The sequence below is a fragment of the Neolamprologus multifasciatus genome, chromosome 3 (genome assembly GCF_963576455.1).
Source record: "Neolamprologus multifasciatus chromosome 3, fNeoMul1.2, whole genome shotgun sequence".
Taxonomy (NCBI): Eukaryota; Metazoa; Chordata; class Actinopteri; order Cichliformes; family Cichlidae; genus Neolamprologus; species Neolamprologus multifasciatus.
Window position 1 is genome coordinate 27,350,382 of NC_140441.1, and position 141,770 is coordinate 27,492,151.

The window sequence follows — 141,770 nt, forward strand, 5'->3', positions numbered from 1 at the left end:
CAAGGCTGACTTTTGATTTACCCCATTCTGACTGAATATACTTACAAAACGTTACAGTAAAACTCTTTAATTAATGTTAGCATGATTTATAAGCTTTTTTTTTTTTTTTTTTTTTTTTTTTTTTTTTTGCCTGTCCCGTTTGGCTCTTTTGCCATCAGAATTATTGTCTAAAGGCGAAGAAAGATGCCCAACGGTTTTTCTTTACCAAATTGACCATCCCAGCTTTGCCGTAATGGTCCATTTGATTCACCTTTTATTCTTTATTTTATTTTCACTTGCTGAATACGGGACAGATTTGACTGGGGGAAAGAAAAGGGAGAAAGAAAGAGGGAAAGAAAGACAGTTGAGAAGAGGGACGGGGGAGAAGGGCAAAAAACAAAAACCAACAGAATAAGCAGAAGAAAAAAAATAAATAAATAAAAAAATAAATACATATATCGATCACCTGGATCACCTGTTGAGAAAGAAAAAAGAAAACAAGCATGATTTATAAGCTTATAAATCATTATCTTATTTTTCTCCTACAGGTCTGTTATATGGCATATGACATGAATCATGTCTGTAGTGCACCGAACATGTGCAGGCATTGCTGCAGTTAATATTTAAGGGAGTATTCATTTTTTCTGTTAGCGCATCTGCCACTGAGGTTAAAGAACCTCACAGCACTTGGGGGAAAGTTTGAGAGGGGACTGTGGTGTTTTTGTTAGGTGAGAAGGGGAGAGGGGGGCTGCTGGGCAGAGGAGGGAAAATGTTCAGCTCAGACGTTCCCAGGCTAAGAAATCCAGCAGGAGAGTGTGGAAGAGAGGAGCGCTGAAATCTTACTAAATAAATAAAGGATTTGCAGCTTGATTAGATGTAGGTCGAGAAAGTTTTGTGGAGATTGTGTAGAGGCAGCAAATCCAGGAAAGGAGAGGAAGATTTTGTAGGAATTCCTGACTGACGTCATTGTAAGTAATGGTTTTCTCATAGCTGACAGGAGCAGCATTTGTTATAACATCGAACCAAAAAAATGGTTATTTGAGTTCCTGTTGCCTTCCTGTCAGCTCAAAGTAGCACATCAACCAGGCATTCTCATTAAAGAACTGATGTTCACTGGATATTTGATCTTTTTCCGACTATTCTCTGTAAACCATTAAGATTTTTGTGTGGAAAATCAGTAGATCAGCAGTTTCTGTAGTATTCGGGCTAGGTAATCTGACAAGAGCAATCATTCCATGTCTCATCAGTCCACAGAACTTTATCCAAAATCCACGCACTTCATTAAGATGTTTTTTTGTCAAATGTGAGATGAGCCTTTGTGTTTTTCTGGCTCAGCTGTGGTTTTGTCCTTGAGCTCTCCCATAGACAGCATTTTTGTCCAGTCTCTTTCTTATTGTTGAATCATCAATCAACTCTGACCTAAACCGAGGCACGTGAGGCCTGCAATTTTTTAGATGGGGTTCTGGGGTCTTTTGTGACCTCCTGGATGACTCATTTGGTAGTTCGGTCATTCCTGGGAAGCTTCACCACTGTTCCAGGTTTTCTTTGTTTGTGGATAAAAGCTCTCACTGTGGTTTAGACAGTCCCACAATTTGAGAAAGGTTTTGTAACCGTTTTGAGACTGGTAGCTGTCAATAACTTTGTTTTTCACCTGTTTCTTTAGATTGTGTCATGATGTTCTACTTTAGCCTGCTTCACTTTGTCAGACAGACTCTAAATAAAGCCCTGATTCAGTAGATGTGACAGTAACCAGACGTGGGTGTGGCTATTGAAACTGAACTTAGCTTTTTTAAAAATGTGGTTAATTACAGTTAATTCCTGGTGCACATTTGGTGTGTGTGTGTGTGTGTGTGTGTGTGTGTGTGTGTGTGTGTGTGTGTGTGTGTGTGTGTGTGTGTGTGTGTGTGTGTGTGTGTGTGTGTGTGTGTTGGCTCTTGAGACAGGTGAAGACTGCTTGTTGACTTGTTTAAAGAAGTTGTCGTGCAGGGATTGGATCGGATCTTAACCTCCAGCCGGATGCCACCTCGGCCCTAAGCTTGCCTCCTCTTCACCCTACGACGGACTGAGTTCTACATTATAAAGTCTTTGTAAATAGTGAAATAAAAGGCTATCTTATGTTAAATGCTTAAATGCTTAAATTGCACTGTGCTGGTGGTTTTTTCTTCACTGTGGTATGAGCGACGTTTGAGACTTTCAAACCACACATCCACAAACTCGTGCTGCATTTATATCCTGGGGAAAAACCAGGATTTTCTGTGTACTGCTATGTCCTTCATAAATAAATAGATTTTTTTTGTCCTCTTAGCTAAAAAATATACATCTACCAATGACAAAGTTAGTGTAATAGATTAATACATGCTTTAAGTTGCAAACACAACTCATCCCATAGATGATAAATAACTCCTTGAGTACAACAGGTCAAACTTCATAGGCTATGATAAGCATTGTGTTTATATATTTTGCTCCATCCGACAGATCCCTAAGAGGGATCATTCTCAATGAATTATTGTGTGTATTGTGTATACTGAAATGCATGTTTTTAAGACTAAACAAGGTTTTAATTTGATGCCTTTCATTGCTGTAATGGTGTAAATTATTCCGTGGAAGGTTCTGTAGGATGTTTCTGCACCAAATGGAATCTGGCTGTGATTCCCAAACAGTTAAGTTAGGATTTTTGTTGAATTTGAACTGAAAGCGTGCAGGTCGGTTACATCCCAATTGTCTGTTCTGAAATGTTTTTGTAGTGATGCACAGAGGCAGAATAAGGCAAAATGTCATGGTCTAAATATTTCTGCTGTGATTGTTTTATATGATCCAGTTCTAAAAGGGCATGCTTTGAAACAGTTGCGCATAGAAAGAATTGTACACGCAAATCAAAAGGTCAAATTCTTTCAATTGTATCTAGCATTACTTTAGGTGTGGCACAGCCATGTAGCTTGAAAGGAACAGGTGAGTAATATGTGTTGACAAGTGTGTAACATAAACTGAGTGACGACGAACACACCCAAAGTTTGAAAATGGCCTGAACTGGTTCTGCCTGTCCTGCTTGCCTGGTGTCTCTGCCAGGTGTAAGCTCAGTCACTCCTTTGAAATGATACTCCTCTAATTTGTAGTGCATTATATTATTGCTACTATTGTTATCATTATCGTTATTAGTATTATAACTAGTATTAATATTATTTCATCTATAGGTCATTAAAGTCTTTCTGGCCTGCACACATAACACAATTACGTGTGTTATTAAAAAGACTAAAAATATCTCCTCACTGTTTTTATTTTATGTCTGTGAAGGTTCTCAGTCTGTTTTTATTTTAGTTTTCTAGTCCAGAAAGTTAGTTTTTCTTTTCTCTTTTTAATGTCTAGTTTAATTTATATTTATTTTCATAACCTAACAAGTTTTTTCACATCAAGTTTTAGATTTCAGTTTAGTTTTAGTTAGAAGAATTACTAAATTATTGAATTCAGGTGTTCCAATTGCTTTAATGGTCACAAGTGTACAAAATGCAGACTGTTTCTACAAACGTCTGTGAAAGAACGGCATCGCTCTTAGAAGCTCAGATGTGAAATTTTCTTGCTACTAAATATTCCACAGTCAGCTGTTATTGGTATTATAACAATGAGGAAGCAACTGGGAACAACAGCAACTCAGCCATGAAGTGGTAGGACCCGTAAAATCACAGAGCGGAGTCAGCAGTTGCTGAGGCATGTAGAACACAGAGGTCACCAACGTGTGGGGTTGTTTTTAAGGAGTTGGGCTCGGCCCTTTAGTTTGAAAGGAACTCTTGATGATTCAGCATCCCAAGACAATTTTGGACAATTTCATCCAGCCAACTTTGTGAGAACAGTTTGGGGATGGCCCCCTGCTGTTCCAACATGACTGCATAGCAGTGGGCAAGAAACGGTCCATAAAGACGTGGATGAGTGAGTTTGGTGTGAAACACTTGAAAGCCTTAAAAAAAAGAAAAAAAGAAAGCAACTTTGGGATTAATCAGAGCACAGCCAGAACTTTTCATCCCGACATCCGTGTCTGACCTCACAAACGTGCTCGAATGATCTAAAATTCCCATAAACACACTTGTAACCTGGTGGAAAGCCTCTCCAGAAGAGTTGGTGCTGTTTTAGCTGCAAATATTAAATGTTCACATTAAACAATATGGATTAAAAATGGGATGTCACTTAAGTTCCTGTGCATGTGAAGGCTCGTGAAAGAATACTTTGGCAGTACAGTGTCGCTTTGCTCCTCATCGTTGTCTGGTTTTCCATAATTGCAATATCATACACACAACACAGGGGGGCGCTGATGCAGTGGTTGAGATCGTTCCTCCTCGATCTATAACACAAACCCTTACGGTTAAATTAAGCACAGTAAAACCACCAGTGCGGTGCTTTTTTCGGTGAAAAGATCCAGTAAAAACATATGAGAAACTGTGAGTCATCTCAAAGCTAAAATGTGATCCAAACCTTAAACAAAGCTGACTTTTAATTTAGCTCATTCTGCTCATCCTCAAAGTGAATAAACTTGGAGAGAAAAAAAACATTATGATTTATAGGCTTAATTAATCACCGGCAGGTCTATAGTAGTTTATATATCCAGCATTATTTGTTCTGAATGACTCTGAGTCAAGAAGTTTATATAGAGAGATTCGTGTTAGGGAGAACTTTAAATTTAGATGCAGCATGATTTGAATTAAACTCTTGTTCGCTTATCAAAGTGCTGTAGGCTGGGCCCACGTGGATAATGTTTGGTCTACAGGCAGGGCTGCTTATCTGCCATATGGGGCATTTTCCCGGTGGGCCAATGTGCACCGGCTGTGCAGCAGCCTATTGGTTCATTTTCATTACTGACACTGGATTGCCCAATCAAATCTCTTAATGCAAACCGGTTCCTCCCGCACCTTCTCAGCTTGTAGAAAAAGTTGGGTGGAAGTAGTGAAAAGCTGGAGGTAGAAAGCTGAGAGAAAAGCATAAAGACTAAAAAATAGATGCTGCAAAGTGTCTTAAATTAACGACATGTTAGCTGAACAGAAGTACCAACAACTAACAAGGCCTCACGGGGGATGTGAGACAGAGGAAGAGGAGCTACAAATGTATTCTCCACTCGTGAAAATGTGCTACATGATGCTCTGTGCTGAGTGTGCATAGTAGACGGAGGGTTTTTTATTCATTTAAAAACTCTAATATAAAACAACTCTATTGCCACTTTACTTCGTGTGCAAGTCTGTGAAGTGGCAGGGAGATTTTCCAGTCAGTACTTGAATAATGCTGTTGTATATCATGGGGTTTGTGGTTAAGAGACTGAAATAATGTTGTGCATGTTTCTCATCGTATCCACTTTTCCACAAATACTTCTTTAACTTCTGAGCCTTTGCCTCGGGTTTGATAATTAAAGGCTCCACCTTAAAACGGGTGGATTGTATTGAAATCCCTGATTATTCACTCTGAATTATTCTTGGACATTGCAATAGGCCATCTGACTAATTAGTTTGCTTCTGAAGGTAGCATTGTAAAGTTTATCCAAATGAATTGAGGCTTGCAAATGTGAAACACTTACATTGACTGGGAGCTGAGCCCCCCTAAAAGTTTGAACTGTACATAGGATGGGCCCTAAACTGAGCCCACTTGGTTCAGCTGCCAGTGTGCTACCTGGGAATGTTCATTATTTGTTGACTCACTTCTGAAATTGCACTGGCATTTGCTTATGTGTCAAGGGGAGGGCAGCTGGGTGGGATTTCTCCCCTCAGCGATGCACTGAACATGTGCGTACGCTTCCATTTAATATCTGAGTGTTTCCGATGAGAAGCCCACACTTTCCATGAGATTACATTTGATTGCACACAGACTCACTTAACTTATCTGCCCTTAGAAGTATAGAAGCTCACAATAAAACATCAGAGGTTGCTAGTGGCTGGTGGCTGGGTGGGGTAACGGTTTTTCATTGTGCATTCATTTAAGTTACCACTGGGGGGAAATGGAAAGTTTGAGAGGAGAGAGAGGGACTGTAGTGCTCTTGTTAGGTGAGAGGAGGAAGAGGAGAGGGAGGTGTGGGGTGCGTGGAACTGCCGGGCAGGAGAGAGGAGGGGAGGGGGAAGCAGTGCAGCTCGGACATTCCCAGGCTGGGAAATACAGCAAGACAGTGTGGAAGTGGAAGGGAAAGAGAGGGGAGGAGAGCTGCTCCTCAAGCGCCGAAATCTTACAGAAGGCGAGCTTTGAAGGGGACACGAACCTATAAAGTAAAGGAGTTGCAGCTTGATTATTGTAACTGAGACAAAGAAAGTTTTGCGGAGAATGCGCAGAGGAAATGAATTCAGGAAAGGACCTGAAGACTACGTAGGAATTCCTGACTGAAGTCATGGTAAGTCCCCTGTTTTTGTTTGTTTGTTTGTTTGTTTTGTTTTGTTTTTTTAATTTTTGTGTGGAAATCTTTACTGGCATTGACCAGTCGTCGTTGTCACAATGTGTTTGTGTAACTTTTATGCCCATGGATATAAATGATCTTGTTTTACTTCTTGAATGCATGACTAGTTGCATAGTTGATCACACATGTGCATTTTAAACTGAACAAGAAGAAGGATCCCTAATTCATCTCTGACAAAGGCTTGCTCTTGATTTGAGAAGATGTTTAGTCAGCAGTTACAATGCTCAGCTTAGAGCCTGCAAGGATCCCAATGGCTCTAAATCATAATGATACGATTTAAGATGTGTGACGTTGGTGATTTTTGTGGCCGACTTGCGGAGGGAGTAAGGGACTGCCTCTAAAGTGAAAAGAGTCCTCTGTTGCATCTCTTGGGAGTTTGACTAACCATCTCCTCCCACTTATGGTCTGATAAGTGACATACAGAGGCAGACAGACTGGGAGATGGCAAACACATGCAAATGTGTCTGATGAGAAGTTAAATCAAGAGGATACCAAGTTAACAAAGAAAGTCTGTGACTGTATTTCAACTTCTGCGAGTTGGGTGGAGCAGTTTGGCAGGGAGAGGAAAAGAGAGAGCAGAAAAAAAGGGAGAGCTGTGCAGGGAAGGAAGAGAATAAAAGAGAAGGGTAGGGTTACTTTTTTTTATTTTTAGGAGACTTGGAGAGCAGCGGTGGTGGTTTCGGTGATGCTGCATTTTCCACACTGGACCTGGGAGAAAAAGCTGGAGAGAGGGGAAAAAGGGGAGGGAGCAGAGAAAGGAGGAACAAGGGATGGCATGGACCTCGGGGAAGGACGAACATGTGCTGTGCAGTTTTGTTCTCCTCAATCCCCAGTTGGGACAGTTTAGAATGGAAAACAGTAACAGATGTACACACAAAAACACAGAGTCACAGTAAAGCGTTACGCGGAGAGAAATCAAACTTTTCCCACAGTATTGTGCTCATAAGAGTTTATGTAACAAACAGCCCACCAAAAACTTGATTGTGCATGGACACTCACTGGATACTCTATCAGTTGCATCTTTGTAGCACTGGGTTGGAGCCGCTTTTGCTTCCAGAATTGCCTTAATTCTAAATTGGTGCAACAAGTTGCTGGAAACATTCCTTACAGAGTTTGGTCCGTGTTGACATGACGGCATCACATGGTTGCTGCAGATTTGCTGGCTGCACTTCCATGATGTGGCTGCCATTCCACCACATCGCAAAGATGCTCTACTGGATTGCGATCTGTCTGACTGTGTGTGTCTGACTGGAGTCCATTTGAACTTACTTTCATGTTCATGAAACCAGTTTGAGATGCTTTGAGCTTTTCGACATGATGTAGCTTCTGCGTAATCTTCTGCTGCTGAAGAGATGCTCTTCTGCATACTGTGGTTGTAATGAGTAGTTATTTGAGTTACTGTTACAGTTTGAAGAATTCTGGCCATTTTCATCTGACTTCTGACATAAACATTTTCACCCAGAGAACTGACTGGATATTTTCTCTTTTTCAGACTGTTCTCTGTAGAGGCTGTGTGGGAAAATAACAGTACATCAGCAGTTTCTAAAATACTCTGACCAGCCTGTCTGACATCAACATTCAAATACTTAAATCACCTTTCTCCCCCATTCTGATGCTCAGTTTAAACTTTAAAACTTCATCTTGTCAAAGTCAGTTTCTACCATTTGCTTGGCTGATTAAAAATATTTACGGTGACCAGCAGTTGAATACCTAACAACGTGGCCAATGAGTGTACATTCCCATTCAGGGGCAAACAAGGCTGCTAACAAACACATGTACATAGGCGCTAACATAAATCAGCAAACACAAAGTGACACACACTCAAACACATACAGCAGGGCTCCCTTGTGAAAATGCCATTCCCTCTGCCCAGAAAGCTCTGATTTTGAAACTAATGGGATGTACCAGTCCTTGAGTTTGGCAAGGCAATCCATCAAAAAAAAGGAAAAAAAGAAAAATGTGTACAGTATTATGAAAGCTATAGCAAACCATTTTCTGTGTTTGTTTAAACATGCTTGCAGCGCCAGTTCAGTGGAGATAACTGCACTAGAAAGAGCCAGACAGGACAGAATCATGTTGTCAATCACAGCAAACAAAGTTTCCTGTGATTGTTCAGAGTTTCTGACACGTAGAGTGCATACAGACCGAGGATGGCTACTTTTCAGCTCAGCAGCTTGCTGTTTGGGCCATTTTTATTGGACATTTTATCCAACTTCATAATCACAAATCTAGCTTTTTCCACGATAATATAAATGATAAAAATGGTGGTCTTTTGCTTAAATATGTATCAATATTAGACCAAAGAACATAGAGCACAAAGCTTAAAAAGTCTGCAGTTTTCCTGTAGTGAGCATTTTAGAAACATCCAGCTCACTGTTTCTGTTTTTGGACCTAGAGCCACACCAGAATGCTCCAATAAAACCCACTGCATGCTTTCTGCACCAAATGGCAGACAAAATGTTAACTAGGTGGTAACCAAATGGTGCTTAGCTGCTAAAGAGACTCAGATTTGCATTTTTGGTGTGGACGTGGAAAGAAAAAAAAAAAGAGGTAAACGGGTGTTTATGTTAACAGGTTTCTTTTTTTGAACATTTATTATCCCCCAAAGTGTTCATGGCTGACATCACAGTTTACAAAGGATTAGAATAGTGCTGATATATTTTTAGACTTTCCCAATAACAGAAAATTGCTGTTACTATAATATCTAGCTAGCTATTTTTTATCTTAATAAGAGTTTGTGTCACATTTTTTAATCTAATTTTGCTCTTAGTCTGAATTTAAAACAAAGTAGTTGCCAAATCATTTGACATCCTTTCATTTTCACTCTTTTTCTAAGTGTTAATAAGTGATAACAAAGCACTGACACAGCAACTCCTGTTTGTACATCAGTGGAGGGACAGTTAAGCTGGTGAGCTGCCATTCTGTTGCATTGGGTAAAATAGGACCCTTGTGGGATCAGAACGATGCCACCTTCAAATGAAACCAAAAAAATAATAATTTCGGTTTCATTTCAAGGTGGCATCGTTCTGATCCCATATGTGTAGAGCACTCACCATTAGACAACATAGTATTTACCACCCCCACTCTGCTGGCACTGCTGTGCTGCTTCCACCTTCACAACAGTGCTGAACTTGTTCAGAGTAAATGACTATGCTTGAGAAAATTCACAGTCCATGCAGCTATGAATCATTTAGCATGTGATTTTTAAATGATGATAGTCATTGTTGATATCGATGCATTTGCTTTTGGGTGGCTGTAGTTCAAATGGCAGAGCCTACAATCATTCACAAATTAGGCCAATCCACAAAGAGCCGAACCCCTACAGCCCTCCGTGGATGGTGGGTGCACAGAGGGATGGATCAATGTTGCTTCTTACAGCTAAAGCGAAGCCACCAAATACTCTCCCCTGTCCCACAAGGGCTCGCTAGATCTCTAGTTTATTAGATCTGTAATTGATTAGATCATTAAGATCTCTAATCTGCTTAAGATCTGCTCATACTGCTGCCCAGTGACTCGAACCCAGATAAGCAGCAGAAAATGGATGGATGGACATTTGTTTGACTGATACATGCGTACATCCCTGAAATGTTGGCTAATTTGTTAATGTAATTTGTTAATTCAGAAATAAAAGACTGCCAATTACTTTTCTGTCCATCTTTCAGTTCAAAGACTGGTCAGCTGTGACCCCATGTGCCTGCAGAGATGGCTAGAGTTATAGTTCAACAAACTTTGTGCTAACCCCTGCCCCTCGCTCAGCAGACATCTGCGCAGACTTCTCAAACATTTACAAAAATGAGGAGAGGCATGAAAAGCAGGGTTTTTTCCACAGCAGTATCAGTATGCTCATAAGCTGTTAACTCTGGGATTCTCTACATTCCTGGAAGTCTAATGATTTAAAAAAAAATGTATGAAACTCCCATTCTAGTCTTTTATATTTGTGATTTTTTATGTTGCAGTTAATGAATTCAGAACAGCCCACACTCCTTCAGCACTTAAATAGTCTAGAACAAACCATAAGAAATCCCTGGAAGCCGATTGACCTACAGTAGGTCAGATCTGGCTGTACAGGCTTATTTAAGAAAGCAAATCAATGTTGGGCCTCCCCCCTTTCCCCCTTCATCCTCCTTTTGTCTGTCTGCCTTTTTTCCCTTGCTGGCTTCGCTTCACTTTTTCTTTTTCCTCATTCTTTCCCTGTCAGCATCTTTCTCATGTTTTCTTCCTAATCATGTCACTTTCTATCTCTCCTCCATTCACCAAAACCCCCTCCCTGTTCAATTCTCTTCCTCTCTTTCTCTGTCCTTCATGTACATCTGGTTTCTATCATGGTTGCTGCTGCTCTTGTTTGCCATCGATCTCTCCCACTGGTCAGCCTCCTTTTTTTGTTCTCTTTTTTTCCCCCACTCTGTCTGAACCCCCACTCACTGCAAATCTTCTCAATGTCTCTCTTTCAGTCTGTTTCTCAACTCGCTCAGTCATAAGCTCCAAAACCACTTCTCAGGCTCTTATTTTTCTCTCTCAGGCTTATTTTTTTGAGTTCTCACTCGTTTTTCTACACCCCTTCCTGCATATCTCCATTGTTCTCTCTTTGCCAGTCATCGGTGTGGAAGACAAGTTGCCGTACGGGAGAGAAAGACAGGAAGTCTGACTCAAGAATGACAGACCCCAATTTCGCACAGTGTCCACTTTTTGCCGTACAAACATGAGGATACAGATGCACACTAAACAGACTGTCCTGCCTTGAAAAAGCACACAATTTTATAGATGACTCAACCATGTCAGACTCTAAATTCCAAAACAAAGTGAGCAATATGTCACCCATCATTTTGTAAGTTGTAGTTAGGAGACGGGGTATTTGTGTTTGTGGTTGCTGTTCATCAAGTGAAAGCATTTTGAAATAACACAAAACAAGCTGGTTTTTGACAAAAAAAGAGAAATTCACTGACTGGTCACGACCATTTTTGTAGTGCTTTTTTCCCCAACTGCATACGCTACATTGCCATTCGTAATTTATCAAACCTCTTTTTTTTTTTCAGTACCCTTACATATTTCCTATTTCCTATTTCCACAGCCACTTTATTAGGTACAGCTGTTCAACTGCTCGTTAACTTGGATCAGCCAATCAAATGGCAGCATTTTGGAGACATGAGCATGACAATCTACTGAAGTTCAATCCAAGTATCAGAATGACGAAGAAAGGTGATTTAAATGACTTTGAAAGTGACTTGGTCTGAGTATTTCAGAAACTGCAGATTTTTCCACACAACCCTCTCTGGGGTTTACACAGAATGGTCCAAAAGGAGAAAATATCCACTAAGGGCAGTTCTTTGGGTGAAATGGACTTGTTGATGCCAGAGGTCAGTGGAGAATAGCCAGGCTGATAGAAAAGCAACAGTAACTCAAATACCCGCTTGTTAAAAACACAGCATGCAGAAGAGCATCTCTGAACAGCAGCAGTAGACCGCACTAGTTATCACTTAAATTAGCTACGAAAAGGAAACTAATTCTAAAATTCACACAATGTCATGGGGTAATAGTGTGGGGTATATTTTCTGGGACACTTTGGGGAACTCTGGGGAATGTTTGCCACAAAGATGTGGCTTCAGAGGAAGACGGAAACGATCCAACCCACTACTGGCAACATGTACCAAATGGCTGGTGAGTGTAGTGCTTCATGAACACAAGTATTGGTGGATATATAGCATTCATCAGGCTTTACAGTGCAGTCATTATTCAATATAGCCTCAAAAAACTGACTCGCAAAAATCCTTCTGCAGATACAGTACATGTTCGAATATATGCACGACCACTCATGCTCTTCTGAAATGAAAGCTATTTTCATTTTCTGTTTTCCATCAATTTTTGGTTTGCTTTGTTTGGTAATAACTTGCCATGGGCACAGACATCAGCAAGTTGACTGCATTTGTTGAAAACGTAGCATTATATAAAATAAGACCTGTATTTCAAGGTTAGTGTCTGTCCAATTGAAGAGTAATTGGATTATAGCTAAAGTCCCTCAAAGCAGAGGCAGCAGGTTTAACATGAATGTCTTCTACTGTCTTGGATTCCAGCAAGAAATGATACTGAATGTATCCTTGTTGCTTTGCTTTGTGTGTACCAAAAGAGTTATTAACTGAAATAGATGCTTTAAAGTTAAAAAGAAGAGTGTTCACCCTTTACCCAGAAACACTCATCATTTCAGTGATTCTACTGGAAAATAAGCAGTATTGATTTTTTTAACGAGGACTTTTTCAGTTTAGTGGAAAAGCAGTGCCGCTCTTTTCCTGCCTCTGTTAGACATCATTTCCACTCTGCATTTTTAATAATTGTGCTTCCAGACAGAAATTCCATTCTGTGGATGTTAACAGTGGTATATCCTGTTGAAAGCTGTCTGCACAGGCCTGTGAACACAAAGAGATTCAAACCTGTTTTAAAAAAAAAAAAGTTGCTGGTGGTATACAATTGCACATGGCACATTCAAACTAAATATTATTGGCTAGCTAGTCGGCCACAAAGTCAGCTAGTGAATTCAGGTTGTCCACTAAATATCAGTTAATGCCCAAATAGGTAATATGATGCTCATATGTCTTTTTTTTTATAGCAACATTTAAATAAACAGTATGAGTGGTGCATGCACACTGTGGATGATTCATCTGGCAGAAGTCCCCCAAAGGCCTCTATTGCACCAGATGGACTGAAATAGCTAAGTTGTTCCAATTTGCGTCTTTTAGAGTCTTCAAAGCACAAAAGCTTTGCAAATAAAAGACTAAGCACACTTACTGGCTAATGTTTACAGTGAGTCTAATGATACTGATATGTTTGTGTCTTACAGGAAGCACACAAAAAAGAATTAAAACATTCAAGATTTTCAGCTGACATCTTTTAGTTTTTGCTTTAATTTAGTGTTTTGTTGAATTGTCTAGTGGGGATGTTTGAAAAGGGCGTCAGTTTAAGAGGAAGTTACTGCTGGGTTGCCTTGCAATCCTCTGAACCACCTGCTGTGCTTTTACTAGACTCAATATGTTCTGTCAGTGAGCCAGAAGGCTGTCTGAACCTTTATTTTTTTACTACTGTTACACCTACTATAGCATGCTCTGTAAAATACTACAGTCCACAGTTGACCATCGTGAAAAAACTAATACACAAACTGTGTTATACAAAGACAATTTTGGCAGCACAAATCCTGCACACAATTGGTCGTACCGTGTTTTTTGCAATTAATAAATTATTTTTTATAATTTATTTATTTTAACATTGAAAAAGTGCAGGTAAAGTGGTCACATCAACATCAATCATGCTCAAGAAACCTGTTCGAGAAGATTTGAGGTTTGTGACACGTGTGTAATTCTGCTGGAAGCAGCCATCAGAAGATGGGTCCACTGAGGTCATGAACGGCGATGCACGATGTGGCTTTTAAATAGTGCTGTCATCGTTAATCTCGTTAAAATGATGTTAATGCCATAACCGCATTAACGAGTTACCGCAGATCACCCCATGCGTGCGGCTACACGATGTCAACATGTTAGTGTGGTGATCTGTGGTAGCTCGTTAACGGAGATTTGCCGCGTTAATGCGGTTATGGCGTTAACATCATTTTAACGGGATTAACGCTGACAGCACTACTTTTAAATGTTGTTTCAAAGTGGCCCAAAATGTGCCACACACTATTATACACCACTGTGCCTACCACCTGAATGTTGAAGTAGCATGTGTAGCCTCTTCAGACCATTGTGTGATCTGTAGCTTCAGTTTCTTGTTCTTTGCTGATAGAAATGGCACCCGGCGTGGTCTTCTGTTACTGTGTTCAGAGATGCTCTTCCGCATACTTTGTTGAAACAAATAGTTATTTGAGTTACTGTTGCATTCCTATCAGCCAGGCTATTCCCCTCTGACCTCTGGCATTAATAAGGTATTCTTCAACCAGAGAACTGCTGCACACTGGATATTTTCTCTTTTTTCAAATCATTCTCTGTAAACCAGAGACATGGTTGTGTGGGAAAATTGTCCAGTTTCTGAAATACTCAGACCACATTTAAAGCCACCATTCTTACATTGGTTTGAGCTTAAGCAGGCCATCCCGAACCTTGTCTACATGTCTAAATGCATTTAATTACGCCCATGTGGTTATGCTGATTAGATATTTTATGCGTTCTTTGTCTTACAATATAAAATGCCTTGAGGTGACTGTAGAGATTTGGTGCTATATAAAGAATTGAATAAAAAATAAAAAGCTTGAACAAGGGTACCTAGTACTGGTGAGTGTATTCTTCAGTGTTGTTTAAGGTAATAAAACAGACTATTTGACTTGCATTAACTTGCCTAAAAAATTTGAAATTCTAATAACCTGACATTTTTTCATTTTTTGAGTCAAATAAGACTGAAAATATCACTTGAGTCTACTAAGATTTTCTTTTCTGGAAACTAAATAATAAAATGACAGTCTGTTGGTGATTTAGTGGTTTCATTCAAAGAAAACCAGTGAACAAACATGTCCTCTGAGCGCTCTGCCTGTGGAAATCTAAGCTGTTTTTTGAAAAAGTAAAGCCTGCACAGCTGTGCCTTAAACCTGCTTTTCTTTTTTCTACTGGCCTCTGGTTGCATAAAGAGGTCTCACTATAAATACATCTACAGCAAAACAGCACTTTTTACTTTTTATTTAAATTGTGCAAAATCACAACTGCAGTCACCTCAAGGTGCTTTATATCAAGCTATGGCCCAGTACCAGTCCGTGAATCGTTTGGTACTGGACCACAAGAGTTGAGGCTCGGGCATAAAATTTATGGTTTTCAGGGTTTCTTTTTTATCGTTAACTCTGTTTCCCTGTGTCTTTTCCCGTGTTGTAGTTGTGTGTCTTATTTTAAAAGAAATATTTATGCTTTACTATAGTGACCAGAGAGCATTAAGGGGCAGAGAGGAGGATGTTACGCTCAGTGTTGTCGGCACATTTCAGGAGGGCGCTGCTAATAAAGTTACACAATTTCACAGAGAATTCACGTTGATTATTATATTTACCAAATGCCACAGATTTTGTCTTGGTCGTATCATTTTATTTTGTTGTATTTATCCGCGACACCTTAAAGACCGGTCCGTAGGTGAAGACCCTACAATAAAACAGAAAAAAACCCAACAATCAAATGACTCCCTTTGAGAAAGCACTTGGCGACAGCTGGAAATAAAAACATCCTTTTAACAGGAAGAAGCCTGTGGCAGTGGTAGTGGTAGAGGGGGGCTTCTGTGCCAATTCTAAGTCTTTTTACAGCAATAAATGTTCATTTTATAAAGTGAACATTATATTGTTCAATTGTACAATTGAGGATGAGTGTACCTCCCAGCTGACAGGGCTCCGTGGTGTAGTGGTTAACATTTGCTCGTTGGTTTGAGACCATTAGGAGACACAGACTGAGGGAGTCACAAGCTAGTGTACTCCTAGTGCTGGTCCCAAGCCCAGATAAATGGGAAGATTGTGTCAGGAAGGGCATCTGGTGCAAAATCTGTGCCAAGTCAAACATGCTATCCATCCGCTGTGGCGACCCCCAGGGAAATGGAGTAGGAGCAGCCCAAAGTACCACACGCTATTATATAAACTTGCAGCATTCCTAATTTTAACAGTCACGTGCACCCCTCGATTGTCATATCCAGTTTCAAAACACCAACATGCATGACATCGCGGTGACTACAGCCATGTTTGTATGCAGTCTGTGTCTGACTTCTCTCTGGTTTTCAGACTCGAGTTTTTCACCCACTCTGTACAGGGGTTCAACTAAACAGACTGAAATGAGCTTTCTAGCCAAAAGGCTAGTTAGGAAACAGAACCGAACATCTGTCCCGAGCGGCCCTGAATAACCTCAGCAGAACAGCACTCCTCCCAGTTATACTGTTGACTTGTTGTGGCCATCTCACATGCACTTTGTTTTTCATTTTCAGCATTTGAAAAGCAGGATACAGTAATCACTTTCCACACCATTTCTTTTCCTTGTTGCGTTTAGTTTATAGCACAGCTATTGCACAACAGTTGCAAATAAGATATGACTTTATATTTTAATCTTTCTTAAACTGATTGCTTCATTTTGTGAGAGCATTTCAGTCAAAAAGTTGTGTAAGAGGTACATTTCAAATGGTATCCTTCTTGTACGACTCATTCTGTCCTCCTTTGTGGCTAAACCTCAGCTCTCCTCTGCACACAAAAACAAGCCCAAAAAGTAATACAGTTCAACCTAGGTCTTCTTCCATAAAAGCCCCCACAACACCACCAGCTCATTCATTCCTGGCTCTCGCTCTTCACTTTTTTCCACACACTCTGTTCTCCCCTCCTCAGCCTATTTTTTTTACTTATTGCTTTCTGTCTATTGCTTTGGTTTTTGCAGATATTCAACACGCTATGCGGGCTGTTGCAGAGAATCTCAATGTAATTGTTGTCAGATGACATTCAGAGAATCGGAGGGAGGTGAAAGAAAGAAAGTTGGGTTAAAAAAAATAGAGATGATGTAAAAAATAAAATAAAATAGGAAGAGAAGCTGCTGGAGGATCAGTGAGGAAATGTTAAAGTAGAGAGCAAAAAAGAGAAGTTGGAGGGGGGGGGGGCGGTTTACAGGTTACCATGCCAACAAAAGTAAACACCAAGTGTGTTATGTGCTCCATGCTGTCACCCTCCAACTCACTGACCTGCCCGGTGCTATGATGTGTGTGTGTGTGCAGCTAAGTATTAGGGAGTTAACACACTGAAGTGAAGTCACCTTTGTTTTGGGGGGTTTCTAGATTTACTGGGCCTTTGAGGAAATGCTTGACACTCTGGAGGCCGTACAGCAGGAAGCTCAGAGCCGACCATGTGTGTATATTTATGTGTACGTGTGGGCGTCAGCAAAAACAGACACGAGCCGGCTGTTCAGCACAAACGGATATTACAGTTGATTCAGTGTCCGGTTATGAATTAAACCCCTTTTTTTAACCCTTTCTTCATCTCTCGCAGGGTTCAGAGGCAATGGAGGACTGCGTGCAGGGGGCGCTCTCATCGCTTTATCCTCCTTTTGAGAGCACAGCCCCGCCCCTCCTCTCCCAGGTAGACTTCACTAGTGCACACAACTTCATCCCAGTGCACGTCTTCAGGGAAATATACAAGGGTTGTGTAGACAGTGTGATGTACAAACCCAATTCTGAAAATGTTGGCTGTGTAAAACGTAAATAAAAACAGAATGCTGTGACCTCCTAAAGCTATATTTTATTCACAGTAGAACACAGAAATTTTACTATTTCATGAAAATATGACATCATTTTTATTTTGATTGCAGCAGCACCTCAAAAAGTTGAGACAGGGTCAACAAAAGTAAAAGTAATTGGTTCTGAAAAGAAACAGCTGGCAGAACATTTACAACTAATTAGGTTAATTACCTACTGGTCAGTCACACGATTGCATATAAAAAGAGCCTTTTAGAGAGTCAGAATATAAAAAATCCATATTGAATGCCTGTAATCTTCGGGCCTGTCATGGAAATCACCGTCTGCAAATGTACGTTAAAGCGCTTTTATCGAAAGAAGAAGCCATATGTGAACATGATCCAGAAAGGCTGCCGTCTTCTATGGCAGGGATGTCAAACGCATTCCTTTTTGCCAGCAAAAGAAGTTTAATCGGGTTTAACTACATATTATTCTTCTTAATACAAGTAAAAGAAGTGCAGTTTCAACAGTATATCTCTGTCCACATGCTGTTGTAGTAAATGAAAGACATCTGTTTCTTAAATTGTAGGAAATAACAGTGTAAAATGTGTAGGCCATTGCCTGTACTGTCATGTAATTACAAAACAGACAGCTTCTGTAAATGCACAGAAATTTCTATAGTCAGTATTGGCGGGAAAAAAATCCATTTATGTACAGGTTTCAGAACAGCACGTGCTCCCATCCGGACTACTTCTTTTTGGCTTACTTACTTCTACAATGGCCTTGCATAGTGCAGCAAACTGCATCTATAAAGACAGTGTGCCATTGTAGTTCAAGGGTTCAGGTGCTGAAGAGCCTTGCCTGCAGTCCAGACGTTTCACCAACTGAAAACATTTGGAGCATCATGAAATGAAAAACACAACAAAGAAACCCGAGGATTGTTGAGCAGCTAGAATCCTCCAGTAGACAAGTATAGGACAATGTTCCTCTCCCACGATTCCAGCTGCTCGGTTTACATTGTGGTAAACATGGCGTGTCCCAACTTTTGAGACATGTTGCTGTAATCAAATTCAAAATGAGCTAATATGTTTTGCTCATTTTAAACATTTAAAATGTTTTTATATATTCTATGAATAAAATGAAATTTGCCAAATTTTGAGTTGTTTTTGCAGTTGGGTTCGTATGGCTAGCACAGACTTTCCATCTAGTTTTCATTCCCAGAGAGACAGATTTTTAGTTTTTAGTATTTTTAGTAACCAGCTTATATATATATATATATATATATATATATATATATATATATATATATATATATATATATATATATATATATATATATATATATATTTCTTTTTTTCAAATTGGACCAAGTAGTCTTTGTTACCTAAACTTCACAGAGAAGGTTTTAGTTTCTAAATCTATCCAAGAAGTCTAACCAAGAAGTATTTAGTACCTAAACCTAACCAAATAGTCTTTGGTGTTCAAGTCTTACAGAAGAGACTTTGATGCCCAAATCTAACAAAAAAAATCTTAACTAACTATCCAACGAGGTTTGTAGTTTCCAAACCTAACCAAGTGCGAAGTTAAACCTAATTGTCAGTGAGGTTAACTAATAACACAAGCTTGTGATTTATTCAATGCTGCTACTCCAGTATTGCCATTAAGCACGTTTTCCATATCTTTGCTCTACCAGAAACCCTATTTGAAACCCTACAACAAGAACACCTTGACTTTTCAATAACACAAGCAAATCTAGTCAGTTATAACCAAATATTCTTAGATTATAGCACCCCTAACTACATCTAGCATTACGTTAGCTTTCGGTGCTTTGTTTCCTTAAAATTCTGGATACAAACAGATTTTTTAGCAACGGCTTGATCCATTGAGAGTTACTCTACTTACTTTGTAATTGTTTTTTTTTTCCAAGTTGTCACATAGCTTCCAATCAGTTTTCTTTCTTGCCATGGAAAAAGCTGTTTGATACAACAAGGGGGATCAAATTAAACAGCCTTGGTGATTTTCTTGCTTTAACTACTGATTATATGCTGTCTGGGTTGAGCAAATTCTTCCACTCAAGGGGAAATTAAACCCTCTACAAATCCACTGATAGACAAAAAATACACACACACACAAAAAATGTTGCTAAAGTAAATGCAGTTCAGTGCCTAAGAATCTGATATTCAGAGAATAGCTTAATTTTCTATTCACTCCAAAGTGTTTTTACCGAGTCTTGCATCCATTGTCCAGGTCTTCTCAGTCCTGGAGTCGACCTATCAACACGACAGCCTTCGCTATCTCCTGGACTACTTCGTACCTGCAAAGCACCTCCTGCACAAACTCCAGCAGCATGCCTGTGTGAGTTCTAAACTGCAAACACACACAAAGCTGAATACTTAGAAACAGAATCAGCCATCACACACAAGAAGTATAGTCTGAGAAATTTACCAGCTAGCTTCTTGATTCCTTTAAAATGGTCCTTGGGTCATTTCTCAGGTAACGTACTTATTTGAACTGCCAATTTAACTCAGTCAAGCCGTAGTTCATAATCTGAGCAATGCCTTGTCAAATTCAGCTATGCAGAATAAGCCCAAACCTGTTAGGTGAGTAAAAGATGCGACATCGCCAAATCTCTTAAACAGAAGTTCTAAAGTGCAGATAAATGTAAGTCAATAACTTCTATTTACAATTATGTAGCATACCCATGATAAGAAACCAAATTATTTGATCTCTTCTGTTATCAGCGCTGTAACTGTGTGGCATCCGTGGAAGTTTTAGCCACAGATGCATGACGAGATGCTTACTGTCTTGATTTCATTTCAACATGAAGTTTAGTAAAGTCCAAGTTATAAAGGTCAAATTAAGCTAAGTCAATTATAAAATTCATTTAAAATTGACAGACAAGTTATTAAGAAGTACTTTAAAAGACAGCAAACGACTAAAGGAACCAATAAGACTAAATTTATTTGCAGTTCGATGGAGACAAAGAACTGCTGGTATTGATCTTGTTGGCAGAATGCAGCACAAATTAAGCCTCAGTCTAGTCTTTAACATTTCTCACTAAATCATTTCAGAACAGTGGAAAACCTGTCTGGTTGTTTTTTGTTATTTGGGGTTTCTACAGAATCTGGCTTTAAAGTCTGTGGTTTCCAATATAAACTGGGGTTCGTATTCTCAACAGTCAAGTCCAAGTTTTATGCCGGGGGTTCTGTAGTGTCTCTGTAGCTGGTGACAGGAAGACTCCAGAACTTAAAACATGTAGGGTTTGATACACGTAACCCAATACCAGTTGTTCACTACATTATGGAGGCTCGAGTCTGCCCCTAAACTTTAGCTGCTCAGTAAAATTTGTGAAAGTCTCTGGTGACATTTGAGATTCGCAAACAAATGAGGTGGTTTTCCTGCCTCGGAAGCTCCAGAAGTGAATCAAATGCAGTGCAGTCTTGTGTGAAAAAATAGTTTATGTTGTGATGTCTTTAGGATCCCACATACATAAACACAAACGCATATAAATAATATGATACAGGATACACTGTCCAAACCTTGTGCAAACATGCAACTTCCACTTTGTGTCACTCTCTTGCTGTTTCTGCCACACTTAGCCAAACCGAGACAAAGAAATAAGGCACGATGTCTATTTAACTCGAATCCCTGATGTTTAATTGAACAGCATTCTTTATATTTAACTTTCTGAGACACACAAAGGTAAACAATTTGCAGTGTTTAGCGCAAGATTGGTAGCTAAGAACGTTCTCATATTTCCCTCCACAGTTTTCCTAGACTTATACACACACACACACATATACACACCCCCATACAGCATTTGTGAGCAAACTATGTTTTCATTGTCGCTGAGTGGAGCTGCCTGGGATGGGAGTTAGACTGTGAGTCATGACAATAATGCCTTCCATATGTGAGTGTGTTACTTGCTGCGAGAGAAAGAGTGAGTAACAGAGAAGCGGTGGGAGTCGAAGGAGAGAATGAACATGACTCCCATTCACTGTGCCTGTGCGAAAACAGAGACGATGCTGGAGTTTAGCAGGCAATAGTAGACTGATTGAGGAATTTTTGAGTAATGGGAGGTGGGGAAGAAGGAGCAAACACTGGGGCATATTGAGGGAGAAGGAGGGGGTGGGCCAGAGGACACAGAGAGTTACAGATTGCGGACTGGCTCGAAATAGGCAAACTTTTTAAGAGAGGAAAAGCTGCACATGCTTTTTAATGCTAATATTCACCCTGACAGATATCAGATACTTGCTTCCCCAAAGCTTGCCACAGTGACAGAACAGGCACGAAAAGAGACAGAAGGGAGGCTTAAGGGGAAGAAATTGAATAAAGGACAGAGGTAGAATAAGGGGAGATGGAGGAGAGGCTGAGGAAGGAATTTAATTTGATCACGTCTCGTGAGTCTGGAGGGCACAGAGAGAGGAGCGAGCAGCCCTGTGTCAGTCGATTAGACGTGACTGGGAACAGCAGAGAGAGGCTCTGGATGAGTTTTAGGCTTCAAGGCTTTAAGAAAGGGGATATAGATTGGACACACCACTGATTAAGGTGGGAATAGTGCTTGGATTAAGGTGTATTACCTAAATAGATCAGTTGATTAATCGTGCAGAGGGTCCCACAAGAGGCCCACACTGCTGTGCCCGAAATCACAGAATTTGCAGTTAAATTCTTTTACTATTCATTGGAGGGTTTTCTGTATTTAGGACTGATTGAAATTGATTCTGTCGTTCTTACAGAGCCACCTGATGTGTTTTCCACTACTAAAACAGTTCTGTTTTAGTAGTGGCTGCCTGTTGCGAGGAGCTGGTCATCTGCAAGTTTCTGTCTGACTCATTGACTCTCTGCTAACTAAGCGGTTTTACACTTAGGACACACGTCATGTCTGACATTTGTATGTGGCACTGGCTTTTGGCCAGTTCAGCTTGTGAAAACCGTTGACTCGTGTGGTATCAGTTCTAGAATTTCTGCTCATTTAAATAACTAAGCCAGATACAACCATGCAGGCAGACACCAGTGTGGGTGTGGGTTGTGAATGGGAGAGCACAATTGTGCACACTGAGGGGACTCTAATGGTTCTAAAAGGAGGTCAGTGCATCACATAGTCAAAAGGGGTTCAGAAAGATGACTTGTTCAGCAAAATCTAACATTATCTGAATGAAGGTTTAATTTTCTGTTCATACATTTAACACTCTCTCTTTGTTTTCTTGTGTCAGTCTCAGTACCTGGGTTGCTTGTTCCTTCACTCTGGCTGGCCTCTCTGCCTGGGCGAAAAAGTGGTTGTCCAACTTTCCACTTTGGACTGGAGGCTTCTGCGCAGTAATGACTTCTACCTACAGGTGGTTCCCTTCTCTACACGTTGCCCAAGGCTGGCACTAAAATGCCTGGCTCCTGGGGGACGGACTGTTCAGGAAATCTTGGTGCCCGAGTCACAGCATCCCCTTGTGTTCACCACTGAGTGGCTTCACATCGTCAACAAAGAACGAGGTCACAAGAGAGAAGGTAAGGAACAGATTCCTCTTATCTGACCGTTAGAAAAGATCATTGGGGAACTGAAGATTGGGTAGTACAGGTGGGTTGCTTGAAGAATCATATTTTTTACCAGGTGGAAGGACAGAAAGACGGGGGCTACATATACAGTGGGGCAAAAAAGTATTTAGTCAGCCACCGATTGTGCAAGTTCCCCCACTTAAAATGATGACAGAGGTCAGTAATTTGCACCAGAGGTACACTTCAACTGTGAGAGACAGAATGTGAAAAAAAAATCCATGAATTCACATGGTAGGATTTGTAAAGAATTTATTCGTAAATCAGGGTGGAAAATAAGTATTTGGTCACCTCAAACAAGGAAAATCCCTGGCTCTCACAGACCTGTAACGTCTTCTGTAAGAAGCTTTTCTGTCCCCCACTCGTTACCTGTATGAATGGCACCTGTTTGACCTCATCATCTGTATAAAAGACACCTGTCCACAGCCTCAACCAGTCAGACTCCAAACTCCGCCATGGCCAAGACCAAAGAGCTTTCGAAGGACACCAGGAAAAGAATTGTAGACCTGCACCAGACTGGGAAGAGTGAATCTACAATAGGCAAGCAGCTTGGTGTGAAAAAATCAACTGTGGGAGCAATCATCAGAAAATGGAAGACATACAAGACCACTGATAATCTCCCTCGATCTGGGGCTCCACGCAAGATCTCATCCCGTGGGGTCAAAATGATCATGAGAACGGTGAGCAAAGATCCCAGAACCACACGGGGGGACCTGGTGAATGACCTGCAGAGAGCTGGGACCAAAGTAACAAAGGTCACCATCAGTAACACACTACAACGGCAGGGAATCAAATCCCGCAGTGCCAGACGTGTTCCGCTGCTGAAGCCAGTGCATGTCCAGGCCCGTCTGAAGTTTGCCAGAGAGCACATGGATGATACAGCAGAGGATTGGGAGAATGTCATGTGGTCAGATGAAACCAAAGTAGAACTTTTTGGTATAAACTCAACTCGTCGTGTTTGGAGGAAGAAGAATACTGAGTTGCATCCCAAGAACACCATACCTACTGTGAAGCATGGGGGTGGAAACATCATGCTATGGGGCTGTTTTTCTGCCAAGGGGACAGGACGACTGATCCGTGTTAAGGACAGAATGAATGGGGCCAAGTATCGTGAGATTTTGAGCCAAAACCTCCTTCCATCAGTGAGAACTTTGAAGATGAAACGAGGCTGGGTCTTCCAACATGACAATGATCCAAAACACACCGCCCGGGCAACAAAGGAGTGGCTCCGTAAGAAGCATTTGAAAGTCCTGGAGTGGCCTAGCCAGTCTCCAGACCTCAACCCCATAGAAAATCTGTGGCGGGAGTTGAAAGTCCGTGTTGCTCGGCGACAGCCCCAAAACATCACTGCTCTTGAGACGATCTGCATGGAGGAATGGGCCAAAATACCAGCTACTGTGTGTGCAAACCTGGTAAAGACCTATAGTAAACGTTTGACCTCTGTTATTGCCAACAAAGGTTATGTTACAAAGTATTGAGTTGTATTTTTGTTATTGACCAAATACTTATTTTCCACCCTGATTTACGAATAAATTCTTTACAAATCCTACCATGTGAATTCATGGATTTTTTTTTCACATTCTGTCTCTCACAGTTGAAGTGTACCTCTGGTGCAAATTACTGACCTCTGTCATCATTTTAAGTGGGGGAACTTGCACAATCGGTGGCTGACTAAATACTTTTTTGCCCCACTGTATAAGGGTGATGATGGCAGATGGGGAGAACTTAACAGCAGAGCTAAAGAAATGCAACAAAGCTCATTTTAGTCAAGTCAAACTGATGTTGGTGTTTTCTTATTTTTTTAAATTACCCTGTACTTTTTCTTCATAAATGCATTCCTTTCTCTTCTTTACACAGTTGGAGGAGGACTTGACACCTGTCTGGTCAGTACATGCGATGGGGTGGTTAGACTTCCATGGAAGGAGGTAGTCTACCCAAAATTTATCCACGACCCCTCTGAAGAGTTGGGCCTAATGTCCAACCGTCTGCCTAGCGAGGGGGGTAGCAGCCTCGGAGGCTGGGGTGGCTCATCCTCTGGAGAATTAGACTCCTGGTCCTGGGATGAAGAAGAAGATGAGGATTTGCAACCGGATGGCTTGGACTCTGACTGTGTGCTTCCTCGACGAAGGCGCAGTGAAGACGGCCTTGGGCGGACATCGAGACAACCTCAGCTCGATGGGGATTATGTCGAGCTTTTGGAACCCAGGGGGGGTCCTGATGGAGGAGTCGATCCAAGGCAGCGGTACCAAGAGATGCATGGAATCTGTAAGACCAAGACTCTACCTCTTTGCAGGAGAGGAAAGGCTATCAAGGTTCGCAGAGGAAAAGCATGGGGATATGGGCGAACGGAAAGGTCAGGAAGCTTTCGGGCTATTCTTGGCATCAAAGGAGACACTGTGGCTGCCAAGGGTGAAGCATTACCGCCACTGCCTGTGCCAGGAGTTGCCGAGCCTGGTCGAGGGAGGCGGTCTTACTCCTCCTCAGTCCATGACTCTGATGAAGGAGATAAAACCAACAGAGACTCTGAAGGCCTGGAAAGCCGCCGCCTTTGTTTTGATGGCCCATTCAAGGAAAGGAGACCTGGAGTGGGCAAGGAGAGAGATAGCAATGGTCACACACAGCTATGCAAAGATGACCACAAAAGTAAAGAATCCAAGAGCAACAACAGCTTGGACACAGGTGAAATCCATGAGTTAACAAACCACAAAGATGGACACGTTGTAGAGGGCCACTCTGATCACGGATCACATTCGGACTCTGTTTTTGAGGATGCTGATAAACCACTGAGCGGAGACAGTGAGGCTAATACCCCAACATCAGATGCACCACAGAGACCATTCGCTGCTGTTTCAAAAAGTGGTGAAATTACAAACACTGGGTCTAAAAAGAAGAGTTTGTCAAACAAAAAATCCATGGATGAAAAGGATGAAGGAAAAGTGGAGGACAGAGTATGCCCCAGAGGAAAAGAGGTTAAAACAGCAGGATTCAGAGCACCAAGGTACTGAAATATCATACTCTTTCATCTTATTTGTGTTCCTTTTTGACACTTCTTTATTAAAACACAACTTCATAACACTTAGGTGCAACCTTATGAACACAGAAAGGCCTCAAAAAGGCAATGTGGCATGACCGTGACACATGCCTGTAAGTGCAGCTATTAATTTTATGCTGTGCCTCATTAAGATTTTCCTCTGCTTTGTGTTTAGGAGGAAAAGGAAGGGAAAGGGGGCCAAAGGGAAAGCTAAATCTGGGGGTCGTGTAAAGGAGAAGGCCTTGAAAATGCAGGTTAAAACTCCTCAACCAAGCCCAGCCACCTGCACTGCTTCAACAAAGCTGCCGACTGCCAAGGAGAGCCAAACAGAGGAAGCAGAGCAGGCTGACCAATCTGAAGGTGCTTCTGCTGCAGATAGCGAGGCGACAGACAACACAGTGAAAAGCAGCGCAGGTCTGAAGAAAACCGTGTTTGTGCACGAACATTTGGTCATGTGTGCTTAACTGTCCTCAGACTGTTTTGTATATTTTTCTGTTCCTCCACAGAAGCTGAATCATCTCTGCCTGTGTGTAACGGACATTCAGGCACATCTTTTTTTAACCACTCTAATGAGGAGGCTGCGTCACCTGACAAACAAAATGGTGATGCTTCAAAAGAGCCCGCCCTGCTGAGGGAACTGGACGCAGACCTTCTCCATTCTGGGAAGCTCAAGTTGACAGGCAAGCTTCTTTAGGGCCTTCTGCCCTTCTGCAGCTCAGAACATTTTAACAAGGGCCTGTTTAGATATGTGCACTGGACATTTCTAGGGTTTATTTGACAGAGATGCATATATGAATGCAAATGGCAATTTAAGCAAGAACATATAACCAACAGCCTTTAACACAGAGATGTCTAAGTCATCGTTGGTGATTACCATAACATCAACTCTAAGTTTTGGGGAAAAACAAAAAGGACTATTTGACAGTTTTGATGCATGTCTGTTAGAATATTTATGTCCAATGGCACTGATTAGTGCCAATGTGAGAACACTGCAGGCTGGTGTATTCCCAGCAAATGGTCTGCTGTTAGCTGTCTGTACACTCCACCCAGGCAGCCCCCAAAGCCAGAAGTATTTCCAGTCATCAGATGATTCCTGAGCTAAAAATCTACTTTTACACTTATCAGAAAAGTCAGCTTTGGACCATGTCCTTCCTGGGTTTTCCCACATTATCTGGGTGTTATTTGTGAAATTGCTTCAGTGAAGCCTTTCTAATTACTTTTGTAAAGTAGTAACTTTTTTCTGTTTTGTTGCCTTTCTAGTCTGCATAGCTGGCTTGTATCTTTACCAAGTATCAAAAGAAATGTTTTATTTTCTCTGGTACTGAAACGCCTCAAGGCACTTTATATTGTACAGTAGATCGTACAATAATACATACAGAGAAAAAGCCAACAATCATGTGATTGAGCAAGCACTTTGGTGACAGTGGGAAAACTCCCTTTTAACAGGAAGAAACCTCGGGCAGAACCAGGCTCAGGGAGGGGCGTGGCCATCTGCTGCAACCGGTTGGAGAAAGAGAAGGAAAACAGGATAAAGACATGTTGTGGAAGAGAGACAGAGATTAATAACAAGTATGATTCAGTGCAGAGAGGTCTATTAACACATAGTGAGTGAGAAAGGTGAAAAAGAAATACTCAATGCATCATGGGAATCCCCCAGCATATACCTACTATACCTATTGCGGCATAACTAAGGGAGGATTCAGGGTCACCTGATCCAGCCCTAACTATATGCTTTAGCAAAAAGGAAAGTTTGAGGTCTAATCTTAAAAGTAGAGATAGTGTCTGTAGTAGATATCAATAACACCAACAAGCTTACAGCACAGAGAAAAACCAAATGGATTTGTGTGCTTGTAGCCTCAGTGCATTAGTTTGTCCTCTTGGCTTCCCCACTCGATGCTTAACCTGATGCATATTGACCACAGGTACAGTGGACAGGCTGGGGCGTGTTCTGGTTTTCACAGAGGCCGACGCATCAGAAGCGGGTTTCTCTGGGGAGGAGATGGCCCGCGTCTTGGCCTGTTACCACACAATCACGCGGTAAGTGCGCGTTCCTCCTTTGATTGTTTATTTTAGTCGTCCGTTGTCACCAGAGATTTATGGCTTTTAAATACAGGGGGATATTGCCAATAAATGTAGCCTTCGGCTCTCTGATTCCCCCGATTCTCTGAATGTATGTTTAAAAATCTTTAACTGGCTTTTTTTTGTTCACATTTTTATATTTAGGCTTGTGTGGTTTGTTTCCTGTTATACCACCGAGACCGAGCCTGTTTAGCGAAAAGCGCCTCATAATTATGTTCGACTCGACGCGCTTCTTGACTTTTCCAAATACAACATAAGGTGGTGTGAGGGAAACATAGAGTGTGCCAGAAAACGGAGGACAAACATAACAAACTGACTCAATGTCAGCTTCACAAACACATCTGAGCTTGCCAGTTTACCTGGCACAATAACTGCTCATCAGTACTTGTGGCAAGTCAGAACCAAAGCTTCTCAACGGCTTTGGGTAGAAATTATGTGTTTCTATGCAAATGACCAAAAAACTCTTGTTTAAGAACAAATGTTTGTTTCAACTTCATCGTTTGGTGAAAATACCTAAATAAAAATGGCTATTACACTGGTTTACACTTATTTTTAACATCTCTCTCTTCATCCACCCTCAACAGGCCTGCAGCCAAAGAAAAGGGTTTAACAGTGTTAATGGACAGCAGGCGCGCCCCACCCTCCGCTCTCTTGTTCTCTGCTCTTAAATTGTTCCAGGTGAGACAGCACAAGTACGCTGGTTAACTGGAAGTGCTAAATGTTTGCATGCACGCTTTAATTAGGCTGCAGATGCGATAGTAGCTCGAGCACATGTGTTTTTGTGTTCGTGCCAGGGGTCGGTCCCCGGTGGTCTTGGATCCCTTCTGGTGTTGGTGGAAGAGCAGCAGGAGTCCCCTTCTCATTCCCTGGAAGGAGCAGAGGTGACCTCATGCACATCACATGTTTAGACTGTATTACTAAGCTCCTCGTGGTTAAGTCGGTTATGCTTCTTTTACTTGCAGATCCGTAAAATGAATAAATGTGAAGTTATGAAAGCGTGTCAAAAGCTCAGTGATAAATAGCACGAGAAAACATTAGCAGAAAGCAAGTTCCTGTAATTCTATTGCCTATTATAATGTCAACAGGAAAAAGTGTTCATATAGGAAATGCAAATTGTGCGAGAGGAAATAACGTTCCATAAATTGTCCCTGTTCCTCGTTGCAATGCGATCAGTGTCAGAAGTGCTTAAGCTGGAGTGCACATTCACATTGAGCTTGAATCTATTAAACCCAATTTCCATACGTTTGGAACATCTACTGCTTTCAGATAACTCGGTTTTACCACTAATTCAGCATATTGCTTTGCACAGATCAGCAGAACTCTTTCTTGTGCACAGGCACGGGAGGATCGGTCATGCCACGTGGTTTGTGTTTCAAGCAGGCAGTGTTCAAACTTTGGATGTCGACGACAAACACTTCCCAGAAGAAGATGTGAACGCTGTAGTTAAATTACAATGTCAGCACCATGTTGAATTTCAGTAACCAGTTATGTACCTGCTCAGAAAGTAAAAAATAAATCATAATACAAGTTAGATTTTTCTTTTTTTTTTAATTCTCTCCCATTCTCAGAACCTCTAGCCATAATTGCCATTTAATAGAATCGCAAATAACAAAGAGGTCAGCATTATTCTTTCACACAAAGTGGCCACACGCCCTGATATCGGAAAACTTTACACTTAATACGGTTTAAACAGGTGATTTTTGAAAACGTATGATTGGCACAGCAGGTTTGTTAATGTTTATAAACTCTTGGAGCTTTTCACTTGGTCTGTACTCAGTAAACATTACCAACACTAACACATTCAGATAAGAGTTTATATGTTCCAGGCTTCAGTGTGATTTAATTTATTATCTTTTCTTTTTTGGTCTAATTTCTTTCAAAGCTTTTATTCTTCTCAAACATACAATAAGAAAGTCACTTCCTCTGCCCCTTACTGTTTCTCCTCTCCTGTGCAGGTCCACACAGTGCGAGGAACAAGCGTCCTTCAGCAGTATGTAGACAAACAACAGCTGCCCAAAGAAGTGGACGGGGACTTTATCCACTGCCACGCGGACTGGCTGGCCTTCAGAATTGTGAGGAGCTCTGTTTTGTCTGTTCGATTATGCAAACATGAAAAAACATCCTTGAACTTTTCACATTTGATTCTCCACTATAGCATTTGTGTTTTCAGTGGTTCATCCACAGAGTGGAGGTATGACGAAATTTAGTTAAACAGGAACATTAATCAGTCAGCTGCAGTCTTCAAAGTGACTTTGGTGTATCAGAGCAGAAATAATAACAATTAGACAGAGTCTGCTATTAGTTTGTGATTGAATCAGGTCAAAATGGCAATTGAATGCAATCTGTTTGTGATAATACGGTCATTAACTCATGAATCAGTGAAAATTTCAAACCTGTCGCCATCTCGATGAACAGAAATTCACACTAATGGCTTGTATTCAGAGTCCATCCAGAAACTCAGAGATCTGAAACAGAAATTCATAAATTCCTCCACAAATCATGATGTAGTTGCTGCAGAGTGGCAATTTAATAGCTACTTGACATAAGAGCTGGAAAACCTTTCTTTTACAGAGGAATATAACCAGAATACAGCTAACCAGCTCCATTTTGCAAAGAGACACGTCACAGAAAACTTACACCTTGATTGCAAAACCTTCACCGATCCATCTGATAGTGGTTGTTTGGAGTCATTTTTCCTCCTGTGACCCATGCCATTTCCTTGTAATCAAAAGCTGTTGCCCAGAGACTGTGGGTGTTGTATGCTCAGCCTTCTGGAGACTAGTTAGTTGCCACAATGACTTATAATCCAAAAAATTAAAGCTATCACTGGGCAGCCACAGATTTTCTCTAGTCACAAGAGGGTTGCTGTCCTATTTTTACTCCCGTGTGCATCAGCGTGTGTACATCAGGGATGTCAAAGTCATTTTTCACATACAGCTCACTTTGATCTTAAGCTGTCGGACCACTGACCTAACCCTAACCCTTTCTGTCAGGAAATAATGAAATTTCGATAGCATGTCTCGGTTTTTTTCACATTATTAAAACATGCTGCCGTAGTAAATGGAAAAAAATGTGTCGGCACGACTGTTTGAGGTTTTGTTCTGTAATTATAAAACAGAAAGTTTCTTTTAAGTCACAGGAAATGCCATTTTTGTATGTAGCTGAGGAATTTTCTAAAGCAAAAAGTCCTTAGTGTATTTTTATTGTTATTATTTTTAAACTTCTTACAGACAGCTTGGAATGAACAAGCTCAAGTAAACCACTCAAAGTCCGGAGTTCTTGTAGCTCGTAACTTGTTTCGAGTTTTGGGTACCTCCAGTGTAAAATATGACCTCTGACAGTTGAGGGAGTATTGTGGGAGAAAGAACATCTAGGAGGGAGGGAGGCGAGATAAAAGGATGTTGGCTGGGAAACAGTGGTCGTCTGCTGGTGGTCGATTATTTCAGACAGGCATGATGAACTAGGTGAAGAAAAAACACAGCCCGTAAGAATCTCAAGGACCCTTAATGGCTTTCCCCCCACAGTTTATGTTGCTTTATCTAAACAGTTGAAAACATTTTCCTATCCTCTGGACTTTTTCTGACCTCTCCTGTGGATTACAAAAAAGGTGGAATGAAAGAGAGATTTCATGTGTTTGTGTGGATTTCTACTTCTTTTTGTCCTGTTTAGAGTCTGGAGAGTCTGACAGAGCGCTGTGAGAGCGCCCTCTCACTGCTCGGAGAAGCACTGCAGTCTATGGACGCTGAGCCAATGCCAGACGACATAAAGGTCCATAACTTTAACATGATGCTCTTTCTACTCGTTGTGTGCGCTCAGATATATTTGTGTGTTTTAGTAACTTACCAGTCTCTATAAAAACACACACAAAAGCTACAATACACATGCTTATCTTTTTCAGGCTGTTCCTCTGAGCATTGACAAGCACAGGCAGCTCATGGCCAGCGTCCTGGCTGACCAACGGTTAACTGAGCTGCAGCAGAAGGGCGGGGCCTGGCTTGCTGGATTGACAAATAGGGCATCTGGACTGGCACAAAAGTCACCAGACTGCAGGTACCAGACACCTAATTCATCCAGTATTTGTAGGACTACTGAATTTTTATTTTGTGGATTATACTTTTTTCTTTCTTTCTTTTCTTTTCTTTTTTTTTAAAAATTAAGTAACAAAATCCAATAAAAATATTGGGGCCAAAAACCCTGGAAAACGAACGCTCCCGGTTATTTAGTGCTAATCAGCATATGCTAACACACTAAACCACGATATTAAAGTGATTTTTAGCCACCTGTCAGTGTTAGCACTATCATGTTGAACATGATTTGGCTCCACCATTGATTGGCCACACCTTCTCTGAGCTCTGCCAGCAGTGTTAGTTCAATGTCTTGTCATCCTACAGAAATTATTGGATTTGCATATAAACTGAAGCCTCAGTTTCCTATTCTTTGCTGACAGGACAAACACCCAAGCCTTCCGCCTTCCTATCAGCTCATTAGTAGTCTGGCTACTTTCCACTGACCTCTGACATCAACAAGACGTTTTCTTGCAGAGTTTAATTCTCTGTAAAATCTTAGAGATGTTTGTGTGGGAGAAATCCCAGTATATCATTAGTTTCTGACACACTCAGACCAGTCCGTCTGGCATTAACAACTATGCCATGTTCACTAAAATCAGCCTTTTTCCTAAGTTTGAACTTCGTTGGGTTCCTGCCATGTGATTGGCTGATTAAATTATCGTTTTAATGGGTAGCTGAGCACACATATGTAACAAAGTAGCTGGTGACTTGCCACCCCAAAGTTGTGCTTGGAGCCTATTGCCACACTTTACCAACAATGAACTGAAAGCTATTTCCTTCTAACATCCAGTAGCTGTACTGTGGGCATTTTATGCATTCCTGAGTTATTTTTAATACAACCTAACAACACACAATGTTATGATTCTGCAAAGATGCTTTAATATGCATTAAGCACAGGACTTGAAGACTATATTTTAAATCTCCTTCTCTTTTCCTTTCCCATGCTTTTTAAATTTTTGATTGAAGGGTTATTTTGTCAGGATGAGCTTTAGGTTAAAAATAGTCTTCCTGACAAAAACAGAGTTGTTTGTTTTTGGCCATAAAATGAAAACCAGCTGGAGAAGAAAACACATCAAATAAAGGACAGAGCGATGCAGCTTGTTTGTGCATGACTGCAGCTTAGAGATGATCTGAAGACTGTTGTAGCGCTTCTGTTCTTACTGTGTAATGAGTTTTGGCTTAAGCTGTGCAATAATACAAGATGGTTTTTTTCTGTGCTCTACATGAGACATTGTTTTATAATTAGATCATTTCTGTCAGCATGATTTTGAAGAATTTAAATGAAAACCAAAATTTCTTTCTTCTCCTCTCAGAGCTGCTCTCGCCATAACTTCTAAACTTTATGACAGCGTGGACGATGCTCTCCATCGGCTTGTCCGAGTGTCCAACCAAAGAGGTCGTGACCTGGAGGCTCTGGGGCGTCTGGCGGGGTTGGTGGACAAACTGGAAAAGGTATCTGAGGAAGATTTACTTTACTTTAAAATAACTCATCTTCATTTTCAGTAATTTCCCCTCTTATGCGTAACAGAGCGCCTCATGTCCTCCACTCACCCAAACCTCCGCCTTTAATCCACAGTGCGATAAAGAGATTGAGCAGGTTCAGTCGCAGCTGGAGGACTACAAGGATCCTCCTCTCTCCCTCAGCAGACTCTCGCTCAAACAGCAGAGGTTCAAGACGTTCAAAGAAACAGCCAATGTGAGTAATGCAAAGATGAATGTGTTTTTTGTGTGAAAACATTTTCACGTGTCATGTTAAAGTATGCAGGTTCACTGGGCTCAGTGTTATGGAGCCAGTCGTAACCATTTAAAGCCCTGATTAAATAATTGCTACATTTTTTTTTTTTTCTTTTTTTTTTGTAATTTACTAATGACATTTTTCGGTGGGGGTTAATCACATGGATGCTGTAGAAGTCTCTAAAACTCACCAAAACTGTGTGTATCAAACGTAAAACACACGGCGTTAAGAGGTTAACGCTAAATAAAAAAACAACTATGCGCAGTACATAGATTAGAAAATTCCCCTCTTTCACATCATCTTACAGTAGCAACACTGTTGCTGTGGCTGAGTAATTTATTCATTTGCATAATGGCGTCACTGATGGCGATGACTGAGACTCAGAAGGATTGACTCTGTGTGTGATCTGAATGAAATTCTTTGAATTTACATATAAATACAAGTTTATATTAGTGTTAGTAAGTTGGTGTGGATAGGTTAATTGGAAACTCTAAATCGCCCATAGGTTTGAATCGGAGTGTGACTGGTTGCTTGTGACTATGTGTTAGCCCTGCGACATTTAATCTATTAAAGATTAATATCAGTCTGTACATGCTTCAGATAGCTTTTCTTCAAATTCTTTAATTCTCACTCGCTTTTGCAACTTTGTACTTTTGTGCTACTCGCAGCAACAACTCCACCTCATTGTTAGTCCATTTAAAATCTCTGTGCTTTTCCTCAACATTTTTCCGCCATGTTTCAAAGAGCCGGAAAGTAAAGAAACGGCAGACAGAAATGAGACAGGCCGAATCTTCTTGCGCTTCACGCATGCGCAGTACTGGAACGTAAGCGTTTTCGTCCGTTTTTGACACGCAACTCTGTGAAAACAACTGAAAAAAAGTGTGGACGTGGAGCGTTTTCAAATTTATCCTTGCTAGTGTGGACATAGCCTAAGACAGCTGAGATAGGCTCTAGCCCCCCTGCGACCCTGAAAAAGATAAGCAGTAGAGAATGGATGGAGATCAGGTGTAAAATCAAAGGAGTTGTAAACACTGAGTTCCTGCAAACATTGTGGCTTTAAAATGGTTTTGGTAACAGGCTGTCTCTTTTCTCTAATGCTTACAGCGATGTCTAGCCCTGATCTCTTGACAGTACTTATGTGTTGGCAGCTGTGACTCATATAGACTTTGATTTAATTGGTCTTCTAAGGGTCAGTTAGATTTCATTCATGATATTCACAAAACGGTGAAATATGACTCCCACACACCGTCTCATGTACCGCTAATACACTTATTACATCACAGTGTTTTGGTCCGACTGACCTTCTTCAAGTACAAAGGGAGTGTCCAGTTTTATCTGCATGTAAATGACTTTTGGTAAGTAAGCACACATCATGATAACAACATGGAGAATATTTACATACAGTTTAAGCGTCCGCCCTCAGAGTTTTTGCTTTCACTTTGTTTCTACAGTTCATGTAAGCATCTTACCATCTCCCACAAAAAAATCCCTTCTGTCACATCAACTCTGGGATAAGAAATCTTATTAGTCGTACTTAAGACACATGTGTTACTGTGAATCACCCACTGTAGGGTTTGAGAAGTCAATAACTGAAACTATAAACTGCGAATAGATGTGCTTTAAGCCCACTGTGCCTTTCAGTGGCATATTTGTGTCATTCTCATGGAAACGAGCTAATGAAAAGTTTACCCAGCATATTCCCAAGAGATGCAGTCAATATTTTTCCATCCATGATTTCCCAAGTGTGTCCTGTCAGTCTTCTACAGTAAATACTTCTTGACAGCCCATTTTCCTGCATCTTTCAGGAGCTGCACAGTGAGACTCTGTCATTGCTCAGTGATTTGGAGGGCTGGTGTGAACTGGACTGGGCAGGCCTGAGTGACATCCAGATCCGACTCCCTCCGGTCAGGGAGAAGCTCAGGGACATGTCCCACTGTCTGTCTGACTGCTGGACCACTCTGGATAACACACAGAGGTTGTTGTCCACTCTGACCGAGGTACGGCACAGGAAGACCTCTGCAACACACACACAGGAAGTTCTAAACATACAGTCATGGTTCCAAAGTGTTTTAATGCCGAGCGGAAGTCCTAATGACTTCCCTGACTTTCCTGTCTCTTGTGCAGGCCACCCAGTGGTGCGATGCAGTCTCCTCCACCTCCTCCTCCTCCTCTTCCTCTTCTTCTACCTGCCCTCTCGCCTCCCTCCCTCCAATACCCCCGTCCCGTTTCCAGGACGCACGCTCTTTAGCTATAGAGCTGGGTGGCGGGGCACTGCTGGATCTCTGGACTCAGACCGTTGAGCGATACCAGCGAACAGTAGCACAGGTCAAGCCCCGATTCCTCCAATCTGACCGGACGCAAAATCAGGGACAGGGGAAAACCAAAACGCCCTCTGCCAGCAGCCTCTGGGACCTGATGGGCCCCGAGGGAGAGGGTGACTCCTGGGGGCTAGGAGCTGGAGGAGGGGAAGGGGGATTGCAGTCCTGGGGATCCCTGGCATCACTGTTCAGACCGCAGACCTGCTCCACACTGAAGATAGGAGAGGAGAAAGGGAATAAGAAAGAGGGAACGGCAGGAGGAAGTGGTGCGGGAGGAGGTGGGGCCGGGGGAGGGAAGTTTCTATCGAACCTTCTGAATCCTGCAAAGAAGAGCGTGAGTTTGATTTCTATTTTATGATAATGTTTTCTGTTCTATGATCTGAGGTGTGTTACAGTACTGTACTGTTGTAACTGAAGTGTATCACAGTCACACCAATGACCAGATCAATTCCCTTACAGCCCACAGAGGCTCCACTTCCCTTCAAGCCACCTCGGAAGCGTCACCCGAGCTTTGACCTCCAGGCTCTCCTGGCCCCCCGTCGAGGTACAGCCACTCCCAAACCCGCTGAGTCGCCGGTGGCTGGGGCGAGCCGTAACTCCCCCATGTCCTGGCTGGGACGACGGGCTTTGGCCGACCCAGTCATTACTACTAGCATGGCTGCAGCTATTCCAGGATGGAGCGGTGGTGGTAGTAGTGGCGGAGGAGTGTTGATCCGAGGAGTGGAGGTCAGCAGCAAGGAGGTGGTGGATCACACGGGGTCACCGCGCCAGCATGTTCTGCTGGGGAGGACAGACAGGGAGACGGGGACGGATAGGGCTGGTTCAACTGCACAGAGGTGTGTGTTGGCCTTCTTTTTCCATGTACTCCACTTTCCTCGTAAGAAAATCAGAGATAGTCAAACATAATAAGTCGCAGCAAGAATGGAACAGGCTGAGATGAAAGAAAAAGCGATGCATAGTTTTAGGGATAATTTAAGTACAACTGAAGGCTCTTTCGCATTGATTTTATCAGTCAGGATGCAATCTTAGATAATTTTTTCATTACTGAGTCTTTGATCTCAATCCGTTGCTATCTTCGCTCTCGCTTCCCCTTACCTCCCACTTGTCCACTTGCTTCCATGTTTGTTTCTCCTTTATAAGTGTACTCATGCATTGCTCGCTCTGTTTCTTTCCTCCCCTCCCCACCCTTTGCCATCTCCACCGCAGTAAGCTGTACCTGCTCTGGTGTAGGATGCTAAGTTCAGAGAGGCAGTACGTGACTGTGCTAAAGGGGGTAGAAGAGACGTACCTGCCCTTACTGGAGCTCTCAGACACCCCAGCTTCCATCAGGGGGAAGGCAGACTCGCTGTTTCCCAACTGGGCCAGCCTCACCACCTTTCACTCGCAGGACCTACTCCCTGCCATGGAGGGCGCTCTTGTGCAAAGCCTGTTGCAACAGGACTGCTTCAGTAAATTTGTAAGTTGCAAAATGCCAAGTGAAGCTGTATGACTGCATGCACTGCTCTTCAGTTTTACATAAACATCTGAGGGGTTGTTTTATATGTTTGCATATAGAAAATGTCACAGATTAGTTAGAAGTCAGCATAATTTAGTTAAAAATATCCATTAAATCCCTGTCTGTGTAATTAATCTGATTAAAATTTACTGTCTTTTTTTTTTTTATCTTTCACACAACTTTCTCGCCTGTCACCACACAGCGGGACCAGTTTCTGCAGTATTCCCAGTACATCAGGACCAAACCAGACCTGGATTCTCCACTGGTCACACAAGCAGCCGACTTTTTCAAGGTAGGATTCATCGTGCCTCTTAAAAAGTAAAAAACAGAGATTTTACTGAGAGAGTTGCGGTCTTAACTCTTATTCAACCAGTTCATCTCAGTAAACATGATTTCAAAGCGATAAAAGTGTCTCTTAACAATAAACCCTTATTTATTTATTTTTTTTATTTGGTTATTTTCTTTTTTTAGAAAACTGGTTACACAATGTAAGAGCGTTGCTATGAGTCATTTTTTTTGAACACATCACAGGCTCAAGCCAATTAAAGCCGCTTTATTTGTTGGTGGCGGCAATTATGAACGAGCTGTATACAGTAAAGTTAATTACAAGTTTAATGCACACTAGAAAAGCCAATTAAAGGCGGATTACAGGGAAAGTCATTGGAGCTGCCGAGCTACAATTAACAAAAACTAATACATCGACAGCATCGTGAGATTATTATGAGGACTATATACAGAGAGATCAAAGAGCTCAAAACCTCTGAGGCGACGCTCAAACCCAGCATTTCTAACGAGTCGCCACCAGGAGGCAGCACGTGCTCAGGTCACCCTGAGCAGCAGCAGCTGTAAAGCAGCTTGATAACAGGGATATGGCTATCATGATGGCAGGGGACATTAAACTGGTGTTCGTTCTGATGATGGTGCTGATGATTGTTTCTGCTGCATAGCTGCTTCTTCAGGGTTACTGGGATCAGCGGATGAAAAGAAAACTGAAGAAACATTAAAGCAGCAGCTACGAGTTGGAACTTTCATACTTGTTGAGCAAAGCCATAGTTGCCTTGATTACACATGTCTAAAAAAGAACCGTTTGCCAAAACATGCCAAATGATGTCACAATCATCCACAGAGAGTTGTGTTAACTGTGACTGTAACTATCTCGGAGGAGCGGCTCAGCCTGATGTAGCATGTTTGAGAGCTGATGGTAGCAAAGACTTCATGGCATGTGGTGGGCAGGCTGAGCGTGGACCAAAGGAGAGCCCATACACTTTTTTATTTAGACCCTGAGCGTTTTCTTTAAAGCAGCGAGATAGGGCGCGGGCCTTTATAAGAGATCCAAATCAAAAAGTGATTCCTGCTGAGAACTGGTTACAACTTGTCCAATCCATCAGAGCCTCATGCCTCCAAGCTCAGCAGCTCAGATTTATTATGTTTTTCTGTCAGCTGCCTGTTAGAGAAAAGGTTATCAAATACTTTTCTATGCGCTGTTTAGACTTGGAGATGATAAAATAGTTGCAGTGGTGCTGAAAACTTGTGTAAGCTTTTATTTTTTCAACCAAAAATCAGAATTAGGAATCAATGAGGAAATCAATAAAAAACTGGATGTTTAATAATCGTAGAGAGATCACTAAAATCATATCAATATCCATCTCTAGACCAGCGAACTGGCAAATCTTCACTGGTTGCATGTGATTTATATGTTATTAAGCTTGTTGGGCTGAAGGACGATGAGCTAAAAGTGTACTTACATCCGCGGTTCACAAGAATCGCTGCTCATCCTGCAGCATCGCTCACAATCTAATCACACAGTGGACACAACGATCACCTAATGGGTCTTCGCCAAAAATGTGCTAGAGCTCAATGTCACCTTTGCCGATTTATTTTTCAGGCAAATCCTGTGAAGTGTGATGGGCCACAAGCCGGATGAGCTGCTGTGTCATTGACGTTCGGGTTTATAGGCGTATCTGTTAGAATTTGAGGTGTAAGACACGAGCTGGCCTCTTTTACTGTCTCTTTATATCATCTGTTTTGACAGAGAACAAAAATCACTGTTGTTGTCCTTATTTTTGGGTGGGAAAATCCACATATTCTAAAAAAGAAAACTTGTTCAGTGTCAGAAAAACAAAAAAATGTCACTGATTTTCCACTAAGTAAAGTCAAAGTAAAAAAAGCGCAGACACCTTTTGGGCCATTTAGGTCAGGACATTGTCTGAAGCTGCCCTTTCTAAGATATAGGACATAACAGGAACCGGTTGCTTTAGATGTGTTCCGAAAATGCTCTGGTTGGAGGAGGTGGGGGCCCCGGCAGAGGGCACAAGGTAGGACATGTGACATCCATGGGCGAAGCTTCTGACTGTGTTTAAGGTGAACACAACTTGTAGTGAAGTGTGTAATAAAAAACAGTGAACACAGCCCAGCTGAACATGATGGGGAAACACCAGCAGACTTGCTAACGTTACCTTTTTATTTGTCCTTCCCTCCCCTGTTTCAGTCAAAACTTCCCCAAGCCTCCCCCCTCTCCCCTCTGGCCTTCCCTCACTGCCTGCAGGCTCCCATTCAGAGGCTGGAGCAGTACTGCGAGGCGCTGGAGGAGCTGGGGGGCATAAACCCCGCCTCAGACTCCGCCCTCTCCATCCTGAGACACGCCCAGCGGCACGGCGAGGACCTCAGGGCCAGTGACCTCATCGTCGGATGCCCGGTGAGAATGCTCGTCCCAGTTTATGTCTCTGCAACTGTCAAGTCCCACTTTCCTTTCTTAGAGAGAAAGAAACTAAAATCTTGTTGAGGAGGTCAGGCCAGTGGAAGTCACTTATTTCTCTTTTACCCCCAAATAAATCAAATAAATGTATTGGTGTTTATTTTCCACAGAAACACTAGAAACACGGCTTACATTAGCCATGTTTCAAGAAAAAACACATTAAAGAATTCATGGAGGCACATAAATAGAAGCTCATTTGCATTTTCTTACTACTACAAGATGTTAAGAGGTTTTGCTCATAAAAGGAAAAGCCCATTTATTGTGAACTACAGTCTGCGGCGTCTATTTATAGAAAGAATCAGGACAATGTGTGTGAATGTGTGAGCATCTAAACTCGCATACTATGACTGAATCCGTCAGCATTACTTTGGCTAAATGGAGATCTTCCATCTGGATACGCAGAGATCATAAGGTGTGGGAGCAGCAGCAGCAGCATATCTGGTACAGAGCGGAGCGGGCATCAGTAACAACAGACATGACACTGATGAAGTCAAACACAGCATGAGGAGGAGGAATTGGGGTAGAGGTGGGCTGCAGCTTGCAGAGGCAGCTGCAACTCCAGGCAGGCTAAAGCAAGTCAAACATTGCATTATGTATGAGATTTGTCAGTGTTAGGTGCCTGACCACTTTTTCCTTCAAGCCGATGATATTTATTTGCTAATATATTGATATTGGTCTGCAATAGTTGATAAATGACATTTTAAAAAGTGAAGAAGAAATTGGAGAAAGAGCCTACAAATGTGTTATGAGTGTTTGTGTCACAGTTTTTCCATCAGTTCAATTCAATTTTATTTATATAACAGTTGCCAGAAGATGTTCTAAGGTAAAGAACAAGCACTTGGCAACAGTAAGAAGGAAAAACTCCTTTTTCTCAGGAAGAAACCTCTGGCAGAAGCAGGATCAGAGAGGGGCAGCCATCTGCTCCACCCAGAAGCTGATCTGGAGCTTTTGGGAATGCCAAAGAAGGAACAAGCAGCTGATTCGAGCAGAACCACCTCATTGTTTTCTTTGCCTGATCATTTTTTTTATATATTAGCCATTTACCAATATAGAGGGTACGTGCTTTTAGGAGTATTAATTTTGCATAGTTTGTCCACTAGATGGCACTGTGCAACTTTCCCGTTAGCAACACATGTTTGAAACACCAAAAACACAACAAGCTGCTGATGTGAGCAGAGTCTGAAGTTTTTCTTCTGTGCGTTGTTAGCTATTTTTAAATGTATCAGTATCGGTATTATAAAGACAAATAAGATTTCAAAATTTTAATAAAAGGCTGATGTTTCATAGTGTGTCCACCAGGGGGCACTCTGCATGTTTCCTGTTGGCAACAAGTTTGGAGAACTAAAAACAGAGTTTTAATATTAAATATTGAGCTACAAATAACACATGTCAGGAAAATCTGTTTATGTTTAGTGTATATGAAAGAAAACGATATTAGCCAATGTATCAGAATATCAGATTTTTAAGTCATCGGATATTGGCAACGTTATCTGTCTTAAAAATCCTATGTGAGTCGGGGTCTAGTAAACCTAGAAGCTTATCAGCTGATGTGGTTTTCCACTGAGATCAGTTGTCATCATCTGATCTCAATCCAGACTGAGTTTAACCTGAACTATAAAGCTGAATCGTTCTTATTTCCTAGTCCTGAGAGCTGCAACAAGGACGTGGCAAGTGGGAGGAAAGACTGTGTTCTCCCACTGGGAATAAACAAAAACCGAAAGACTTATCAAAAGTCCAAAAACACTAACATCCCTGCGCCCTACACCACTGTACTCTGACACAGCTGTAATATTCAGTGGTAGTCGTGACAAATGTTTGACTCACACACACACCTCTCATCTCTCTGCATTCTGAACGAGGGGAAAGATTACAGCAGCACAAACACTTGCGCTGAGCTACTTCAAAATTGCGCTGCAACACCTCTCCAAGTAAAAATGATTTTAAGTACAGCTGTGTGCGTGTTTGGGTGGGTGTAGATGTGGGTGTTCATAAAGTGTGTGTGAAGCATCACTTATATCATGACCCACTCATTTCTAGAGGTTTAAAAATAAGAATCCACTGTATGTCAGTGGCCGCTTGTAAAATTCCAGACCTTTTAAATTCATTGTCCGCACGCTTGCGGCTGACAAATCGTTTGCATTTGCCTTGTTTGTTGCTCTTTTGTGCTTTTGCATAGCTAGCATTGACAATTATGTAATTTCTTTTTCGCCTATTATGAGTGTCTGTGTGCCTTTGACTTCCAACAGCATCTCAAAGTCGCAACCCTGTAATTGACATGAACAAAAAAGTCACTTTTTTTTTCTCTTTTTTTTTTTTTTATTACAAAAGATGTGATTCAGCTGGCCAATTAGAGCAAAGATCCAGCAGAACGAAGCATCCATGTGAAGAATATGTCACCATGCAAGGCACTGTAATAATAATGCTCCTTTGTCCTTCGCAGTTGAATAGAGAATAAAGCTTTTCAGTCTTTGTAGTCAAAGTGTCTCGCAACTCCAAACAGAAAATTAGAGTAGGTGCAGGAGGGAGGGTTTGAGACTTTGTAATACGACGACCGTTTAATTTGTAACTCCTAGTTTTTGTGCTACAGATGAGCAGAATCAACCGAGTGTTACTCCTCTGAGCGAGTGGGGGGAAAAATTTAATGTGTAAAAGTGAGAATATTTCACTTTGTTAGTGTTTTATGGATTCTCAGATATAATGATGCTCATTTATTTATTTTTATATCTGTTTTCAAGATAATTAATGAAACAATTCAATCAAGATTGGAACCTGGCAAAGAGACAGGATTTTAAAGCTCAGGCCTGAATTTCCTCTTAAGATTGAAATGAAGATGGTATCTTTTGCTGAGGGTTGGTCCTGGGCCTAAGGCCAATATAAGTGTGTCCTAACGCGTGTGTTTGTGTGTGCTTTCAGATCCCTGTGACGGAGCGCGGCGAGCTGGTGCGGCAGGGTGAGCTGACGGTGAGCGGGGGAACTCGGAGGAAGCGGGCGGGCGTGAGGAACGTTTTCCTTTATCAACACGTCGTAATCTTCACTAAACACAAGAATCCCAGCCCGGGACGCACCGCCTACAGTTACAAACACAGCATCAAGGTGAACAGCTCTCACACACACACACACTTCTCCTTCACACCATCTCCAGCACTTTGTCTTATCTGTAAAATCTGCTTTCTGTCTAGATTCTGTTGAAAGCAAACTAAATTTGAGGTTTCTAAAGTTTTTTTTGGGCGCTGCTTTATCTCCCCCCCTCTTTCCTCTATAAACTCTTTTTAACTCTGTATTTTTCTGTTGAATCACAACATCACCTGATGGAGATGTGCAAGCACAGATGACCAGTGCATACCGATGGGGCATGAAACCTTCTTTTACCTCTCGTATTCCTTGCACAAAGCCAATGTGACGTCCAGATGTGCTCGTGTGAAAACAGAGCAGGCAAATCTCTGGTGAATTCCCAGTCACGTGTCCTGCCTTTCCCCTCACCTAAACCAAATGAAGCATTTCCAGCAGTGGGATTGTGTCAGAAGCAGACTTCCTGTCATAGAGTTTGTGTGTGATTTTAACACTTCTCCATGCAGACGAATGAGATGGGTCTGACTCAGAGCGTCGGCGAGGAGGGAGTGAAGTTCGAGGTGTGGGTCCGACAGGCCCCGAGGACCAGAGACTGCATCACCCTGCAAGCGCGCGACAAGGAAGACCGAGAGGCCTGGACTCACGACATAGCCCATCTGCTGTGGACACATGCCATCAACAATACAGGTAAAGACCTTTAACTCGATAAGCAACAGCTCAGTATTCCTTCAGCAGCTTAGGAACAATGTATATTTTAACAGTGCTGTTACAAAAACTGAGAACATTTTCCTTTTTCCTAATTTTCATTTTTCAGATCATCAAACAGTTTTTAATAATCAACAAAGATAAGCTGAGTAGATGTAATATGTATTTTTTGAATGGTGATTTTATTTCTTAAGGGGGGGAAAAGCTGTCAAAATCTATCTCGGCCCTGTTGTGCAAAAATAATTGCCCTCCTTTGTTAAGTCTTGAATTAACTGTATTTAATCACATTTCTTAGAAAGCTGAGTTCAATAGAAGTGAAGCAGGCTAAAAGGTCTCAAAAAGCAACACGTCATGTCCTGATCGAAAAGATATGGCTGATAAACAAAGTCATTGATTATGTCAGTCTGGAAACTGTTACAAAGCATTTTTAAGGTTTTGGAACTCTATGAACCACGATATGAACCATTATTCACAAATGGAGAAAACTTAGATCAGTGTTCAACCCGTCTATGAGTGGCCGGTCTACCAAAGTAACTCCAACATCACATCAAAAACTCATCCAGGAGGTCACAAAAGAGCCCAGAAGAACATTAAAGAACTACAGGCTTCACTTGCCTCAGATACGGTCAGAATTCTTGATTCAACAATAAGAAAGAGACTGGATGAAAATGGCGTCCATGGAAGAGTTCAAGGAGAAAACCACAGCAGACCAAGAAGAACACAGAAAACATTTTGATGATTCCCAAAACTGTTGGGAAAATATTCCGTGGACTGACGAGACAGAATTGTAACTTTTTCAAGGCTTGAGTCCCGTTACATCTGCAAAAAACTAACACAGCAATTCCTAAAAACCCCATCATACCAGCAGTCAGACATGGTGGAGGTAGTGTGATGGTCGGGGCTGCTTTGCTGCTTCAGGATGACTTGTTGTAACTGATGGAACCATGAATTCTGCTCTCTACCAGAAAATCCTGAACAAGAACGTGTGACCATCTAAGCTCAAGTAATTTTTTGGAGTGATTAAGGTCATGTCGAAGCATCTCAAACTGTCCGTTAATGCTTAAAAGTCCTCCAATGTATCTGTATTACAACAATCCTGCAAAGAAGACGTGCCAAAACTCCTCCACAGTGATGTGAAAGTCTCGCTGCCAGTTATCACGAAGACTTGAATGCAGTTCTTGATACCAAGGGTGGAACAACCAGTTATTAGGTTTAGGGGGCACTTACTGTTCCACACAGGGTCGTATAGGTTTGGATAACTTTTTTTCTCCTTAATCAACAAAATCATTATTAAAACTTGCATTTTTCATTTACTCTGGTTATCTTTGTCCAACTTCAAACATAGTTTGCTGCTCTGAAAACATGTAAGACAAACGGCACTGTTGATCTCTAGGTCTCCTGTATTGATTTGGATCCTTAAACAGGACATTGTGCCAAGTCGTCAGATCATAAGCAGACTATAACACTGTTCCAATCTCCTTTCATTTTCTGGACACTTGGTTAAAATCCTTCAGACTGAGTCATCACCGTTGTTATGTGTACAAACTATCTGGTGGCGGATGTTTAAGTAGAGATCATGTAAAAATATCCCCTCTGGCCCAGTTTGTTGTTTTGATTTTTCCAAAAAACAAGGAAGTATCGGCCGTGAATGAAGGAATTCTACCTTCCTTTATCCATAAAGCCTTCCGCCTCAGCATTGCTTCCTGCCATCGGCTTAGATTGCAGTATCACGCTGAATAAGTTGCTCGGCACATTTTTTAGGCGTGGTTACCTTCTGTTCAGATGGCATTGCTCTAACAAACACAATATTCTGAGCTAATAATAAAATAAAGCTGGTAATATTCTACGAGCTTGCAATAGATGAGGTAAACATGAAGTTATTTTTGTGCCTTTGCTCTCACAGAGTTGTGTTTGAAGGAGTCACTGTGCATGGGAGTTTCCAGTAGGCTTCTGTTGGATGCAACAGGAACTCCAGGCTCAGAGTTGGACTCCATCTACAGTCTCAGCGACAGAAGTAAGTTTAAAAAGGAACAAACCTGTAGATGTTGTGGCCCCTTGGACTTAACAAAAAAAGGTGCATGTAGAATTGGGAATGATAATGTAATATGATCTCATATTTTGATTTCCCGGCTGTGTTAAATCGTTGTTGTGGAAACTGAGCTTATCTCGAGCGTTAAAAAGTGAGCATGTGATCTGGCGGAGGACGTTATGTTTGAGTTAGGTGCACTCCTTAGTTTGAGGCGTGCTGTTCCACATCTCGGCTCGCAGATAAAGGAAGCTGAAACCATTTTTCAGTACAACCTGTGTCCTCGGGAATTCGCCCAGTTTTATGTGACCAGATTGGATTACTGGATTGTTCAAATTTGCTCTCCGAGCTGAAAGTGATGTGGCCCTGAGATTACAGATAGGAAGGAAAACGGGTCCTGGGTGTATCTCCCCATGTGACAAGGTAATAATATGGTACACACTTTGTTTTTTTTCTTATTTTCTTTCTTTTTCTTTTTTTTTTCTTTCCAATCGTGCACCCCTGGGCTTCTCTATGAATTGTTGATATTTGTCTCACACTGAGAAATTTTGAAGAGCTGTGACATGCCTGCGGAGAATATACGGCGCAGTCGAAAAGCTCAACTCTGGAAACACGTTTTACTTGTGCCATGATCAAATCCCATCACAGCCCTCGCTGCTGTGTGTCTGCCTTAAACTGTTTTCAAAGCGGTGACACAAACTGTCTCACTTCCATAAACAAAATGTGCTGCCTGGCGCTCGCATGGGTGCGTTATTGAAACTGCTAGGCTAGGTTCATGTAGCCAATTTGTCCTGATCACTAACTGAGCTGGGCAAAATTCCAACATTATCCTTTAATGATCTGGATTTCAAGTCATTGTGCGGCTGAGGCCTAGTAACAAAACAACAAGTTATAAATACAAGTCCCAGATTCAGTTTTTCCTTCAGGTAAAAGTTCCACTTAGAGTGTTAAAAAGTAAAGAATTTAATAAGAAACATTTTGTCATTGTACTTTTTCTACAACTACATATTTTTTTGTTAATTGAAGGGATCCTTTACAGGGAAGAACTATTTCCAAAGGAGCCCCCTTGTAATCCTATCCCACTTTGAGAACAAGTTAAAACTACCTGTGAATTAATCAGCACTACAATAATACATCCAGTTTTCCGCAATACTGTGATATTATAATATATACTCACTGAACATTTCATTAGGTACTACACCATTTAGTTGCACATAAATATCTAATCGGCTGAACAGATGGTAGCAGCTCAATGTATTTAGGCGTGTAGACGTGGTCAAGACAACCTGCTGAAGGTCAAAATGAGCATCAGAATGAGGAAGAAAGGTGACTTTGAACATAGCATGGTTGTTGGTGCCGCACAGGCTGCTCTGAGTGTTTCAGAAACTGCTGATTTTCCCACACAGTCATCTCTAGGGTTTACAGAAAATGGTCCAAAAAAGAGAGAATATACATTGAGCAGCAGTTCTCTGGGTGAAAGTTCTTTGTTGATGTCAAAGATCAGAGAAGAATGGTCAGACTCCTTTGAGCTGATAGGAAGGCAGCAGTAACTGAAAAAACAAACAAACACTCATTACAATAGAGGCAGAAGAGCATCTGTGAATGCAAAAGACATCAAACCTTGAAGCAGATGGGCTACAACCGTAGAAGACCACACCAGGTGCCACTCCTGTCTGCACAACAGAAGACTATAAAAATGTTGCCTGCTGTCTGAGTCTCCGTTTCTTTATTCAGATGGTAGGGTCAGAGTTTGGCTTAAACAACATGAAAGCATGTCAACGGTTCAACGCTGTGGAGCATGATTTGTCGCCACACTTTGAGCCTCTTGGTACCAACTGAGCATCATTTATACTCCACAGCCCACCTGAGTATTGTCGCTGTCCATGTCCATCTCTTTATGACAGCGTGCCATCTTCCTGCTTGTAGGGCCAATATGAACTCTCTCAACATTGAGTGTTTATTGGTCTGCAAGACTGTGTAAACGTTACCTGGTTTAATTTCAGAAAACTTGGCAGAGAGGTAGAACACAAGCAGAGGAAGAACTCCAGTGGATTTTAATCGGTCTTTAAAAAAGCTGTTCAGTGTTTAAGCAGTAAGAGAAATTTAGAGACTCCCGAGTGCATGGAGGACAAAGCCTTAGAGACAACGGATACATATGGGGTGGTTAGTAACAGGTTCACAGCATGCTGCTGAATGAACAACGCAATCTGATACTAGTAATTGTATCACATGTCAAACTGCATTTTTTTAAAAAGGGTGCAGGCACATAGTTCCATAAAACAATAATAAATAAATAAAATCACAGTACCTAATCTAAAGTACAGTCCTTTAGATTCCAGGGCCATCATTCAGCCTCCAACAGCCGTTGTTGTCTCAGAGCCAAAGTGATTTCTCATTCATGGCCCAGTGTAATACACATACTGCTCACCAGGTGTCTCATTGAGTGCAGCAGTTCAGAATTTCAATGCATGAATTGTCCTGTGGGACAGAACACAGCGTTAGAAATTCATTGAACAGAATGGGAAAAATGCCATCTCACTCTGACTCCTCTCTCTTTGTTTCTGGCGTACGTGCGCTCCATCTCTTTTTTCCTTTCAGGAAAGCGTTATAACACGAGCGCCGTTAAACCGCGAACGTGCACAAGGTTAAAAACGCAGCTGTTCCATGCATGTGCATTTTACTCAAAACGCAGGAAGGCGTTATTATTTGTGCTTCCACCGGCAAAATGTGATTGTTTTAACTGTGTCTGGCACAGGCCTCTGTCACACAGCCCCACTCTCTCTGCCTGTCCCCTTCAGTCCACAGTAGCTGTTCAGACACTTCTTCTGTCGGGAGTCAGAAGGAGGGGGGATCTCCAGCGTCTGGGAGGGAGCCCAGGAGAAGCTCTGGATCAACAAGCTGCTCACAGGTGGGCTAAAAAAAGTATACACGTGTAACAAGCCCAAAAGATAACATGTGATCGCCGAGGTGAATAAAAGCTGTTTTTATATCCTGTAATTACTCAACACTTCACCAGTGTTTTAATATAGACATGAAGTGAGAAATGTGCTTTTCTGCTTGCTGGAAACGAAAGTGTCTTTTTTGATGTTCTTAGGTTTTCTAGAACCTTTTTAGGAAGGGGAGCTTTGCTGAAAAAGTCCCTTTTTAAAAGCCCAGGCTTTAGTTTGCAGAGCTAAATATGGTTGTAGGCAACCCTTCTAAACTCCTACAAACATGACTTTGTCATTAGTATCAAGATGTTAGCCATGAACGCCCACAGAGTTATGTTTCTCTTTGCCTTATTTCCTTCAATCTGTGGACTACTGCCGGCTGAAGACATACAAATTACTCCAGAGTAGGGATGCAACGATACCAATTTTTTCAAACCGATACGATACGATACTTGGATCTGGGTACTTGCCGATACAGAGTACAAAAACCGATACTTCTACCACACACACACACACACACACACACAAATGCAATGAATTGGAAAACAGGTTTTATTTTATTCTCTGCCGATAAAAAATAAAATCTTAATAAAAATGACCACAAAAAAATTTCAAGTGAAAAATAAGCACTTCTCTTAAATTATTGCGGAGTCTCCACATTGTAATTTAACAAAATATCACTGAACTATTGGCACTGTCCTGAGCTTCTGTTTATTTATTATATTTCATATCGCAGCTCGAGTATGCTGAGAAGACGGTGCAATCCTACGTTTTCCACGACCAGCATTGGCTGGTCATCCAGAGCGATAAAATGAGTCAGAGTCTCTGTTATTTTAACTGCCCGTGGATTTTCTCTTGACATTTTTGTTCGCTTTTCCAAAACCTGAGTTAAAGTTGGCTGTTCCGCTCCACACTGCTGACATTTTGTTTAGCCTAGCTACAGCAGCCTCCAGTTTCTCTTTTTTATCTGGAGCCGCCAGTCTCACTCGCCTAACCCTGTGCCTGTTTAGCGCGGGATGTCCCCCTAGTGGCCAATCTAAAAAACTACAACAGAAATTACAAGCCACGCTCTGATTAATGAAATAAGTTGGTATCGGTTCATGGTATCGGTTACTCGGTTACGATACTTTTACGAGTATGAGTACACACACATTTTACAGTATCAGCCCCAATACCAGTATCGGTGCATCCCTACTCCAGAGCAAACATTTTTATTTCTAAGCATTTTTTTAATTATTTAGCGAAGAGCACAGAGGTGTTTTTAAAGGACACTATAGAAGAAGAGACTGTATTTAAAAGATGAACATAGCCAGCAGATTTGCCTTCTTTCTAATGGTAAGCATGGACGACTCCTGGTAGCTGAAATAACTCTTGACTGTGGAAGAACATGAGAAAATGACCCATCTTATCATTTGTTTTATGACCTTATGTCAACATTATTCTGATGGGTTTGTGGCCTGAATGGCTAGTTTCCGGTCTTATTTAATAAGACTATCTTGTAACTTTTAAAGTGATCTTGAAGCCGGACACTGACCTATAACTAATTCGAGCGTTTAAAAAAAAAAAAAAAAGGCACCTAATCAGTTTTGTGTCTACACATAACAGATAAATAAGCAATGAGCCAATTTTAAATCTTTTAGGACCTTTTACTGGTGGCCTGTTACAAAAAAAATTCCAATTTCTTTAGTCAAATCTATGAAAAATGCCAGGGATATAGAATCTTTGCACCAACAAGGTGATTCCCACAGAGCTATTAGCTGAAACCCTGACATATCTCAGCTTGTTTTTGTGCAGCATGTGCTTAGAAATTTGAAGTAACTGGACAAGTCGAGGAAGAAAGACAAAAAGACCTATAAACTATCTATAATAGATGAATAGCAAAGTTATTTGAAAGTCATGTGCACTAAAGACCTGACACAGCAACTGAGAGATGCATCTGGGCTCAATGAAGCCTCACAGAAATGTCAAAATACACAAGAACTGGACTGGAAATCAGTCCAGCTCTTGCGTAAATGTATGAGGGGGACGCTCGATCGTGGCTTGAGGCCACATTCCAGCGAGTGGTGACAAAATAGATGGAATTATGAACACAGCAAAGTACCATCAGATTTTGATCTGCCATGCAATGTCATCTGAACAACATCTGACTGGTAACAGCTTCACTTTTCAGCATGACAGTGATCCCAAACACACTTCCAATACCTTCCAAAACCTCGATAGTGCATCACTGTGTATTTTTCTACCAGCCATGACAGAGCCCAGACCTCAACATTACTGAAGCAGTGTGGGATTAAAGACTGACAGAGAATGAAACGAAACACAGCCAACATCTGAATAAAAGCTTTGAATGTATGCAGAACTATTCCTGAAGACTACTTAAAGAAATGACAAGAAAGCTGTCTAAGAATGCTCAGACTGTGCTAAAGACTAAAGGTGGTCGTACCAAATTTTGGCTTTCAAGCTCATTAGATTCCATAAACCCTTACATGCTGCATTTCCATGCACAATAACACGTTTCAGTAAATTATCGCACCTATTTCATGGTTCAAGACTTTTGCACAGCACTATGTACTTTGAATTATTTGTATGTAACATAGTGGTGATATGGTGAAGAAAGTCATTCATTCACACTGAGCTGATCTGTGTTAAAAAGGCATCCTTTAAACCAGTCAAAGCATTTCTGTATGTTTGTAAAGTGAAAACTCTGCATGAATCTGGCTGTAAGCAAACAGCAATACCTGCCTGCCATCTCCATGGTAGAGTTTAAATGAATTTGCTCAGTGTGCACACACACAAACACACACACATTCTCACAATCTCCTTATCTAGCAAACAGAATATGACAGATTAGCAAACAGACAGCGCTGGGAACAGATTGACAGACAGACGGACACACGCAGCCCAAACAGATAGGGCAAACACGCAGACAGCGATATGCACATATTCAACAACAGAGGGAGGATTTGCCGCGTGCGCACGGGTGCACGCACATTTTTGGTGTGTACGCACACTTAAGCGCCGAATGTAAAAATGTGACTGTTTCTTCCTCCTCAGAGCCAGTCTCCCTCTACAGCTGTGTGACTGTCATCTCAATAAGCGTAAGTTTACTCTGTTTATCACACGTTTCTTTTTTTTTTCTGCACTCTGCCGCTTTACATTCGCTGCTCATGTCGCTGCATTCCCACGCTGATCGCATTTATTTTACTCATTCTTTATTCTAGGGATTTCTGCATGTGTCACTATTAATATTTTCTTCTTCTTTTGTTTCTTCTTCTCTTTCTGTTGTTTCAACCAGAAACTGGACTTCAGATTTTTTTTATTTTTTTGAAGTTTTTAAACATCTCTGTTTCACCTCTGGGCGAGCCAAACTGGACTTTGAAGAGGAAGAAGACAAAATGAGAGAGAGAGCCCTCCTCATCCCCCCCCCCTCACCCTTTTGAACTTCTCCCACATGCTTTCTCTCCTTCCCCTTTCCCCGTTCGTCTCTTTAAAATAAATAAAGTGCCAGCAGATTAAGCGGCGCAGCACAGCACTGCTTTTCTCCACTTTTAAAACCTCCCAGCTCTGATATGACCCCCCACCAAAGAAAATCTGCATCCAAAAAGGATCAAAACTGTCCTGTTTAAATCATGACAAGCACCAGCGGGACTCTCTGCGCTCCGCCATTTTGGATCTGCCAGTCTCAGTTGCTGGCAGAGTCATTGACACCAAAGGCACTTCAGCCACACAGTGCGGCCATTGTCTGCCCCACGACTCCCCACTAGGCCAAACCACTTGGTCTGAACCACTGACTGCCTCGGCTGGCTGACTGTACGCATCACATGCTCCAGCATCTGATAATAAACGGGAAGTAATATGCAGGGCGTAAATCCACCGTTGGATTGCAGATTTAGAATGTGTTATGTTCTTTATCATTTTCATAATGCAGAATGGAGTACTGTACGCTTTTTTTCATTTTCCCTACCTGTGTAAAAATGCGTGGCATAGCCTAGGTGCGATTGCATCTATGTAAATTGAGCAAGGGTGGTGTGAGTATATACACACGCTCACATTCACACACACAACACACAATGTCCCTCAACACATGCAGTCACTCTTATTGTTACAAGACAGTGGAGCACTGTTCACATTCTCATGCCCGCACACTCGCTGTGACCAGTTTCGAGCCTGGTACAGTGACTACATCAACGACAGGCAAGGTTACATTTGAAACGCATGCCGTGAGCTTTGCCTTGATGAAGACCAGGAAGGATTTACAGCATCATATCAGACTGTTATACATTGTGTTAGAGTGTTTCGTTTAAGCTAACGTGTTGTTTTTCTTTATTAACAGTGGCCACAATTTAAAGGCAAAATGGTATTTAGTCTTCTTTAAAGTGTAACTTATATCAGCAACATATTGGTGCCTTAAAAATGTTCTTCGGAGTACTGAAGAACATTGCTGTGTAAAATGCCATATTCTATATGCCAAAGGTATAAAATGGGTGACTGTGCAATGATGATTTCTGTACATTTAGTACGGGCATTCCTCATTGGAATGCTGTCTCCATAAAATGGAGAAAGGTGGGTCTGTTTGTTGTGCTAATTTGTGGTTTTACTGCTTTTATTCTTGTGGCTAGAAGACATGAACTACATCTAATTCTTTTCTGAGAATTAATTTAATCTAATCTCTTAGCTTGTTGCTTAAAGGAAGACATTTTCCTAAAATATCCCAAAACTATTATTTTCATGTTTGCCCCCCCTCCACCCCCGGTAGAAAATTAGAATTTTCTAGTTCAGATTGGTTGACATGGGATTCCTTAGAACTGTATTTATGTTCCCAGGGTCCTATGTTTGGCAATTCTATACTCTTTTAACACACATCAATCCTCCTGTTGTGTTTGGGTTCATATTAAGCAAATTTGGGATCCTATTATATGCTGGGAACCTGGGGAACAAAGGACTCTGGGAACATGGTATGACCCTGATTTCTTTATCCTGAATTTTAAAGGTATGTTGTCTGTATACAGAAATGAGAAATGGGAGGAAAAGCTAGACTCAATACAGATACCTAAAACGCAGCTAAAGCTTTTTATTTTTTTATTTTTTAAATATACGTTCATGCATTTTTCTAAAGAATTCTTAAATCTGGAAGTCATAGTTCCAAAATCATGGTGTTCATATACTTCTGAGGGGGAATGTGGAAGTTGGGTGTTTTTTCTTGCTAATGCTGTTAAAATATGATCCAATACATGATAAAAAATATTGCTTTATTTGATTTTGTCTGATAACACTTACTGATAATGACTGTCAGGTGATTACTTTAGCATAAAGACTGGAAACAAAGTAGCTAGCATAGTTTTGTCAGCAGGCTTAGGCTAATGTCAGCTAACCTACTGCTAGTTTGTATTCAATAGGTATCTTCCAGGTAACTACTTTGCAAGTTCTTTAAATGAAAGAAAATAGAAACTAGTCAACTAGCATAAAAGACAGAAAACCTCAGAAATAATTTAAAACTCTTTACTTTAAAGTTTCATGCTAAAAATTAGCCAAACAAATATTTCATTTACATCTTAGGAGATACAAGAAATACCTAATCATGTTCCTCATTAATCAAATCATGTCTTAAATGTGGCTGAAATGTGCGCTGTGTATAAAATTGCAAACACACACAACGTCAGATGAGTTTGCAGAGTTTAGCTAATCCAAGCGGTGCTAGCAACAGTAGCCTTGTTTTTTCCAGGCAGGCGTTCAAATACCAGTGGCCAAATAATTGGGTCACAGTACATGCATGGCACAAAGGTTTAGGCTTCAGACTGCCAATAAACACTCAGTTTGAGACAGTTTTGACTACTCGGGCCTCTGATGTCACAGAGAGTGGATCAAACCTTAATGTGGTTTTACATTTGCTTCCTAAAACTTGGACACAGAAGAATTCAGCTATCAGTTTAGTGTCAAAGGGCAGCTATGTCTAGTCAACTAGTTGCATAAATCCCTAATATTTAATATTGAGATTCAAGTCAATTTTCTTATCTAACATATACCATGAACAAAACAGTTTTTGTTTTCTTTAGAATGTCACATTTTTCTTTGAGATTGAAACCTCAACACTAACAGAAGAAAAAGATTAGACAAGCTTCCACTTCCTGTACTACTCTGTGGTGACTCGTTGTTGGTGGGCCCATACACAGAAAATTATGTCCTCATTCTCTGAAGTTGAAATGAATTATAAGGAAATGTGCAAAAAGATGCACAAGATACACAAAACATACCATTTTATCTCATGACATGGCCCCGAAAGGTTTCAGCATTTCACTGTGTTGTTCATATTTCATGACGGCAAGCATTCAGGCAGTAAAACCAATAAACATGCACTCGCCGCTTTGATTGAGTAGCATGTGTATCAGACAATACCATGCTTAAGGTACAATATGAGACCGGCAGGTAGCGAAAGCCGGCAGCAGCAGGAGGTCAAGCTCATGTCTGCAGACAGCAGCAGCAGCGGTTTTTCGCTGTTATCAGATTTAGCACGTTTCATATCTGCATCCAAATTCACAAATTGCAAATGGCTATTGAGCCGTTTCTGAATCAATATGTAATTTGTTGGCTTGGAGAAGTCTGTACACTTCATAGCCTTTAGCTGTTTGGTACATTGCATTATATTGGAAGCAATGTAATGAACACCATCTTTCATTCCTACTGCAGCATAAATTGTCATATGCAGAATCTCTCACTTTTGTATGGCACTTTGTAAGGCAGTATTAATGTATAGAAACTTCTCTCTTTATTTTTTTTCTTTTTGTATGAAACACTTTACCTGATGTTTACATTTTTTTGGAAGCAATGTGGATTGTTTGACATGCATGTTGTACTTACTTGATTTTTTTTTTTTTTTTTTAAATAAAACTGAATTAAAGTTCCCAGCCTCAACAGAGGAGGATCTGAAGAGCTGGGTGGGGGGGTGGTTTGTTGCGCTTGAACCTTTTGCAGCAGGGTGTAAACCTCAAAATGAGGCCTGTAACCTTGTAACCCCCCTCCAAAAAAGAAAAAAAAACTTGCAGTAATGAGTGCCGGGGTCTCCTCTGAAAGCCAGCTGTGCTGCTGCCTCACAAAACCCAGAATGATTAGATAACTACAGTGCAGCGCCATATCAAATAGTTCCAGGGATCAAATTCTCGAAAGGAGGGGAGTGCACTTTGAGAGCATGAGTGTGTGTCCATCTGTGCATGTGAGGGACACAGAGAGAGGAATGAGAGATAAAGGCTGGGTAAAGAAGAAGGAGGAGCAGGAGGGGGGGACAGGAAGGGGCAGAACTGAGAGAGCGAGAGAAAGGGATCGACAGAAGAGAAGGACAGGAGACAGTAGGTGGGAATGATGGGAAATGAGCGAGGGCGAAGGGGCAGACAGACAGAGAGGCACAGTCAAGGGGAGAGCAGGAGCACGAGAGCGGGTGGGTGGTGGGGGGGTAACCAGGCAGGGGGAGGTAAAAAAAGAAGAAGTGGAAGAATAGAAAAGGGGGGCTTATAGAAAGAGGGAGACACAAAGTAGAGTTAGAACTTTTTTTTCCTCCTCCTCCTTCTTCTTCTTTCTTTCCTAATGTAGAGAACCAAGAGCGAGGGCCGAGAGAGCTGCAGGAAGGATGAAGGAGAGAGAGTGAGCGGGGTAAAAGGGGGGATGTTGACAAAGCAGCGAGACTGTGGCGAACAAAGAGAACGTGAAGAGAATGAGTCGGGGGAAACATCAAAGGGATTTTTCAGGCCCGGTTACCGGGACAACAGACATTTGCATGCGATTAGCTTTTTACATCATATTAAGAAGGGTTAGGGTGAGGGAGGGAGGAGGGGAGAGGGTGATGGAAGTAGGAGAAGGGTGGGGGGACTATAGATCATACACACACACACACTGTATGAGATAGTGTTAGGGGGGAAAAAGGGGAAAAAAAGGACGTTGGTCATCTCACGCGGATAAACTGACTTATAGGCAGCCAGCCAAGCGTTTCTTTTGTAAATGAGAGTGCATGTTGAGGGGGGGGGCAGATACAGTAATATGCCAGCGCAGACATTTTGGCAAAGGGAGGTCAAAGCAGTCAGTTTTTTTCTTTAAAAAATAAATTATTTCTTTTGATTTTTCTGCTCTGAGTAGAAGTTCGACACCAGTGATTTCAAGCACAGAGGAGGAAACTTTAAAACCTGACAAAGGATTTCAGGTGTAACGGCCAGTTTTGGTTTTGTTATTGTTAGGATTTTCTCATGAAATTCAACCTTTCTCACCCTCACTTCTTCAAAAAACCATGTCCAAAATGGGCAAAACATGTCACGACAGTCAACAACATGTTGCATTCGTGCCAACTAAAGAGGACAAATGTGCAGTTTTTTGGAAAATGTTTTCAGTTGGTCTCACAGATTACGCTTTTTTTTTTTTTTTTTCAAATGTTGCTGAAACATTTAGGCATTTAGGATGCAAGAGGTCTAAAATTGATACAAATTGCCCTAAAATCCCAAAACAACAACCGCATATGCACGTGCGGGCTTTTGTGCGTTGTGTTTACCCACGGCGTCTAGACACAGGTATGCAGTGCACTGTCCATGCAAACACGTGGGCATCGTCACACATTTGTCACAAAACACTTTGTTGTTCGCACCCGTACGCCGCATACATCACTCTGCCAAAAAAAACACACCTCACACAACCTTCCCCGCAATCATAAAAGCCATTAAACATGTTTCTATGGGCACACACCCTCCGGCATTTTACACATGTAATATTATCCCACCATATCTCTCCTCCACCTCCCTCCTTCATTCCTTCCGTCCCTCCCTTCGCTCCTGTCTCTCCATCAATCCACACCCCCACCCCCTTTTCCTCTCCATCTCCATCCTTTTCTCTCTCCTTTTTTATCCATCCATCTTCCTCCCTCTTAATCTCCTCCTCTCCCTCCTTATATCTCACCCCTCCCTCCCCTTTTTTTTCTTTTTATTCCCTCCCTTTTTTTCTCTTTCTCTGTGGCCTGCTCTGCTCTCTCTCTGAGTGTGTGTGTGTGTGTGTGTGAGAGAGAGAGATGCTTCAGTGCCCTCAGTATTGTGGCTGCATTGTGCCAGTAGGCGTCGCCGCGACAGACGTTGTCACGGCAGCATTGTGATGGGGGGGTGAGATGGTGTGTGTGTGTGTGTTGGGGTGAAGTGGGGGGGTGTATTACAGTATCAATACCCTGACACTGCGACAAAAAGGACAGCAGCCGTAGCCACATATCACTCCACCTCTGCACTCCTCCTCCATCACCTCCTTCTCTCCCTCCCTCCCTTCCTCCTTGTGACCCCCCCACCCTCCCCGCGCCTTCTCCCACCTCTACCTCCTCCTCCTCCTCCACCAGCCCCCAGATCAATTCCTCCTCCCCTCCTTTCAATTGATTTGCCAACATATCTCACTGAATATGTACATATTGATCCCCTCCTCCTCCATCACCTCAGCCCCATCCCTCACTCTTTTCTCTTTCTCTCCTTCTCTTGTTTTTACTCAAACATCTATCAGATTTCATCCCCACCATCTATGCGCCCCCTCCCCATCATCCCCTCCACCCTCGCCACCTTATCTCACTCCATCTCTCTCCCCCTTTTGCTCTCTGTTTCTCTCCCTTTCCCTTTCTCTCTCTCACACACACATATACTTTCCTCATCTTTCATTTCATCTCCCCTATTCTTTACCTCTCTCTCCTTCTCTGTGCCATCTCTTCTGCCCACCCCCCACCTCCCCTCTTCACTCTTCTTTCCATTGCACCTCCCTCCTCATCTCCCTCCCTACGGCTGTTTCTCTTTTTTTTGGTTTTGTTTTGTTTTTGTATGTGTGTGTGTGTGTGTGTGTGCATCTCTGTCTCACTCACTCTCTGCATATTAATTGGTGTATTTCTGCTGCGGCGGAGAAAACAATCAAAGCGTCAGGGGCGGGTGATGATGCCATTGTGGCAGCCGCAAACACATACACATATGTAGTGTGCATACACACACAAACACAAACAGATAGAGAAAAAAGGGGGAGACGAGCACACACTCATACACACAAACACGCATACATGCACGCGCAAGGCCGAAATGCACGGAGTACAGTTGTGGGGACATCAGCAGACGGAGCTTATATGCACTTGTATACACATATATAACCTGCTGACGTGCAAAACGTGCTCATGCACACGCTCGTATACACAAAGTGATTTACTATGTGCACACACTGAGGCAGGCATGCACGGCACATATGCCACAGACTTTAGTCAGTCACTCTCAGATACACAATAGCGGGCTTACAATGGCTGATCCAGGAGATATGTTCTGCGTCAGCAAAGACATTTGAATTTCCCAGCCAACATTTACCTTCAGAGCACAACACGTTTAAAATGTTAAAACCAAGGACTGGAGCTGAGAAACATTCACACTTGTGATTTCTTCTGCACGTCATGCGGAAAAGTAGGAATGGAGGTTACTCCTAAATGCTTTTTATACTACAGCTCTTGTTTGCTGAAAAGAAAGAATATGAACGCACCTGAAATGTAAAGAGAAATACTTCCCAAAGTGGCTTTTTTGTTAATGTCATATATTTTGAATTTCGCTCTGGAACTCTCTTTGAGAGCTCGCGGATGAGGCGCATGGGCTTTGTCACTCCGCATGCACCCTGGCCCACGTACTGTAGATTTGACTCTGGCTTATTTGTTGTTGTTGTTGTTGTCATTTGCCCTTTAACTGTTCACTCTCTAAGCCACAGTGCAGCTTGCAAGTGAACATGAGAGGACACTGCAGAAAGAAAACAAAAAAACAAAGTCTGTGTTTAAGTCAGCATTTGGGAGCTTAAAATGCAGACCCAGCCGGAGCAGATAAAGCTGTGGGCAAAGATCTCCTGAAAATATTTGAGCTAAATCAAGACCTGTCAAATAACTTCTTATTTCCAGCCAAGCAATAATAGGATCTTACTTTCAGTGCAAGTTGATATAGCTCTAAAAATGATGGCATGATGGCATACAGCACCCTTTCCATCCCATACAGTGGCTTTCCATCCCATATATATATATATATATATATATATATGTATTTAAAGCATAGATTCCAGAGACTGCAACTAATTTAAAAGCGGCTATTTGTGATAAACCCACCAAGAAACAAAGAAGCGGTCTTCTTTTAAAGTCCCCTCGATTCCAAATGATGTCTTGCTTTTTTGTTGCTTCCCTTTGATGTTTGACTGTGTGGAATGATGTCGAGCTTTGTGCACAGTATGACACATTTATCTGCTGAAGGGGAAAAAGTTTCTCTTTGCTTCAGTTCAACACAAACAGGATTTGGTGACATCACAAGAATGGAAACCGAATGCAGCTTACAGTGCTGTGATGTTTAGACCGGAAACCTCCAGTAAAGATACACTGCATATGTTGTCCTGTGAAGTAGGAGACGTGCTTTGTTCAGCAGATGATGAGCTGTAAATCATCTTTGACTGCTGTTTCTTTATATTTAAAGACTGAAACACAAGGGTTTCGAAGTTATGAATAAACAGTCTCAAGGGTTTAAATTCATGCTGTTGTTCGTGTTGGTTGGTTGTAGGTTGTGAAGGTGTAGCTGCTGTATGTGTACAACCTAACTTTATAAGGGAACAGAATGCCAAAAATGCCTGTCTTTCTGGCTTATTTTGGAGGTTGTGTGCCAGCTAGCAGCACTTACTATTTCAGTCTCAGTGGAATGGCAGCACCGTGCTTTAAATCAGGGGTTTTTAAACTTGTGCAAATATTCAGTGTTTGTATTTTTTCTGCTTAGTAACCCAGCTTTATTTGATAATGTTAAGTAGGTTTAAGACAGAGAAAAGTTAAAACCTAAAGAGAAAGCTCCACAGTCAGTGCAACTACTTTGCAGTGTGACATAATGTAGCAGCACCGGATGAATGAAATGTACAGAAGGGCATTCTTTTGGAGTTGTTAGAGGGCTGCATGAATTGTTAACAGAGGCCACCGCTGGCCTGCTGCACTTTGAGGACTGTGGGTTTAAATGAAGCTTGAATAAAACCCGCTTGCTCTGTATCAGCGTACATCAAGAGATCATCAGCCTTGATTCTGTTGGACAGAATGAAAAGCTGTGCATAGCTGTGCTCGTTCTTTAAATGTTTCAAAGGGATCCAAACAATTACCTTTTCGATATTCAAGTCTATTTTATTTATATAGCACCAAATCACAGCAACAGTTGCCTCTAGATACTATTATACAGAGAAAACTACAGCAACCACATGACTGAGCAAGCATTTGGGCGACAGTGTGAAGGAAAAACTTCCTTTTAACAGGAAGAAACCTCAGGCAGAACCAGGCTCTGGGTGGAGTGGCCATCTGCTGCAACCGGTTGGGGATGAGTGGTCAAAAACAGGACAAAGCCACGCTGTGGAAGAGAGCCAGAGATTAATACTAACTAATGATTAAATGATGGAAATTGAGCTTTAAAGAGCTCACAAAACAGCTTTCTGTATCTCCAGTGGTGACCCTACACTCCTACAAAGTCATAAAGGTCAGTGTTGTAGGCTGAAGTAAATAAAAAACCTAATTAAATAAATCTGTGTGAGTTTCTTTTGTTGTGTTTAACCACTTCTTCGTCTTGAGTTATTTACTCTAGTATGTAATCGGTTCTGTTTAGCCTCTTTTCCATTAGTACCTACTCAGATCGATTCACCACAACTTGACTCGGATCGGCTGGTTTTCCATTACAATAGAGTACCACCTAATGTGCTTGGTCATCGTCATAGCAACGTGGCCAAGCGTCCTGTGACAAAGGTGAATGTCAAAGTGAAGGCATGTCTGCTGCTTGGTCTGTGGCTTTTCATTGACTCTGGGACCACGGGGTTGATTTTTATAGCCATTTCCCTTGTTGTCTAGTTTCAAAAATGACAGTTTTGATTTTCGTGAATGGGGCGCTCGCATGGCTCATCGAGTGACGCCACTGACCAGGCAATCGGTGGCATGGAGTCTGACGATGTCATTTTTTATTACCTGCTTTTATTACCTGCTTGGATCACTTGGAACCACAGATTCCAAGATTATCAGTTCAAATGACTGTTTGTAAGTACAAGTTATTATGATGTGTGACCATGTTGCCAAGGTGTAGAAGAAGACCCAAGGAGTGGGGTGCTGACCAAGAAAGAAGCACCTGCTCCATAATCAACAGCTTCAAACTTAAATTTGCCTTCTGGAGAAACGTTTTATGATCAAACGAGACAAAGACTGCGTTAACTGGCTACAATGATGAAAGGATGGAGGAGTAAAGGTGAGACTGTAAAACCTATAAATGCTGTACCAGCTGACAAGCATGGTGGTGGCGGAATCATGCTTGGGGGATGTTTTGCTGCCAGTTGTTCTGGTACATTGCATGGAATGATGAGGAAGGAGGACTGCCTTCAAATTATTCAAATTCACCTCGAATCAACAGCTAGATGTCTGAAACTTGGATATCGTGTGCAAATACATATTAAAGCTTCTGGAATGGCCTTCCCAAAGCTTAGATGTCAACCCTGCTGAAAATGTGTGGACTAAAACCTAAAGACTGGGTCCGTCCCAGGAAACAAACCATTTTAAAATCTACCATTTCTGCCATGAAAGAAGTCAGCTAGACCAGCGGTCCTCAACCTTTTTTGCGCCACGGACCAGTTTATGCCCGACAATATTTTCACGGACCTTTACCTTTACCTTTAAGGTGTCGTGGATAAATACAACAAAATATAACTAGTACTGGTACCGAAAAAAAAGAAGATTTATTCATAACACACGTGAAAAGACCCAGGAAACCCGAGTTAACAATAAAAACGATAACAAAATAAGGCTGAAAACCGATAAAAACCCTGAAAACCATACATTTCACACCTGAGCCTCAACTTTTGCGGCCCGGTACCAAACGACTCACAGACCGGTACCGGTCCGAGGCCCGGGGATTGGGGACCGCTGAGCTAGACTCATGCCAAAAGGTGTATATTGCTAACAGACATTTATTTGAGCCTATCTTGATTAGATCCCAAAAAATCTGAAATGAACTCAAATGTGTTCACGTATTTCACAGAGGAAAGAATTCAAATAAATCATTAAAGGTCCCAAATTATCATGCCATCAGTGCTTATGATGTGTGTATGTAAACTGTGCCTGGAGTTGGCGTGACTTGGTGGAGAGGCGATCTATGATTAGAAACCCCTAAACTGCTTTCTGTCCATGACAAAACAAATGGGGTGTTCCAGAGACTTATTCATGCAAACTCTATTGATGCTGGTACATGGTGTGGACATGGTGCACCTGCTGCGGCTTAGCTATTAGAGTGGGTACAGCAATACACAGTAGTGTGCATTGGCTAAGAGATGTGGAGAACATTCAAAGACAGAGAAAGAATGACTCAGACTTGTTATTTTTCCTTTGATGTTGTTGTTACATTTTCTAGAAATGAAACTCTGCCTGACCTCAAGTTCAGTTTCGACAGCACATTTTTAGTTTTTTAAAACTCATTCTGTACTTTTATCATCACTTTCTCTTTACTTCTACACTTTTGGAAAACCCCTGGGCGAGTCCTATTGGTCACCCAGCCTCATGTTGGGAACCCCTCCTCTTCCTCAACACATCAAAATTTGTGCACTTTGTTTCTTCCCATCCTCATAGCGGCCATGTGCTTCCGGGGTGGCTCACCACAACATTTTAGCTGCCTCTTGCCTCTGTCATCACTTTTATCTCACTTCTGTTGGTGTGAAACTTTCTTCTTCTTCTCCTTCTTCTCCTGCCACCCCAAAAAAATGTCTCTTAACTGTCAGCTACCCGCCACCCCAGATGCCATATTTAGGATACAAATGTGAAGAGATGACAGCGTTGTAAAATGGTGCCCGTGCTGAGATTATAATTAACATTTCCAACCTACATCACTCTCCCTCCCACTTCTCCTATGCTCCCCCCACCACTCCCCCCCCATTCACTCACTCCTGTGTAATAAATGGGCAAAAATGCAAGAAGAAAGGAGAGAAGGGGAGAAGGAAAAGAAAAGGGAGATGGAGGAGGAGGATGTGAAGGAGGAGGAGAGAGATAGAGAGTGTGTGTGCGTGTGTGTGTGTGTGAGAGAGAGAGAGAGAGGGAGAGAAGAGGGTGACCAAACGGAGGGAGGAGGGAGGGGGAAACGGCGTATGCTTGTATACAACCCTGATTTCCATTTTTTTCCCAACTCGTAATGTATTTAATTCAAGTGAAACGTAATCATGACGTGTCGTGTCATTAATCTCCTCGCCGCCTCTCCCGTAAGTACACTGAGTCTTTACTTTCAACATATATCCTATATCTTCATTTATCTTCTTACATTTTATTTACCACTATGTTTACATATATGCACTTTTATGCGTGCTGGCACGAAACACCGGCGACGAAACATTTCCAAAATTGTTTAATTTACTGCGACTGTTGTTGCCTCTTTTTCCTCTCTCTCTCTTCTTCTTCTTCTTCTTCTGTCACGGGCAACACGCGGGATAATGGCCAACATAGTTGTTGATGTGTTTTATTTCACTCCGCTTTTTCACATTTATTTATTTATTTCATTGGCAGTTTTGGCTGTGTGTGTGTGCGCGCGTGCTCGCATGTGAGTGATTGGCACGAGGCATGCATGTATGTATGTATGTATACATGTAACCGCGCGCTTCGGACCACTTTACGTGTTGTCATGTATGTAAGCCGGTGTATGTGCGCGCGTGGCCGACAAGCATGTAGCAGTCGGAGCTTCGCTTATAAGCGGTGACATGACAAAAAAAAAAAGAAAAGAAAAAAAGCGGAGAAATGCACTGTTTTCCCTCATAACTGAGGAAATACTCGGTGTAACAGTTAAACCAAGTCGACTCGAACAGTCAGCACGAGATGAAATGCGACTTAAAAATGCTCGCAAGTGCACGAAAAGTCACTCGGAGGTTTATTTTTGTTTAAAAATTGAACACAACTTCAGCTAAGTAGTTGTGCAAGCTAGCTCTTAATTTTTGTTTTTATCCGCGCGAGCAGTTTGGTAATTTGGCAGCTCTTCTTTAACCTCTCTGAAAAAGAACGGCGTCTTTCTTCTTCTTCTTTTTTAAGTAGGTTATATTTTTTATTATTTATTATACATGTGTATTTTTTTTAAAGAAGAGCCAAGTTCTCTGTGCGTAACGGAGGATTTCGATAAGCCGCGGACATATTGTCCAAGCGTAAAAGTGGATTTTTGCATGTTAGCAAGTTGATTTACAAAGCGTAATTTGTAGGTAGATGCGATTAGCTTGACTAATTCTTTTGTTGGACACACATTAGGCATTGTGTTGTGCGTTGTTTCCGAGATAAGCACCGCCACTTTTCGTGTGGGATACGCGCAAAAAAAGAGAAAAGACTGTTTAACGGTGCTTTATAAACCTTATACTTTCGGCCACCTTTTACTACAATGTTTACTACAACCCGTTTAGTTGTCCTAACGTTACCTCAGCGCTCAGAAAGTAGCATAGCAAGTGTGGCAATACATACAATGTTGGGGCCGTGTGCGTGCAAAACGCGTGTCGCCAGATTGTGTTCAGTAAAGAGAAGTTACCGGTTTTCGTCCAAAAATGTGCGTTTTTGGACTCGATGGCTCTTTTTTTGAGGGGGGTGAGGGGGGCACTGATGTCGGTGGTAGATTGGCAGAGAGGGATTCAAGATGAAATCCATGATGGCACTTTTCCCCCCCTCCCGTCCTCTCCTTGCTCGCTCACTCGTCTTTTTCCCCTCCCTTAATCTTTTGTATAGAAAATTTAGGAACAAAATGGAGCAGGGGAGAGAGAGCGATAGATAGGCTGACATGACACACACACGCCACCCTCCGACTTCTCCGACTACCCTGCATCCCCTGTGTTCATGATTTTTAATCGCATTTTTTCTTTTGGTTGTTGTTTTTGTTTCTATTTGGAAGCGGGATTGTGCGCGGACAACATCTGCGGGCAGGGTTAATTTGATTTTAGTGTGTGTGAGGGGGTGTTTATTAGTGCATTGTTTGTTGATGGTTATTTATTTCATTAATGTGCCTCTAATTGAGATGGCCGCGAGAGAGAAGAGAGAGGGGGGAAAGGAACGTACTGAAAATGGTTGCACGTTATTGACGCACATCACAGGGGCGAGGAGGAAATTCCTCTTGAGATAAGGCGCAGACGTGTCATCTGGGTTGACCAAAGACACTCCCGTTGCCTTTTTCTATATCCAATGGAATATGTTTAGGGATCCTGAAATGCCCTATTTCTTTTTTTTTTTTTCATATCTACCCAAAATGTCACACTCTTGAGAGCCTGTGCACAGTGGAAGTAGGTTGACATTGCTTGCGTGTCCTAAAATGAGGCATGTTTTTGGAGGGTTTGGCATTTTTCAAGACGGTTTTATGCACATTAACTTTCATAATCCCTCTACGAAAAAGAAAAAAAGAAAAAAGAAAAGAAAGCTGAGACAATTAGAAAAGAAATGACTTCACTCCAAATCCCTGTTTTTCTTTGGATCATCGCCTGCAAGAGTGACTTTTGGCAACAACACGCTACTTTTCCTTATCCGGGCTTGATCAAAAACTAATAACACAAGCATTTTTTAAAAAAATTATTACTCTGTTAGTAAAAAAAAGCCTCCCCTGCCTTTCTACAGGTTGTTTGCCATTAGATATAAGGTGTGATTTCATGTCAAACCCTTTGCAGATACTCATCTGCAACCAGCTGTACTAATGAATATAAAACACTGGCCCCATGTTAAAAAGGCTCTAATGGTTTTTGCTTCATTCAAACCTCTGTCTGCTTGTTGTGTTCAAATAGTATCCACCTCCTCCTCCACCTCCTCTGTCACCCTCAATGCCGCCTACTTCCCATCTTTGTACATACTGTACTGTACTTGAAGGGGCACATCCACCCCATCCAGGTGGCTCTTGGGAAAGAGATTGTATGTGAGGGGAGAATGAGACAGAGGGAGAGAGAGTAAAAGGGAAAGGAGTGTAGCACCAATCAAGGCTTCTGATTGATATAATTGGGTCATTAGTGCGCTGCGGGAGAGGCACCTGCTTGCCCTCAGTTAGGGAGAATCTACTGCATTGTGACATTTTGAGACTGTTGAGAGTTCTGCTAGGCTGCTCGGGATTAGAGTGTATTTAGAGCATTAGGGTCTTACTTAAATAGTCTGCCACTTTTTGTTGCTCGCATTTAGTTTGGAAGACCAGCTCTGAAATCAGCGTTTGCAGCAGAGGCGTACAGGTAGACGGTGCGAATAAAAAACAAAAAAATCAAACACGACGATTTGATAAGCAAAACATTTTTCCAACTTTCCATTAGTGGCAGTCCCGTGTCTGCGCTTTTCAGCCAGGTGTGCGATGTTATGAAAGCAAGCGGTATTTGAATTTCTCCCTCAAGTCTTTTTTAAAGTTGCAGTACAACTCTTTTTGTGTTTTTTGGTTGCATTTCATTTGACCTACAGCACGACAGATGCCTCCCCAGATGAAAAACTGAAAGTGTGAACTATTTTGGCCTCAATTTAATCTGAAAACATTCTGGACACCGCATCAAAGCACTTTATATTGTAATCTGAAGACTGTGCAATAGAGAGAGAACCCCAGCAGTCCCCAGTGAGCAAGTACTCGGCGACTGTGGGGAAGAAGAGATAAAGTCATTGTTGGAGTGCATCCTCACTTTTCAGCTCAAATCCCCTGCAAAAAAAAATAGAAATAAAATGTTACATTCCAGCCTATACATAGAGTCAGGGAGCCCTTGAGTGCAATCAGTTACCCTGAATTACACCAGGATGTGTTGATTTAAGTACTGGCACCTCCCATTTATATGTGTCTTTATAAAATATAGTGCAACTGAGTGTGTTTCAAACAAGATGTTCCTAAGAAAGAGAACACATGCTCTGCAAATTTCCCCAGGGTGAAGAAAGAATGAAGCCATTACTATTATACACTTACCCTTTTCCCCCCCACACTAAAGCTGTTTTAGGTATCTGATATATATACATAAATACCCCAGGGAGGTCACAGTGAGTGGTGAGCATCCCTGAGGGGGTCGAAAGTAGTGTGTTGCTTAAGGACACTAAAGTGGAAGGGGTGTCATTCATGGAAGAAAGGTTTCTGAACCTTTTCCCAGACAGTAGGGAGAAAATTGATCAGGTGGATGTTTGTTTCACCTGCAGGATTGTCTCCAACCTAGCAACTGATCCTCGGTGTGCACACATAAGCCTTTTAGGAAGAACGCGTACAACCACACACATGCTCCAACCAATTCTTCTTTTAAAGCGTCAGTCTCGTAATCCCGAGTCAGACGAGTCATTCAGCACCCCCCCTTCCCCCTCCACTCACTGGTTTTAGGCACGGCGCGGCCTGTATGAGTTGGAGCGAGACTCTTGTTTTCTCTGCCGAGATGCTTTCCGGTGTTCGGGATTCGCCTGCTCGGGTCTGGCACTGCAACGTTGCCTCCCAGTTCGAGCATCAGCTTGTGTTCTCTCGCTAGAGGAGTAATTCATTCAAAAAGAGAAGAAGCAGGAGCTTGAGAGGGGATGGTGCATTAGAGGAGGAGAGGTTAGACAGGAAGAAGCAAAAAGGAGTAAGGTTGTGAGAAGTGGAGCATAAAACACATCAGTGAGGCAGGAAATGCTGGCTCAAGCTGGACTTTGCGCAGATGAAAGATGGTAAAAGTTGGGACGCTTCCTTTTAATGTAACTTTTTCTTCAACTCTGCTCAAGTACCTTTTGAATAAGGTTAACGGCGTAACAGATGCGAACCATTCGATCGCCGTTTCACTTGCGTTCTGCGATCCAAACGATACACATGAAGTAGCATTTTTCCCTGTATAAGCAATCTGCAACACTCATCTTTAACGGTCGGTGGCGGAGACTGCGCGGGAGATGTTCACCCTTATCATTGTTGAAGCTGAAGATGAGGGAAGAGCGAGAGTGCGAGGCAGGCAAAGTTGAAGCGAAGCCGGCGGTGGGGAGGGAGGAGGTGGTAGTGGTGGTTCAGGGAAAGGTGAAGTAAAGGAAATGAATACCGGCTGTGGGGAAGTTCGCCACGTGACCACGCGATAAAAACCACAGGGCCAAATTATACTGTACCGCACAGGGAGCGGGCTCCCCTCACTTCCTCTCGCTCTCATCTTCTCTTTTTCACACACTTTGTTTTTTTCTCCCCCTTCCTTGTGGTCAGTCTCTCATACACCCACTTATCCCCAAAGGACACCTCACCTCGCGCTGGCTTCATCACATGAGAGTGAAAGTAATGCAGCGGGAAGAAAGATGCACTTGTAGGGATTCACAGAAATACACACACAGACTACGAGCACAGTCCTTACTTTATGCCTTAAGGCCGGTGCCTGAGACCTTGAAGATGTCTATTTTTAGGTACGTGGAAGAGGACTTAATTTTCAAACAACACAAAGGTCGCTGTTGCTATAGATCACTGGTTCCCAAACTGAGAGCGAGATCCCCAAGGGGTCACAAGGGGTCAAGGAGAGCAGAGCATACACTCAGATTTATTCTAAATCTTTTGACATTTACCTCCACAGGCTGATAGGAAATGAATGAAGGGATCATTGTAAGTCAGGCTTAATTACACAAACTGTGACGAGGCATTCAAAGTACTGTTTAGCTTCATGAGGCTACAAATCACAATACACAAGCCCTCCTTATATACAACCTATGATACATTAACGCTACTTATTATGAAGCTGTATAACACTTCTATCCCACACACACAGGTACCATTATGAACACTAGGTGAAAGGTGTTCACACCCTGATATATATTTACAATTACAACATGTATCTCTCATGTGCATGTGCAAACCTGCACTGACTGCCTTCACAATAAAACTCTGCCACTTCGGTGGATATTTACACAGTGACACCCCCGATCCCCACCCTCACCTAAAAGAAAAAAATACAAAAAACTTGTCTGAACATATTGTGCAAATTTCCCTCAGCCAGTATTTACCAGGGATGTAACGTATGATTCAGCCGCATTGTTATGCACTTCTTGTGATCTGAGTCAAGGAGTAGTTATCAGTATTTAAACAGTGCAGTTTAAAAAAACAAAACATAGTGACCCTGATGATAAAAAAAAACCAAACTCATTTCCAGTCAAGGCAATTCAGGACCCACAAAGCTGCATTTCAATTGCTGGAATGTCAACTTCGGGACGCTTTAAAGCTGGCGTCATCTTGCGAATTACTGTGTCATTACACTCCTGCTCATGCACTGCAAATTTCAGGATCAGGGGAAAAAATAAAGGGAAAAAACAGAAAAAGCCAGTGAAAGTGCAGGAAAATCCAGTTTGTATCGAAGGGATGGGAAAATCCATTATGTGTTGCATATCAGCAGTCAACTATAGCTCCGGGCCTGAGAAGTGGAACAAATGCTTAAGTGCGTTTAACGTGGAGCCTTTGTAACGGCCCGCAGGCCGTGGCTGTGACAGGAAACCAGGTTGCTCAGAAACCCTGCGTTTCACTCCATTTGTGATCTCAGCAAACGCTTTCATGAGCAATTTAGGGTTTCAGCGGTTCGCTTTTTGATGATGATGTCATGATGTCTATTTTGTAAATTGTGATCACATTTAAGCGATAAATCAGGGCCTGATTAAATGTGTGGCTGCCCTGTGATTGACAAGCTGCTAGCATGTATGTCTACAGTGGCTCTTAAGCCTCTTTTCCACTAGTACCTGCTCAGCTAAACTCAACTTGGTTTTTTCATTAGGTGGTAGTTATGGGTACTCTGCACTTTATTAGCGCTTATTCTGACTGTTTTCCAAGTGACCTGAGTCAAGTTGAAAAAGTGATGTCAGAAGACCGCATGCCACTGATTGGCCCACAAATGAGGTCACTGAGTGAGTCATGAGAGCAACTCTTTCGCAAGAGTCAAACCCGGCAACGGCTGCTGGGCAATGGCCTCACACCGACTTGGCTCTTTCTTTTACCCTGAGTCTGACAAAAAGCCAAAGTGTGTGAAGCAGGTGTACCATCGCCTCGACCTCCTCCATTGTTGTGTTGTCTTTAGATTGCATGCAAACAGCGTCACTGGACTTTTGGGTTGCCTTGCTATAACGACCCCGCCCACATTGAGGTGGTAATGGAAAACGACCAAAACCTCGTTGAGTAGAGTATAGTTGAGCCGTGCAGGTGCTAGTGTAAAAGACAAAAATTATGCTACACTCATGGCTCCAGACCATTGTTTATATACAGTTTTTTGTGTTTATCTAAAGCAAACCAGAAAGTTGTTTTGTAAAGTCTATAGCACTGATTCCCAAAGTATGGGCCAAGGCCCCCTGTTGGGCTGCAAAGGTGCTGCAGGTGGGCTGCAGTATTAACAGAAGCTCAGTTTAAAATGAGTATGTATTATTGTGTATAGCCAACAGCCCGTGTTGTTCATCTGGTTTGAATGAAAGTTTCAAGAAAATCCATCCCTTTCTCTTGTATTTTGATAAGAGTGAAGCTTTAAGATTGGGTGAGACCCCATTTTCTGGTTTGCAAGTGGGCCACAACACTCTTGACTTTAGGAATGGCTGGTCTGTAATATCATTGTGAATCTTCTACGTGGATCACATTACCTAATATTAAATATTCATTACCATGACGCACATTTAAAATCAGATTATTACCCCTCCCCTTACAAAACTAAAAACACCCACCACACACACACACGTAGGTGTCACATTTTTGTACGCTGCTCTCACCCTTGCTTTGAGTACCTCCCCAATCCATTTTATAGCTCGCCGTGTGTATGTGTGTGTGTGTGGACACACTGGGAATGAGCAGCATTTGTGGATGATGTGAGAATGTCGTCTTCGGTGCGCTTCTTGCTTAATTTACACCTGCTTTTTATGTGTTTCTCCCCCACCTGATTCCAGCATGATTTCTTCCCCACTCCACCCTCTCCCCGAGTCACCCCCAGCCCCCTTTTCCCATGCATCCTCTGCTGCACCTTATCTCCCTCTTTCAATCTATCCAAATTTTCTTTATTGGCATGACAGGGCCGGTGGTTGGCGACAGCCACCGTCACGGTGGAACAATGCATTGTGATGGTGATATTCATATGATAATGCCATCAGACTTAATACTGCAGCAGATACATTTAGATAGCCACTCTCTCTCTCTCTTTTTCCTGCTTTTTATTCCTTCTCCCTTTCTGCACCCCCCCCCCCCCTTCTCTGTCTGCATGTGTATTTCTGTGTTGACTTTCAAAATGGTTTTTAAATGTTGCTCTCTCTTCATGTTATGCCCCAGCCTGCCACTACCACTACTCTGATTTCTCTGCTATTCTCTGTTCTAGCATGTCGCTTTCTCTTTTTTTGGTTTCTTTGCTTTTACCCTCAACACCATGTTGCCAATCAAATTAAATCATTTTCGTTCACATGGCTTCTGAGACTGTTTCTTTTTTTTTTAATGCTGCCCAGTTTGTAACTGCTCTGTCTATTTGTCTGTGTCTCCCTCTTTCTTTCTCTCTGTCTGCCTCCTTTCTCATTTTTTTTTCTTTGCTCTTCGCCATGTTGGCAGGGCCCAATCTACCAGCTGATATCAGCATTCCTTGGCACTCTGCCAACTGGCAACACTGCAGGAGAGAAAAAAGAGAGGAGAGAGAGAGAGAGGGGAGAGGGAGAGAATGAAAGAAAATTAGTGAATAATAGACGGAGGGAGGGAGGGAGGGAGGGAGGGAACGAGAGAATGAGAGGGGGATGGGAAGAAGTATGAATCAGGGAGAGAAAGAAAGACAGAAGGGAAAGGAATACGGTGAGAGAAAGAACAATAATGGTGGATTAAGAAAGGACTGTCTGTGTAAGAGTGTGTGTGTGTGTAAGTGTGTGTGTTTATGTGATTGATATGGTGTGATATCCCTGTGAGTCATAGCTGAGCTAAAATGTCAACTGGCTACATGAGAATCTCTTTGTCATCAAGCCTCAGTAACTCTCACACACACACACACACACACACACACATATACTCAAATCCATATAAACACATATGTGACCGTACCGCCATGTGAACAAAAATGTGGGTGACACACCTGCGAGCACAGATGTTCCATTGTTTTTGCCACAGTGATTTATGACCTTTTTGTTGTGTTGTGGGTGCTCAACTCCTGCAAAAATGATGGACAAAAACCAGCCACGGCGCACACATATTCGGTGGAAGTGAGGCGAAGTGCTGCGCTCTCAAAATATTTGGGCGTGTGAGCGTGCCCTGCCAAAATGCTTGTGCGTGTTCAATGCGCAGTATCACACTTCACGTTTCAGCTGACTCTGTTATCTGGGGTGACAGTCGCAGTACAGTCGAGACAACAGCAGCAGCGGGGGCAGCAGCAGAATAAGCTCACATATATAAATGACTTCAACAATTAAGCATGACTAAGCAATGTATGGGTGAATGCCACCACACCCAAACAGCAGATTTATTGTTCTGGCTAGGTGCATGCATACCATATGTGAGTGTGTGTGTGTTTGTGAGTGTGAGTGCGTCCGGGCCTGATTTAAGCAAAAAAAGCTGCTACTGTATGACTGTTCAGGAAGGGTGTGTGGGGAAGTCAAAACATTGCGCGCCCATCCTGTTTGGGACAGTCCGTGTCCTGTGGTGGTGCCCTTAACTCCTAAACACACACACACACTAATGCACATTCACACTTCAGATAATCATCCCATATGTGCTAACAGTATGCCAGCATGTACGCTGAACACATGCAGGAGGCAGAACAGGTGCACACCTGTTACACATTCAATGCGCACACCAATGCAGGCTGAGGAGCAAGTGACGATCAAATACAGATTTTCTTCGTAGTAAACATGCACGTGCATTAAAATGTATTGTTGAGTGTGCATTTGGTGCTGAATCTGTTCAAAGGGTCTTAGTGTAAATAGCTTTTAATCCTGTTCGGCAAAACTCTGCTACCTGCAGTTCATTGCTGGATATTTCAAAAGCATTACGCTGATACTATTATTCCTAATTTACCTAAGTCTTTAGTTAGATAATTGTCTTAACATGCTTTAAAAAAAAAGGCTGGGAACAACTTCAAATGCAGTAATTGTTAGATTTTTGGTTGCAAATAATTTTCTGAGCTTTCTTTTTGTCCTCAGACAATTACAAGAGGAGACTGCCACAGGACTGTGTCCCCCCTCAGTAGAGACACTAAAGAATGGCATAACATCACACACAATGCTGGTAGGACTTTTTTTTCTATTTTCCTATATCCGCATGCATCAACACATAGACCTCATACCCTCGAAGTTTGTGCAGTTTTTAAAATCTGGCCAAGGTTGTGCTACAAAAGCTAATTATGCACAACATGCAAATTTAACCTTTTCTTGAGGTTTTTAACTTTTAACTCCTTCTTAAGTCGCTGGTTGCTGCTCATTATCTGTCTCTCTCCCTCTCTTTGTGTTTTTTACTGATAGAGGATGGATTCTCCACCGGAGTGTGTGTTGTCTCTTTCTTGTGAGCAGACCCAGTCGCCCCCAACGCTGCCATCTCTAGACCACAGCCCCCAGACCTCCTCTCCTCACACTCAGCTCTCTCTCCCCGATAGCCCTGTTGTCTTGCCCATTCACAGCTCCGAACCTTCCCCCCAGAGCCCGGACACTGCGCCTTATTTCCCCCTCTCTCCGTTCCCCCTCCACGAGGGTAATAACAGCAATCACCATGATGTTGATGAAGAAGATGACGAGGAAGGGCTGGATGGAGTACCTCCATCCCCAACGCCGGCAGTGGCTTTGTTTCCAGGAGGAGGGGGACAAGAAGCTGGATGCAGCCCCTGTTTGGACTCCTCTCCGCCAGATACACCATCAGCACCATTACTCGGGTGTGGTGCCCTGGAGCTGGCCTTGTCTTCAGGACAGAGTGGGAACTGTAGTGATGAACTAGACCTCCAGCTGTTCCAGAAGGATACTGTTACCAGGGCCACACCTGGAGTTGGAGGGGCCTCTTCGGGGCCTGCACTCAGGTATCCCTGTCATGTATGTGGAAAGAGATTCAGATTCCAAAGTATTTTGTCTCTTCATGCACGAGCTCACAGTCTGGACAGAGACCGGCGAGCTTCAGCTCTGTATAGGACTGGGCTCCCTTCAGCTCCACTAAAACAGCACCTCAAAATCCAGCAGAACCACAAAGACCTAATTCCGAATCACAGAAGTCACCCAAACCAGCGTTTACTGCCTGGGGCTCTCATCCAGCATCTCACAGAAGACGATGAAGTCAATGGTGAGGTCAAAGGTCTCGATGATGGACTACAGACAGACCAGAACCCCAGTTTTTTACTGGATGATAGCACACCCTTGACCCCTCCGCTGACAGAGGACCCTGTGTCCGTGACCTCTCCCTATTCTTCAGCCACCGGGGAGGGCGTATCTGCTTCCATCACGCCTACATTTCGCTGCCATGCCTGCAAAGGAAAATTCCGAACAGCTTCAGAGTTGGCACGGCATGTACGCATTCTCCACAATCCATACAAATGCACTCTTTGTCCCTTTTCTGCCAGCCAAGAAGAAAGCCTGGCATCCCACTTACAGGAGTGCCACCCTTCTCCCGATGTACCTGCTCTTCCACCAGCTTACAGTTCGAGGCCCATCATCGCAACCCCCGACACCCCAGTACCCACGCCGACCCACACGCCAGCCCCAACCCCGAGCAACCAGCTGACATCAGTTGCTGCAGTGGGCGGGTCCTCTTCACTGCCAGCATTTCGCTGTGAGACTTGTGGACAGCGATTTACGCAGTCATGGTTTCTGAAGGGACACATGCGAAAGCACAAGGACTCCTTGGACCATAAGTGCCAGGTATGTGGCCGTGGCTTCAAGGAGCCTTGGTTCCTCAAAAATCACATGAAAGTTCATCTCAACAAACTTGGCCTCAAGGCTGGACTGGGAAACCCTGGGGGACCAGGAAGTGCTGAGCAGCAGTCTAAAAGCTCCCTCAACGCCCTCTACTCCAGTCTCCTTCTGACTCAGCGAGGAGGTGGTGCCAGAGGAGGTCAGGGAAGAGCAGAGAGAGAAACTGGAGGCAGAATTGGGATGGGTTTGAGTAAGTCAGCCATCCTGGGCTATCTTGGTTTGCCTAGTGATGGCAGTGGGGCTAGCTGCATGGAGAGACTTCAAGCAGTGGCTCAAGTAGCAGAGATGGGAAACGGTGGTGGCAGTGGTACTGCAGGGGGAGCAGACTCGGGAAGAGGAGGGGGAACGACTAGAGCAGGGAGAACCGGGGAAACTCCAGCAACAGTTTCAGAAGGAGGAGATCAGGCAACTTGGTGGCAGCTGGTGGCTCGCAGCTTGGCGGTAGCTCAGCAACAAAGGCCTCATCAGCGAGGCCAGCAGCAAGGGCAACGAGGCCCAGGGCGGAGTTCAGTGATTACAGAGGTCGACCAAGTCAGAGCCTACCTTGGAGGCCTGGATCCTAGAGAAGAGACCGGAGGACCAGGAGGGCCATGGGAATGCCCAGATTGCGGAAAGCTGTTCCGCAGTCTACAGCAGGTGGTAGTTCATGCTCGAGTTCACACTCAGAGGCCCCAGAAAGGAGGTGGCAGCGAAGAGGAAGGGAGCAGTCATCATAGAGGAGTGGGGCTGGGAAGAGGAGGCAGCGGTGAAGTGAGACAAGAATCCCAGCTACACAGCGGTGGATCCCAACAAATGGCAGAACTGAGACAGGAATCAAAATTGATGGGTGGTGGATCACAACAAGCTGGAGGAGCTGCAGGGTTTCACTCTGTCATCTCAAGCTTCAAAGGTGTGACATGAGTGTTTTTTTCTAGTTCTTTGGTTTGTGTTTGTTTGCTAGCATATAAGAATACATTGTTTTTCAACTTCAACTTTCTATTGTCATTAGAATCTTAGCTGCTATCTTTACATTTTCCACTTTTTTTCCTTTTTCCCTACTTGCAGGAGAAAATGGGCTGACGACAGTCTCCTCCATACCTTCAGTTCCCACCAGGGAGCGAGTGCGTGGCAGAGGGATAAAAGACTGCCCCTACTGTGGCAAAGCCTTTCGCTCTTCACACCATCTCAAAGTGCACCTCAGAGTTCACACAGGTGAGATGCTGCTGTGAGTTTAACAAACCGTGTTTACTTTTTTAACCTTTATAAATCCCTGGAAAGGTTGCATTGAGCATCGTTGCTTTTCTAGAACTACAGTTTTTTCTTTTTCTTTTTTTTAAAGATTTTACCCCAGAGGCCTGGCCAGCGCTAATCATAGCCCTCTACTGCAGGCAACTGAGCTGCTCCACCGGAGCAACTCCAGCTTAAGTGCCTTGCTTGAGCGTATATTAACAGTAGTTTCTGGGGGGAAAAAATCAAGCCACTCTAGGGATTAAAAAGGGAAATTGCTCACTTCTTTTACTGGCCTCTAACATCGCTACCAGTAAACGGTACAAAAGAAAACCTTTTCATGTCTTCTCCAATTAAACAGTAATCCTCATGTCTCTATTTCGATTTGTATAATGCAAAATTTAGTTAAATGAAACTGGTGTGGTTTGATGTCTTTTTTTTTAATAATCTATTTATTTTTATGGACACATATTTATTTCTTGTCAATTACATAAAAATACTAAATAATGCACAAATTAAATGCATGAAAAATTGCAGAGAATTCTCTGTCTTTGAAATAAGAATCTGTAACAAAAATCTTTAACATGTATCTTAAATACTGTAAAGAGAAAAAACATTTTAATAAACTTTTTTAGGACAAAAAGAAAAAAAAAGAGGAAAAACTGAGTACAGGATTTCTGATAACCAACTAGACTTGGACTTTAATGAAAGTTAGAATCTCGAACACCACTCACACTCATACTATTAATTAATGATCCATATTCATAAGCCTTTATCAGCATGAGTCATCGTCACTTTTCATTATTTGCCTTCAGGTGATGTATTTGATCAAAATTAAAACCCATCTCTCATTTTTTGCGATGCCACCTATCACTACTAACTGGAGAACTTCCCATAAAGACAGCAGCCAAAAAATGCACAGTGTGAAGTCTTTTTAAGAGTTGCCATCATCATTACTCATTTTATAGCTGAAAGGACTTATCTCAACGCGTTTATATTTTTCCCAATCATGCACTGCTCATTTTCTCATACACTACTGCCTCTGTTCCATCAAGTGATTATCACATGGTCAGTAATTAAAGCAAATGCATCAAATTATGATAATGCTCTCTTCAGATTCTCGTTTCCCATCGAGAGTTTTATCCTGTCTTTAGTGTTTGTTTCACCAACACAATCAAGTTGTTCCTGCATCTGTACGTGCTCCCGCGTTCCTGGACCAGTTTTTTCCTTTTTGACTCTTGGGAATAAGATCATTTACGTTTTTCATATGTTTAACGTTTCTTGCTGTTAATGTTCAACATCATCCCCTTTATCTTTCCCAGCTGTGTAATTTTTAATGAGTAATGGAATACTGCCATCTTTCTTTAAAACATGTAACTGCACCTCTTACTCAGAACTGCTCAAATGACCTTTGAGCAGCTTATACTTGCTGCAATTTTGCAAAATACTTGCTTGCCATACTTATTTGCGATGTTACGATTTTGCAATAAGTGCTGTGGTCTTTAAGCATAGTGAAAGTACTTTTAACATATTTTAAAAATGATTGCATTTTTTGTGTATCTTTTACACATGAAACCATTTAGACTGCTGAAATTTGTCCTCACGTCTGCATTTCACACAGTGTACCCATGAGATAGTCCTCAATAAATAGGAGTGAGTGAAACTGATTAAAAAATAATAATTATTTGCAGGGAAATTTCATTTTAGCTGCCATAAAAAAGTACAAGTATATATTGATATTGGAAAAAATCAATCTGACCTTGTTTTATTTTCAAAACTGGCTTTCCTGTGAAAAAACATGATTCGTTTATTGGCTTATGAACCGCTCTTTTAAGGTCCCACCACAACATTTCAGTCAGGTTGAGATCTTTACTTTGATTAGGCCACTGCAGCACCTTGAATTTTTATTTTCAGCATTTCTGTTGTAGATTTGCTGCTGTGCTTGGGATCTTTGTCATGTTGCATGGCCCAGTTTGAAACAAGCTTTGACTATTAAACAGATGGTCTCAAATTTGACTCTAGATTACTTTGGTATACAGAGGAGTTAATGGTCGACACGATGACTGTAAGGTGCCCAGGTTCTGTGATTGCAAAACAAGCCCAAATGATCACTGTTTCACAACTGTGCTCAACAGTTTGTATACTTGTGTTTCTTAGCAATAAGAGGCTTGCTCCTGGTAACTCTTCCAAATAAGCCATATTTGTTCAATCTTTTTTAATTGTACTGCCATGAACTTTAATATTTAACATGCTAACTAAGGCCTGTAGAGTCAGAGATGCAGCTCTTAGGTCCTTTGCGGTTTGTTGGACAGTGTTGAATTGGGGTGAATTTGCAGAGACGTCCACTCCTGGGAAGATTGTGTCATTAACACACTCCTGAACCTGCCAGACCAGAAAACTGGTAAAAATTCTGCTTTCATAGAAATGCTCAGACTTGCTGATGATCATTTAATCAAGCATATTTGATTAGCAGCACCTGGGTACTACTTAAGTATCTAATTCCTATGGAAGTCTCAAGAGTATTCATAGTTTATCATGTGGCTTCAAGGACCTGTGAAAGCTTTCTTTTTTGCATGACTGTATATGTGTGTATAAGAGGCAACTGTTTTTCAGGGTTAAAGGTGAGTACCATCAGGTTTCTACTGAAGAAAAAAAAAACATCCTGTATGTGAAATCAAAATTGTGTATGCCATAAAATAGCTTATGGTATATGATATCATTAATACTAACACAAAGGTATTTACTAACTGTAATATAAAAATACTTAAAATCACCAGAATATTTTTTTTCCTTCTTACCCAGTGAACACCCATTTTGGGGCATTCATTTTGGAGCATCTAATGAGTCCCACTGTTTTTTAAAAGATTTTTCTAGCTTTATTTTTACTGTTCTATAAATAAACTTTCTTCATCGTGTTTTCTCTAGGTGAGAGACCCTACAAATGCCCCCACTGTGACTATGCGGGTACTCAATCTGGCTCTCTGAAGTACCATCTCCAGCGGCACCACAGGGAGCAACGCAATGCCTTATCAGCTGCCTCAAATTCCTCCTCCTCTGGTCTCACCTCCACTATCTCTGGAACCTCTGGATTGGTCAAGCAGCGCCGATCTCAACCCAACCACTGCCCGGTCAACCGGGCTCCAACAGACAACCCCGCCTCTCGACCCAGCCAGCAGTCCTGGCTCCTAGGACTTCCAGACCAGCGGGAGCATCGAAAGGCCTTAGCAGCTCTAAGGGATGTTGACCTAGAGACCCAGTACAGGTACCTGTCTGGAGTAATGGGCGTGCTTTACCAAGGTGGAATGGAAGGAGGCTGGATCAGGGAGTCTCCTCCACCAAAGGCACCTAAGGTGTCACGACGTAAGCCCCTTACTACAAGCCGAATGGTTCAAGCATCAAGTGACAAGGAAGTACCCGTGCCATCAACTCAGGAGGGTGGTTTTGAACCACTGGATCTGTCCCGTCGTACTTCACCTGGTCTTGGAGGGATGGAGGAGCATGGAGGCATGAGTGTAAGGGAAGGTGGTGAGGATGCCGTAGAGGATAGTTCAACAGGGGTTAAACTGAGCGAGTGTTTGTTTTGTCCTTTTCGAACATCATCAGCAGAGCTGATGGCCATGCATCTCCAGGTCAACCACACCAGTAAGTCCAGGCGCAAAAGAAGCTCTTTAGTGATCTTGGATGATGATGGAACCTCAAAGACCACAAGGCCAAGGATGGATCCCTCTGACCTCGACCCTCTGACAATATGGAGGCACGTAAGTGAGGCCGAGTCCCAGGCCTCCATGGGAGAATGGTCCTTAACTCAGTCCCAAACTCTTAATGGTCTCTCTGAGCACACAGCAGAACATCTGGGTAATGCTCTTGAACACCCAAACTCCATGTCCTCAGTGTCAAAGAATGTAACAGATGTTCCTGAACTCAAGGGCAAAATTGATGAAGAGAAAGATGAGCAAGATGAAGAATTTGAAGAGAATTTGGAGAATAGCAGTCTGGAGGATTCACAAGACCAAGACCTGAGGATGTCCCTCGCTCTTTCACCAGCCCTGAGCTCTAACCACGTTGGAGGGGAGGAGGATAGAGTCTAAGGAGATTAAAATGTTTTCAATGACACCACTTAAATTGGAATGTTGGGTTTATTGTTTTCCAACAAATTTTGACAAAGAATTGAAGAAAGGGCAGAAAGTATTACATAGAGAGAAGTTGTTTATGGTTAATAATGTTTTGCCCTGTCATACCTTCATTTCTGGACAGTCCTGAGGAGTCTTGACAAAGAGGAGAGCCACAGCTATGCTATTTCCTCTGTCATTATTTGTCTCCTTGACTTTAGGCTTTGTGGTCCACCACAAAATACGGTAAAATTCCTGTAAAAAGAAAGCGCATGGATGCATCTTTTCAGGATTTTGTCGGCCACATTTTCTATTTGTTTTTCAGACTTCACCGAAAGATGGGTGATTTTTACGATGATCTCCAATTTGATAATCGAAAGATCTAGGGCAAGGTCCTGCATCATTCTAGAGTCGTGCATTTATCCCACACTTATAATGGACTGGTAAATCCCAGACTACAACACTGACCATGCTGGAGCCAGCTGCGACTAGTTGCTCTCCTGACGGACTGACCACTGAACAGCTTCAGGTTCCTCCTCAAACTACAACAAACAGACACGGAGGAAAGTTTAGTCTAAAAAAGTTTCAAGCTGCAAACCTCGGCTAAGCTATTCTTTATTAATTTAAGGCATGAGGCAACCGTTACAGGCCGTGTGCTTTCCTTCAAGTATGTATCACTGCCTTGTTTGTCAGAAAAGTGTTTCTTGATGACTGTGCTAAAGAAAAACAGAAAGTTTGTAATATTTTTGTTCATTTGTTTTCAGTTAGTGCCTGTTCATGTATGTCGTCGAGAGAGTCTCTGGTATCCTTGCCCATCGAGGCTCTGATAGATCGTTCATTTTATCTGAATATACAGTTTAAACGATTTAAGTACAATATATTTGTTAAAAGTGGTTCTAGGGTGTTGTGAATAGTTCAGTTGTAAAAGAAATGCTACATCATAGTGTAATGTCTTTGACACAGACTGTAGCTGTTTGTGGCTCAGCTTGAAAAGAACAAAAAAAAGTATGTGATATAATGTGAGGAAAGGTCAAAAGCTGAGCGCTTAAAAAGGAGGTCAGAGTTCAACATTCAGTGTTTACAATGGTAGCGGTTGTTGGTTGGGGATGCAAAGGCACCAACTGAACACAGAGCGAGAGTCTGTGTGAGGGCTGAAGGGGCGACGCTTGAGCTCCTGAATACAATCAACTGACACATTGTTTTGAAGAGACTACGACTGTGTCAAAAAAAAGGAAAATTTTAACTTTTTACAAGGTAGAGAACGACAAAGAAAGCAGTCTAGCTGCCAGACAAGACTAAATCTAAGAAACAAACTGTACTCTTGGGTTACGGTGTGTTTTAGATGAGTAGTTTCCCTCTCTTCTTCTTCTTTTTTTTTTGTTTTAATAAGAAAAGAAAAGACAATGGTAGGAGTAATTATTAAAACACTAACAAATGCATAGGCATCCCAGTAGAATATGTGTAGCTTTTGTAAAGACGAAAAAAAAAAAAAAGCAGACTTTTGTTTATTTTCCTTTCAAGATGCTTACAGAAAAAGGTTATCAATATAGGTGATATTGATTATAATGTTTGTGAGCTAAGACTAGTTGGAATGTCTATACAGAGCACTGTGCAAGTTTTTCTTTTGAGTTCCCAAAGTAGTTGTTTTCATTTTGACTTTATCAATAGACCAAACGTTTTTTCAATGGCAGTTGTCACTTTCGGTTGTCATTTTTAAGTGTGTAAATGTGTGGTTTCAGTAGATTTACCCCATTGATTAGCAAAATCAGTCAGCTAGGTTGTCAGTGTATCAGATATTCGACCACTGAACTGGTGGTTAGGAAAAAAATGAAGTGCATTTTGTTTTTTATGTGGAAACATCCAGTAATCATTTCTTTATCCTTGTTTGAAGGTATATTTATGAATGTGAGGCATTAATATTCTCTTACACTGGTTAACAGCCTCTATTTATCTGCTAAGACTCAAATTGATGGGGTAATTTATGATTGTGACCACTCTTTAATGTGCATTAATGTGATTAAGTTCCCTTTTTAGAGCACCTTATGAGTTTTGTAGTGAAAGTCCCTTAGTGGTGTCTCCTTTAACAACTACTGTCAATGCCACCGTGCCTTCTGTTTCAAGCACTTCCTGGTATATTTTGTAAAACTCACCAAAAGCACTTAGCGTATATCGACACACTCTCTTTCCTCTTTCCTATTCCCCTTCAACACATCAGCCCATTCTCTTGATCATCTTCTCCTGTGTTCACGTCCTGATCCCTCCATTCTTGTGTTTTTGTTTTTATTATTTGCCATATTTTCGGGCCCATTGGGCCTTAAACAAGGTCATTAGGCCTTATGTTCTAGCATGGCTAGACTCTTAAAAGAATGAACTACCTACCCTTAGACAAGTAAAAATTGTTGTAGAAGTAGGGTTAGAGAACTTCGGGTCATAATACTAACCCTTGGTAAACCAAAGCCCAAGTCTAAGACACATATACATTGTGCTTAATCTCATGAGGTGCCAAAACATGTCTGATGTGACACTAAATCAAATACACTAGAGGAAACAAAATAATTCACCTTTTTCCTTTTACTCTCTCTTTTTCCCCTCATCATGCTTGCTCTCCCTCCATGTCCTGCTCTCATCTGTAAACAGTCTATCTCTAGCACCACTTGAAGGTGACGTGTACTATCTGGTATTGAGGCCTTTATTAGATTTTTATTTCAGTTTGTGTGGTGTTTGTTCAATGCCGTTGAGATGGAAAAATGCTCTTATAATGATAAGTATTATTGTTTTAGCATTATGGTTAAAAAAAAAAAATCAAGAGAAATGTGTTGTTGAATGTTGTACAGATAGCATTAGAGATGTTGTGTTTTTTTTAAGGAGAGCACAAACCCGAGCATTGGTCCCTCCAACTCCTCCCGCTGGCAGATGGGAATAAAATGGACTGCCAATCATCATAAAGGTCTAATGACAAAAAATCCCAGAGCTGTGACATGTTTTCAAAAGAAACAAAAGATTTGAATGTAAAAATGAAGCCAAGGCCTCATTATTTCCAAATTGATTGCAAAGAAACAAAAATCCACTTTGTACCTAAGCTAATCATTTTACTCTTTTGAAGGTGTAGTTTAGTAGGAGTAAGACAAACACACGCGTGGCTTTGTAGTGACTTGATGACAGGGAAACCAGGATGTGCTTACCTGAAAACTGATGAATGCACATTTACATTCCAAGGATACACAGTTGGTGTACCTAACATGTTTAGCAATTTCTATTTTTTCATACTTTGAACACCTTCCTACTGTTTCATTGAGGTGTAGCAGTTTTTCACGTGACGTCATACACACATTGCATGAAAGTTGTCTGCATATAGGATGTGATACAACCACTGGTAGCTACTGTTCCCAGACTGGTTGGCAAGTGGTTGCTGGAGGTTGCGAGTTGAAAGTGGTCTCAAAGAGAGTGGTATAAGGAAGATTTTGTTGTTCTTGCTTTGGCCACTAACAAACTGCTGTGGTTGCCTGTAGTTTCTACACAAGTTGGTGGATTATTTGCTTCCTCAGTGGCATTAAACCTTGAAAAAAATTGCAACACAAACAGAGAATGTTCACCTTCAAAGTAAAAGCCAAGTAATTTTAAAAGATGTGACTTTTGCTTTGAAGGCAAAAGTTTTACTACTGCTCTGAGAGTAGCTGGCAAGTGTGTGCAGATAAGTCAACATGTTCCTTGTAAACCGTGGGCGACTGCAGCAGTTTCTAGGAATAAAGGCTTTCACCAACTAGTCAGTGAATAAACATTTTTTGCTAGCAACTGGTGGTTGGCAGATGATCACAGCCTCATCTCTAGACCTGTGTGTCTGGGGCCTTAGTCACCCTGCAGTGTCACACATCCGAAATAGCACACTAGTTAACATCATGTTAGCCATCATGTTATTAGCAATGACATGACCGCAAAACATAAATAAGCTATATATGGTGTAAAAGAGAAAAAAAGACTTCTAAAAGCTAAGCTGCTATTGTGTCATCAGATATGTGCCTAGTTTGTGTAAGAAATAGTACTGCTGTTCAGTGAAATCAGTTATAATTAATGCATCGAGGAAGATGTTATTCACGGATGCTAACTGACCCTGGGTAATGCCTTGATATTTTAAACCAACAATGGCATCTTGTTGGGCAGTGTTTTGATCTAGAAAATAAAAAAATATGGTTGTATATGTCCTCTGTCATTTATATAATCACTGTCAGAGTGCTGAACAACCACACGTAGTAAACACAAGGAAAGAAAACTGCTCATGCTAGCAATGCTAATGGTAGCTACAGGTTTTCCTTCTATTAAACTTGTTTAGTCTAAATTTAAAAGTACATTTAGCCAAATAGGAGACTACAAACAGTCCTACCTTTGTCTTGAGATACTAAGACATCAGAGCAGATTGACATGTTTAATATGTAACAGTTTATTTGCCAAAAGATTATTGAAGCAAAAAGAGTGTATAACATCCTGTGTTAGCTAGCTCATCTATATTGTTACAGTTAAACTTTACTGTTAAGTTCAAACTGCTTGTTACCGAGTAGAGTCTGCCCTCTTTTCTTGTGGTATTTACCCTTGTCTGGTATTTATTCATTAGTTGCTTAAAAAAATGTTCTCAAAGTTGATTATTGCCCTGAAGAAATAAGACATCATGTTTTGTGTATCAGCAGCAACTACAAATTCTGTTTTTAATTATATAGTTGTAAACTGTAATTCTGTAATAGCTATTAAGAATATTGTCAGATTTTTAAGGTGCATTCACAATTTTTAGAATAATTCACAATTAGAAATAGAGACAAAATCAGCTGACAATTTAACAAAGTATTCAAATGTTTCCAAGAAGATTGCTTGTGTTTGTCTGACTTCAGTTAAGTTTTTTGCCAAACAATTGTTAAAAAATCAGCGAATTTTTTGCACAATTTTCAATTTGCTCGCTTGTAATTTACAAATAGATGTGAAAACGGCACCTTATATCCTGATTGTGAATCAGAAAATTCTCCAGAAAGGATACATTTGTCATTTCAAAGGGTATTGTTCTTTTTTTTGTAATATGACAAATCTTTTGTGAGGTGAGGGGACCACGCTGGGTTTGGGCTCTTGTGTAGTTTACTGCCATTGCAGTGAGGGAAAACTGACCTAACATAGTAGTGACTAATATAACTTTGTGGACAGATAAAAAAATAAATAAAAATAAAACACATTAGAAATAAATAAACACAAAACAAATCCTGTCTCTTTCTCTTTTTTATACCTGTTCATTTAGGATGCAGTTGTTCTTTAAAGTGTGAAAATGCTCAGTGAGACAGCTTTATTTTGCATGTTTATCTGCATTCTATAAGAACGTGTTTGTGACTTCAGAATTTGAGATGTTGAGATGCTGCATCTGGTTGAAGTGGGTGAAATACAGAAAGCTTGAGCTTGTTGCAAAGGGAGCCCTCCTGTGGCTTCCTGGCCGATATTGAGGGGATTTAAACAGGCTTCCCTCAGTCTTGATGTTCATTTCTGCTTACAGGTCACAGAGATGTTTGCTTTAAAAACTCTGATAACTTAGCAAATCTAATGTTAGAGATCTGTAAATGTATATCCATTAATTATGATTTAATTAGTATTTTACAGCAGTGGTTCCTAATCAAATTCTGCCTGTTTAAACTGAGTAACAGGGGCAGCTAAGACTGAATTTTCCCTATTTCCCGACTAAGAAGATTTTAATTTATTTAACCTGTAAGCTGCACAGTTAGCGCTGTACTGGCATGTCCTGCTGGGAAATGAGAAATGTTACTGTATATTCACAAAAGGACAGCAATGCAAAGTAATCTGAACATATAGGATCTGTTTGTTTTGGGGTCTTTTTTTATTCATTAAGCTTATCTTTATGGAAGTTTTTTCCCTTATTGAAAAAAACAAAACATTTTTTGCCCTCTATAAATAAAAAAAAATCTGGATTATCATCTCAAAATTTTTACTTCTTAACTTGAAATTTCAGGTTATTTTCTCATAAGTTTGACTTACCAAGTCAACATTTCGATTTACGTTGGGGGTTTTTGTTTTGTTTTGTTTTGTGTTTTTTTTTTTTTTTTTTTGTTTTTACATTTTTTCCAGTGGCAGAAAGAAGCTTTTACAAAACTGATGTTTTTTGCATCATGCATATTCTGTCATCTGTGCTTGTGCTGCATTTTCCCTTGATTGCATGTTAGCCTCTAATTTGGGCTCCTTTTGGCATTTAAGGCCTACTTACAGCACCCTAAATGTAGCGTGGGTTGCATGCGACCCAAATGTCAAGGCACTCCTGACATCTGGGCCAATAAGGGTTGACCTGTGGCTGAGTGTACACAGCCGCAGTCACCGTGAGTCAGCTGTGTCAGTCAAGGATGAGTGTGTGGCCCACATTTGAACTGCACATGTGGGTCATAACTGGTGCTGACATTTTCCTCTAGAAGGAGGACGTGGAAAACAAGGACCGCTGTAGTTATGTCAATGTCTTTCAGTACCTAATGTGTTCTAATAGTATTATTTGAACGTGGAAAGGGTTCTATTATTTACAGCAGGCATGAAATCCCCAGGCCAGGTGCAGGCTAGGATCAAATGAGATACGTAATGACAACAGCACCATCAAGTGGAGACACTTGGCAGGGTTGAGCAGAAGGGAATCTGTTTTCTGTGCTTCTGTGTTTCCTCTTCCCTTATCCCTGACTCTAACCAGTTATGTCTGCTTACTTCCAAGCCTTAGAAAAAAATAGGTAGCTCTTAAAATAGATTCAGAAATTCTAAACACCCTTTTTAAAGTTAAGTGGCCATGATCAGACATGACATTACATCAAATTAACATTTAAACACATACAACTGTAAGTTTAAGATTGTTTAAATAGAACCCCCGCCACCCACCCCCAGGCAGATCAACAGAAATACCAATGGTATTGACACTAAAGGTACTGGTATTGGATTGATACTTTGTTTCTGTTCTCCCAGTGTGTAGCCCACTGAATTGTGTTAGCCTATAGCACATTTAATCAACTTTGGGTGAACAGAAGTTGACCCAAAGTGGTTAAGAGACAGGGGAAAAAACCCACAGTTTCAAAACACACAAAGAGCTTAAAGGTGTGTGCTGTTGTCTGAATTAATTATTGTTGAAAAATAAACATCACAGTGATTCACTGGTCATTAAAATGTGTTCAGAATTGCAAATACATGATGATTCATCTATAAATGAATGACAGACTGCTCTATCATGTATACACGGCCTTTATAAGTGAATAGTATTGGCATTGGTATCAGCAACAATGGTCCTGCGTTTAACTTGGTCTCAGATCGATACCAATATTTGCAGTATTCTGCAAAAACACAATTTACACTTTCTGCTTTTGCAAACGTGGTTTATTTTGAAACTCTGGACAGGAAATCGGATATTTATTCTGAGTGGGATGTGGAAAATAGCATCCTTGTATTGTGAAGCCTCCCCCACCCCACATAAAAAGTTTAGAGCAGGATGTCACTGCAGTATATTCGTGTGTTTGCAGGCTACACGAGTTTTCAGCTCATGGTCATTTCAAAGCTGAAAAAAAAAAAATCATAACTATAACACATCAATTACCACGCTTATGTAAAAGGCGTATCTAAATGCTCCAGGGTTATACTTCTTATTACCTGCCTATTAGCCTACATGTCTGTACCAGGGCAATAGTGTGCTCCCTGGTGACTGGTTGAGACTGAGTGGGCGAGACAGAAAGAGAGAGAGGGAGGGAGGGAGAGAGCTCCTGTTGCCCATAAACCGCAGCGTTGCTGTCACTAAAGCTTCCTCCCATCATCTGCACCGGAGAGCTGAGCATCTCCTCACTCTGTCAGCCTACCTGCTTCACTCGGTCTCGGAGCATCCACAGTCCACTCAGCCCACCACCCCCTCCCCTCCATCACTCTTTCATCTTTTAATTTTTTATTTTTTTCCCAGAGTCTGTAAAGCACACACTGCAGCACTCTCTCGCGCGCTTCTGGCTGAAGGACTGAGCACTGAGAGCAGGAAAGACCCAAGTCCACTTCTTCTTCAGTTGCAGAACTCCCTCCGCGCATCTTCCCAACATGAGTGAGGTGAGTATGTTACAAACTACAGCTCGTGCTCGGTGTTTGGGACTCGATCACTTTCTTCTGTTTTTAGTGGTGCACGGTCTACAAGTGCAGTTACTGGACTTGGTTTTATTACGCGCTGCAGTCCGCGCATTCTACCTCCGTGCTGAGCCGTAATTTCCTCCGCGCGTGTACGCATCTGCACCTGTGTGGAATTAACCGTGTTATCTCTCGTCCCCGCGAGCACGCGCGGGTACATCACATCCGATCCGATCAAGCTGCTGGTATTTTTGTCGTTTGTCCAGACCCCCCCCCCCTCACCAATTCCCGCTACGGCGAGGTGCGGTTAAGAATCGGAACAACGTGTCTTAGCGCAGCGCTTTTTGCTCCTGCTTGGCTTTGATCCCGAGACTGACAGAAGTGCTGCAATGAGAGCAGCAGCAGTGGCACCAGCTCACATCGCCAGTGGGCACTATGGACATGGTGATGGAGCAGAAGGGTTTTCCCAAAACCGGGATGTCAGGGCTTGTGGAAGGCAGGGAGGGAGGGATTTCATAACATCCAAATGATGAAATTCCAGCATGTGAATCATTTCTCATTTAGCGAGTGAAATGAACCGCTCTGCAGTATAGTACTTGTTTCTTTCCAAAGCTAGGGCTTTCAGGCTTTATCTCAAGGATTCATGCAGTACACAAAGTTCCATATTTACTGCAGAACCACTCAGTGATTCATTCTCAAGCTGCTTTTTCTCCTTTGTGTAATGAAGTGGTTTTCTGGTGTGGAAGTGTGTGTGTGTGGTGGTGTTGGGGGAGAATCCATGAAAGCATTAAAAGTATGCATACCTTGTCTGTAGGTATAAGCTCACCAGCTTTATTGCTGAGATGCATCATTCTCCCAGTGGTTTTTCATGGACGGAGCGGGTTCTACTTGCAGCTCGCGTGTCAGTTCTTCATTATTTCTGGGAAATAATCCTTAAAGCTTTAAGCTGCAAGTTGACTTAGAAGTAGAAAGGAATGATGTATTACTCTTGTAGGGGTCTTGAACAGTCACCCTCCTTAGACCTCATATTAATTACTTGTGCATAATCTCTAAGATATTCATCTGAGGTGGAGTCATCGTGACTTCCCTTTCCATAGGCAGTGGAATGGAAATGATAATCAGGCAGATTAAAAGATAGCCATGTTACATAACTTACCAGTTTGTACAGTGGAGTGTCATGTCAGGAGGTGCTGAGATGGTCGCTGAATCAATCACTTCAAGCGTAGATAAAAATAGCCTCCCTGTGGAGCGATTATTTCCTCTCTTCTGTCACAGAAGTGGAGCAATGGTCCAGTGGGACTGTTCCTTCTGTATGTGTAATGTATTTCACTCTTCAGCCCGGGGCAGATGGGACGTGTCACTGTCTTTTGATACGTAGCAGATGATGCCACTGCTGCACATGGGGGGATTTGAAATGTAAACACACACAGTGAAGGATAGAGCATCTGCCGGTTACCTCTGCAAATCACTAGATTTCCGAAGCCTGTCTACTGCATGTGTGCAAAGTTGTGGGCTGAAGCTAGTGGCGTCACAAATGGGGAAAAAAGGAAAGAAGAACTGGAGGTTTGCCTTTGTGAAGCCATTTAGATTTAGAAAAAGTGCATCTGCTGATGGAAAAAATGCACTTTTTTCCATCTGTCTGCACAGACAGACAGATGGAAAAAATGCACTTTTTTCCATCTGTCTGCACAGACAGACAGTGCCTAAAAGGCCTGAGCTGATAATGAACCTGGGCTTCAATCATGATCCCAATCAAGAGAAAATGTAAGAAAAACAAAAAACAATAACTTTTATTGATACAGTTAATAGTCTTATTACAGATGTACAGAGTTGCATTACAACAATAGACTGTATATAAAAGATGGACATAAAACTGGTGCTTGACGTCAGACTGGGTATAAAGACTTCCTATTTTAAAGAGTTGAAATTATTATATCTGTTGTTGTCTTTAACAACAAGTGAACATGTTTTGACAAAAAGGTTGAATGCTAAGCTATCAGCTATCGCTGACTAGCTAATTAACAAGATGCATTCATAACAGACCCACATACCTGCTGCTATTTGTTGGATGGTCCGCTAATACCATCCCAAAAGATGGTACTAATATATTCATAGCACCACAAGCCACATTGTTTTCCATAAAACGTATTAAAATACTCCCAAAGCCAACATTGCTACAGAAGCAGGTGAAGGTTTCAGTTTTAGTAACTGGAATTAGCGAGTGTAAAGTGTCCACACTGGAAGCAGTTCACAGTGATGTGGAAACCAGAGAGAAAGTCAGCGAGCTTCACTGACTAAAGGTGAAGTAACTGCAATGGGCGAGAACTTAACTTCCAGGTGAGCCACTGAAGTGATTACCAATAAGAGTGCAGGACACTGCTGATAGTAAATACACTGGAGTTATTTAGCCACCCAGAGACTTATCAAAGTGATGTGCAATAAGCGAATTGCTTCCAGTGTGGACTCAGCTTAAGGTTCTCCATGTTTTTTGTTGGCAGATTGTAGGGAGGTACGGACTGTCCGTCTACCTGCAGACAGCATCAGCTGGAGGCAGTGTCAAAAGTCCGTCAGCTAGCCAAGCCGCAGTGACGAGCAAAGTTCTAACATACAAAGAGCTGAACTGAAACAGTGGCAAGTGTCCACTGTAGCCACTGTTTGTACTGTGCATACTTTTGAGCTTTGATCACTTGTCTTGCTTCTCCCATTCCTGGTGAACTCCACAATGGGCAAAGCCTCTGCTTTCCTTGATTTTCGTGATTTCCTTGATCCTTGATTCCTTGAACACAGGGCTCTGTGGCGATTGAGTTTTTAGCACTTCCTCCTTTTGTTTTTAATTTAAGAGGCTGATGCTCGACTACAGCCGATAACCGCTCACTTTCCTGCTTATATTCTAGTCCTTCAAGTTAAAACTGACATCTCAGAAGCACGTTTGGCCTTAAATGTTACATTTCTCACACCACATGAATGCAGCTGCCTGAAAAGAGCCGACACAGTGTTATTTGTAACCGGCCTATAACCTCTGTTGGCCGTCCCACCTCTAACCCCATTTGGACTGATACAAGTTGAACCCGTGATCCTGTGCATTAGGCTGCAGTCATGGCGCAATCCCAGAGGATGAGGCGCTAAGTGGGGTGTAAAAAGCATTTCTCTCTCTCTTGCTCTCTCTCTTTTCTGTTTTTAAATTGAATTTTTAAAATTTCAGCTTTAAACTTCCTCTCTGACGTTTGAGCGTCAAAACACTGAGCTTGACAACAAAAAAGTGTGAGTAAGGCACACGTGCGGGCCTTGCATAACACACATTTAACAACTGGGTAATGACTACAAGAACATACGTTATATTAATGTGCACTTCCCCTTTTTTTAAATTTAGTGGAAGAAGATGAGGGCGTGTGTGCTAACTCTACAGCGAGTTCAGCCTGCGCGTATGAACTACGCTCAGCCTCACTGAAGTAATGCTGATGAGCTATCGTAGCGCACCTTCTCACTGCTTTGACAAACTGTCTCCTGCAGCTGAAATCCTGTCGCCCGCTGCCTCATTTCCTCCTCCTTCCCTCTCTCTCTGTCTCTTTTTTTATGAGCTTCTATTCATCTCCCCCTCTCTCTTTGCCTTTTCCTCCCCTCGTTAAAGGCTTCGCCGTATTCTCCTTAGCAACAGCAAGAGGACTCAGGCAGGGTATTAACACTTGCGCGCACACATCCGGGACCCAACATCTGCACAGCAGGAGGCGCTGAAGGAGTCAGAATGAGAAGAAGCGGCGGGGGAGAGCGGCGGGAAATGGGGGTGGGGGTGGGGGGGTGAAGAGGGGCAGACAGTTTTAAATTTTGCAGGAATATGAATGGGAAACGCGGCCATTGGAACAAGTTCGGGGACGTTACGCAATTTGTGTTTGGCTCCGTTTCCAGTTCTGACAGCTGTTTGCTGGCTTTTCCCTTTTATCCCCGCTCCCTCTCAAAACCAGGTCGGCATTAAGAGGAGAAAACAAGATTTTTATTTTTTAATACTTTGAAAACTAAATCCCGTAATCCAAAGGGGCTCAGCAGAGCATGCGCGCACGCTCGCAAGAGGAAGGTATAGCTTTCTCATTATGCTGATAATTAGCACTTGAGCACGCAGCACACCCACTCACCCTCCCTCGCCTCCCCTCCCTAAAAGCCACCCTCTTCCTAGCAAGCTGGCAGGGGATAATTATCGGGGTCTGATGCGGCTCCGAGGCCAATCTCAAGCTAGTCAAGTAAATCTGAGAAAGCGCCAATCTTTGTTTCTCTTTGTCAGTGTGTCTCTCTCCATCTGTCAGTCCCTTTTCCTCACTTCCACTCCTTCTTGCCCCCCCCCTCCCCCAACCTCCACCCCCTCCCGCCTCAACTCAGATTGTGCTGCATCTGGCATGTTTGGAAATCACTGGCTTTCCCCTACTCCTTCATGGAGGTATAATCCTTTTATTTTTGTCTATAAATACATTTCTGCTGAGCTTTTAGTGGCTTTCCACTGCCTCCTTTTCCTTCCCTCCTCTCTGACAGGGAGTGCAGCACTAAGCCCCATCAGTGTGTATGGCTTAAGAAATGTACTCTATGGTTTTTTTTTCAAAGGAGACACTGTTGAGAGTTGAGCAGAGACAAGTGCAGGCTGAGAGAAGGGACCAGTAAGAGATGTGTCCTTCTATTAAAGGAAACCTAAAAATGTGCCATCTGTCTCTGGGCTGTTGTACCTTCTTTTTAGCCATCTTTTTTTCTTCTTCTTCTTGTCCAATCATCTTTCTCCATTTCTCCTGGGACTCGGGCTCAAATGATGAAATGCAAATACGTACGCTCAATGGCAAATTACTTTGAATGCGTGGATAGTTGAATAGTGTGGAATATCTACCTTCCGTGAACTGTGTCTTGAGCCCTTGTCTACAGAGGTGAAGGATGTGTCTTGCAAGAGAAAAGCAGTAAACTCTCACACTTTTTAAAAAACTGGGAAGCCAAAGGTGTTTTTAGCCACGCAGATGTGTTTAAGGTATTGTTCTAATGTTTGTAGTTTGAAAAAAAAAAAAAAAAGCAGTAAAACTGTCAGTATGTCTGGCGGGATTTGGAGTCTACTACGATTATGATATGCCACTGCTGTATTTGAAACTTGAGTGGTGGTGAAAGGGTCGACCTTCTTCAGTGATATATCACGGCCTCTCTTTGGGAATATAAATTGTCACCATCAGGGCGGAGGTACAGTGCAGAGTTATTGTGCACAGAGATCCTAGAAAGGTTCCACTACCACCCATTTTGAGTGCAACCAGCCTCGTGGAAAGCCCTTATGGTAAAATAGAAGCAACAAGCCATATGTTTCCAAATGAAAAGCAACAATAAACAATAAAAATCCATATTTGGAAGCTGGAGGGGTCGGAGAAATCAAATTCAAATTAAAGCTTAACCTATTCTGCTTCTCAGCTATGACATGAGTTTGAGTGTTTGCGTAGTGTTAGGTGTAGAAACTAACAGTACTCAGTGGGGCTACAACGCACTCTTTTAGAGTGTATGCACTTATTTATATGAAGAGATAAACAATTTCCGTAGTCTTCCTTCTAACTGCTTTTATTATTTGCTCAAAACGGGGGCTGCTAGCTTGTGGTTGGCTCTGCACTCTTGCTAGCTTTAGCCTCTTTGCCTTAGCTAGCTTCTTTAAAATGCTCGTGTTCAGCTGGGTGAGGATGATTTAAGTGTCTTATTAGTTTTATTGTTACAAAACGCAATTTCTCCTCGCAATTTACTTCGGTAGACTTTTTGTCTACAATCACTCTGAGGAGCGCCATGCTAAAAACATGTTAGCATGTGGCTGTGAGTCCCTGCAGTTTTGTACATGTTACGCATGCATGAAATATGCTTTGTGAGGCTGACTGGCTGGTCACTGGTCAGGGTTGGTAGTTTAGTGCATCTCTGTTGATATGAATGCTAGTCTTATTTATCACTAACTGAAATGAGCCCATTGAACCAGCCAGAACCACATGCTTAGAGATCTCCTGTTGGTGATATGTACTCGACTAGTAACATCTAAATCAGATGCTAGCACAGTGATGATCTGTTAAACAAATCCGGATGATCTGGTGTTTTTTGATTGCATTTTACTGTACTGTAGTGGTTGTCCTGCAAACAGCAGCGTGCACCAACACTGATGTCACAGTATGGCGTTATTTTTGTGCCACTATTCTGAGCGCACATGAAAAAGGTTTGCAGGTGCAAGTGTTGCATTTTGAGAAGAAATTTATTTTGAGCAAAAAGCTGAATTTGAGGGAACAAAATTCATTGCTGCGTGAAAAAAAATGTATTTCAGCGTTTGCTATTATCCAAACATACACACACAACAGCAGCCGCTCTCGCTCAGTTTTTGTATTTGCGCTCGCTCGCAATGTGTTGCTTGCGCTCTCAACATTTCTGCCCGTGCGTGCTCAACTCTTTCCGTACACCGTTATATTTGTGCCACAAAACCAGCCGGCTGCTGTTGTGTGTGTGTGTGTATGGATAATAGCAAACACTGAAATACATTTTTTGCACGCAGCAATGAATTTGGTTCACTCAAATTTAGCTTTTCTTTGCTCAAAATAATTTTCTCCTCAAAATGCAACACTTGCACCTGCAATTTTTTTTTTACGTGCACTTAGAATAGTGGCACAAAAATAACGCCATATCACAGCTGCTGGCTCAAGTTTTGCTTTGCTGTCATTTTGGCCGGGTGCGCACCACACCTGTCACTTTCTGTAACCACTCACGGGGGGCCACGGGCTGGGTTGAAGACACATCTGCACAATAGTGTCAGTTTATACTGCCACTTCAGTTTTGCAGCAGTGCAGATGTTCAGAGATTCTCAAATAATACAAAGGGAGAACTGCAACCATTTCGAAAGATGAGCTGTCTGGAAGAGGTTCAACTTCTCCTCCTCCTGTATGTACCAGCACTGCAGATGCAGAGGTTTTGCCTGAGTGACGACACCTATTATTTATGAGAATACTGCAGCGGGTACCTGCGCCCTCAGTGCTGGTGTAAATGGTTACTGCACTGTGGTGACATCACTGTTTCCCTGTGGTGTCGCCATGATAGGCCCGTAATGGTAATGGTTCTGATTTTGCTGCTCTGTTTATTATTTAAAGGATTTGAAACAAACTTAATAGTTAAAGGTTTATAAGTTCATCTCCTTAGTGCAGACTGATATATGTCGACAACTTGAGGATTGATTGCTGTGCAGTTTTGTACATACACTCATGGTTCTCAGGGGATAAGCCCTAATGACTTTCCCTCTAGAAATATACTGACAGCTAATACTATAAATCTTTTACTATACAAGATTTCATATTGTCCAACAGTCCAGGATTATTGGTTATTCTCTTGTAGAAGTCACTCTACAGATAGTCGCCATACCTTTGTCAGATTGTTAAAGACATTTGCTTTTTTCATTAATATTATTAGCTTTAGTTATAAGCACAAAAATGTTCATTATTCAATATTTTATCTCATTTTAAAAAGCCAGCTAAAACTATGTATCAGTAAAAGATGCATACCTTAATCTTCACAGTGTTGTTTTTCTCTGGTTCATTGTTACCAGGATGTGAGAGGATACAAGTATGTCCTCTCACACACTTACTATCCCCATCTACCTCCAGGAATCCCAACTATTTCTGAATCTCTCGCTCACCGCACAGACCCCCACCCACTGACTTATATAAAGCCATTAACTGGCATTGTGCTATTTTTAGTGGGCAGGTACAGTGTGTTACAGCATGAGATTGTTATGACTCGAGAACAGAGGCCGAGGGTGGCTGAGCTGCAGTATTTAATGGATGGAGGATTGGGCTCTGGTTTTAAAAATAAAAGTGGTCACAAAGTCAACAGAAAGGGTTGAATACATTTAAGCGGTTTTATGCACCAAAAGTCTAAAATGTTCTAATTGCTTACATTGCATTACTATTTATTAGCCTGACAATCGTGTTTATGTTTACTTGGATGCACAGTGTTTACTCTCAGGTTAGACGGATTACATATACATACTATAAGCACGTGTACTCCAGACACGTTAAGCTCTTAAGCTTGATGATGTCTGGCCTGTACATTTAATAAACAGTACATCCACAATAAGAACATAATCTTGTGATCGTTGCACCCATTAAACCTCTGTTCTGTTTGTGAGTCAGAGTCAGTTACAGCTCCAAGCTCAGCTCCAGCTGTAATTGTATTAGAGCCTAAAGTTCATTAGAACCTGAAGCCAATCAGAGTCCATTAAGATCAGCAATTATAAGCAGTGGTTTGAACAGGCTTAAGCATCTGGGGATATGAGCAGCTTCGTCCACTTAATGTACAGTAAGAGCAGCTTTGAGCAGATGTTGAGCTCGCACAGTATCACACACTCAGCACCAACGCACATCTGGCCACCCGGCCAAAACACGGGTCATTAGACGAGTGTTCTCAGCGAAGGGATGGAGAGAGGACGAGGAGGAGGAGTACACTGAGGGGGCAACAGGGTAGAGGAGATGGAGACAACAAACGGGTGGGCGTAAAAATTGAAGGGTAGAGTGCAGGAGAGGACAGAAGAGGAGATAAAAAGAGGGAGGCGAGAGCATGAGTTCACCCAGGCTAAAGTAAGCATATGCGAGAACTATAAGATGGATAAAAACAGCCCACCAAATGGCATGTGTTATGTAAGAGGAGAGGGAAAGAAAAAAAAAAGAGGCAGGAAAACGAAAGATGGATAGTTGGACAAAGAAAACCCCAGCTTAAAGGCAGCTTTGCTTTTATTTATTTTTTCCTTGGCACAATTAAGAAATAAAAGTCACTAACAATGTCGCCTCTTACCAATGATGCACCCTCCCTCTGGACCGAGCAGTAATGAATCCAGTATTTTGACGCGTAATTATTGCATCCCTCCTGGACTAGTTACCACTTTTATCGGGCTCATTTATCTTTTCAGCTAGTTTTCCAACAATGTTTTAATTTTATGATTATGTCGACATAGAACCAATATGTTCTCCAGCACGAGGCTGAGCCACTTCATAACCTCTTTATTGTCCTGCTGGTGTTTTGTTAGCGCAAGAGTGGAGCCTTTTGTTCATCATGAAGGTATTCCTCCCAGCAATTAAAATCCTCGCTACTGTCTAAAGAAATATTGGATCGTTTAATCAAATGGCCGTCTTGAGTCGACTTAAAGTCAGAGTTGAATCTGATTTTCTCATCATTTTATGTGTGATGATAATTCTGCTCAGTGCTGTTGGTTGGTATTGGCGGGAGCCGTGTTTGTTTACTGGATTAATCTTTTGGATTTATTGGATTCAATAACATTGGTTGGATGTTGGTAAGCCTAGATTGGTAGTTGTGATTCTTTGCCGAGTGCTAATGTCAAGCTCAACAATATATAGAGTTTTAGCTAAACAGCCTTGGGTAGTGGCGAGGAGAGGACACAAATCTTGGGCATGACGGCAAATATTTCACTTGGACAAACTGAGTTCAAAGGAAATGAAGTACATAAGTCAAAGAACGGGCTGAATAAGCAAAGGTGAGTCACAGGAACACAAAGGAGGCAGTAGAACAGACAAGCTAGCAAGCAAAAGAGGGAAACACAAGGGTAGATGTACTCAGAGCACTAATTAACAGGGAACAGGGTAAAAACAACCATGGAGGAGCAAACAAAGGATGGAAAAACACAGGAATTCAAACCAGAAATAGACACAACAGAAATCTAGATCTCATTGTAAGTATATAAAACACAATAAAATAAAAAATAAAAATATAACATACCATAACAATGTAAAACAATAAAATAACATATATAAAACAACAAATTAATTAAATGCTTGTCTGTATAAAACTGCCCTCAGCTGCTTTTTAAAAGTCAACGTACGACTTAAAGACAGTGGCCTTACAGTACATTGGGCCAGCAGTGACCCCTGACCTGAAGACCAAATGGAGCATGTAGTTTCAGCAGGTCAGAGATAAACTGGGGAGCTTGACCATGTAGGCCCCTAAAAGTAAAAAGTAAATTTTGAATGTGAAACCGAACATTTACTGGCAACAATGAAGAAAATCCAAAACTCGAGTAATGTGCAATCTCCTGTTAGTGCAAGGTAAAAGTCTTGCTCAAGAATTCTGTATAGTCTGAAGGCGATCCAAAGCTGATTTGTTGAAACAAGTAAATAGACTGTCTGTGAAGGTTCTCAGTCATCCAGATCATCGTAGTCAAAGGAGTTTGCAAAGAAAAGCGTCTGGACTTCTTCTTTAAAGAAGTCCAGACGCTTTTCTTTGCAAACTCCTTTGACAAGTAAATAGACTGTTACAGTGATCCAAACAGGAAGAGATGAAACCATGAATGATCATCTCAAGTTTAGCCTTTGTCACCAATAATCTGAGTTTAGAAATATTCCTTAGATCAGGGGTGTGGAACTCCAGGCCTCAAGGGGTAGTGTCCTGTAGGTGTTAGATGTCACCTGGGGTCAACACACCTAAATCAAATGACTAGTTCATTACCAGGCCTCTGGAGAACTTCAAGACATGTTGAGAAGGTAATGTAGCCATTTAAGTCAGCTGTGTTGGATCAAGGACACATTTAAAACCTCCAGGACACCGGCCCATGAGGCCTGGAGTTCCCCACCCCTGCCTTAGATGATAAAAACAGTTCAAGTAGTTGTTTGGAGTGATGCTCAAGCAACATTGAACTGACACCCAAATTTCTGACTCAATTGAACAGAAGAGCCTAAGAAGCTGATATACTGCTTAATTTCTGAAATAATATGGCCTGCATGCCAAAGTCAAGCACAGGCAGAAACACAGGCAAGGCAATTACTACAGACACTACTATACATAGTAGACAAGTTGTGAACTAAAATACTATAAAACGCAAAACTAATCTTATCCATAAAAACAAAATAAAACAGTCAAAAACTGAAGTATGAACCAACACAAAGATTAGCAAAACAGCAACTAAGAAAGCCACGGGGTGAAAAATGAAATACAAATCTCAACAATATCAAAAGAAATCCACCTCACTAAAAGAATAATAAAGCAATCAAATCAGGAATCCAAAACTTCAACCGCTAGAATAAGAATTACAAACAGGAAGCCAAACTTGAATGCAGGGGTGAGTCGCTCATCGGGCATTGCTTTGTTGCTGTTGATTACATGGAGCGATTCCAGGCTTTGGTTGCCTTGGTTACCCTCTATTGTATTCACTGCCCTGTCATATGTCAATCATTGGTATCCTTCTCTCTCTATGTTAGTCGCTTCACTTGCTTTAAGTACCCACTGTCACCCAAGTCCCTTGACTTTTTATTCTAAAATTAAATACCCAGAACTATGACACGAAGACTCAGATATTATTCCATATCTTTATATAGGCTACAGCTGCAAAATTGTAATGTCAAATTTTAAGGATGTCAAGAAGTTTAAGATTTGCAGTTATTTCTACAGGTAAAGGTTTTCTATAGTCTGCAAATTGATCAGCAGATCCTGTAGACAGTTCAAAAGACTACATTTTAAGCTAATAAGGTAATCTCATTTCAGCTGTAGTTTTTCATCTTAGGTGATAAGCAAAAGAAAATACAAACTATATAATAAACATACAATGTATCCATCCATCCTCTTACCACTTACCCAGTTCAGGGCTGTGGGAGTGAGCCTATCCCAGGTGTCATAGGGTGAGAGGTAGGGTGAACTCCAGACAGGCCACCGGTCTAAGAGCAAGACAGCAAAAACAGTGATAGTGATGATAACATTCATGTATATGGATGATCTGGAATCGCCAGATAGCATAACAAGCAAGTTTTTGGGCTGTGGGAGGAAGCCCGAGTATGAAGGCAGTGAATACAGTTGTGATTTGTTAAAGAGCTGATCAACTGGGAAGCAGTGGTGATTGATATACCCCCAAAATTCTATCATGATGTTTAAAGGAAATTTGAAATAATAATACTTTGTATCTTAGGTCGAGCTTCTTAACCACCATTTAACATCAGTAATTTCCATCCATCATTTTGGTCTTCTGTCATGTGGAGTGCAACTATCGAGTGTTCCGAAAACACTGGGTTGAGTCCTTTATTCGTTTTTGCTAGCATCTCTTCCATCGTAGCCTGGTTCTACTTTATGTCAAGTGGTGAAACAAGTTTGTTTCCACCTTCAGTTTCCTGCATATTTTACAAAGTACTGTGCTTTGTTGGAGGCAATTGAAGGAGCTCATCACAGCAAGAACAGCAGACAGCTACTCTCAAACATCCAAACATGCCTGGGCTTGTTTCATTATTGTTTGCTAGGAAATGACACTTTTTTTTATTTACATGAAAAATAATTTGCAAAATATTGTGTTGTATTATGCATTACTTAAAACTAATACTGGAGATCATATTCTCGACAGGAATGTGTTTAATGAGGTCTGAGAAAAAAGCCTATATTATACTGCGGATCCAGCTGGAGACTAGACGGCCGAGTGGTTATTCCTGTTATGCTTCTTCAAAGTCCGCTCCCTGGGCACATGGATAGTTGGTGCATTGTAATGTAAATTCTCTGCGGATGAGTCAGCGCAGTCACAAAACACAGTCAGGCACGTGGATGTATGCACAGATCCTCGCAGTCACTGTCCGATGATAAAATGTATTTCACTGGAACCCAAGCAAACCCTCGGCCATGTACAAAATATAAAACTAGGCCTGTTTCCCCTTAAATCTGTAACCACAGAAGTCTCCCCCTGCTGGCCATTAGAAAGAACACAGGTCTAAGGCACTAATGGCCTTGACTTTTTAGACCCGAAAGCTCTGTCCATCTTTGCCATACAGTCTATGAGAACAAAGGGGGAAAAAACAAAATTGCCAGAACTTGAAATAAGCATCCCTCTCACCGTACAAGCACAGGCATATAGTTGTTGTTTATATGGGCTAAAAATAAATAATCCTGACTTCACTCATGACTCAGACCCAACTCTCCCAGGATTTTTCCCTGGGAGTAAGGTCTCATTGCAGGAGCCGACTTCCGCCTCGGATCACTTTGAAGGCGGCAATGAAATCTCATCATGGATTTTTTTTTTTGTTCAGTGCTGCCAACAAAAAAACATTTGGTCTACAAAGGTTTTAGTTTATTAATCTATCAACACAAAATGAACCAACACATCATTTGATAATAAATTTCTCAGAATGTCCAGAATTAATTGGCTCCAGCTTCTCTTATTTTTTTTCTTCTAATGAAAGCAGCAGAACAGCTTTGAAAGCAGGACTCTTCACTGGCCAAAACAAGCTAAACCATTGCCGACTTGGATACCTAGTCCTGTATGGAACAAATGATTAATCAGCTAATTGGGTGAACAATCAAAAGTAACTGTTAGATACAACCCTAAATCCTATGTACACACACAGACAATCACAAAGCCCCAAATCTCCCCCCCCAAAATTAAACAACACTTGGAACGAAGATGGGAACAGTGGGCTGCTTTTGATTATAATCATCTCTGACAATTGCAGGCAGCTCTCAAGGACCTTATATAAGTAATTTAATATTTATCGTGTTTATTCCACGAAGACTAGTCTTTGAGAACAGGAGAGGGTAGAGAAGGACCAGCTGGGAACGGATAAAGAAATGTGACAGGAGTGTGAGGAAAACAGTTTGGAGAGGTGTATTCCCCAAAGGAAAACTGTGCCGTAAATGAAGTGCATCACACTGTGTGAGAGGAAGAGAGGAGAGGAGGGTATGTGAATGTGTGTGTGTGTCTTGCTTCTGTATATGTGTGTACAGTATGAGTCTGTGCATCCATCTGCACTGTTTAGGCCGGCCGAATCCTTTCTGAATAGACACTGTATGTTCCAATTGTTGTCATGGAGCCCGTTTTTTTCAAGTTTTTTTCTAGCCTCCCTCCTGCTACAGTGCGTGTCTCTTTCTCCCTTTCTCTTGCGTCCCTCTCCTTCCATATGTGTCTTTCTCTCTCTCTATCACCTTCAGTGGCTCCCCAGGGCAGTCTGTTAAATGCTGCAATCTGTCTCTGTCTTCCATCCTTACCCTCCCTCCCTCTTTTCCCTTCCTCTCTGTCTCTCAGGCTGTTCTCCGAGGCTCGGCGCTCATGAATCACAACGCTAACTACTACATGTAAAAGAGGGAAATCCCTGACTAAAAGCAGAAAGTGGAGGGGGTGATAAGGACATATCTCAAGGGGGAATTAAAGCCAGCGACTCTTTTCTGATTTAGAGAGAGTAGGAGACAAGGACAAGAGAAGAAGAAGGAGGAGAAGGGTGGGATAAAGGGACGAGCAGATGACATGAGAGTTACTATCTGAGGGTATCGAGGTCGGAAGGTTGCTTTTAATTTGGTTTCAGCCCATTCAGAAAGTTCACTTGTGACACTCTTAGAAACAGAAGCTTGATGGTGTAGAGGAAAGTGCTGAAACAGAAGCCAAAAAATGAAAAAAAAAAAGTTGCTTTTCTTCATATTAATTCACTTACTTTCCTACAGGAAGCTGCTCTGCTCAGTAACACTAATCTGTTGTCACAGAGAAGCTTCACTGGAGCAAAAGGGGGTTAAGTGCCCTTCAAAACTAATAGAGGAAGTGCAGGGGGAAAGCGTTTCTCACATGCCATTTTCAGCAGGGATTTCCCAGCAAGTATGTGACACGAATTAACAACTTTCCCTGTAGTTACCCTTTCTCTACCTTTTCCCTCACATTAACTACTAGGACTCCCCCAAGATTTTCAGCAAGCTTCTTATTCAACGCTTTTCAACTTTTATTTCCAAGAAATGATCCAGCATCTTTGCAACGGAAACTCTTAATGGAAAACATACTAGCACTCATTCCTACTTTATAAGGTACACTTGTCCGACTGCTCATTAATCCAAATATCTAGTCAGTCAGTCACACTGAAGCAACAGTGCAGTGACACGTAGGCATGTTAAAGATGAGGGGGCTCTACAGTGGAGTGGCCAAAGAGCCCTGGCTGCATCAGGAAGGTCATCCAGCATCAAAATCTATGCCAAATATGTCAGTTTATCTGCTGTGGCAAGCCCTTGCAAAAAAGGAGCTGCCAAATGAAGCTCAGAAGCTCAGACATAGTCAAAAAAAGCTTCCAAAGTTCAAGCCAAGCATCAAAATTGGGAAAAAACATTATTTAAGTGGCATGGTTTTTGGTGCTACAAAGAAAATATCTAATAAGCAGCAGATCTATGGGTGAGAACGTCTGGTTGATTCTGGAAGTTGGAGATGAGTGATTACACTGCTTCAAGCAAATAGGAAGGCAACAGGCATTTAAGTAAACACTAATTACGATCCAGGTATGCAGAAGAGCATTTCTGAAGAGACAACCTTGAAGCAGAAGACCACACCAGCTGCCACTGCTGTCAGCTATGAACAGGAACCTATGGCTAGAATTTGCATGGGCTCAGAACAGAGGACTGGAAAAATGTTGCCTGGTCTGAAAAGTCTCAATTTCTGCTGCAATATTTGGAGTAAAAAGAACATGAAAGCATAGAGCCATCCTGAATTGTATCAATCTTTCACTTTGCTACTCTTGTTGTAGTGGTGTGACGGATATCTTGTTGCCACACTTTGAGCTCCTTAGCACCAAATTATCATCCCTTAAACACCACAACCTCTCTCTTTATGATCACATCTTCTATTGACTGCTACCAAGAGGACAAAACATGATGTCACAAAATTTAAATCGTCAATCTGCAGCTGACAAATCTGCAGCATCTATGTGATGCTGTCACATCAGTGCAGATCAAAATTGATGTTTCCGGCACCTTGTTGAATCTATGCTATAAAAAATTAAAGCAGTTCTGAAACAAAAATACGGTCAAACCCAGTAACTAATAAAGTAGCAAGTGACTGTATGTTTCAGTGTGCTTCCAATGAAAATCTTTCATTGTCTATTCAAAGCTTAATTCAAGAACCAGAGGCCAAGAGAAGGGGCCAAGTATTTGTAGTTAATTATATCTTTCATCATCCAGGAGATTTGTAAGCTTTTGATTTACATCATGGTCCTGGAAATTCCTCGATTCTCAAGGCCACAGAAGGTACGCATCCTTTCATTGCATACACTTACAGACTACGTATTAATGAGTACAAGCTGAGGCTTTGAAAAGAAAGAAAAACACATGGTAACAAGTGCCAACTTAACTGCAACAACCTCTGGTTTGTGGCTTATGACTGCAACTCACTTCGGTCTGTTTGAGGGCCATTTTTAGTTGCCAAACATTTTCATGCTCTTTTGCTGTCTAAGCACTTTTCAGTTTTTTGGTAACACGTCTAAAGTGCTTCAGTCAAAGACAGCTTGAGCTCTTTTAGGTTCTCGAAGATGTTTTACCACTCACGTAGACAGCTTCTTCATGTTATGCTGAGTGAACGGACTCTATGGCAGAACACACAGAAGCGCAGAAAATGCAGGGAGTGCTCTTTATTTGTGGTGTCAAAGTTATTTGCACGGGATGAAATTATACAGAGGGACAAACAGAGGGAAACCAGGGGAGGAGGCTGACACGTATTTGGAGGGAAAGGGGTTACCCGCGCACGCAGGGTGGATTTGTCACACTGGCTGTTTTTGGGCTCGGGCGGGGATTCTCGGGATGTGGGAGAAATGCTGTAAATGATCTCCGTAGTGATCCCGGAAATGCGGCTTCACAAACAGCTGACAGGTAAGCAGGTGATGGATCCGGCACTCGAGGAGGTGGCAATACTCCGACACCAGACGTCAGTCGCGCTGCTCCTAAGTAACGCTCCATCAAATGACGTCTGATGCACCGCCGGTGTGTCAGCATCCCGTGACACACCACCCCGCCTACCTGAGCTGAAAACAGAAGCAGACCCCGTGACACCACACCAGAGAAACCCCACCAACTCCTAACACTTCAGTTCTGAAGATGAAAGAGAACCTGAATCTTCAAGAACTTAAAAGAGGCCCACATGCCGTTGACTCAAGCATTTTATTTTACCATGACCCGGATCACTAAAAACCTACTCTGATACAATTTGGTAACTACTTATCACATCAGCTACTCCTGTTATTAATAGAATAAGTGATTTGTTGTGCCAAAATGTATCTTTTTTACCAGCTAACAAGTTCATAAAGAACTCCCTTAGGTCAGATTTAAGTCAACTCACAATTAAGATCTGTCAAATTATATCTTTATGTCTCACGTTCTAAGTTTAAGTGTTACCACAGTGTTCCCTCGTGTAATTTTCTCCGTCTCTCGTACTTGAATTTCCCTGACTCTGTCACTTATGAGTTCCTCCATCCCATTTAGCTGCAGTTAGAAGCCTGAATACCTCTGACAATCACGTGTCTTATGAAAGAAAAGGATGGGAATTTGAGGCGATCCAAATGAGATAATAAAGATGTACTCTGGTTATCGTAACAGGTCCATCATGCTCTAACTCTAATCATGTTTCAACCATTTTAATTTCTTCATTCAAATAGCTTGCCACATCCTGCCAGACATTCACAGGAAAAAAAGCCATGACTGCACTGGCTCAATCGGTTGAAATAAAAATGTTCAAACCATGTAGTGACCCTTCCTCCACACATTTATTCTATGCTATTCCTTTCATTTGTCACCCACACTTTGTCATTTTATCTTTTGCTTTTTTTTTTCTGTGCTTCCTCTTTCAAACCTTTGACTTTTGGTTTTCATAGTCATATTTTCAAGGCCAGATTCAGTCCTTGTCGCTTTCTCTCGCTCAGCTTATCAAACACACCGTTAGGGAGGGATTCTTTCTGAGTAAAAGCCTGTTTCAGTGCCGCCCTCGCTAAAAGCTCCTGCACTTCACTGTGCAATGTGTGTTAATGCTGAACATACAGCCTTCCCCTCTCTCTGCAGTGTTTCACCCTCTTGCTGCAGAAACACTCATATCTCTGCAGTCTCTCCCTCATTTCGCCTTTTTATGTTTCCCCATCGCCTTTTTTTTTTGTTTCACCGCCTTGTTCTTTTCTTTTTGTTTCACTTTTGTTTTTCAGGTTTTGTAGTTTATTGCTGATGTTTCACCACTATTGCAGCAATGCTGTACAGTGTACGGCTTTAAATGGGCTTTTAAATGGGACATCTTATGCCAGTGTTTTGGACCACAGTTTAGACCAATCAGGCTTGCCATTATGATCACTGACAGGTGACGTAAATTACACTGATTATCTCTTCATCATTGCACCTGTTAGTGGGTGGGATATATTAAGGAGCAAGCGAACATTTTGTCCTCACAGTTGAAGCGTTAGAAACAGGAAAAATGGGCAAGCATAAGGATTTGAGTGAGTTTAACAAGGGTCAAATTGCTGGACGACTGGGTCAGAGCATCTCCAAAAGTGCTGGTCTTGTGGACTGTTCCCAGTCTGCAGTCGTCAGTACTGATCCAAAGGGATCCGAGGAAGGAACAGTGGTGAACCAGCAACAGGGTAATGGGCAGCCAAGGCTCACTGATGCAAGTGGGACCGAAGGCTGGCCCATGTTGTCCGATCTACTGTAACTCAGATTGCTGAAAATCATCAATGCTGGTTCTGATAGAAAGCTGTCAGAATACAGTGTACCATAGTTTGTTGCATATGGAGCTGCATAGTTGCAGACCAGTCAGGGTGCCCGTACTGACCCGTATCGTCCGCTGCTGGAAGCCCCAAAAATATGAGCATCAGAACTGGACCACGGAGCCATGAAAGTTGGATGAATCATGCTTTCTTTTGCATCATGGCTGGGTGCATATGCATTGGTTACCTGAAGAACATTACAGGAAGAATACAATACAATATTAGGCAGGTGGTCACAATGGTATGACTGATCGGTGGATTTATGCTATTGAAATTGAATAGCTTTATATGTGGTTTATATAGTTATAAATAAGTTGTTTTCATTAGTGGCTCCAACATCACAGCTTCTGACTGGCTAGAGTGCTCTCTCAAACTGTTTTGGTTGTACTCTATAGAATACCTCTTTGCTTTTAGACATTGCAAAGGCAGCACAAAAATACTCATACTCATCTTTATTGAAAAAAAGCCACTTTACCCCGACAAACAGTATATATTAGCAGCTATAATATGAATGTAGGAATGAACATAGATAGTCTTTTATTATAAAACTCGACACAGACAATTTTCATTTTATTTTGAAACGCACTGACAATAATTATAACACAGTAATTATTACACTGAGCACCTTTTTAACTAGAAGTGTCTTCTTTTCACATTCATACACTGCTTTATGCTTTTAAGTGTTTATTATCAATCATGCGCACACACAAACAGGGATGAATGCAGTGGGGGCAATTTGTCGTTCAATGCCTCGCCTGCGTACACTTTGGCACACAGACTGGACAAACCACTCTACCTCCTGAGTCAGAGCTGCCCCTGTGGACACTCAGTTCTGATCTCAATGACATGAAACATCAGTGGCTTGTAACTGACAGTAAGCACAGCAGAAATAAAGGATTTCACATGTAAACTCCAGACAGAATCAGGTTATCTTATTTTCCATAGTTGTCTTACAAAATGAAAAAGGCTGCACTGCTGGAAATAATCAGTGTACACTCGTAGAGCATTGGTGACTTTTATGCACTCTGAAGCCCCGCTCTGTAACTTTACGTGGTCTGACACTTTGTGGCTGAGTTACTGTGATGCATCCTAAATGCATCCACTTCAGAATATTACCATTTGCATTGTGGAATATTTAGGAGGGAGGCAATTTTAGAAAGTCATCTGCAGCAATTAGGTATGTCAACATACCAGAAATTTAGTGGTTAGTACCAATAGACTTACATGATTCTTGATACCAAATTCAATACCGAAACAAACAGACAGAGTGAAATGTTAGGATGGTTACTATTGTTACGCTTACATCACATTAGCATATAGCTTTTAGCTGCTTTGGTAAATTAGAGGTATTTCCTCTCTTTGGACATTTCTATTCCCTATTTCTATACAGTGGTCCCTCACTATTGTTTTGCTGATTTTTTTTGTGCAATTTTACATGCTTTTTTTGTTTTTACAACGCATTGTGTTCTGCATCCTGATTGGCTTTAGACCATTGTCAATCAATCTCGTGCCGTGTCTACTGTACAGTACAGAATGCGTTCAGGTTGTCAAATTTACATAAATCTTCGATCGCTAGCAGTGTGACTCTAGCACTGTATGTTTTCTCCTCAACCAACACAACAATGTCGATGAAACGTTTTGCACCATCTAAGGCAACCGCGGGTGCCTTAGGTTTCATTCTTCTATAACACTGGACTTATTTTTCTACGAAGGTTTGAACTTTGACAGTGTTTAAACAAGAGAGAAGAGTGTGAAAATGTTCACACCTGTCTGAGAAAAGTGTATAAACTGTGCAGTGAGGGGTTTTATCTATAATAATTGTAAAAAATAAAGTTGGCTTCTTCACGGATTTCACCTATTGCGGGTTACTTTTGGAACGTATCTCCCGCGATAAACAAAGGACCACTGTATTATATTCTCTAGTCGACTCCCTTTCTGATCAATGAGTTGGAGCAGAGCTATCGCAATAGCTGCACTAGTTGCATGTGTAATTTTTCAAGTGCGATTTGTAGTTTTTCCTGTGCTTGTTGGATTCCTTCTTCTTCTAGATTAGAATGCTTGTAGCTGTATGCTGCCCCCTTCAGGTTTTGGAGAAATTGATGCCTTGGTACACACACTTCCTAAAGTACCTACAAAACCCAAATAAAGCTACTGTTGTGTTTTCAAAAGAAGAAGAAAGAAGAACTACCTATTGTTTCATAAATGTTTGTAAAGAAAGAGAGAGCTGATTGATGTCTGGTTGAAATGGTCAGGGCTACAGTGCACACAATAAAATAACTGACCAACAGCTGAAAAATAAAATGGCCGTGTTGAGATATGCTGATGACGTTGTTCTCTGAGTACTACTCTGCAGAGAACACTTCAGTTCTATCTATTACACACTGTTGTGAACTGGGTTCACTTGAATTTAATAACTGTGATATAACAATTGCTTGCACTACCTTGCTTACTTCCTACTGGAGGAAGTAATACTGTTACAGTAAATTCACCATGGTTATATAGTGTTTAATAAATGTATTAGACCACATGTAATACAAATATAAAGAATGCTAATATATTAAAAATGTATCAAGTTCTTTTTAATAAATTGAATTGAATTGACGTTCAATGCTCAGATTTAAGTCGGCACACTGAACTTCTTTGAGAAGTGAGAAATAATCAAGTGTAACATTCAAGCATGAAAACATTTTTTTTCTGTTCAGAAATGGACATAAATAACTGTAATTAAAAAAAGTGCTTTACTATTTTTTTCAGGCTTTTTTGTAAAACAGTGAATTTTAAAATTCATTGATAACAACAATAAATATCTTTTAGTAATAAAAAAATATAATTTTTATTGAGAGCTATTGTATACTGCTGGATTAACCATTACAGAAACATAAAAAAATATTTTGATAATTTACCAATAATGTGAACTTAGGGCAATTTGGGTGGTGGTCTAATAAATTTGCCAAGCGCTGTAATTAAGTCATACTACTCCGTTTGCTATGGGATTTCAGCTTTTATACCTTTAAAATTGAAAAACCTTTGGTATAAAAGTGATTATATTCCCAGACACATTCACTCTTTTCATGCATTTGTTTTCTTGGTCTGTAACATCCCCGTCTCTACTGCTGCCTCCTTGCCTGTCATTTGAATTTCTTCCCTCCGATGCTTTGTCGCTCTTCTTTTGCCTTACCCTCTCGCTCTTTTTTCCTTTTCCTAACTCCTCTATATCTCTCATTCCTTTGCTTCTCTCTCCCCAAAAGACACCAGGCACACACTGTATACACCCGCAGTGTCTGGACATTTTGCACAGCTTTCTTCAGAGTCTGGCTTTGACCCTGGGTTGGCTGTTGACGGCTTTTTACGCGTCATGCCTGCACACTGTACGGGCACAGAAGAACTCCCACACAAATCAACACACAGCACACGCATACACTCATGCGTGCTTGAAGACATGGCAGGAGACTGAGTTATTGGCGGGGCCGGAGTGACATGCCCCGCTTCACCAACTCATTCACGCTCTGCTGAATATTGGGTTATGCACGGGCCATTTGTTACATGGATCATAAAGTGCAATAAGGACAGAGTTAAGCAGCAACAGACACATACGCACTAAAACTCAGGCACAGGCATGGACTCAATTTGATTTTTGTTCTCTGTCAGAAACAGCATTGCATAATCTCAAAATCTGTCTAAATCTCTCCCCCCTTTCTCTCTGGCCATCTCCTCCTCTGTCACTTTCCCCAACTCGCTATTTCCTGATGGCTTTAAGGACATGCAAGTGACTGAAAAATAGGCGAGATGCAAGAAGAAAGACCAGAAAGAGAAGTATATCAGAGAAGTGTGACGACTAATGTCTTAACAAGGGAAAAAAGGGAAGTGTAGAAGAAAGAAAAAAGTGTGACAGTTAAATAACTGGGGTCATTCCAGACTGCGCTTGATAAGAAAAACAAAAACCATACAGCACCACAGCTCGGCAAAGAAGCAAAAATACCCAAATAGTGGAAACAAGAAGGAGAAGGAAGCGAGGCAGACGGCTGCAAAACAAACTGGATTTTAGCGACACAAAACAGAATGAGATGCATCTGCCTTGCGCTGCTTTTGCTGAGCGCCCAAACGAGGCGAACGTGCCATGTGACAAGCTGCTGAAGAGCCCCGCACATGCACGCGCTCATTCAGCTTCGTCTTTTCTGCTCTCTCTGCACAGTGAATGTGTCATTTTGAAGCCTTCAGTCATTTAAAGAGCGCAGAGAAGACTTCATGCCATCTTCTGCTTCTCATCTCAATCTGCCAGGAACTGCTCCTGAGCAACAAATATACGATTATCACACTGTGCAGTTTGGCAACTCAAAACACTTAAAATCGAACCTAAAATCAGTTGCTCGACTATTCCGTGGTTTAGCTTGTGTTTTACTTCTTTAAAGTACACATGTAATGCATGCAGTTATAGTACAAAATGCTTAAAGTGTTCTCTTTCCTCTACAGCTGGCATCCACCAACTCTGCTAACAGCAGTCAGACAACTGCAGCTGACAACAAAGGTAGGTCTTAGTTTTGTTTGGTTTAAAATGTTTTCTTTTATATAAAATTCAGGATGTATTTTTTTGCTCTTCCGCATCGGAGTAACTTTGTGGTGAACATTGGGGGGGTCAAGATCTCTGTCTAAATAAATCTGGGTAAACTCCCAGATGATTAAACATGCAGCTATTTTGCTGGTAATACCTGAAACAAGTAAAGAAAATCAACAGCCTATTTATGTAGATAATTCATAATTTTATTTGGGTGGGGGGGGGGGGGGGTCATATTGGTTGGGTCTGATTATTGGGGAGGGTCATAACCCCCCTAACCCCCCTGGAAATTATGCCCCTGCTCTCCAGCATTTGCATGTTATTGTATGCATTGCATTCATCATATTCAGTTCACTTTTATCTGTGCAAAATCCAAACAAAAGGTAACCAAGGGCACTTTATGTGGTAAAGAGTTTAAAACAGAAAGAAAAAAACACTGCGGCGGTTCAGAACGAGAACTTGCGACTTTAACAGGAAGAAACCCTCATTTCAGACTCAGGGAGGGGCGGCCATCTGCTGCCACCAGTCGGATGTGTGAGAAGAAAGATAAGAGAAAGAAGAAGAACAGAAATAAGCACAAACCAAACCATAAAGAAGACGCAAAGCAAGCATGTCAATAATCAGTGGGGAGTGAAAAGAAAAAGGATGAGACTGGAGATATTTGCCAGCAGCGCTGACCTCCAGTGGCATAACTAAGAGATACTTCAAGGTCACTTGGTTTAACTCTAACTGTAAGCCTTATAAAAGAAGGAAAGCTTTAAGCCTGATCTTAAAAGTAAAGAGGGTTTCTGTCTCCTGAATCCACACTGGGAGCTGGTGCCACAGGAGAAGAGCCTGATCTGCAGGCCTCCACCTTCCTTTCTTTCTCACTTCTTAAAGAACCCCCAAGTAAGCCTAAGGTACTGGGATAATATGGTGCTGATGAGACCTGATCATTAAGAATCATTAAGGACGCTTAATGATAGTTAACCATATGAGTAATGATATGTATTGGAGTGTGTGAGATAAAGGACATACTCTGGTCAAAACAGAGGTTCCTTAAAATAATGCTATATGAATTTGGTTGGACACAAGGTTTCTCGGGACCTTAGAGTCAAATGCAGTGACTTCAGATTCATATGCATCAGCAGATTTTTGCTGTTCTCTTAAGTGCCGTCAGATTTGGCAACTCCTCAGACCTTACTGTGGCAGTTTTATTCATTAGATGTTTAATAGCTTTTTCGAGAGAATTTTAGAAAGAGGTTCAGACGGCTCGTTTGGGCTCACCGCTGCCTGTTAAAGTAAGAGAAAGCTCATAAAGACTGCAAAGAAAGAAGCAAAGGTATCTTCTTTTCTGTGGTTAATGAGCAAGTTTAAAATTGCCGTCACTCTGGAGTTATTAACTTGTCGAGCAAATCAGAAGCATTATTAAATATAGTGACAAAGTCGCTAACCATATCTCTTCCACAGCCTTTTTTCCTGCTTATTTCTTTCGTTCAGCATCCTGCTCTTCCTCTTTGTTCTTCCACATTATTAGAAAAGTGACACTTTTTTCTATGGAGGGATCAGACTGCTGATTTACCATGCGCTAAGCAACCAGGGGGCAAGAAGGAATTCTGGCAGGGATCAGCAGTGCGTCAAGCAAGAAAAAAAAAGTTGGCTGCAGCGTAACTTTTGTCCAATGTTGCTCATCAATAACTAATTCCAGCACTGGGAAATGCACAATCAATCACGTTTGCACCAACAAAACATGTGATCAGCTTCTGTTCCTTCCATCATGTCCCCGAGTCTTTCTCTTCTATCCTATAAAATATTCCATAATATCAAAACCAGTGACTTAGAGTTTAAATTTTTCCATGTCTCCTGCCTTGTCTCCATTTTTCACTTTTCACTGTGCTACTCGCTCATATTTCCCTGTCATTCTAATCTCTCTGCATTCTCTCTTTTTGAATGCACCTAAATTTAATCTCACATGAGGGTTTTCCATTCTAGCCCCGAGGCAAGGTTGCCCAGCTGTAATGACTGTAGTATCTTGTAGCTAACACAGATATACAGTATGGCGGGAATGTACAGATGATGTAGATGCCCCAGGGCTACTCATAGCGCTCTGATTCATACTTAATCAGACACACACAGAGGTGCAGCGGGAGAAGGTATAAGCTTATATAAAGTCTGTAGTCACGCTGCACAGTGGAGTCTAACCCAGTTCAGGTTTTTTTCTTCCTTTTGTTGCATCATTATGTCTCTGTACACAATGAACATGGCATGATCTCTATTTTTGGTCAAATGATGGATATGTTGTAATACTTTTTCTTTTAACTGCCTCTCTTGATGTCAGACAGCCCGTTCTGAAATGTTGCTGGAGCTGCTTGAAGCCACCAGACACCACTGAGAGAAACGCTAATTTTACCTCGCAGAACAGTGTGGTTGCTGTCCTGAAGCTGTGCGATGTTGGTGTATTAGCTTGCATCGACTAATGTGTTCACACCCCACCGTAAAAACTAACCGAAGCGGGCGACGGTAAACCAGTGGGTGGCGCGCTCTGTGACGTAAAATGACAGCTGTTGTCAGGAGTCTGGTGGCTTCGATGAGACCAACAGAAAGGCTTCAGAGAAAGGTCAGGAAGGGCTTCCTGACAGAACACGAAGCAGTGGAAGCACTTCAAACATGGCCTACATTCAAACTGGATTTGGCTGATTTACATTTTGCAGCTGATTGTGTCGACAGTTTCAGTGTGAAGTTAGCAGCACGAGGACAGCGTGGGCAGATTTTAGCCCTTTTCCTATTGGCAACATCTCTGGCTCTGTTCCAGAGTGTGTCTTTCATCCCAGCTCCCTCTCCTCACTCCCAGCCGGTCACAGCAGATGGCTGTTCCTCCTTGAGCCTGGTCTGCCGCAGGCTTCTTCCTGTTAAAAGGGAGTTTTTCCTTCCCACTGTCACCAAATTGTTGCTCACAGGGGGGTCATAGGGGATTGTTGGGCTTTTCTTTCTATTATTGTAGGGTGGTTACGTTACAGTATAAAGCGCCTTGAGGCAACTGTTGTTGTGATTTGGTGCTATATAAATAAAGCTGGATTGAATTGAAATTGAACATAGCAAGTAGTAAAATTCATGAGTGGCTGGTTAAGATCGGGGCAGTTTAGAGTGATGTGACTTCATCTCTCACAGCTTTTAAAAAACAATTCTGTTTTTCTTTACTATAATCAGTTTAAGTGTAGACTGTGTTTGAAGTGCTTCTACTACTTAAGTTTGTGTCAGACAGTCCTTTCCCAGGGCTGTGTACCAGGAAACAAGCTCAATATACCCCATATCTTTCTGTTATCTTGCTTTATTCACCCGAACATTAACAACTGGGCTAACCGGTCATACAAATGTTGTTATCTATTTGATAAGTTAGTCCAGGGTTTATCAGTCTAGCTAGCTATACACCAGGGGTCCTCAATCCCATCCCACGAGGGCCGGTGTCCCTGCAGGTTTTAGATGTGTCCTTGATCCAACACAGCTGATTTAAATGGATAAATTAGCTTCTCAACATGTCTTGAAGTTGTGGTAATGAACTAATCATTTGATTCAGGTGTGTTGACCCAGGAGGATATCTAAAACCTGCAGGACACTGGCCCCTGAGGCCTGGTGTTCCCAGTAGTCTGTTATTAAGATATGGCACAATCTGATGGATTACTATTTATTCAAATACATTTTTAGATGTGCGTATCATCGTTTTAGTTTTGAATTCCTTCAGCTGCAGCCACATTAGTGTTTTAACACTGCGGCAGCAAGCAGAGAATAAAAATAAAAACCAATATAGTGTTTGTCTACATACAAATCTGATATAAGATCCGCAAGCTCAAGTACAGCAGCGTAACCCAGTAAGAGGTGAGCTGCCTTCGTAATACTAAGAGTCCTAAGCTAACTATGAAGTTACCTGGATTAGCTCAATTCCTGTTTCGTAGTCCTTCAGCCTTTAGTTTTACTTGTAACATCAAAGATACACCGCTTCAGAGTCTGTGCTGCAAAGCAGGACTTATCCAGGTAGCTTCAGGGTAACCCTGTGTTCTCTGTACAACAACGGTGGTTTTCTTCTTACTGGTATAGATCATCTGTGATAACTTGTTCAGTCCAAATTAGAGATTGATGGGTATGAAATCATCGCCTACTGACCAATCAGGTCCATTCCTAGAAGACCTCTCTAACCTCTGTTGACAGATTGTAGGAGAGTTGAACAGAACAAGGTTTTTAATAGTGATCCGGGCAGCATCAATAGTAATATTGTTCTATACGTTTTATTACAAGATCCTAAAACAGAACACCTATCTGGACTTTATATCGAATTAGCACGTAGACTAAGCCCACATATGAATTTGATTTTGGTATTTCTGCTTTTTTTTTTCTTTTTTCAAACCATCAAATCCTACTGTCTTTAAACATTAATTTAATAAACTACTTGATATAAAACATTCATTCTCCTTTGCCTTAATGATACAGCTGTGATATTAATAAGTCTGTTAACCTACAGTTGGTATTTTGGCCACCTGTGCTTAATGGCCTTAAATAGGCTAAAATTTATTAGCACAGTAGCTCTTTTCCAGTTTGACTAAACAAAATGATTAAAGTGCACACACTGAACAACTGTACACAGCTTTTCCCTCATACAACCTGTTGCCATGTCTACAGCAGCTGTGTTGCTTCTAGCCTGTTTTGTATGTTTAACCTCTTCAAATTTTTATCCACAGTATAGTTTTAGCTTCATCTATAAAATCAGTTGCTCTTTTGCCAGTGCGTGTATCCATATTGTGATTAGTCAACTGCTGCCATCCCTGTCATGTTAATGCGCTGAGGAAACCCTGGGTTAACTTATCAAGTTGCTAACCAGCTTTGTGTGACCCCTGTTTGCCAGTATTACAGGATATGAATCCATGTAAGGGAAAAGCAACCTGGGCATGCTGAACAGACATTCCCAAAGGATGGACAGTAAAATAAGATAGATGAAAAAGTTCATCTTTAAAGTAAAACCAAAAAGACAAATAACTAACACAGAGACATGGAGACTAATAATTATCTGGAGGTTTAATAGAAACTACAGGATCATAACACAGATCAAAGTTTATGTAAGTAAGTTTTCATGATAGTTTAAAATGATGTCTTTCTTCAAGTTGAGATGCTGATTGATGCTGATGACGTCCTGTAATCTACTATTTGACACCTCAAAGCAGAAGAAGAAAGGTGTTCTACATTTGAAACCTTTTTTTATCTGGCTGCAACTTTTGGTTTTAAATTTCCCCAGATTACTGTCATTTCATTGACAAGCAATTAACTTCCAGGTGGCATTTCCAGGATTTGTTGACTGCGAGAGAATTTTTCCCTCACATGAATAACAACTATTTAATTTCACTGAAAACCATTCAGTCCTAAAGCCCTGCAAAGACGAGGACAGCTCAGTCTCACAGTGTACCAATCAGACTCTGCCGACAAAGTCATTTAATAGTTGACTGGACATGTTGTATGCTACGGTCTTTTTAAATGGGGAATGAGCTGTTCTTTGTGTCAGAAAAATAAGAGCGACATCATTGGTTTCACATCATGTTCCTAGGTTTTTAATAAACACTGTATTTTAGGAGATTTTCTACTCCACTAGGCCTCGCTGCTGGGTGTGCTGTTTGTTCATCCACCCGCTGCAGATCAGGCCAACGTGCAGTGCAGTTTATAGAGCACATTTTCAGTCTTTGTTGTCGCTTTTCTCTTCTGTGATAGAAGGTTTTGGAGCATTGTGTGATAATAGGCACTTTACTTCTCTGAAATCACTCCCTTTATCTCTTCTAGAGCCTTTAATTTCTCCACTTACTGTACAATCAAAGCGCGGCCAAGAAAATCTTTGTAATAAACAGGTAGTTCCTGACCAGTCTTTCTGCTTATTATTAACTCCTCCCCTCTGACTTCTAACCCTCTCCAGAGAAAGCATCAGCAGCGAAGCCTCAGGAGCAGGAGGAGGAGATCGACATTGACCTGGAGGCACCGGAGACGGAGAAGGCAGCGCTTGCCATCCAGAACCAGTTCAGGCGCTTCCAGAAGAAAAAGAAGTAGAGTGACTGAATGATTATAACACAAAAGAACGAAAGAAAGAAAAAAAAACAAACAAACAACAAAAAAAATCTTTCCACAGATATACAAAATTACAGTCAATGATTGAGAGCGGGTGGGCGGTTGGATGGGGGGTTCGAGCAGGGGTTGAAATCGTTCTGGATTTATTGTCTTATTATGCAAAGTGTCATTAAATACCTTTTTGCATGATAGATTGGCCGGCTTTGAGAGGGGAAAGAAAGGGAAAGGGGAAAAAAGTGGGCCGGGGTTTGGAATTTATAATCTAGCATGACGAAATACTGTAACCTCCCGTCACCACATTAACCTTTGCAGATGTCCCTACATGCCACCTGTTTGTCCCTCGATGCTCCCAAACATGCAAACTACCCCCCAGGCTCTTTACCCTGCTCCTCCTGCAGCCCAGCACACAGAGACACAAACAGGCAAACTGACTGCTGACTGACAGAATAAGCACACATCCTTCAACACTGGCGAGACAGGAATGCACAAACAGAAGGGAAGCACACTCTCTAGTTTCCAGGTTCTTTTCTTTCCACCTCCTTTGCCGTCACAAGGCTTTTATTCCTTTCGCTGCGTCTCTCTCAGCGAGGATGAAAATAACACCGAGTAACTGGCTCAGGTGTAAAATCACCTCTGGATCGCCTCTTGTGTAGCCCAGATATTGAATAGCAAGTCTGATCTCAAAGGTGACTGAGGTGGTGGTCATGGAAACAAGGCCACTAACTCGCTCAGTTGGAGGCAGTCTGCTGCAGGCGAGATCAATATGTGATGGAGAGCTGGCACACTGCTTGATAATACGAGTCGCTAATACCCCTCACACGCATCACCGCTAATGAGTGACATTCATGCTCATGAACGTTTAGGTGACTACAATTTCAGCTTTTGACAGTCTCCAAGTGAAATATGATGCAGTGAAATGTCATCGAGCACTGCACCACCGGTGGAAATGATTTCAAATATTCATACATGCTCATTAAAAAAAGAAATCATGTCGCTTGAAATTAAGCTTGTGGCTAACGTCACAATTTGTTCCTCGTTTATTGAATCCGAGGACTAAAAGCAAAGAGAAAAAAAGGCTAATTGTCACTGCTTTAATTTAAATAAAGGTCTAAGGTCAGACTTTTTCTCACATTTTAGTTGTAAGATGTTTTCTTTTGATGTGTTAGCTAAAACTTGTGACCCTAGCTAGCTAGCTAAAACCAACAGTATTTTAAAATTTGTAGATTTTTAAAAAAGTTTTAGACAAAGGAACGTTAGTGTCACATAGAGTTCACCCTTAAAGGCTCACTTTTAAAGTAGTTCACTTCTTTAAAAGCTTGCTAAATATTTAAACTATGCACTATATAGGCCTAGATAAACTCCTAAATGTTCAAATAATTGTTGTTCTTTTTGCTAGGCAGTTTTACATGTAAAGATTTAAAGCTGAGGCATAAAGAAAATACGTAAAGACTAAAAATAATGTTTTTGAAGACATTTTGATTAAGTTAAATGTAAAACTTAAGTACTGACCACCACATTATATGCTAGCGCTTTAAAATGATCACACTCCATCCACCGAGGAAGACTAGATGCAGTTCAAATCTCTGCAAATGTTGTAACAAGTGACTATATTGATTTAAAGTATTAAAAAAGTAATTTAATATTTAATATTTAAAGTAGTAAAAAGTATAAATTGTTGTTGTCATCACCACAGATTTAGTGTCTTTGAACAGCCAAGAATTTTCTGAACGCCAGTGGGTCAGAAACCAGGTCTCGTGTCACTTGTCTTGAAAGACGTTCGCTCATCTATATAACAAGCATCGTGTCGTGCATTCACATCATTTAAGGAGTTTGTCTCCGCCTTTCAACCATGCTAAGTGTTGGGTTACTGAGTGTCCCTTAGTAACCTAAACCTTTGTATCCTTAAATAAACTCTTGATAATGATTCGAAACGGATGCCAGCCGTGAACTTGAGCTCTCTCACCTTTAGATCAGACGCACTGCAGCTACTGGGCAGAGATGGAAAGAAAGACGCCAAACAAGAGAGAGAAAAAAACAGAAGAAAACACAGTTATGGCAATTATATAAGCACACTGTGCAAATGTATCATTCCTTCAGCATACATGTACAGTTTATGATGTGACACACATATTTATATATATAATGGGTCAATGCACACACACACACACACACACATCCATGTACCCTCCCCTTTCCTCTTCAATGTATGTAGCACACTGAACTGCTTCTAAAGCCAGACTTTCTCTCCATTGCTATAATAATAATCTCCACTAATTACTAGAATTATTATTGGAATGTAACCTCTTTTCTATTTCGAGCACATTGAGCAGTGCAACCGGCACAAGCTGCTGCGCGCACACTCTTCTCTATCACGGCCTCGCCGTTTTCCTTTCCTGGCCACCACCCCCAGCAGCGTAAAGGAAATATGTTGATGTCATCACCTGACTTTGATATCAAACCCCCTTTTCTCCCCTAACTGGATTGGACACGGTTTTCACATAATTACCTGACATACATGTAGTAATGCGGATTTAGGTGGATTTGATTTGGCAGGCATGCTGAATAGACACATGAAGCACCAACATTGCTTTCACATAATACTGTTCTTTTAAATCTGTTTGGGCATATCCAGTGTAAATGCATTTGCGCTTCACCTGATGGGATTACCCAGTTAAAAATACAGCACAGCCGGGCTTAGTGGACAGCACTGGGATTCATCCACCTTTATGTGTACCTGTGAGATATTACCCGGCTTTAGGAAAGAATTTGAGTGGCACATGTTGTCTGAAAATATTGCTGTCCAGTATATCCTCTGAGCGCTGTAAAATCTCTCTATTTTCTGTGTAATCTTGTTACTATGTGAGTGATGGCTTCAGACAAATAGTGAATAATTGAGGGAATTTAAAACTTTTTTTTTTACAAGACTCTTAACTGCCTACTAAATGATCTGTTACCATCACATGATGGATGGAAACCATTCATTTGATAGCTCCGCTTACTTTGAGAACACCATCCTTGGAAAATTTGTAATCTTTCCAATGGGAAGGAGAAAGTAGAGAAAAGCATCCGCCTAATCAGTCTGCTGAATTTCTTCAAGTTACGTTATCTAGCTTGGCCATTACACTGCTTTGACTCATGTTCCTGTTTAATAATTTCATGCATTTTACCCTCTAAAAATGTCCCAACAACTCAATGGAAAAAGAGGCTATTTAAAATAACCAGTTTCCACTGAAATGACTGCATTGGAAATTTATAGACTACTGTAAAATCCAGATTCACTGCAGTGCGGATACAGAATTCTCCCAATGAGGTAAAAGCCATGGATACTATGAAACACAAGTGTCTGCAGAATCAGTCATGAAATTGTGCTGCAATAATAAAGAGGGGATATCTATAGTTGGAGGCCGTTTACACCATTATAGCCTAGTCTTAAACCTAAGGAGAAAATGAAATAAAAATGAAATAAGACTTTGACTTTGTGCATGAAGTGTTTATGATGAACATTTTTAAAACGCAAATACTACCGATGCCAATTAAGAGCCATCTTGTTAAAGTAGCCGATTTTGACAAGTTAACATGAAATCATATAGTTGTTCTCTTTTTCTTTCTTACGGCTCGCTGTTAAAAGCAAAGTTAAAACATTCAGCTCCAGCTGCTCTCAGTAAGCTTTTCCTTTATTTCTGAGGAAGGCAATACATATGAATTCTATACGCATAATGGTAACACACATGTAACTTTCCTTACAGTCACATATACAGAAGACTAACATAAGAATAAGTCAGAATAACCTTGTGACGCATGCTTATGTGTACATATAAAATAAAAAGGTAAGCTGTCTGAATTGTCACTGTAGGTGCTGTTCAGGGGCCAGATGTAACTGAAAACAGAGTCTGGAGGCTGTAAATAGCTACCTGTCAGAAACTAAAGAGCATTAATGTTGCTTGGCAACAGACACGATTCAAGAAAGTAAGAGTAAAGTGGTCATTTCAATGTGAAATGTGACTTGAGAAAATCCCTGTGGATTTGAGGCTGTGAGACAGAGGTGACACGTGACCGGTTGCAGGTTTGATCCTCCTTGGAGTTAACGGTCACGCGTCTTTTGGCCTCGAGCAACATCTGTTCTTTTATGCGCAGGAGCCCAAATGCCTCGACTCTAAGCGTAAAAGTTTTATGGGGGAGAAAAGGCAGTTTGATACAAATTCAGCTTAACAGGTAAAGGTGATAAAGCCATCGAAGTTGCAGTTCTCTGTGATCGGTCATGAGTTTGCATGTTGTCAAATCTTCAATGCAATTCCATTCTTTCTATGTATGACTTTTTCCTACAATCAGGCAGGGATCACACCTTTCTTTTTTCCTTCTTTGCGATATCACAAACGCCAGAACCTTTACTAATTCACTAACCTGCTCTTTATTAAACTATTATTAAACTGTTATTAAGCCATTCGTGTGGATGCACTTTGCTTACTACAGTTATCACATGACTGATGCTGCTATGTTGACTTCAGCGCGTTGCTCAAAGTGTGGCTACATGCCTCAACAGGATGCTTCAGGTCAGATTTGTCACTCATATCAAATGTCATTTTTTTTTTTTATTACCCGTGTTCCAAACCAGTGTTTTGGCTAGATATTTACCTCCTCCTTGCACGCATAGCATATGTAAAGACACTGGTTTTTCTCTCTTTCTTTCTTTCTTTCTTTGCCAATGCTGTGTTTTTCGCTTTGCTTTGTTAGCCTGACCTCATTTCACTTTCCCCGAAGGCAACCGAATGCGGGGCTCGGCGAGCACAGCTTGCTCGCTGTGAATGAGGGAAGATGTGTGGAATAAAAAGCTTGTTTCACTGCTGTGATCGCGAATGGAGCAAAGCTGCATATAGTTTGGCTTAAGAGAAGTCCCCACGTTCTCCTTAAAAACCCTTTCTGACGTCACGGCAGACAAGAGCTTGGCAAACAGCGGCCAAAGCTTTTGTAAATATCATTCACACCGCATCGTCTGTACAGTGTCTCCCTAAATCCATGCTTGCTAACTCAATATTCTCCCCTGCTTGCATATGTTTATCTATATCCACTTCTTATGCTTGACAAGACTATAATGTGCTGAATAGAGGGAAGTAATTGGTGCAGATATTTGGGCTCAGCTTTACAGCCTAGAAACCACATCAAAGCCATACTTTCAAGATCAAAAAACACATATTTAGATAATCTCTTCGTGTAGATCCCTTCTTTATGTTATCTGTAGTTGCGTAAAGCAACAGTGAAAGCACCCGAAATGATTAATATAACTCACTGTAATGAGCAGGCTCCAAAAAGCATGCTTTCAACAGGCAGTTTGTCCCCAACTATGACGAAAACATGAGAAGTAGGTTTTAAGTTCGTCTTTCAGATGATTGTACGCTCACAACGTGGCACCGAGGCTTTGGCTTACCCTTCACAGCGTGGCCAATCGGTGACCACTGTCCTATCAGGGAGGCATCTGCCAATCAGGAAGCTCTACAGGGCCCCATTCCACAAATCACAAATATTCTTAATGCATCTTTACTTCTTCTACCATGACGATTGAGGCTTTATTTATTGAATTATGTTTGTGTAACTTATATAGTTGCCTATGTTGTTGTGAACCTCTCCGACTTGTTTTGTTGTGTTTCTTATGTCGAGGCATGTGGAATCCATATTTGTATGTTGTAGACTATGAACTCCCTCTGCGTATTTTGCCATTGCAATCTAAGTTGTGCTGTTGGACTTTCAGAAGTGGTAGCTGAGGTGAGAATGCACATGAACACTCCCTGTATTGTGTTTTCTGCACTAAATAAAATTTGCTGCGTACTGCTTTCAACACTAACAACTGTGTAACTGTTTTCTTCTTTGTTTTTTTTAAAACCTTCAAAGACCCTCAACAAACATGGTTCAAACCCTAAAATCACCTCACTGATCAAAACTGGTCAATGCCAAAAACTGAACCACGCAGGTGTCCAATAAAGGTCATGTTAGACCAGGGGAGTCAAACATAAGGCCCGGGGGCAAAGACTCCAATCTGGCCCACTGGACAGCTTTGGAAGAAGTGAAGGAGAGCATAAATTTTGTCCTTTTAACTGTATTTTTACAACTTTTCTTGCTCACACAAACCTCCACCATGGCCATTCATTTATTCTTATTATACCAAAGCCATAAATAAGTAATTAATAACAGAAGACTTCCTGGGTTTTTTTTCTCACAACTATAGAAATGTCTGTTTTTTAGTGTGTCCACAACACTTTCTTTCTTTCTTTCTTTCTTTCTTACTTTCTTTCTGTCCTTTTTAAAAATAATATGCACAATTATATCTTACAATTTAAGCAAAGTGATGCTGAGAAATGTTCTTTCATTTGCTAAAGCAGGATTACTTTGTCATGCACTTATCTCAGGGATTATGTGTGCAGTTAAACTTCTTTATACCGACAGAAAATGGAGTTTCACTGGTCGGGCCTGTGCTAGACCATCTATTATAAAAAGTGAGAAATATCGATCAGATTATTGAAAAAAAAAAAAAAGTACATGCATTAAAACAATGACAACTTTTTCCATCCATAGGACAAAACTCTGGGTTAATGTCAAAAAATTTGATTTCCTAACTCAACCTCCAAATAAAAAACATGAAATAATTTTGAATTTTGCATCAAAATTAACCAAAATGTTGTGACAGAAACAAGCTTCCATAAATGCTGAGAATTATCCAAAATGTTTGCAGGCTAATAACCGATTCTGTCAGATACATTTAGGGCAGCACGGTCATGTAATGGTACGCACTGTAGCGTCACAGCAAGAAGGTCCTGAATTCGAATTTAGTGTGAGTTTGTGTGACTCTCTCTGGGTAATCTGGCCTCCTCCCACAGTCCAAAGACATGCAATTAGTGCTTATACTAATTTTTCCACAGGTGTGAACAGTAAGTGGAAGAGGACGGATGAGAAAATAGATTCCCTGCAACAAATTCCTGTATCATATAAAGGAGATTGTGCATAATTATGCAACATGCTCTGTAAATGGTGTGTGTGTGTGTGTGTGTGTTTTATCCAGTATTGTGAATGTTGCAGAGGTGTGATGTGGTTTAGTTAAGGTTTAACTCATGAAATTTCATCATGAAAATTGACTATACTGATAAAGTTCAGGGGGAATGGAAAGTCATGTGGTTCTATATGTAACAAATACACACATTATAGGCAACACTTAAAATACAAAATAAACTGGGAGTATTTTACTATTAAGAATGGATTATATACAGGACACTACACACATTTTTACTGTAAGATTACAGAAAGCAAAGCATTATGATGTCAAATCTATTTAGCAGCACCTTACTGTAATTTAACAGTGTTTTTATTGCTGTGTCATAAACAGAAGCAGCAACAAAGAAAACGTGAAATCTGTATGTACAGCTCCAAAAGTAATTTCAGTTGCTTAAAGGAGATCTTTCTGACCCCGTTTCTTCAGGGGATGCCAGTATGGCCACAAGTCTCCCTAGAAGCTAGTTTCAATCCAGGCCCCCTTTGGGTGCTGTTCCAGTTCAAACAGACTCATGGATGACACGACGGAGAATGCATTGCTCATTACTGAACTGGAATTTAGGAATTGGGAGCACTCAATTATACACAGAATAAATAGGACTCCATGTCTTTGCGTATCCCCTTGACACATTTTTTTTTTTACATTAAACATGTAAACACAGGGACAAAATTTCACAGCATATATTAGTAGACATGTGCATATATATATATATATATATATATATATATATATATATATATATATATAGTTGTATGATTTTCTTTGCTTTCCTCGTGCTGTTTCTCTTCTCTCTCTGTGACTCTGCCTCTTCATGGCCAAGTTATATAATATAAATACACTAAAAATATGCAGTGAGTAACAGTAAATAAATAGCTGCATTGCTTAACAAATTTATTCGACCACCTTTCATAAAAGCAAAAAAATAATTAGAATGAAATGAAAACTTATAATGGTAAATGGCCTGTATTTGTATAGCGCTTCACTAGTCCCTAAGGACCCCAAAGCGCTTTACACTACATCCAGTCATCCACCCATTGACACACTGGTGATGGAAAGCTACATTGTAGCCACAGCCACCCTGGGGCGCACTGACAGAGGCAAGGCTGCCGGACACTGGCGCCACCGGACCCTCTGACCACCACCAGTAGGCAACGGGTGAAGTGTCTTGCCCAAGGACACAATGACCGAGACTGTCGGAGCCGGGGCTCGAACAGGCAACCGATTACAAGACAAACTGCCAACTCTTGAGCCACGATTGCCTAAATATTTGCTTATTTACTAAGCAAATAACAAACTAAATTCATATTATGAAATTCAAATCCAAAAACTTTTTTTTTCTGTTCAGTAAATAACTTAATAACTAAAAGTGACAGAGTGCAGTCACTGAGTGCTGTAAAAGTCTCCAACGCTTTGCTGACTCTGCTCCAGAACCTGCTCTGGCATTAACATCAGCACAAGGACTGTCCTCCGGGAGCTTCGTGACCTCGAGGTTTGCTTGGATGAGCAGCTCCTGTAGGTGTAGGTGGCCCAATACAGTGTATATGTGTAGATGCAGCCAAAGGTTACTTTACATATCCTATGCTTTAGTGAACTGAAGACAAAACATGAAAAAAATATATATCCAGCAAGTAAAAGAATGCAAATTTGTCTTGTGTTTTAAAAAGACAACAGTCTTAGTCTGCAAATAGACTTAAATCCATAAAAATATGTAATTAAAAGCATCCAATGCAAGAAATCCAATGTAGGTTTGTGTCATTTCTTTACACAAAATGGCTTTGTTTTTTTTTTTTAAACTGGTGACTTTAACTTAACCCACATGTCAATAAATGCTAATAAACTCAGTACTGAATTCCATCTGTTGTTGTTTGTTCCCATCAATTCTTCATTGAGTTTTCCCCCCTCTCGAGCCACTTCGAGATCAATTTCAGATCAATTTCCTGTTTTCACTAAGGTATGCAAAACCTTTGAAACTGGCTGTAGGTGTGGATGTGGATGTGAGCATGAATGATTCTCTGAACTTTACCCCTTTGGTGGACTGGCAGCCCGTCCGGGATGAACCCTTGCCCAATGACAGCCTGGAAAGTCTTCATCCATCCCCTGAATTTGAAAAACTGATAGATGATTTTTTTTTGTACTGTCAATAAAGAAAAACCTTGAAAGATAAAAAGGTCAGGTTCACCTCAGCCTTAAAGCAGAGATTATACTGCCTGCAGTGGCTTTCTATTCACATGCAAAGTGCAATTAGTTTCTTCCTTTTCACAGACTCTGTATGAGGGTTTAAAAGCAAGAGGCTTCTGCCAAAGGAAATAAGAGAGGCTCGTGCTACTCTAGACCTTTTTGTGGTCAGTGCATACACTGTAATGTAAAAGAAAGAGTACTATAGGAGGTCAGAGGTCATCTTCTTTATTCAGGTAAAAGGCAGGAGAGCATAAGTAAAGTGCGCTCTTGGCGGTAGGCCAACAAAGTGATGCTTCATACACACGACTTACTCAGAGAAGGAAGAATCAAAAGAAAACAGTTGTTTCCAAATATCCGGACTTCCATGTGAGCCTGTTGCCTCCAACCTGAGATGCTCTTTGATCGTGTATTCCTTCACTCAGCTTAAAGAGAAAATCCTGCAGCTGAAATGCACCATTGCTAAATAGTCCTATTTTTGGACTTCATCGTTTAAGCCTCAGATTTCATTGAGCGCCGTGTTGTTGGCCTCAAAACGCCTGGCGCAATCATAAGATATGCTGCATGGCTTTCAGTGTCTTTACGAAGACATATGCGGAGAATAATACGTGGAATTGCACGAGATGATGAGACGCGCAATCAGATCAGACGACATCAGATGAGATCAGATCACATTTTGAGGGGGAGAGGGGATAATGGCGCTGTCAACCACCGAGCTGTGTTTGGCAGTTCAAGCAGAATATGGTTTTAAGAAAATCCTTCATTGGCCCGTGTGTGCATGTCTCAATTACACTGAAAAAAAAAAAGATTAAGTCATGAAAGGGACAAAAGCCATATGATGCATGAAAAGGTATTACCTGATACGGGTGTGATACACATATTAGAGTGAAAGAAGTCAGCCCCTCTCTGTCCAGGGACTGCACAGACACAGGGAGTGATAGAGAGAGAGAGAGAGAGAGAGAGAGAGCATGCAGCAGCAGGAAGAGGAGCAGCTCACGGATTGAGTGCCGCATGTGAATGAAGCACTGCAGTGTTGTAGCTTTTCTTCAGCCGCATGCGTCTGGCTGCTGAAGCTGCGGGATCCAAAGTACGGATGGTGGAGCAGAAAAGCTGCCAATATTTCTGTGCATTGTTTTCTTCATCACTGCTGTAAGATTTCAATCTTGCTGTCTTAAAACATGGATGACGTGTTTCTCTTTCATATCATCTTCTGTATATTTTACAGTTAAAAAGAGAGCTGGAATTTTAAATAAAACTAAGAAGACAGTGTAAGAAATGTAAAGGACTAAATCAATCTATCTATCTATCTATCTATCTATCTATCTATCTATCTAGTTAAATGAAGTACAATACAGAATATTAGCTGAAGTTACACAGTGTAAAGAAGCCACACCTCTTGATAAAATGTCGAAATCTTGGGCTACATCCACACTCGCCCGGATAGATTTGAAAACTGCATTTTCGTCTGAAAACGCTCTGCGTCCACACTAGCGTTTTCAGTCCTTTTCACAGAGTTGTGCGTCCACATTGAAGCGGCCAAAAGCGCTTACGTTCCAGTCCTACGCATGCATGAAACGCAAGAAGATTCGACATGCCTCCTTTCTGTCTACCGTTTATTTACTTTCCGGCTCTCTGAAACGTCGCAGCAAAATGTCGAGGAAAAGCACCGAGTTTTTTAAATTGGCTAACAATGAGGTGGAGTTGTTGCTGCGAGTAACACAAAGTAAAAAGTTGCAAAAGCGAGTGAGAGTTAAAGAATTTGAAGAAAAGCTATCTGAAGCATGTACAGACTGATATTAATCTTTAATAGGGCTGTCAAAATTGAGCGCAAACAAAACAACTGCTGTATAATGCCCTCCGCTATCTTAGTTTAATTGGTGGCATGACTGCATCACATGACTGCAATGTGTCATCGTTTTCGAAAAGGCTCCGGGTTCGCTGTCCACACTGCGACGCGAAAGCACCATTTTCAAATGCATTCATTTTCGAGAGCGTTTTCAAAATGCTGCGTTTTCCTTGAGCAAAAACGCCATCTCAGTGTGGATGGGAGGCCAAAACAGAGAGAAAACTATGAGTTTTCAAACAAAAACGCATTAGTGTGGACGTAGCCTGAGACTTTAGCGGCAATGTAGGTTCTCAGAGAAATTTCTCAGAGAAGCTTTAGGATTTGTGTTGTTAGTGTGAGGTGCACCATCCAATTGCTGCATGTGCAAATAAAGTAGAAATGCATTTTTTACATACATTCAGTGTTGGGAAGGTTACTTTTAAAATGTATTCCATTACAGAATACAGAATACATGCCCCAAAATGTATTCTTTAACGTATTCCGTTACGTTACTCAATGAGAGTAAGGTATTCTGAATACTTTGGATTACTTAATATATTATCATGCTGTTTACAACTACATGAATGTACTATTGCTGTGATTTATTACTATTACTGAAGGTCCTCGGCTCCGAACCGTAGTAAAGGGACCTCTGGCTAATACGGTGGGTTCTGTGTCGGGATCGTAGCTGAAAACTAGCTTTACTTTGTTGTCTGGGTCAACTTTGCTGCTCCAACGGAACTTATTGTTTTTGGAGGAAAACACGAACACGGTGTACAGTCGAGTCTTAACAGGTTACTTACAACTGGGCTCGTCAGGCACTCTTCTTGGCTGCAGTGGTTATTATTATATTTACATGCTTCCAGCTCCCGTTTTTGCTCGATGACAGCTCGTACTTTTCCTTTTTCTCCCTCCCTCGCTCACAGACACATAACGGGTATGGCAGTCCATTCTCCCTGCAGCACGGACTACACTGATGCTACATTCTTTAGAGCTATACCTGTAGCATTCTGCCTATTAGCTTAGCACAACAACAACAGGCGCTCTCTCACCCAGGAAACACGCAGAGAGAGAGAGAGCGTCACCCTGTAACCACGGCAACCGTAACGCTGCCGCCTGGAACAACAGAACGTAGCTGTCAAACAAAACCCAAACAGTCCTGACCTGCCACAATATGAAACAGGGAAGTACCGCCGTGTAATCCATTTATTTCAACAAAGTAACTGTATTCTAAATACCACCTTTTTAAACGGTAACTGTAACGGAATACAGTTACTCATATTTTGTATTTTAAATACGTAACGGCGGTACATGTATTCCGTTACTCCCCAACACTGCATACATTTTTACATGTATCTGTAGTAATAGTTACCACAGCAACAGGAACAGAAAGCCCTGGCCTCAATATCACCCATCCAGTATCTGCAGATCAGTTGATGCCCTCGGAGTTGAACACTAATAATTGGTCCCAGTGTTTACCACCTATTTGCTAGTCTTAACTAACCAGCTGCTGTGCGCGCCTCGCTATGACTAATTCCTTTTACGAAGCAAGTGAATCGCTCAGGGTGTTGGATACATGATAGACTCTCAGCATGAGTGAGTAACTTTAGACATCAGATTTGCACTCAGCATGGGGTGATCTGCATAATGAAGCCGTCGGGTGTCGGAGCTCCTAATGCAACATGTTATGTCACTAATTAACAAATCACTGGTTCCACAACAATCAATCTGTCTGCACCTGTTACATAACCATATGGCAGCAGGGTTAGGTAATTACTCAGGAAATCAAAAAATAATAATCAAACCTTCAAGTCAGCTTGCTCTGCTTTAGTGCCCTTATGCAAGACACTTTATGAACTCTTGATTTTGCTTCCTCTACAAAGTCCAAGGAGAAAATCTCTAGAACAATAATGAGCCTCGCAGGGAGTACTGATGGTGGAGCGCAATTGTGTGTTTACTCCACTGAGAGATGTCACATGATCAGATCTAGGCGGCGTCAGTTCATCTGAGAGTTTTGTCCTCTGGTTTCTGGGGGCACGGCGAGGTTATCAGTAACACAGAGAGTGTGACACTATCCGCACTGACTATCAATAATGCTCGCTGGTGCTCCCGTATCAGCTTGAAGGAGGTGAGAGCACTGATACCACCTCTAAGAAATCAGAGAGCATGAGGCGGAGGAGGAGGGTGGAATTAAGACGACAGAGCCCGAGGAGGGAGGACGCAGGGGAAGCAGCACCATGCTGAGAAAACTATAAGGAGAATGAGCTGTTTTTCTTTCCCCCCTTTTCATTATCTGTGTTTTAGAGGCAAGGCGAGAAGAGAGGGGAAAGGGAGATGAGTGGGTTACCTAAAGCTCCCTTTTCTTGAGGACTGTGTCTATTTGCAAGCAGGCTATTTTTTTTTTTAATTTAAGAGTTCTTCAAATTAAAGCATGAAAGAGGGAGACGAAGGTGCAACACGAAGAGAGTTTAGAGTGAGAGGTGTGGAGAGAAGGAGGGGTGGGGGGTGTGTGGGGGGAAACGGCGCAGTGTAGCTTCAAGCAGAGAATCGGCTAAGTGCCGGATTGCAGGGGAGAAAAGGGAAAACAGGAAGCAATGGGAAGAATAAGAGAGGGACAGACAGACAAAGACAAAGAGAAGGGTATAGCTTCTATTTATAAACCTGAAACGAACACTGGGATGGAGTAATGGAAAAATAAAACAATGTGAGGAAGAACAAAGAGGATGAATAAAACAGGAGACAGACAGGTGGGTGAAAGATGAAAAGATGGATGGATACAAAGGAGAGCTGGAGAGAGAGAAAGAGAAAGAGGGGAGGAAAGGAGGGGAGGAGGAATACATTTACCTTGACTGACACTGCGACAGAGAGTAAGAGAAAGCAGAATCTCCCCACTATACACACACACACACACACACTCCCCCCCAACTCAAAGAAATTCTAGCTCCATAACATCATGCAACATAATCACTGTGGTGGATTTGCTGTAGGGCCACACTGAATATGATATTTTAACATGCACAGATGCATGCCCTCATTTACAAACACACACACACACACAGAGATAATCACATGTTTGCAATTTTGCATATGAGACATCTGCTTTGAAACCAGCGCAGATCATATGGGACATCTCAAAGCACACGTGAGAGCCGATTTGCTGCAATCGCTCAAATAAAATGAGACGACTCCTCTTGACACAAATTCCAAGCAAGGAGCTGTAAGCGGTGCGGTAAAAGCAAGACGAGCAGGAGACAGATCCTCCGGAGAAAATGGTCAAAGGAAAACACAAGAGGTTCAGTAAAATGTGATGAATGGAGACACTGTGACATTTGCTGGAAGGGAAAGGGGATCAATATCATCTCAGAGACCTGGGGTGGTCATTTTTTTGGAGCAGAGCCCCCCTCTTTAGAGCGTTATTGACCCTAATTCTGTCAATATGCTGCAGTGTAAAGAAGAAATAAATCTTTTTTGGGAGACCTTGGCCGTGTCTGTGGATTCGAGGTCAGAATCCAAAAAGCAGAATGTCCTGCGAAAGTATACAAACTGCATTATGACTTCAGCTGTGCTTGCTGGATGCACTGTTTGACCATTCTCAGCCAGTGTTGTGCTCAAACGTTGCCATGGGTGACAGCATATATGCTAAAAATGCATGATGAATGTAAAGTGTCTGCTAGATTTTGGGAGAGGGGGAGGGGGGGGGGGGTTGTTTCCTCAGTGCCAGTGCAAGACCGCCCACTAGTGGATGCGATAGAGCATGACAGTTTTTAATGCATTTAAGGCAGGTACATATGTATCTGCATTGAAGACCACACAAATCATGTTTAAAAGAGAATAAATATAAAAATGTTATGTTCAAAAACAGAAAAGTTATTTCCGTCTTTATTAAAAGACAATCACAAAAATATTGTGTTTCTGTGAAGCTTTGCCATTGTTGCACATTAAGTAACACAGACAAAGATTCTTCAGGTCATAATAAAGAGTGTAATTGCTATAAACTGTAAATGAAAGATGGACATAATCACCATGATGTTAACCGTTGTTCTGTGAGCTCCCATTTTAATTCCGTGATTTTAGCATTATAACTGTCGACATGCGATATATGCCAGATCATATGTACAGTAGAGGAGGGAATAAAGTTATCGATGAATTGATTGATTTCAAATGACTTAAATTTGCCTAGCAAAGAACTCGTCCCAACCCCCCTTCAGAGCACCCACACTCCTACACAACTTTAAGCCTTAACACAATAAAATGGGTGAGTTAACTAAAGATTTCACCTCCTGCACAGTTGTCACAAAGGAAAAAATTGTTCCAGGCTGTAAACAGGTTTATTTAACACATCTGTATTAGTGGTTCACCTTGATCCACCATCAGGCTCAAACTTTCATTTGTGCGGTATTTTAGTTTATTCACAAATGCCTCTCAGACAAAGAAACTTTAAGATTGGTTTGCCACACTTTAGTAGATATGTGGATTGCATTTATTTGGTAAAGACTTATTTAGTTTACATTTACATGAAGCAACATAGCACAACACAGACACTCTTTGGCTATTTCACTATAGTACAAGTAGCATTTGATATTCACTGCCACATCATTTCTATGTACTGTGAATCATTTTGAATTCAGCTAAGATCACTTCAGTACACAAATGCAGGCCCAGTGATAAGCAGGAAAGGATGTGCGATATCTGCACAGATGTGGAAGTAAAGGCCACAAAGTCCTGTGTGGTGTGTATGATGTCTCAGTGTGAGACTCATGAGACAGCACAAGCTCACTGATCCAGTCAGGGACCCAGAGGAGCGAGTGTGTAAGAAGCATGACAAAATCAGCTGTCAGGTCTGTGCCGACACCGATCACAGCAACACAGGTGGAAAAATGGTAACTTTAAGTTTTATTTATGTTTAAAAGATGCATGAAATTATCATTTAATTATGGGAAATAAACATAATACTAAAGATGACAGCCAGCAAGGTGGAAAACCTCTGGATACAAAGGAGGGGCGATCGTGGCTCAAGAGTTGGGAGTTCGCCTTGTAATCTGAAGGTTGCCGGTCTGAGCCCCAGCTTGGACAGTCTCGGCTGTTGTGTCCTTGGGCACTTCACCCGTTGCCTACTGGTGGTGGTCAGAGGGTCCGGTGGCGCCAGTGTCCGGCAGCCTTGCCTCTGTCAGTGCGCCCCAGGGTGGCTGTGGCTACAATGTAGCTGCCATCACCAGTGTGTGAATGTATGTGTGAATGGGTGGATGTAAAGCGCTTTGGGGTCCTTAGGGACTAGAAAAGCGCTTTACAAATACAGACCATTTACATTTACCATGAACTTGATTATAGAAAATCATTTTCATTTTATCAGTTTGCTTTCTTTTCCAACAAAACTCTTCAAAGGAGGCATCAAACCACATAATACAGAAGAAATAAGAAAACAGTGAGTGAACTACTGGGACTGATCGTGTCAGTAACATACTTTCACTAGATTTTAGAGGTTAGCTCAGCATCTGCTCAAAATCCAAAGAGTCAGAACATCACCAAGCTTATTTTTGCTGCGCTATCTTCTGGTGTGACCAAACTTTCATACATTTTTTTAAATACATGCATTAAAAACGTATGTGGCAATACATTTTTAAGAGTAAAGATGAAGATGATTTTTGTGCAAAGCTACATTTACAAATTTACTTTTGATCTAATCAAAAATGTTGGTTTGTTGTAATTATAAACCCAGTTGCTATGTTACATTATTAATATTATAACCCTTTTTAATGGGCGGTATATGATTTATTATATTAAATGAAATTTTAAATGTACATATTTTAATACAAGGACTTCTCTATAATTTTAACCCCAAGTATTTGTATTATTTCAGAAAACAGAAAACATCAGTAAAAATAAATAAATTCTAATGTAAATTAAAGCTACAAAACTGTATAATGAGCATGGAAAATTTCTAATTTTAAATGGAAAATTTCTTTTATTTTACAGTACAGTACCCTAGCTACCAGAATATTATTTTTCTTGTTGTTGTTATGGATTTTATTTCTTACAGTGTAGTCACTATAATTAAGAGTTCATATTAATATTCCTTGCAAATTCTAGATTCAAATTCATTTTGTAGAGGAAGGAGTTGTATGTACAGGTTATTATAAAGGAAAAATGCAGAAATCCTCCACCTGAGCAAACATACCAGGGCAGCTTTAAACAAAATGCCTTTACTTATGAATAACTTAAATAGAAAAAGTTTTACTCATTTATCAGCACTGCCAAAAACCTTTTTGGCCTTCAGATGAGGGAAACAGAGCATAACAGACAGCAGCTAGCACCTGTTACAGCTGTACACATCTGCTTTAGCTCAGGCACACCTACAGGCAGTGTGATTAATCATCACAAATCATGAATTTTCATCATCCTCAGAATCACAATGCTTCATTAATCCCTATGGAAATTATGTGGTCACTGTTAATCTAAGACAACAAACACAGTAACAGACTGAACTAATTGAAATAATACAACACACTACAAAGTTACAAAATATAAGAAATACCTCTAAATATACAAATAGTTCAATTAAAAATATCCAGAATATCACAGACTCAAGTAAAAATTGTCCACTTTTGTAGTTTGTCAGACGCTCTTCCAGTGCTGATTTAGTCCACATGGTCTCTGCTGTAATTATCCAGTAGTTTTTATGAATGATTCTTGGGAGAATGCAGAAATAAATGGAGGAAAGTGTTCAGATATTCAAGTCTGTGATGAAGTCCATGGAAAGGGCCCACAGAGAGCTGATAGAGTAGAATTAGGTGAGGGGTGCTGGTGAACAGAAGAGGCTTGAAGAACTTATCTAAGAGCTGAAGAAAGAGACTGAAGAAGTGGAGAAGAGAAACAATGAACTGCAGCAGCTGTCACAAAGCGAAGACCACATCCTGCAGGTCAGTGCACTAGTGATACAGCCTGGTCTTTAATATCTGACTTTACGCCGTCATCAGTGGATGTATACCCTGTATTGAGGCATCAGCGAAGATGGAAAGTCTATTTTCATCCAAGCAGCCATGCAAGGTTATAAAGCTCATTACACATCAGAAAATGTGACAGGTCAGTTTTAAACTTTAATCATTTTTAAGACACTTGCTATGAATAATGGAAAGGGAAAAAAAGCTTTACCCATACTCTGCTGTTCATCATCATCTTTGAGGTTTAAGAGCCGCACTTTTACCTGAGCTTCTGTGGTTCACTGCAGGCATCTGATTAAGCCTCAGTCACACAGGCCTACAAACCAGTTGGCACCCACTGTTCCTTAGGAGAAAACTAGGACAGTGTTTCCCAACCACTGTATCAGGGCACATAGGTGTGCTGTGACAAATGATCTGGTGTGACGTGGAAGATGATCTGGTTCCACCTGATTACTGCTCTAAGTGAGCGGTGTGAGTCACAGACTTAAAAACAGTTTTTACCACCAAGCCATACGACACCTCAACCACAACACTTAAACACACACAACACAGCACTCAGAAGCTACCTGCAGCTTCACAAGTACTCTGTTTAATCTGCACTGGTCACTTCACTTTATTGTTATTGATATTTATATTTAAAAGTGCAATACTGTAATTTTCTGCTGCTCATTCCTGTGCAATATCCCATCTGCCCTCCCGTCATATTTCTTTTCAAGATTTTCTTATTTAATCACTAGTGTACATATATTTATATTTATAGATACATATATATTTAGTCATCTTTTCTCTTTTACCATGTCTCTCTAATATTTTGCTCCATTTTTTTATTATTTTATTTTATTATATTTTATTATATTTTCTCCTACTGTATCATGCTGCTGAGTGACTGCTGCTTGTCAAACACATTTCATTGCAATGTTGACCCTGTGCTAACTTGCATATGACAAATAAAACTGAACTGAAACTGAACAGGCAGAATAATTACATTCTGTTCCACTAGAGGGCAGTACAACTACCTGCAGAATAAATTCCGTAGTAGTTAAGTTGGTAGTAGTAGTCAATCTCACCTGGGTCCTGAAAAAAATTCTGACCCAGATAAAGGCCCTAGCATGAGTAGTGGTTGGAAGAAAGTAAAAAACCTATACTGGGGACAAACCGAACCATTTCCGCTATACCTGATGCACAGGGAAAAATGATTAATATGCTTTTTGTGACATTTTTTGTTTGGTGGTGTGCAATGTGTGTTTCTATTGTGAAATATGTGCCGTGGCTCCAAAAGGTTGGGAAACACTGCACTAGGAGGTAGGCATCCATAACTGTCGTCAATTTGTCTGCACATACTCGCCAGTTGCACACACACAGTAGTGAAACAGGAAATGCAAGGAGTTTGCCTTCAAAGTAAAATTTGTGCCTTGGTTTCAGTAATAAGTTACAACTGTTAATGGTTTTTGCAGGCAAAGACTTGCATGCAAACTATGGGCGATCACAGCAATCTGCTGGCAAACAAAGAATCAGAAGTATGTTTTTGGTGTAGTGCCCTCTTTACAACCATTTTCACCCACACATTTATCCAATACACATGTTTCTCTAGCAGCCAGTGGTTGATAACAGTTGCTGACCTGTCTCTAGGCCTGTGTGACTGAGGCCTCAATAAGCCAACTGGTGTGCTATGTCGTGCCTGCCACCAAAATTAACGCTAACCACCCAATATGCAAACTGAGGGGAGCACAATTTCTGTTTTAAAGTTCTTGGATTGCAAACAGAGAAGCTCTAAAGTGCCATTTAAAAATAATTAACACATTAGAAAACAAGAAAATATTGGCTGGACAAAACCAGATTAAAAAAGTCTCAAGAGTGGGAAATTTAGCCTGATAGTTTGTCAACTCTCTCTTCTCCTTTCCCCCCTCACTTCTTTCCCTTCACCTTCAACTGGTTTGAGCAGATGGCCTTGTTCTCTTGAGTTTTCTTTCTCTTAAATGTAGCTGAGCTTGTTGGATTGTTGGAGTTTCTTTGCATGGCGTTGTGGGGTCTTTATCTCACAACAGGTGAACATACTCGATATGTTAACATTAACTAGTTTGCTGGTTAGAATAAGTTAAAACTTTAACACCATTCTCATTACACAAGCATATGCACTTCATCACATTATCAGGAGCTATAATACAAAATTTGCTTCTTCTATTCAGTCTTTTCATCAAATTTCAATTCAATTCAATTCAATTTTATTTATATAGTGCCAAATCACAACAAAAGTTGCCTCAAGGCGCTTCATAGATACAGAGAAAAATCCAACAATCATATGACCCCCTATGAGCAAGCACTTTGGCGACAGTGGGAAGGAAAAACTCCCTTTTAACAGGAAGAAACCTCCGGCAGAACCAGGCTCAGGGAGGGGCGGCCATCTGCTGCGACCGGTTGGGGTGAGAGAAGGAAGACAGGATAAAAGACATGCTGTGGAAGAGAGACAGAGATTAATAACAGATATGATTCAACACAGAGAGGTCTGTTAATACATAGAGAGCGAGAAAGGTGACTGGAAAGGAAAAACTCAATGCATCATGGGAATCCCCCGGCAGCCTACATCTATTGCAGCATAACTAAGGGAGGATTCAGGGTCACCTGGTCCAGCCCTAACTATATGCTTTAGCAAAAAGGAAAGTTTTAAGCCTAATCTTAAAAGTAGAGATAGTGTCTGTCTCCCGAATCCAAACTGGAAGCTGGTTCCACAGAAGAGGGGCCTGAAAACTGAAGGCTCTCCCTCCCATTCTACTTTTAAATACTCTAGGAACAACAAGTAGGCCTGCAGAGCGAGAGCGAAGTGCTCTAATAGGGTGATATGGTACCACAAGGTCATTAAGATAAGATGGGGCCTGATTATTTAAGACCTTGTATGTGAGGAGCAGGATTTTGAATTCAATTCTGGATTTAACAGGAAGCCAATGAAGGGAAGCCAAAACAGGAGAAATATGCTCTCTCTTTCTAGTCCCTGTCAGTACTCTTGCTGCAGCATTTTGGATTAGCTGAAGGCTTTTCATTGAGTTTTTTGGACATCCTGATAATAATGAATTGCAGTAGTCCAGCCTGGAAGTAATAAATGCATGAACTAGTTTTTCAACGTCACTCTGAGACAGGATATTTCTAATTTTAGAGATGTTGCGCAAATGGAAGAACACAGTCTTACATATTTGTTTAATATGTGCGTTGAAGGACATGTCCTGGTCAAAAATGACTCCAAGGTTCCTCACAGTGTTACTGGAGGCCAAGGTAATGCCATCCAGAGTAAGAATCTGTAAAGACAAATGTAAAGACATACAAATTGGATTAACTTAAGATGCAACGCTGTCTATGTGAAGTAGGTCCCTGACTTTGTCTTGGTCAGAGCATGCTGATTTTCCTAAAATGGGGTTTAAAAAAATGACAGAAGGAGTTAAAGACTCGCTGAAAAATGTTGGCTTTAGACTGTTTCTGACCCCATGTCTTTGACAGTGTAATGGGTGGAAGGGGATTTGATGGAAATGCACATGGAAGGAACTGATAAACTATGTTGTCACGAAAGGTGATTTGAGCACAGCAGGAGATTTGATAAATAGAGCTATTTTTGGCAATTTATTCCCTGCCATGTATCACTGAAAACATCAACAGTATAATTTATCACCCTGGTTATTATCTCCCGTCTTCACCCACAGACTTTGAGGCAGGGATGAAGTTTGCAGGTTCGTCACCTTTTTTTCCTGAACACCCCTACAGTAGTTTAGATTTTTATGTTCAAATTACATTTAGAATACAATGTGTGATGCAAAGAAATTCTGTTTATTAACAGACAACATAATCATCGATGCTGTATCTGCAGGTCAGAAAGTTCCAGCTAGTCCAGCAAGGTTCACAGAAAACACTTTTGCTGTTGCAACTCCAGGCCGAACCACAGGCAGGCACTACTGGGAGGCCAGAATGAAGGAGAAATCCAACTGCATGCTGGGATCTACTTCTGGCTCTTTGATGAGAAGACAACAGATCACTCCCAGCCCAGAGAACAACTGTTAGTCACAGTTAGGGTCACAGGGAAGGAGCGAGCACTTTTGCTTTACATAAAATATTTCTGCGAATGTCTTTTGAAGCATGAATTGAGCATTATGTTTCAGTGGGGCATGTCAAATTGGACTAATGGACTGTAGGCATTGTCATACATCCTGTGAAGCTGCCATCAGCAGCTGATCATCTTAGCAATACGACTAGAAAGAGCCAGACTCTAACATCTTTATTAAAACAATCATAAAACCTAAAAAGGTAAATTGATGTCTGTGTGTACAGACAGGCTCTAGATTAAAGGAAAAATCTGAGCTCTTTATGTCTACACTGTTGGAATCTGCTGGTGTTGTTTTGTTGTTGAGGGCATTTTGCTCCTGTAATCTGAGCCCTGAGGCCTGAGGAGCTTACAAGTCTGTATGGAGTTATTCTGACTTATGGCCTTTATTCTCTGATTAAACATTGTAAGGTCCATAGGAATTGCCCATATGGCACAACTGGGTCACTGAATGGTTTGATGAATATCAAAATGTTGTAACTCAAATACTAATCTTCACAGTCATCAGTTTGCCTTCTATTGATGTGAGATTTTTGAGTTCCGGTACCAGTTTGAAAGCTTCAGGGTGATTAATGACCAAAACAACAAACATAATCTTGCTAATAAGTACTACTTTCCACCAACAGTGAAGGACAAATTTCTACCCTAAGCCGCCAAAACAATAATAAATAGAAGTATAAGCTCACAGCTAACAAGACTACCATAATCTGCCAACTCTATTTCCAAACGTCCACGGTGACTGCACTTACACAATACACAGATCTAAATTGCAGACATTTGCTGGGAGCAGAAGAAGAGAGAACTAGTAGATGTCAGCTGTTTCAAGAAGTTTAAAAGTCTGCTATCAACCAACGATCCAATCCAGAGAGAGCAAACTCATTGAAAGAGCCAATCACATGATTCCAACTGTGCCTGCATCATACAAAAATGTTCAAACACAGAGCCTAAAGGTAGGAGAGAGAGACCTGCACACACACACAGACAGTAATGGGAGGAAAGATAATATTACCAAATGATGTATGTACAGTATGATATAGACCAAAACCCCCAAAATGACACAAAACAAAACAAAAAACACCCTCTGAG

At 41.5% G+C, this 141,770-nt stretch overlaps 2 protein-coding genes and 2 long non-coding RNA genes across 5 annotated transcripts; 3 read left to right on the top strand and 1 right to left on the bottom strand.

The window, feature by feature from the left end:
- The first annotated feature begins 5,941 nt into the window (after window positions 1-5,941).
- On the top strand, window positions 5,942-52,687 carry arhgef40 (Rho guanine nucleotide exchange factor (GEF) 40). 2 transcript variants are annotated; one of them, XM_085150957.1, is made up of 27 exons: window positions 5,942-6,331; window positions 17,358-17,447; window positions 19,790-19,897; window positions 22,756-23,041; window positions 24,944-26,084; window positions 26,293-26,531; window positions 26,624-26,797; window positions 28,040-28,154; window positions 28,781-28,874; window positions 28,991-29,077; window positions 30,152-30,268; window positions 31,866-31,964; window positions 32,095-32,246; window positions 33,577-33,715; window positions 33,840-33,959; window positions 35,804-35,995; window positions 36,123-36,650; window positions 36,776-37,152; window positions 37,523-37,772; window positions 38,014-38,103; window positions 40,300-40,506; window positions 43,480-43,659; window positions 44,142-44,322; window positions 46,244-46,354; window positions 49,165-49,274; window positions 52,351-52,394; window positions 52,592-52,687. In XM_085150957.1, the coding sequence occupies exons 1-26, from the start codon at window positions 6,329-6,331 to the stop codon at window positions 52,375-52,377; spliced, it is 5,217 nt and encodes a 1,738-aa protein (XP_085007083.1). In that variant the 5' UTR covers window positions 5,942-6,328; the 3' UTR covers window positions 52,378-52,394; window positions 52,592-52,687. The 2 variants fall into 2 exon arrangements, with proteins under 2 accessions (XP_085007083.1, XP_085007091.1); XM_085150965.1 differs by having other exon boundaries at window positions 52,351-52,407; window positions 52,606-52,659.
- An 11,572-nt stretch (window positions 52,688-64,259) lies between these two features.
- Window positions 64,260-86,655, top strand: znf219 (zinc finger protein 219). The gene is made up of 5 exons (XM_085147219.1): window positions 64,260-64,542; window positions 74,357-74,441; window positions 74,675-76,994; window positions 77,150-77,296; window positions 80,237-86,655. Exons 2-5 carry the CDS (start codon window positions 74,436-74,438, stop codon window positions 81,397-81,399), a joined length of 3,636 nt encoding a protein of 1,211 aa, XP_085003345.1. The 5' UTR covers window positions 64,260-64,542; window positions 74,357-74,435; the 3' UTR covers window positions 81,400-86,655.
- LOC146522384 (uncharacterized) lies at window positions 66,863-91,274 on the bottom strand. Its single transcript, XR_014871699.1, has 2 exons — window positions 91,177-91,274; window positions 66,863-91,130 (listed from the first exon to the last, which is right to left on the bottom strand). It is a non-coding gene; the product is annotated as an uncharacterized LOC146522384 (long non-coding RNA).
- A 2,012-nt stretch (window positions 91,275-93,286) lies between these two features.
- Window positions 93,287-112,527, top strand: LOC146522385 (uncharacterized). Its single transcript, XR_014871698.1, has 2 exons — window positions 93,287-105,824; window positions 106,346-112,527. It is a non-coding gene; the product is annotated as an uncharacterized LOC146522385 (long non-coding RNA).
- Window positions 112,528-141,770: the final 29,243 nt, after the last annotated feature.

Excerpts from the sequence above, each read along its gene's own strand:
- arhgef40 (XM_085150957.1), top strand. Across the intron at positions 23,042-24,943 it reads ACGAGGTCACAAGAGAGAAG|TTGGAGGAGGACTTGACACC; the intron begins GTAAGGAACAGA and ends TTCTTTACACAG. Across the intron at positions 30,269-31,865 it reads ACTGGCTGGCCTTCAGAATT|AGTCTGGAGAGTCTGACAGA; the intron begins GTGAGGAGCTCT and ends TGTCCTGTTTAG.
- znf219 (XM_085147219.1), top strand. Across the intron at positions 76,995-77,149 it reads TGTCATCTCAAGCTTCAAAG|GAGAAAATGGGCTGACGACA; the intron begins GTGTGACATGAG and ends CCCTACTTGCAG. Across the intron at positions 77,297-80,236 it reads GCACCTCAGAGTTCACACAG|GTGAGAGACCCTACAAATGC; the intron begins GTGAGATGCTGC and ends TGTTTTCTCTAG.